General features: G+C 42.9%; 1 protein-coding gene across 1 annotated transcript; it reads right to left on the bottom strand.

Annotated features, from left to right (window-relative positions):
* Positions 1–41,122: 41,122 nt before the first annotated feature.
* Positions 41,123–123,999, bottom strand: TNFRSF21 (TNF receptor superfamily member 21). The gene is made up of 6 exons (XM_056126105.1): positions 123,535–123,999; positions 100,149–100,800; positions 97,470–97,964; positions 69,538–69,803; positions 44,271–44,499; positions 41,123–42,565 (listed from the first exon to the last, which is right to left on the bottom strand). The coding sequence occupies exons 1-6, from the start codon at positions 123,619–123,621 to the stop codon at positions 42,336–42,338; spliced, it is 1,959 nt and encodes a 652-aa protein (XP_055982080.1). The 5' UTR covers positions 123,622–123,999; the 3' UTR covers positions 41,123–42,335.
* Positions 124,000–144,179: the final 20,180 nt, after the last annotated feature.

Raw genomic sequence — 144,179 nt, 5'->3', positions numbered from 1 at the left:
AGGTTAGCAATTTCCCTCGGCTATGGTCTATTCCTGATTCCCACTCTTATCCTTCACTCGTTAGATTGCAGACAGGAAGGAGGAAAGTGATTTAAGATCTGCGGTTTGGACACTGGTCAGGCTGCAGTCTTAGTAATGGTCACAGGAAGATGCGGTAAGGGATTCTAAAAGTCTGCGTGCCATCAGTTTAAAATAAATAAATAAAATCTCCTTGTGACTGAAATAATAGCACCTGTCATCAAACAGGATATCTGCCTTGCATGCAGCAAGTGACCTAGGTTTGATCCCCAATTTCCCATATGGTTTCCCAAGAACTTTTAGGAGTAACCAGGACTGCAGAGCCAGAAGTAAATCCTCAGTATGCTGGGTGTGCCCCCAAACAACAAAACAACAAACAACATTGGAATAAAGGTGAGGCTACATGACAATAAAACCAATTATGAATGGGGGGAGGAATTGCCTCCCTTACAAACTGCTTTTAATTCCTGTGCCCTGGGCTCTGACAGGAGAGAGAGCACTATTGGTGAACATAACTCCAGTGATGGTACCAGGCAACGTTAGATTGTGGATGCTGATCCTTCCTTAAAGAGAGGTTTGAAGCATAGGAACCATCTGGTGCCTGCAGGCACACCCAGCAACAGATGTACTAGGCATCTCCCTTCAGTCTTGGCTCCTTGACTGTTGGCTGGTTGTCAAGTGTCTACTGGCTTCCCTATCTCTGCTTTCCAGCTTTTGGATGCTCTCAGGGGAGAAAAAACTTCTCCATGTTGCCCCTGGCTGGGCTGAGTCACAGCCATTGTGTCTCCTCACAAGTCCCAACATCTGGGAGGCATTCTGATGCTCTCATGATATTCCTGTCCCCTAAGGTCTCCTGTTGCCTCTCTCTGTAATGTTCTTGTTCCTCCAGCCAACTGGTCCTACCTCGGTATTGACACATCACCATGTCTTATCATCTTATTGAAAATGTGGGCAGAGAAACATCTGTGAGGCAGGGCCTGGGGGGCGTATCTGCTGGTCCATCATCTTCCTGGATCCCCCGTGTAGATTCTGAGAGGGGCTTTCCCCCAGGACTTCTGGAATACAGCAATGTCAGGCCTTCCTGTGTGAAATTCATGACCAGCCCAATTGAATGAGCATTTTCCATGAATAAGCTGCAATGAATTTACTTTTTAATTTTTTTTTTTGTTTTTAAGCCATACCCAGCAGTGCACAGCGCTTACTTCTAGCATGGATGTAAGGATCATTCAGGGAACCATATGGGGTGCCAGCTACCAAACTTGGGTTGAGCACATGAAAAGCAAACGTCCTACCTGCTATACGATTGCTTCAACCCAGGTTATGAATTTATATACTCAAAATCACTTAATCACTTATCACTTAACTTCCCGTTAGTCGTCGATTTGTTCGAGCGGGCACCAGTAACGTCTCCATTTATCCCTGTCGCGTGCTAGTGTAGCCCAATGGCATATACTCAAAAACATGAATGATTTTATGCATTGGGGTATATGCTGCTGGTGCCTGGCGGGTAAAAGCTAAAGTGTATGCTTTCCTGCGTGTTCAGGAAACTCACATTTTCTCTTGAAAATGAGCCAGAGTAAGAATGTACATGAGTGGAAAAGGCAAATGCCACCAACCAGGGTTTTCCTTCCCCCGTCCTGGTATTAAAAGCTGGTTATTAAACATTCACTAATGTGTGTGCACACACCCATGATGCTTATCTATCTATATTTCCTGTCTGATCTGGAGAAATCACTCGAATGCTGATAAACAGAGGCATTGTATTTGGATAGTGGGTTACAATACTTAAAGTGGCACCACACACACAATCTGATTTTCCTCGGGTAGCAATCCTATAAGGTGGACAAGACAGGGTTAATTTGTCCCCTGTAATAGTTTCCTACCTCTACTATAACATATTAGTAGCTTAAAACAGTACAAAGAAATGTACACTATCCCACAGTTCTAGGGATTATCATCCTAAAAAGTGTCTACATTCGAGTATACATCAAGTGTCAGAAGGGCTGTGATGTTCTGAAAGCTTGAGGGAAGTATCATTTCCTTGTCTTTTTCCATTTATAAAAGCCCCCTGCACCCCTCGGCAGGTATCCCTCCCCCAACATATCATCAAAGTTTGCAGTTACTTCAATATGACCTCTGCTCCAGGATCATATCTCGTCTTCAGAGTTCCAGTCTTTCTCACTAACTTCCAAGGACCCCTGAAATCCCAACAGGTCTGCCTGCATGATCCAGGATAATATCCCCACCTCAGATTTTTGAATCACACATGCGTTTCACCTTTTGTCATTACAGGTAGCCTATAAGGAGACTCCAGAGATTAAAATGTGAACATTTGCGGGTGGGGGGTATTCTCCTGTTTATCACCCCACATGTAAACAAGGAAGTCACTGTCGATCTAGAACTGTCCTGAATTGATACAGACAAAAGGAGACTTAAACTGAGGTCAACACTCTGTCTTCATCCTTGTCTCTCTTTGTAAACGTTCACCCAACAGCTGGTCCAGGAGAGGGCACCCACTTGGGCAATAGGGTCAGGGCTCCTGGAGATAGAATTTAGGACCTTGTGATCATTCTAGGCCCAATAGTCTGCAAACTAAACATTCTTAGTTTTCTTCCCAGTATCTCTGGGAGGCTTGGAAGTTCAAGGAACAACGACCTTAAATCTCTAAGAGCTGGATTTTCTGTGTCAGCTGAAATTTAATTGAGAATTTTCCAAGACCTCTTTAGGTCACATCTCCCTTTCTATCCATTCTACAGCTATTTATCTGTCCCATTAATTCATTTCCCTGGGCTTAGCCACCAGCCTTACATCTCTTCCTTCAGTCCTTTCTCATGCCCACTGCCTTTCAGGCTCAGATGAAGTAGTGGGTGAATAGGGAAAATATTACAATATCAGAACATTGCAAGAACATCTGTGTGACTCCCACTATTGAGAAGGTTCCAGAAAGCCTAATAGAAAAAAGGAACATAGCCCTTCCCCAGTCCTTCTCTTTGTCAAGGAAGCCATCCTGAAAAATACTGAATTAGGAAGTCAGGGTATCCATCCACAGTCTTCTTCCAACTCATCATTTGTCCTTGGGCAAGTTACTCCCCTTCATTTCCTCTTGTGAGTGAGGCGAATGGAAACTTACTGGATGACATCCTAGAACACAAGGTGAACATGCCATGTCTTGCTTCAGTCAGTCTAAATTCATGACCCTCGGCCACCAGATGTTAGGTGACATTGGGCAAATTGCTTAATTTCCATGTGTCTTGTGTTTCTTATTACTAATATGAGGCTGTGAATAATGTCACCATTCTTAGACTTCTTGTAAGGATCAAATAACACAAAGTAATGCACTTATCACAATACCTACTGTATCATAGCCCTTAGTATCAGTCATGGTCACTGCTGTTTAAGGTTTGCAAAATTTGGTTCCTGGACCAACAACAATAGCTTTACCTGGGAACTTAACACAAGTGCTGAATGGGTGATGTAACTCAGTCATAGAGTATTTGCCTTGCACGTGTGACATACTGGTTTTGATACCACAACACCACAAAAAAAGGAAAAAGATGCTCAGACCCATCTAGATCTTAGAAAGGAGAAACTCATAAGTGGGAGGCCCCGTTGGGATAGACCAATCTATGTATTTACAAATTTCCAGATAATTCTAATGCTACATATTATTAGTTGAAATCCAATGAGTATAGACTTGGAGATGTGGTTCAGTGGTAGAACACCTGCTTTGTAACAGCTGTTTGTGAAGCAACGAGTCTTATCGCTGATTTAACCTCACATGGCTGAGTGTGATCCCAGGTCCCATAATAAGTGGCAACAACATATGTAAGCATCACAGCTGTGTTTCTCCAGAGAATGCAAAAAGTGCCTTCAAGACACTACAAAAATGATAACAGCAATTGGGGAGGAGAAACAATGGTGTAAAACATTCTAAAACTCCTTCTGGTTTCATTATTTCCTGCAAATGTACATATTTATCTAAGGCCCAAGGAAAAAATTATTATTTACCCATGTTTTCCCACAAATAGTTATTAAATTGCTATACTGCAATCTGGGGTCTGTGATATAAAATAAAACAAGATGTAGCCCAAGGTCTTAAGCAGCTTACAGTTCATCTCTCTATTCTTAACTTAAACTTTAAAAATATGTTCTTTGTAGGTCTTTTCACATTTGTTCTTGGATATTCAATATTCACTATATGAAAACAATATCTTTTTAAAACATAACTTACAAATAATGACCTTTAGAGTAAGATGTTGGTGAAGTGACTTCAGTAAATCTTAGCTTTTTCACTTTACCTCACTAATTTGTTATAAAGTTTATGCTAAATGTGATGACCTGTATGAAATGACATAGTTTATGATAGATATTCAGTAAGTCTGAGTTTAAATCTCAGATTGAATTCAGTTTATAATTATTGTTGTTTAGCACTGGTTTGACTTCATGGTATAGACTATCAATAAGTAAACTGTCCTCCCATTGTTCATCGATTTGCTCAAGCGGGCCCAGTAACGTCTCCATCGTGAGAACTGTTGTTACTGTGTTTGGTATATTGAATACTTCATGGGTAGCTTGGGGTAGCTTGCCAGGCTTTGCCGTGTGGGCGAGATACTCTCGGTAGCTTGCCAGGCTCTCCGAGAGGGGCGGAGGAATCGAACCTGGCTCGGCCGGGCTGGCTGCACACAAGGCAAACACCCTACCACTGCACTATTGCACCAGCCTCCATCAATAAGTAAAATAAAAGAAAAATAGATTACTTCATTTTGAAATTCAGCTCGTTATTCCTAGAAAAATAAGAGCTTGCATTGATTTATTTATTCTAGAATTTAGGCAATGAAGAGTTTCACCAGGCTCCTAATAATTTAGAAGTAAGTCAAAGAAGAAGCTGCTGTTTATTCAAAAAGGCAAGACAGTCAGGAGTCAAAGAAAAGCTTAGATTCAGCTACAGGCTCTTCAGCTGTAGAAACTTAGAAATCCCCTTGGAAATTTCCTCTTTGATGCTATCTCAGCAAGTTTCCTGATTGACCAGGCAGTCCAAAGATTCCAGAAACATTTCATCCTTCTTTGTTTAAAACCCAGGTCCTGCCCTGAACTTGAACTGGAATGAGGCTGAGGGTAGTTCTCCACAATCAATTCAACAAGTATCAGATTGCTGACAGGCCATGATGGCTTGCTGTTGAAGTTTATGGCTTCTTCAACCAAGAGGTCTCCCTCAGAGTTTGGACACTTTATACATGGGAAGAAGAATGGCAGCAATCTAATTCTCTCATCAAAGCAAAGCATTGCAGCTACTTTTTTTTTTTAATCCACTAGAGCCAAAGAGACAATGTTCTCTTGATACTCTAAAAGCTAAGATTTCAAAAGTGAACCAAGATTTTACTTCTCTGGTAAATCCTAATCTGAGAGTTTATGGATGGTTGGAAAGGGTTTCCAGGAGTCTCATCTGACTTAGGGACCTTTTTGCAGAATTGTCACACAGCGGTAGGGCATTTGCCTTGCACACGGCTGGCCCAGCCAAGCAGGGTTTGATTCCTTCACCCCTCTCGGAGAGCCCGGCAAGCTACCGAGAGTATCTCGCCTGCACCGCAAAGTCTGGCAAGCTACCCGTGACATTTTCAATATGCCAAACACAGTAACAACAAGTCTCAAAATGGAGACGTTACTGGGCCCGCTCGAGCAAATCGATGAACAATGGGAGGACAGTGCTACAGTGCAGTGCGGTCGCTCTGCAAGGCCCTGGCCTTGTTCTAGGATCTCTCACCCTTTCGCATACTCATCTTGCACAAATTAAAGTTTCTCCCTTGTCAATGAATGCAGGTGAGCTCTGGAATTCTAGCAATACATGAATATCCCAGGTTCTATGAATTGAAATAGCAGATCAACGTAAGAGGGTTTTTAGGCTGATTGCTAACTCTTAATCGGTGGTGCCAGAGACAGTCTAAAAGACTTCTGTTTTTCCAGGGAGATGCCTCTAAGCATGTTTTTGGGAACCTGATTTTTAGCACAATCAAATATACTCAGTAGTTCACCAAATGCCTGCTTTGTGTGAGTCAGGCACTGTGTAACGCATATTTCTTATTTGATTTCTTTTCTATCTTTATGACTTTACAAGATCAAAGTTACAATCCCATTTTTAAGGCTCTCTAATTCATTCTATATAATACTCTTAAGTAATCTTTGTAAGATTCAAAGCTGATCATCCATTCTTAGGGTACTTCAATGACCTCTCAAAAACCAATAATCATTTTTTAGCCATTATCATATGCTAAAGGCATAATTTTTACCATTTTGAGTGCAGCTACTAAGTGGTAGAATTAATATTGGAATCAATTTGTCAGGTGCCAATTACCATGCTTTATCTGTATAAACTGCTTTCATTTTAACAATAAATTTACAGGGTATACAAATATGAGCATTAACTAGTCAGTTCATGAGTGCTATTATTTAGAATAAAAGTAGGAAAACTGAGTTCATTTAAAGAAAGTAATAAGAGACTCATTTTCTAAAATTACAAAAATCAGGAAGGGAGAATACTAATAACTAATTAAGGATTAATCTTTATAAAACACAAAATTCTGTTAAAAGGAAAGTTAACAAGGTCTGGAGCAATTGCACAGGGGGTAGGGCGTTTGCCTTGCATGCGGCCAACCCAGGTTCGATTCCCAGCATCCCATATGGTCCCCTGAACACTGTCAGGGGTGATTCCTGAGTGCAAAGCCAGGAGTAATATGTACATCGCCAGGTGTGACCCAAAAAGCAAAAAAAAAGGAAAGTTAACAAGCATATGATTTACATGCCTATCACAGATAGTTGTGGAATTACAATACCAGATTGACTTGACTCAATAAAAATTAACTGGTTTATCCTTTCCACTGTAATCTTGGACAAGTTTATTCCATTTTAGTCAAGCATAAATTTTATTACACTCTGGACCTTTAATTTAAATTTTTCCATCTTTTCACACCTTTCCATTTTTTTTTACTACTGTAAAACCTTTATCTTAATCTTAGCTTTCACCTTATCCTATAGATTTTGCTTCCTTTCTCATTTCTCATATCTCCAAGTCACAGACAAAGCAAATTCTCAATTCCCGTTACCCACAATAACTTTCAGATCAGCTTTGTATGTCTTTACATCTCCCTACTCACTTGTTCATTGAAATTCATGTCAAGCTAATTACCAATTAATCACTATCCTTCTATTATTATTGTTCAGGCAGATGAGCCTGTGTTCTTCACTTCAGGGGCCACACCAATTAATAGAGCAGAAACTTAATTAATGTAGAACAAGTCAGTAACTGGTTCAGAATTCTTGCAAGTTTCAACTTGTCTATTAAAAAAGTTTAAATGCTTTCATTTGAAAATCAAGATTATTTCTATAACCTCACCTTCTAGATATGACATATGGTAAAGAAGTCATATTCCTTAATACTTTCTGGATAAATCATTAATTCATTCAAGAATTATTTGTTAAGTATTAATAATAATTCAATACTATCATTTGTTTGGAATAAAATGGCTCTTGCATTTAAATCCAGATTATGCTGACAATAAAAATAAGGTGTAGTAAATACTAGTACAAGAGAATAGTTGGATAATCTGACTCTTCATCTAGAGTCTTTAACTAAATAAGACCATGATTTGGAGCAGTAATGAGCTAGGAAAGGCTTTTTTAGGGAAGTAATAAAAAAATTGAGACTTAAAGGTTGGGTAACTATTCAGATACAGTTTCACACAAGGATTGCTATAAAGACAAAAGTGTATGTCAAATTATTGAAATAAAGAGTAATGGTAAAAAATAAAGAAAGAAAACTGAAAAAAAAGAGATTAGAGGAAAAGGAGGAAAAATGGGACATTGCAGGAGCCAGAGATAAATGAGAATACAAGAGTGGACACCAGAGTTAATTTTCCCCAAAAGTCAAATAACCCCTATGGGCTGAAGAGATAGTACAAGGGTTAAGACACATGCCTTGAATGTGGCAGACCCCAGTTCTATCTCTGATATCACCTGGTCATCCAAATATCTCAGAGTGTGTCCTAAAGTTCCCCAAACACAACTGAATGTACCACCAGAGACCCCCAAGCATCACATGATATGTGGTGGTAATAAGACTGCTGGTAATCCTGGCATGCAAAAGAGGTCCCAAGAAGTATTGCAGCAGGTTGACCTAGAATTCCCAGGATGGGGGCCAGAATGATAGTACGGCAGTTAGGGTATTTGCCTTGCTCATGGCTGACCTTGGTTCAATCCCCAGCACCCCATATGGTCCCCCAAGCACCACCAGGAGTGATCCCAGAGTCTAGAGCCAGGAGTAACTCCTGAGCACCTCCAGATGTGGCCCCAGAACAAAAACAAATAAACAAAAGATTCCTCAGGATGAGACCCAGGGCCTCCTGAGCACCTTTGAAAGCTCTCCCCAGAAGAACACTTTTTAAAAGGGTTTCATCTAAAACTAAAATGGAATTTAAGATAGGAAATCACTGTTGACCTGGCCAGAAGCTCTTTGAACAAGTCGTATGAACAAAGGCTAAGTTACAACAAAAAAAGAAATGACTGGAAGATCAGATACTGAAGACTAGAATTATAGATAAGTTTTTATGGAAATTCAGAACCCAATACATCTGTAGGTCATTTCCTCATTCTAGACCAGTTTCCTTCTTTCCTGGTTCTTCCATTATTTTTCCTGTATCATCACCCCAGTTTTCTCTCCCTTTTGAATTCCAAGTGATTGTTCACTAAATCAAAGACCATTTTATCTTAAGCTCCTCTGCACTGTTGGCACTTAGAATGGATTACTGAATGCTTGCCACATAAATCTTTGCTAAATTAGCTAACTGTACCCAACTCACTGATCACACAGAATTTCCATAGTGCATGTGTTGCTTGTTCTCTTGTGATCTATTTAGTTGGAGGCATCTGTCTCTCTGATTATGAACCTGATAATGGACTAGCTGTGTATTAATAATCTTTCAAGGCTTCATAGTTCCCAACTAAATGCCTTAGGCTCTATTGTCATACAAATTGGACTCAATTGACCTTGACTATTCTTTATATTGCATTGATTTAAGCTCATGCTATGTGTGGTATGATCTGTCCTTAAAGACAGTGATTATCAATGATACCTATAAGAATGTAAAATTGGCGGGGTTAGTAGAGCCATTTTAACCTGCTGAACTAGTTTCACTATCATTCACATGTTTTACCCATTCTAAATTCTACATATCACTGCCATATTTTTTCTGTGTATTAATGAATGCTCGGATTCAAGTGAAAAATTTTCCTCAGCTTTTAAGTTCATCGTACTCAAGTAGCAACTCATTAATGCAGCTTAGTTAACCATTTACACATATCTCTCTTTCCAAAGAACAACTCAGAAAATTGTTAAACCAAGACAAACTAGAAAAGTGACATTGAACTTTTGAATTTCAAAGGATTCAAACCAAAGTAGTAAGTCAAACTGGTTTGTTGTTGGGGGGAGGGGAAGGGATCATGCTTCCTAGTGGGGTTCAGAGGTCCTGGAGGCTGCTCCTCTTAATTCTCTGCCAACCTAGCTGGATGACTGAATGCTAGGGTTCTGTGAGTTCTATGGTACCAGGGACCACCAGGGTCACTCTCAAAATTGTCAGGGCCACCTGAGAGATTCTGGGTTGGGGCAACAATCAGTGCTGAGAACTAAACTAGGGTTAGGTGCATGCGTTGCGTATCCCCTAACACTTATACTATCTTATTAGTTCTATAAATTATATTAATAAATCCAAAGTGCCTTAGATCATTTGGGTATGACTGATTTTAAGAGACTAAAATAACATCCAGAATAATGGATGAGCTTACTGTCATTGACAGGACATTTTTTAAAAAATTTTAATAGTTGGAGACATTAGGATTCACTCTATTTAATCAATATCATTGATAAAAATCCATTTGTAAAATACTTTAGAATTTCTATGAAGCAAACTTTATTTCATGTTTCTTCAGTCATTTTATGCCTCTTAGAGTCCCACCTTTCACTGCATTTGAAAGGTACAGGAGAGTGAAATCTCAAGAAAACATCATAGAATGGGATTAATATACAAACTTTAGAAAACAAAATTCTGAAGTAACTATGGCTCGATGTTAATGTCTGACAAAGCTGAAGAGTAGGTGCTAGGTGGTTGCATTGTCACTTTCTATTCTTTTCTCCAGTAATGAACTCTAGTTTACTTTTATTTCTTTGATAATCAAATGCTTTCTTAGGAAACAGAATGATAAAACAGTGGGTAGAGCACTTTCCATGCAAATGGTCCACCTTGATTCAATCGCTGGCATCTCATAAGGTCCCCATAGCACTGCCAGGAGTGATTCCTGAGTACGGAGCCAGAAGTAAGCTCTGAGCATTGCTGGATGTGCCCCCCTCCCCTGCCAAATAAAAGAATAAAATGCTTTATCTAAGCTAAACAGGAAAATAAAATGAAAAGTAAGATATAACTTTTCAATAAGTAAAGATGTGTATGTTATTCTTATCTACATTTGAGGTTCTGAAGTTTCAGAATTACAATTCCACCTCCATCGATAATGCAAAGGACTGAGAGGTGTGTGAGAATGTGTGAGTGTTCGTGTGTTTGGGTGTATTTATAGATTTCAATAAAAATGGAAAGAGTTCTTTTATTTCTGTTTGCTCTTAATAGCTTGTCATAAGGGAAGTGCAAATCAAAACAACCATGAGATATCACCTCACATCAATGAGATTGGCATACATCACAATCACAATCAATCACAACCATCCTGTTATTCGTCGATTGCCTCGAGCAGGCCCCAGTAACGTCTCCTTCATCCTAGCCCTGAGATTTTTTTAAAAAGTGCCATATTCAAGGCTCTTTCAGAGTTAGGAGAATGAAACCCTTCATTGTTACTGGTATTTGGCATATTGGGTAGGCCACGGGGAGTTTGCCAGACTTTGCCGTGTGGGCCAGTTACATTCGGTAGCCTGTCAGTTTGTCCAAAGTAGGAATGAGATGATAAGATGTCACGGGACCTGAGTGTGATAATCTCTGGATCCTGGCCGTTGTTGGGGTTACATGGCAGTTGGTGGGTGTAACTGTCTAGCTACTGGCAGGTCCAGTCCCAAACCGAGCAGGCTTGGAGATCTCAGCCCTGGGTCCCACACACCTGGGTTCCTCTGCCAGTTCTTTTATGCATGAGTTCTTTTATCTCACACCAATGAGATTGGCATACATCAAAAAACAAAAATACTCAGTGCTGGCATGGATATGGAGACAAGGAACCCTTCTCCATTGTTGGTGGGAATGTCAACTGGTTCACCTCTTTGGACACTTCTCAAAAAGACTAAAAATTGAGCCTTCACATGACCAAGCAATTTCACTTGTTGGCATCTATCGCAAGGACCCAAAACTACTACTCAAAATACACTTATATTATTGTGCTTATTCACAATCGCTAAATTCTGGCAATAATTCAAGTGTCTAAGAAAAGATGACAGAATAAAGAAATTTTAGTATGGGGCAGGTGCAGAAAGATAGAAAAGGAGGCAAGGCACTTGCCATGTATATGACTGATGTGGTTTCAATCCCTGGCATCCCATATAGTCCCCAGAAGAGAAGAGTGAAGAGTCAAGAGTAAGTTAAGAGCTAAAAGTAAACACTGAGCACAGCCATGTATAGTCCAAAAACAAAAATAAAAAATAAATGAAATTGTGGTATATAAACACAATAGAATGTTTGGTCTATAGTCTACTTTCAGCATGCTTCTCCCATCCTGGGAGGATCCTCCAAACACCCTTTATTTGGTGCTCCATTCTCTATCTGAGCTTCCTTTTTCCCATTTAATGCCTCTCTTGCAAGCCACAGGACCCAAAAGGAGAGAGAGAACAAAAGGGAATGCCCTGCCACAGAGGCAGAGTGGGATGGGGGGGACAGGGGGTGGGAGGGATGCTGGGACGCGTGGTGGTGGAGGATGGGCACTGGTGGAGGGATGGGTACTTGATCATTGTATAACTGAAACCCAAGCACAAAAATTTGTAAGTCTATAACTGTACCTCATAGTGTTTCACTAATAAAAAAAAAAGAAAGAAAAGAAAAAAAAATAAACACAATAGAATGTAATTTTGCTGCAAGAAAAAATGAAGGCATGCAATTTGTTATATATACGGAATTAGAGGTATCATGCTGAATGAAATCGAACAGGAGAAACAGATTCAGAAACCTTCCTCTCAATTGTGAGATATAAAAGAAAACATAATAAGGGAATTTTAGCAGGGAAATGGTCAAAGACAGTAGAACCAGACAAATGGTCTCCAGAACTGAGTTTACCATAGGTGGGCGGAAGACAGTGTCTGGGAGGGATCCCTGAGACAATGCTGGAGGGAAGAGGACACACTGGTTCAGGGCCACATATTGGAACATTTTAGGAATAAAACTCTCTGTCTTATTTATTATGGTGCCTTGAATAAAAAAAAAAAAATGCCTTAAAAGTCAAATGGATCTGGTGACCAAGAGCTTCCACAAGCAAGGCCTTAGGTATGCAGATTCCAGGATTAAATCTCCATGACACATGACAACAGAGGAACTGGACTGTCCCTCCCTGGCTCCATGCCCACTCATTGGACTGTCTGTTACCCCCACAATGTGCTTCTGGGCACCATCTTAGCGCACCAACAGCCCTGGTCCAGAGATGTCCAGTTGAATCCCAAAATGGATTAGTGCCCTACAGAAATGTCTCTGGAACCCAGCCATTTACAATCTAGTATGCCAGAAGCATGCAGCTGCGGCATCCAAGATATTCAAAATGAGCAATGGACAATAAATGATCTAGTATCTGCCCCTGGCAGTCAGGCTTAAATGATTGTAGGAAAATTTGAGCAAAACGTAGCACTGTAACACATCTCTATTGTGAGACTTGTTGTTACTGATTTTGGCATATCGAATACATCACGGGGAGCCTACTAGGCTTTTGCCATGCAGGCGTGATACTCTCAGTAGCTTGCTGGGCTCTCCGAGAGGGGCAGAGGAATCAAACCGGCATCAGCCTGGGTTGGCCGTGTGCAAGGCAAACACCCTACCTGCTGCGCTATCACCCTAGCCCCAAAATTAGAGAGAGGGTATTGGTGAAATTGTCTGCCATAGAGGCAGGGTGAGGACTGGGATGGGGCGCGGGGGGGTGGGGGATACTGGAGACATTGGTGGTAGAAAATGTGCACTGGTGGAGGGATGGGTGTTCGATCATTGTACAGCTGAATTTTGAACATGAAAGCTTTGTAACTGTATCTCACGGTGATTCAATAAAAAAAATGTAATGTGGAGTTCATGCCCAATTCAATCAGCCTAATCAATGGCTGAATAAAAAGCAGTACTCCTAAATTCAAAAAAAATATCAAATAGATAAAGAAACTATGGGAAACTGTGGTACATCTATACAATGGAATACTATGCAGCTGTTAGGAAAAATGAAATAATGAAATTTTCCTATAGATGGATGTACATGTAGAGTATCATTCTGAGTGAAATGAGTCAGAGGAAAGAGACAGATAAAGAATGACGGCATTCGTTTATGGGATATATATATATAAAAATATACATAGTAGAAGACTAATATTCACGGCCAGAGAAAACAGAGTCTAGGAGGACTGGTCAATGGCTGGAATCAAACACAAGTGTGTGTGGGGCAGAGGGCAGGTAAGATAGAGAAGAGACCTGTATGAAAATAGCAGGAAATGATCATGCTGGATAACCTGACAGGTTACCAAATGTTACCTGCCCACACAGCAGACTCTGGCAAACTCCCCGTGGTGTACCCAATATGCCAAATATCAGTAACAATGATGGGTCTCATTCTCCTAACCCTGAAAGAGCCCTGAATATGGCACTTTTTAAAATCTCAGTGCTAGGGCAAAGGAGATGTTACTGGTGCCTGCTTGAGGCAATCGACAAACAACAGGATGATCGTGATTGTGATCATGATCATGATCGTGCTGGACAAGAACTGATTGTTAAAAGTAGGTAAAGGGGAATAGCTGATAACCTTTCATTATCTGTACTATGAGCCACAATGCACAAAAGGAGAGAGAGAGAGAGAGAGAGAGAGAGAGAGAGAGAGAGAGAGAGAGAGGAGAAGAAAAGCACCTGTCATAGAGGCAAGATAGGGTCATGGGGGGGGGGCGGTAATGAGAAGGAAACTGTGGACACTGATGCTGGGAAACGTACACTGGTGGAGAGATGGGTATGAGAACATTGTATGACTGAAACCTAATCATGAACAGCTTTGTGAGGCTCAACTTCACAGTGAGTCAATTAAAAAATCTTTTTAAAAAAAGTCTTAAAGAATTCTTTCCTTCCAATCAGATTAAAAAGAAGGCGTCCAAGTGTAGATGCTGCAGTCCAGATGGCTGTCTGGCCCACAGGCTGTTACTTTGATCCCTGAGCAGATGGGCTGTACCTGAGAATCCGAGAAGACTCTGCTTCTTGGGTGGAAAGAGAGACTCAGTCTGGCATGCTCTGGCCAGAGATCTGAACGTGGCAGCAGCATCTTCACCATCCTTCCAGTTCGGTAGCCAGTCAGACTCAAAGATCCCTTCATCATAGCACTAGCCCTCTCATTGAATCCTTTTCTTCCAGGTCTGCAATGTCACCCAGCTAGAAACATCAGGCCTAGGTCACCAGTGGGGTGGGACTTGGTATGGGGCATTACTCTGCCTGCTCATCTCAACCTACCCCTCTTTCCTGATCAGCCATACCTGGTGAGGGCAAGAGGGACAGGTAGTTGCAGGAACACTGGAAATGTTTCATATCTTTAGAAGAAGAAGAGAGAGAGAGAGAGAGAACTCAGTCAGCTGAGGACTGAGTTTCGCATACAGGAGACCCAGATTCAATTTCTGCCACCATATGGCCCACAAGCACTGTTGAGTGTGGACCCAATTCCTCCATCCACACACACCCAAAAGGGAGGAAAAATATCTATGCTCTGCAGTCTAACAGTACTGGAGAACTCAATCACTTTTTAAAAAATTCCTGTACTCCTACATTATCCAAATTCTTAACTGCCCATTGAGCACTTAGAGCAGAAAAATGGTAAAGAAGAACCAAGAACTAAGCATAAATCAAGCTAAAGTAAGCGTTAGAGTTCCTAGAGTGTCAAAGAATGGGAGTCTGTGTTCAGGAGCTAATTGGCACAATAGACATTCAATTAGAACTTATTTGGTTCATTGTCATCTTAGCAGGAGGGAGTGCTCAGTTCCTCCAGGAAGCTAATGTCATCTTCCATTCATCACTAACCTTGGCAATGCTGGTTCAAAAACAGGAGACTAGTTTTTGTGTTAGTGATGGAGGCAAATTCTCAAAGGTACCTACGTTTGTAAGGTGGCCGACCCAGCCTTGGAGATCCTCTTAATATCTTCAGTGTGGAGCAAAGTCAATAAATCTAAGACTAAAAAGATCTACGGAACCTAAGGACAAGAAAGAGCTGCTCTTCATTTTACCAATATTTCTGGGGCTATAGAATTGATGAGATGTTCTGACTTAGTTGGTGGTTCAAAAAAAGGTGCTGGTCCCATAATAACTCCTACGTTCTGTTCTCTCCTTCAGTTCAATATGGCACCAGTTTATTAAACACTAACTTCTGTTGAGTGCCAAAAGGAAGAAAGACACCACACTTTGTCCCCTGCTCCTCAATGTGTTGTTTCACACACATGCATATACACACATCCTTGTGAATTAACACCACATGCATATGCGCGTTTGCATGTGCACACACATACAGACACACACACACGCACACAATCCCCCCCGCCTCATATGCACACCTGATACTGCTAACAGTTTTTCCTGCCCACATTTAGAGTCTATTAAGGCATCATTTTGAGCAGCCCCCCACCCCACCATTTAAGCCTGCCCGCCAGGGGCAGATGCTAGATAATTTCTTATTATGAATATCATTAGAGGTCGTGCAGCCACAAGAGCAGCCGCATGCTTCTGGATTCTAAAATTGTAAATGGCTGGGGTCCAGAGACATGTCTGTAGAGAGCTAATCCATTTTGAGATCATTTGGGAGTCTCTGGATCAAGGCCGTTGATGCACTCAGATGGCGCCTGGAAGCAGATTGTGGGCGTGACAGCCAGGACCCCAAGTGGGTAGGGAGATGGGAAGGGTCAGCCTGTCTCCACTGCCACCATGTGGCTTGGAGTCTTAGTCCTTGAACCCACATAGTTTATCTTCTGGAAGCTCGCTGCGACGGAGATTTCATCTGGAGTGGGAGGAGAGGGAACACCGGCTCCATCTGAGGTGCCCCAGTGGAACTGGCTCAGTATGGGGTCCAGAGAGATCTCTGACAAGCTGCTGTCTTCTGGGATTCACTGCTATGTCTCTCCAGCTTCAACTTTTTTTTTCTTTTTTGGGTAACACCTGGCAATGCTCAGTGGTTCCTCCTGGCTCTGCACTCAAGAATCACTCCTGGCGGTGCTCAGGGGACCATATGGGATGCTGGGAATCAAACCCCGGTTGGCCACGTGCAAGGCAAATGCCCTACCTGCTGTGCTATCGCTCCAGCCTCTCTCCAGCTTCAACTTTAAGCAAATCTATTGCCTGAAAAGAAAAATCGGGTTCAAGAGAGATAGTAAGGAGGTAAGGCCTCGTATGTGGCTGATACCACATATGTTTCCCCAAACAATGTAAAGGATCAGTTTTAAGCACACAACCAGAAATGCTCAGGTTCCTTTGAGAACTGCCAGAAGCCTAAAAGACAGATTTGTTTTTGATGTATGCTAATACCTATGTCCTCAATGCTTAGTATTTCTTGGCTAAATCACTCTCTCACTCACGTCATCCCATGTAAGATCATCTTTCCTGGTACTGGCTGTTCACCCACAGGCTTGACTGGCAACTCCTCTCTCCAGCACTTCCTGTGTCACTGACAATCTCTCCCTTCACTGGGTAACTATCATATAAAACTGTTTCCCTTAATCAGATGGACATCTTCCTTTGAAACCACATCCTTGCACTACTCTGGGTCAGCATGGTGGGCCAGAGGAGAATTGAAGTGCCCTGGATAATCTTTCTTGGTAACTTTGCTGTTTCAGAGCCAGAATGGCAAAAAAATAGGGTCTGGTCCATCAGGCAAACAAAACCCAGTCCAGGGATCCAGAGATGGTATGGTTTATCATGGATAGTATAGAGTCATGTAACCACATCATCTGTAGGATTTCCCTTCATTTTATTCTCGACCAAGGGACTTAACATAGAACAGAAAGGAATTAGTGACAAGGTCACAGGAAATATGTTCACAGAAGCTTCTTGGGGGAAACATTCAAATTCATCCTCTGAAGAGAGAGTGGAGCAACGTGTGTTGCAGGAAGCAAAGGCGTGAGCTCTTATTTGCAGATGTGGCTCCTTCATGACTGTTGTTTTCATGTGCCTCACAGCTCAGACTCTGTCCTCTCAGAGCTCAAATTGTATCCCGGCCAGCACACTGAGAGTGGCAAAGTCCTTGGGAAACCTAAAGGCTGGAGCTGCAAATGACTTGACAAACAGGAAGCTCAGGTTCCCCATGGTACCACTAAAGAGAGGAAGCAAGTGCAGGGATGCAGGGCTTGGATAAACACTGCACCTCAGGCTCCTCTATTCCTCTGCAGACCTGCCTGGGGTTAGAGTTCAAATGCTTACGGGGAACGTTCCTTGTCACCAACAACAGAGAGTCAGGCTAATGAAACTCACTCTCCTTACTGTTATCATCAGGCTTGGCAGCACATGGCATATTTCAGACCTTGCTAGCCTGGAAATTCTTCTCAGAGTCTTCAGGAGAAGGAGCCAGAGAGGGGTGGAGAAGCTTTAAAGAACAGCAATAAATGAACAGGTGGGAGAAAGGGCCATAGCAGAAAGGAGGGCACTCAAAGAGAAGCCTGGATCAGTTGTGTACTCTGACTGCAAGGCCTGTGACCAAGATGAGCAATGTATTTCCCTCCTGTCCACAGGGAACGATGGCCAAGGCAGTTCAGGTCTAGGAGTTGCTTCTGAAAACTCCAGCTTCCTAAGTCCTTTGGTTATCGATTTGTTCGAGCGGGCACCAGTAACATCTCTATTGTGAGATTTATTGTTACTGTTTTTGGCATATCTAATATGATACAGGGAGCTTGCCAGGCTCTGCCATGCAGGCGGGATACTCTCGGTAGCTTGCCGGGCTCTCTGAGAGGGACAGAGGAATTGAACCCAGGTCGGCCATGTGCAAGGCAAACGCCCTACCCGCTGTGCTATCGCTCCAGTTACCTAGAAATGAAAAATGAGGGGACAGTGTAGGATTCATCTCAGGGACAGCAAGCGCCCCTAGATAATTCCCAATTTTCTATCAAACTATCCTAACTACCACATGAATGCCAGAGCTGATTGAGGTCTTCAGAGCTTTGGTCAAGATAGGACCAGTCTGAATAGGACAGTTCCTTCAGGGTTTCTTGTCAACTTTTGGTCTGAACTTGCCTAAGACCAACACACCTTATGCCTCAGCCAGACTAATCTCCTAAAAAATGCTTTTTATCTCACCCCTCCCTAGAGCAGATCACTCCCCTGGCTCCACATTGCCTCCTGCTGCAAGTCTTAACGGCTCTGGCCCTTTCAAAGCCCTTCCTGCCCTGCTTGCCTCAACTCTCTCATTCACCCATCCCTCCCCTCACCTCGCCACTGTTCCTTGCACTTTATATACTCATTCCTCATTCTGTTGTCTCCCCCTCAACCATCTGACCCTTTGTCCCAAGAGGAAATTGCTTTGTCTAAAAATAATCTCCCAATCCATCAAGATATGGTTCAGGCTTAACGCCACAAATTTTTTATTTAGCAATCTCCATTGATTCTCTTTTCTAAATGTCACAGTCATAATCCAGTGTAGAGCAGAGAGTGTGGAGTATGTGCTCTGTAGAAAGCTCAGGCTTATTCCTGATGAATAAGCAGATGAAGGTTCTCTGTTTTCACTCCCAAGTCTGTTGGGTTGGTTTCATACAGGTTTCTACTAGCCAATATGGTGACTTTTTACCCATTATGAAAAAAAAAAAAAAGGTTCCCCAACACACTTACACAGCAGCCTTGAGGCAAATCTCTTTCCAGTGCCTGTAGCTGATTGATCTGAGGCAAATTCTTAATTTCTTTTAATCTCAGTGCCTCATCTATAAATGGGAGAAGAGTGTTAACCCCTGGGTCATTTAAGAGTTAAATGTTAAAAGGTGATGTAAAATGCTCACCTTTAGAATCTATTCTGTGCTCACTAAGTGTTGGCTGGTATCTCATTAACCTTTTCTCTTTGATCAGTTGTCAAAGAAAAATGAAGAGGTACTGGTAATTTCTTTTTGTTGTTGTTGTTGTTGGTATATTTCCCAGTTCTTTTTTTTTTTAATTTTTATTAGCGAAACACCATGAGGTACAGTTGCAGACTTACAAATTTTTGTGCTTGGATTTCAATTATACAATAATCAAATACCCATCCCTCCACCAGTGCCCATTCTCCACCACCACGGATCGGATCCCAGTTTCCCTCCCACCCCTCAGCCCCCCTATCCCACCCTGCCTCTGTGACAGGGCATTCCCTTTTGTTCTCTCTCTCCTTTGGGATGTTGTGTTTTGCAAAAGAGGCATTGAGTGGCAACTGGTAATTTCTTAAGAGAGCAAGTGACTTCCATTTTTTCCCCTTTGCCACTATATCACTACATTCCCTATATTTTAATTTCAAAGGCTCTAGAATTTAAAGAAGAGTATATTGGGGAAGGTAAAAGGTAAAAGGTAAAGGCCCTCCCGTTGATCGTCGATTTGCTCGAGCGGGCCCAGTAACGTCTCCACTGGAGACTTTGTTGTTACTGTGTTTGGCATATCGAATACTCTTGGTAGCTTGCCGGGCTCTCCGAGAGGGGCGCAGGAATCGAACTCGGGTTGGCCATGTTGGCCGCTTGTAAGGCGAACACCCTACCACTGTGCTATTGGGAAGGATGGTATATTTAGAGACTAAGAGTAGTTCTAATCTAAAGCAATCCAGGCATCTTGCATGCAAAGCATGTGCTCCAGCTCTTTGGGCTATCTTTCTAGCCTAAGGTAGAATTCTTAGTTGAAGAAATAATAGTCAAGAATTTCCTGAGGGCTGAGCAAGAACTCAGCAACTGATTCTGAGAGCTCAAAGAGTCCCAACCCAAACAATCCTAGACAGAGGCACACATACCACATATTTATAATTAAAATGTCAAAACTCAAAGATGAAAGAGGACCCTAAAATCAGCAATAGAATATTAAAAATTCACCTTCAAGGGAACCAGAGAGATATTACAGTAGATAAGGCCTGCAGTTGACTGGGGTTTGATCCCCGTACTGTAAAAGGTTCTCCAAGCACCACCAGGAGAGATCTCTGAGTTCTGAACCAGGAGTAACCCTTGAGCACAGCCAGGGATTAAATTAAACTAAAAACATTCAAAGGTAAACAAAAAGTAAGTCACTGATAAGAGAAGCCCATGGGACCACCAGCAGATTTTACTACAGAAACTACTGTCCAGAATTGAGTGGCATGAAGTATGTGTGCAAAATGCTGAATGAAAAAGACCTCTAATCCACAATACTCTCCCTGGCTAAGGTACCTCTCAGATTTCAAGGAGAAACTTTCAGAGAACTTCATCATCACTAAATACGCCCTCCAAGAAACATTTAAGAGAATTCTATAAAAGGAAAAGAAAACCCACTTGAATGTAATACAATTCCTAAAAAGTGCAGGAGAGAAGAGTATAATAGTGGGAAGCTAAGTTCAAGTTTACTAATTCTTGCCATCTCCAATCTCTTAAATTTAGAAAATTTTAAATTTAAACTCATATCTTTTAGTTATAAAATTTAATGTTTGTTTCTCTTCAATGAAGTTTATTTCTATGTCAAAAAGAACAGTTAGGGGTCTTCAGGTTATCTTATTTTAACTAAGTTCTGGTCCTCTGCAGTTCTCAAGGAATAAATTAATATCACCCATTTTAAAATTTATGCCCATTGCAGTTTTTGGGGTCTTCCTAATATTTCTTATATGAATTCCTTATTTGAGCTTTCATTTTATTTCTGATACTGATTGCTCAAAGGTTTGACATGACATGCTTTATATGTGGTGCACTCCATTCCAGTCTTTGCTATTACATGGTTTCCTTCTTCACACTGCTGACCCTCAAGCTAGGTGTAAGTAGTCCCTGAGTATTGCCAGGTATAACCTAAAAGGAACTTTTGGGGGGAAATATTATCTAATACTTCTTGGAAAATATTTTTCCTCTTTTACCCATGGAATACAAATGTAACACTTAATTTGTATTGAAAATTTTGTTGATTTGTTTATTTATGATTTAATTCTATTATGGTCAAAAAGTGTACTTGAGATGAAATTAAATTATTTAATTGTATCTTTTAAAGGTAAAGCCGAAAAAATAAAAAATTATTTTATAAAAGAAAATTGGAGGGGCTGGAGAGATAGCAGAGTGGGTAGGGCGTTTGCCTTGCACGCGGCCGACCCGGGTTCGATTCCCAGCATCCCATATGGTCCCCTGAGCACCGAAAGGAGTAACTCCTGAGTGCAGAGCCAGGAGTAACCCCTGTGCATCGCCAGGTGTGACCCAAAAAAGCAAAAAAATAAAAAATAAAAATAAAATAAAAAAAGAAAAGAAAATTGGAGAAGAATGAGGAAAGATTTACCCATAAGCAAGTGTTTGGGAGTAGGAAGATACGAGAACAAATGAAGTAGAGGTAGAAATCAAAGCTTTATAGGACTAACTTGGGAATTTCTTTCTGTTTAAGTGAATTGATGTTAGGGTCTGACTTTCAAAGGTTGAAACATTCAACCTGCCCCTTCCTTACTGTGTGACATTGGACAAGCTGCTTGCCCTCCTAGGGCCTTAATTTCCTTTTCTACGGAGAGTAGAAGAGTGAAAGTATACAACCAGGCAGGCAGCAATAAATGTCCCCATATTTCATGGTTATTTAAAACGTGAGAGGTTCTCAATATTAGACAATGAGAAGACAGTCCCATTTCTTAGCTATGCGACCACTGATGATCCTCACCATTTCTCCCCAGTTAAATCATCCTGGATGATGTCACAGTCCAGGACAAGCAGGATATAAGTTGAGGAAGCAAAAGACATAGGGACAGTTGATCTCCCATGGTAAAAATCTTAAGTTCTGTCAAGTATCTGACACATTTCATGTGTGCATTAAATTTTATTGAAGGCCTGTGTAAACAGTGAGTTACTGTTTAATTTAACCTGGTGAACTATTTAACCAGCCTAGCACTCAGGGTTCCTGATAAGGATTTATTTTGTATTTTTAAAAATATGAATAATTACACAAAACTAGAAAAAGTCCACCTACCACACTGACCCCACCATCCTGATTTAACAGTCATTCCACAGCCAGTCTTGTTTCATTTATGTCCCGCGCATTCCCTGACCAAAACAAAGTGATTTTAAAGCAAATCCAAAATGCCATCTCATAATGAGTATATTTCAAAGAGAAAAGGAGAAGGAGAAGCACCATTTTACTTAATGGTTACTCTTTCTGAAACAAAGGATGTAACACAGTAAAGAGGAAAGCAAGATAACTCAGATCGTAGCCTGGGCAGAAGGGAACTCATTCTACTCCACTGTCACTGTCACTGTCCTCCCGTTGTTCATCGATTTGCTCAAGCGGGTCCAGAAACGTCTCCATTGGAGACTTTGTTGTTACTGTGTCTGGCATATCGAATACGTCACGGGGAGCTTGCCAGGCTCTGCCGTGCGGGCGAGATACTCTCGGTAGCTTGCCGGGCTCTCCGAGAGGGGCGGAGGAATGGAACTCGGGTTGGCCATGTTGGCTGCGTGCAAGGCAAATGCCCTACCACTGTGCTATCACTCCAGCCCCATTCTACTCCATTTTATTTTATTATTTCTTTATTATTTATTTATTTGGCTTTTTTTTTGGGTCACACCCGGTGATGCTCAGGGCTTACTCCTGGCTCTGCACTAAGGAATTACTCTTGGCAGTGCTTAGCGGACCATATGGGTTGCTGGAAGTTGAACCAGGGTCAGCAAGGTAAATGCCCTACCCCCTGTACTATCTCTCCAGCCCCTTTACTCCATTTAAGTTGCTTCTCCTCTCTATATTTATGCAGTTTCTTCTTTATCATTGTTGTAGTATACATTTCCTGCAATTTGTAGCTTTAATGGTCTCTCTTAGCTTCCTTCATCAGCTCTAATTGAATTGGAAACACCTGGTTAGCAAGACCCAGGTCTTGTCTTACTGAATTGCTGTCTGTTCTGGTGTTCTACCTGGCATCTAACATAACTCTCAGCCTCCATTTCTTTACCCTGTCCTCCTTTTTTCCTCGCCAGTCTCTTAATTTTCATCCCTTCATTACACGGCACAGCTCTTAGAATTCTTAGTGAAAATTTAAATGAGGTGGGAACACCTTGTGGACCGCACAGCTGATTTAGCAGAACCATGGAAGGGAGCAGCAAGGTGGTGAAAGCGGCTGTCTTGAAGAAAAAGAATAAATCAGCTACTAACGAAGGCTGGAGGGATAGCACAGCGGTAGGGCATTTGCCTTGTATGCAACCGGCAAGGCCAGCCTGGCCGGCCCAAGTTCAATTCCTCCGCTCCTCTCAGAGAGCCCTGCAAGCTACCGAGAGTATCTCGCCCGCCTGGCAAAGCCTGGCAAGCTTCCCATGGCATACTCGATATGCCAAACACAGTAAGAAGTTTCACAATGTTACTGGGCCCGCTCGAGGAAATCGATGAACCACGGGAGGACAGTGACTAAAGAAGGTGGAAGGAAATGAAGTCTGATCTGGGAAGGGAATAGGGGACCTCTTTGGAACACTGTGATGTGTACCATGTGGCTGGGCCAGTGGATTCAATGGGTAAAGACGGAAGAATAATGAGGGTTGAAAATGTACAATTAAGCACAGTCTTGATCTTTGATACTAGCAGTGATCTGGTTGGAGAAGGTCCGTTTGGAGTAGGGCCGAGGGGACAGAAAGGAGACACAGGTAAGCTGCGGTCCCATCTACCTAGATTCACTTCTGTACTTTAACTTCACTAGCATCTGCTATGCGAACACATTCTAGCAAAGAGATTAGTGGATCATATGTGGCCCTCAAAGACTTTTCCATGACACGGAACCTATACACCTGACGTATACACATTTGTTTCACAAGATTTGTTTTTCCCTGAAGATGTTTTAAGAACAGAAACTAGCCCAGGAGGGGAGATGCATGTCGAAAGTAGACTATGGACTGAACATGTTTGCCACTCAATGCCTCTTTTGCAGACCACAACACCCAAAAGGAGAGAGAGAACACAGGGGATTGCCCTGCCACAGAGACGGGGGGATGGGGGGATGGGGGTGGGAGGGATATTATCCATGGTGGTGGAAAATGGGCACTGGTGGAGGGATGGTATCTGATCATTGTATAATTGAAACCAAAGCACAAAAAATTGTAAATCTACAACTTTGAAAAAAATAAAATAAAATAAAGGGGAAAAAAAAAAAAGAAAAAAAAAAAAAAAAAAAAAAAGAACAGAAACTAGACCAGACCTTTTTGTTTTTTATCTGTTCCACTTTGTGCAAGGAAATAAATGCTAATTGGGGGGAAAGGTGGGAAGGGGTGCTGAGAAATCATTTTGATTGTGTCACTAAATGTTCTGAGGTGACAAATATGCTTCATAGTGCAAGAACTATTCAATCCTGTAGTAGAGACTTTGAGCTAGATTTGTAGAACTCCAACTGCAATCCAGAGTTGCCAAATGGCTGTTGAATTGGAGTGTGCAGATAATCATTGCCACAGGATTATCTATTCTGGCTATCTTCATTGCCCCAATTTGCTTGGCAGTTGAAAACTCTACACTTTGCACTTGTGTTGTTGCACTTGAGTGGTTTCAGAGCTCAAGGGCTGGAGGGGTGGATGTTTTTAAGTTCCAGGTCACGGATTTGAATTGCAGTGAAGTATGCAATAGAGAGCTTTGGAGTGAGAAGTGTGATTAAGTAACCTCTAATGCTACTTCGATTTACATAATACACTGCTCTTTGGGCCACAGATCTATAGAGCTATCAAATTTATAATGATCTTTTTTTTTTTTATTTCTAAAACAAAGTTAACCAAACTTCAAGAAGATGATGCAATTACCAATTTGGATAGTGGAGGGAAGAGAAGGTTTTTTCTGTTGCTGTTGTTTTGGCTTATGGGCCATACCAGGTCATGCTCAGGGTTTACACCTGGCTCCGCACTCAAGCATCATTCCTGGCAGGGCTCAGGGGACCACATGCAGTACTGGGGATTGAACTGGAGTGGGCACTTGCTAAGAAAACTCTTTAGCTCTTGTACTATCTCTCCAGTCTGTCCAATCTCAATTTTAAACTATGAGACCTTGAAAATGGGCTGTGCAAATGTAAGTTCTACATTTCTTCTGTTTTTTTTTTTTTCTTTTTGGGTCACACCCGGCGTTGCACAGGGGTTACTCCTGGCTCATGGACTCGGGGAATTACTCCTGACGGTGCTTGGGGGACCATGTGGGATGCTAGGAATCGAACCTGGGTCAACCGCGAGCAAGGCATGCAAGGCCCTACCACGTGCAAGGCCCTACCTGCTAGTGTTATCGCTCCAGCCCCCGGAAGTTCTACATTTCTGGGACACATAAATACTGCCTCCACGATTAATACCCAAGAATAGCTGAGATCAGCACCAGGAGGTTTACTCCATAGCTTAGAGGCCAGCCGGGCATTCTAGGGGAAATGGCAGCTCAGATAGAGAAGGGAGCACCAGATAAAGGGTGTTTGGAGGATCCTCCCAGGAGGGGAGATGCATGTCGAAAGTAGACTATGGACTGAACATGTTTGCCACTCAATGCTTCTTTTGCAGACCACAACACCCAAAAAGAGAGAGAGAACACAAGGGATTGCCCTGCCACAGAGGCAGGGTGGGATGAGGGGAATGGGGGTGGGAGGGATATTATCCATGGTGGTGGAAAATGGGCACTGGTGGAGGGATGGGTATTTGATCATTGTATAATCAAAACCCAAGGACAAAAATTGTAAATCAACAACTGTACCTCATGGTGTTTCACTAATAATAAAAAAAATGTAAAAAACAACAACAACAACAAAATAAAATCATTCATTTCAAGTCACCAGAAAAAAAAAATACTGCCTCCACACATCCAAGCTCAGCCCCCCAGGTGAACATGCAGGCCCTGCCCTGCTCACTTTAACAGCTCAGCTTGGTTCCTGATCCCATGGTTTCCCAGTCTGTCTCCACAGCTGCCAGGTCTGAAGCTTCATTCATGATGCACACCTTGGTTTTTAAGCAGGAAGAAAGTGAAAGTGGAATCTGATTCTGCTAAAGCATGGTCTTGCTTATCAGCACATTACACGATTACCTTTCCCTGGTATCCATTTCCTTTCTTACATATCTGGAGGCAAGGCCTGACTCAGAGCTTGATACGACCATGGTGACTGTCACAGCCCCTGTGAAACTCCTAAGTCTCTTTCAGTCTCCAAGATGATTAGTTGACTTGAATATATTCAGAAATTTTTAGGCTTAGTCAACCACTCCTATGGGCCCAGAACTTCTGACTATAAATTCATCGTATTTTTCTGGGTGTCTCAATGTCATCATCTTTGACATTTCAGAGTTCTTGAAACACTGCTCTGTAAAAAATTACTATCTCATGTGATGATAGGAATCAATGTAGAATCAATTTATGTGTGTACTTTGTGATCATGTTATATTAGGAAATACTACATTAAGCCATGTTGAGGAAGTACTTTCATCATAGGACTTTATGGAATGTTCTAAATGCTACCAGTGAGCCTGTAATATTCAAGTAATGGAAGGAGGAAGACTAATTATATATCTTTTTTTCCCTTAAAGTTTATTGGCCTGAAGAGTTTTTTTTACTATATTTATACCAAATATACAACTGAAATTTCCCCCAACTACTGTGTTGTCATCTAGGATGCTAGGATACTGTCTGAGGGCCTCCTGAACAAGTTTTCCTGGGTGAAAACTTAAACAGAACAGGGAAGTCACTTCCTTAAATATTAGAATGAAAGCTAAGCCTTAACTTATACCGTTAACTTAACTTATACCGTACACAAAAATCAACTCAAAATGAATGAAGATCTAAGCATAAGACCTGACACTGTAAAACTCCTACATGAGTGGAAAGCTTCTTCATGCTAGTCTTGGCAATAATTTGATGGCTGTGACACAAAAAGAAAAATAAGTACCTGGGTTTACAGTAAACTAAAAATTTTCTGAATTCCAAAGAAAATAGACAGTGAAAAGGCAAGTCACACTGGGAGAAAATATTTGCAAACTATATGCTCATAAGAAATTTGTTTCTGCCCTTCTGGAAAACAGTATGGACGATTCTCAAAAAATTAGAAATTGAGCTCCCATTTGACCCAGCAATACCACTCCTGGGAATATATCCCAGAGAGGCAAAAATGTATAGTCGAAGTGACATCTGCACTTGTTTGTTCATTGCAGCCCTCTTTACAATAGCCAGAAACTGGAAGAAACCTGAATGCCCAAGAACAGATGACTGGTTAAAGAAACTTTGGTACATCTACACAATGGAGTACTATGTAGCTCTTAGAAAAGATGAAGTCATGAAATTTACATACAAGTGGTACAATATGGAAAGTATCATGCTAAGCGAAATGAGTCAGAAAGAGAGGGATAGACATAGAAAGATTGCATTCATCTGGGGGATATAAAGTAACAAAGTATGAGATTAATACCCAAGAATAGCTGAGATCAGCACCAGGAGGATTACTCCATAACTTAGAGGCCAGCCGGGTATCCTAGAGGAAAGGGCTATTCAGATAGAGAAGGGAGCACCAAATAAAGGATGTTTGGAGGATCCTCCCAGGAGGGGAGATGCATGTCGAAAGTAGACTATGGACTGAACATGTTTGCCACTCAATGCCTCTTTTGCAGACCACAACACCCAAAAGGAGAGAGAGAACACAGGGGATTGCCCTGCCACAGAGACGGGGAGATGGGGGGATGGGGGTGGGAGGGATATTATCCATGGTGGTGGAAAATGGGCACTGGTGGAGGGATGGGTATCTGATCATTGTATAATTGAAACCAAAGCACAAAAAATTGTAAATCTACAACTTTAAAAAAAATAAAATAAAATAAAGGTGAAAAAAAAAAAAGAAATTTGTTTCTAAAATATATGAATTCTAACAACTTCGTAATGAAAACTAGACACCCAAATTTTAAAATAGTTAAAGACTTGAATAGACAATTTTGCAAAGAAAACCTATAAATGGCCAGGAATAGAAAAACATGCTTTGCATCACTAGTCATTAGGGAAATGCAAATTATCATGAGCTAGCACCTCACACCTGTTAGGATGGGCATTATCAAAAAGTAAACAGTATAAGTAAAAGACATGGAGGTAAAGAAACCCTTGTGGAAATATTGTAGAAAATGTTAATCATAACTATTATACTAAAAAAATGTATGAAGAGGTGGCAAAGAAGGCTCAAGGGCTGAGCACTTGCTTTGCACAAGGCGGATTTGTGTTCAATCACTGGTATCCCATGTGGTCCCCTGCACACCACCAGGAGTAAGTCCTGATCATTGCTGGTTTTGGTCCAAAAAAAAAAATGAAAGGAAGAAAGAAAGAAAGAAAGAAAGAAAGAAAGAAAGAAAGGAAGACAGATGAGAGAGAAAGAAAGGGAGAGAGAGAAAGAAAGGGAGAAAGAAAGAGAGAAAGAAAGAGAGAAAGAGGAGGGAGGAGGAGGAGGGAGGAAGAGAGGGATGACAACCATTTCTGTACAGTAACCTGTTCACACATGGTGAAGCAGTTTTAACATCATATCCACAAATAGGAGACAATGCAAATGTTTTCCAATGAAGGATAGGTTAAAAATAAAAGTTAGGGGGCATGGTGCCATCAATAGATCAACCTGTACCTGCAGAGTGAGTGCATCAGCAGTCTGATGGTGCCTTCAAGCTTCCTGATACCCCAAAATTGCTGCTGTGCCTATAGCCAGACACCCAACAACTTGGAACCAAGTTTACTAAGAAAATAAATGTCCAAAAGTTAGGTATGTGGGATCCACACCCACAAACCACCTCCGGCTCAGCTATACAAGCTCATTTATTGGCCTTATTTCAGAGACCCATAGATAAATCTTGAAAGAGATCAAAAGCTGCAGTTAATCTCGGGCCCGCACAAGGCTGAAGAGACTGGGGTAAATCAGAGGGGGGCAGGTTGACCTGGTGGCCTGTCCACAAGAGCCCCCAGCAGCCACTTGCTTCCACAATCTAAAATTGATGCCATATCCTTGGACTGACTCCACCATCTCAGGATGGATCTCACCAAGTTATAATCTGCTGAAAATTCTGGTATGCAGGTTTTGTGACTGAAATCTCCAGGTTTTCTCAGGGTTGGGGCGGGCTACCTCCCTCCACTTCCCAATACACATGGAAGCACTGGCAGTCACTTCCAAAACCAACTCCAGCACCACCCTGTAAGCTCTACTGCAGGCCTTGCTTCAGAGAACCCTAAATAAATCTTGAAAGAGATCAGAAGCTGTATAAAAGCTCAGACCTGTGCATGGCTGAACAGATTGGGGTAAATTGGAGGGGGCTGGTTGGCCTGTGCCTGCCCAAGCAGAGTCCCAGCCAGCCACTTGCTTCCACAATCCAAAATCACCGCCACACCCCAAGCCTGACTCCACCATCTCAGGATGGACTTCACCAAGATATAATCTGCTGAAAACTTTGTAATGTGGATCTTAGTACACCAACACCCTGACCCAGAGACACATTAGCAAGTTCCGGAAGATACCACAGCGCGGGCCCCATACCGAGCCAATTTCACTGGGGTATCCCAGATGGAGCAGGTGTGTTCTCCCCACCTACTCCAGATTGAATCCTGGTGACCAAGAGTTTCCACAAGCAAGGCCCAGGTATGCGGGTTCCAGAACTGAATCTCCAGGTCACATGGTGGCAGAGGACCCAAGCTATCCCTCCTGGGTCCCTGCCCTCCCAGCAGACTGGCTGTCATGCCCACAATCCTTGTGCCATTTTAGCGCACCAACAGCCCTGGCCCAGAAGACACAGCAGCAAGTCTTGGAAGACACCACAGTGCCAGAGATCTCTTTGGGCCCCATACCGGGCCAATTTCACTGGGGCACCCCAGAGGGAGAAGGTGTGTTCTCCCCACTTACTCCAGATGGAATCCCAGTGACCAAGAGTTCCACCCCCCATATGTGGGTTCCAGGACTAAATCTCCAGGCCACATGGTGGCAGATGACCCAGGCTGGCCCTCACTGGGTCCCCGCCTGCCCAATAGACTGGCTGTCATGCCCACAATTTGCCTCTGGGTGCCATAGTAGTGCACCAACAGCCCTGGCCCAGAGACTCCCAATTGAATCCCAAAATGGATTTCTGCCATACAGAGATTTCTCTGGAACCCAACCATTTACAATCTAGATATTTATATTTATAATCACAGCCATACAAGCTCTTATGATATTCAAAATGAACAATGGAAAATAAATGATCTAGCATCTGCCCCTGGCAGGTAGGCTTGAATGGTGGTGGGAAATTTTCAGCAAAACATAATGCACCAAATTAGAAAGAGAGTACTGGGGAAATTGTCTGCCATAGAGGCAGGGTGAGGACTGAGATGTGGGTGGTGGAAAATGTGCACTGGTGGAGGGATGGGTGTTTCATCATTGTATGGCTGAATCTCAAACATGAAAGCTTTGTAACTCTATCTCAAGTGATGCAATTTAAAAAAAAATAATGGGTAGTTCATGCCCAATTCAATCAGCTTAATCAAAGGCTGAATAAATAGCAGTACTCCTACATTACTTAGAACAAACAAAACAAAACAAAACAAAACAAACCTTTGATATATCCTCAACCAGTATGCCTGAGAGTTGAAAAAGAATGAAAGTTGATATATGTAAGGAATGATTTGGTTAGATCTCAGAAATGTTGTTGCATGTGAAAGAAAAGACCAGTCCGATTGCACACTCATGACTCGATCTATGGAAGCATCTCTAAATGACAATAGTATAGCCTTGTAGAACAGTTGTCAGAGCTTAAGGCATAGATAAGGTAGCAATAAGGGAAAGTAGCTGGAAATTTCTTTGTAGGGATGAAGCAGTTCTTGATTCTGACTATGATGGCAGCTACATTAATCTACCCATGTGATCAAATTCTGTTCACTACATACACAAAAGTGCATGTGAAAACTGGTGTGAACTGGGGCTGGAGCAATAGCACAGCGGGTAAGGCGTTTGCCTTGCACGTGGCCAAACCAGGTTCGATTCCCAGCATCCCATATGGTCCCCTGAGCACCGCCAGGGGTGATTCCTGAGTGCAGAGCCAGGAGTAATCAATCCCTGTGCATCACCGGGTGTGACCCAAAAAAGCAAAAAAAAAAAAAAAGCAAAAAAAAAAAAAAGAAAACTGGTATGAACTGAACTATGTATTCAATGACATTATACTTGATGTTCATTTTCTGGTTTAGATAGTACCTGACTACACAAGATATCACTAGAGGAAGTTGGGCAAAAGATAGATCAAAATTCTCTTTAGTATCTTTACTTATGAGAATGTGTACATGTGTCCACACGTGTGTGTGTGGGGCGGGGGGTGGGGGTTGAGGGATAAGGAAGTGCAGGGTGCTGGGGATTGAAGCCAGTCTCATGCATGCAAGGCATATGCTTTCCTGTCGAACTCTGAACCCAGTGCTATATCTCTTAAAACTACTTGTGAATTTCTAACTATTTCAAAGAAAAAAATTATTAACAAGAAGAAATCCAAGCAAATTATTCCACTTTGGCTGAATATTGACAAGCCAGAGAATGCCCTGTTCTCTAAGATGAACTTCAGAGAAACCATGATTTGTGTGTGCCTCAGTTTCTCCAGAAGCAGAGCAAAAATTAAGAACCGTTCCTAATCAGGTTTAGCATATAGAATGGATAATATGAAGTGCCTTTTATAAACTAACCTTTCACCTCTCCTTCCTCCCCCCTCCCCACCCCACTGAGATTTTCTGTCTCACATTTTTGTTATGGAAGTAGCGGCAGCTTGGGCAAAAAGTAGACATAAGTAAAGAAGAGAAAACTTGTGAGGAGGACTTCCAAGAAAGGGCCAGTGTTCTGACAATGTGAGATCTGCAAGTAGCCTCAAGACTAACCTGGCTCAAGATGTGTTACAATACACCTGGGAAGTGGTAGGGCAGTCAGTGGGTTAGTGATAATAACCCCTTGTGTATAAAATGCTGCCTACAAATGGCCAATAGTTTTCTTCTGATTTTCTTCCCCCTTTCAATTTATCTCACCTCCTCAAAAAGCCTTGGAACTGTCAGCCCTTTGCTTTTAACACACTTTTCTCTGGCAGATCACACAAGGGAACTTCCCCACTCCAGCCCCCCCCCACTTCATATTTGGCTCTTGATTCTTCAACAAATGTTTTTTGAACATTTCTATCATGTTTCTTTCCGAGGTGGGGGTGGGGGAAGAGCACATCCAGCTGTGCTCAGGGTTTTACTTCTGGCTGTGCTCAGGGTTTATTCTTGGCGGGCTCCAGGGACCATATAGATGCTGGATCAGAACTCTGGTCAGACTCAAGAATAGCTGAGATAAGTACCAGGAGGTTTACTCCATGGTTTGGAGGCCAGCCACACATGCTAGGGGAAAAGGCAGCTCAGATAGAGAAGGGAGCACCAAATAAAGGGTATTGGGAGGATCCTCCCAGGATGGGAGAAGCATGCTGAAAGTAGACTATAGACCGAACATGATTGCCACTCAATGACTCTTTTACAAACCACAGCACCCAAAAGGAGAGAGAGAACAAAAGGGAATGCCCTGCCACAGAGGCAGGGGTGATGGGGAATGAGGGATGGGAGGGATACTGGGATCCGTGGTGGCGGAAAATGGGCACTGGTGGAGGGATGGGTACTTAATCATTGTATAATAGAAACCCAAGCACAAAAATTTGTAAGTCTACAACTGTACCTCTTGGTTTGTCACTAATAAAAATTAAAAAAAAAATAGAACTCTGGTCAGCTGCATATAACATAAGCACCCTACCCACTACACTATTTCTCTGGCCCTTCTATCACTTCACGTAGACAGATCGAAATGTATTATGTGTCAGTCTATAATATCTGAACTGTGAAGCTGAGGTCAGGAGCCTGGAGGAATTCATTTATTCAGTCTCAAGTGACTGAGTAGCTTACCATCTTCCAGAATCTGTTCAGGACACAAAGAGCAGAACAACACCCTGTTTTTGCTGGTAGATAAGTTTGTCTAGAATTCTTTGTGTGTCTGAATCCTAGCATAATACCCACCCTGTAGTGGGTGTCCACATATTTCATAATGAAATAAATATTTCATGAATGGGTGGAGCAATAAGATTGATATTTCTGTTAGGGTCAATATATTTAAACAAAATTGAATTTGCTATTCTTAATATTTATTAAGACTGAGAAATTTATTCTAGGATGATTGATTGAACATAAGATGACTTTTCTCTTTCCTCCCCGCCATGAGATTTTCTGCTGGCATTTTGTTATGGAAAAAATAGTAAATATATATTTCAAAAAGACAATGTCAGTGAGGAACAGAAGCAGCCTCTCCTTTGGTGAAATGAGTAATTTAAGAACTTAAAATGAGCTGAGCTGAATAGTATTTCATTGTACATAAATACCTTTTTTTTTTTTTGCTTTTTGGGTCACACCCAGTAATGCACTGGGATTAGTCCTGACTGTTCACTCAGGAATTACTCCTGGCGGTGCTTGGGGGACCATACGAGATACTGGGAATCGAACCCAGGTCGGCAGAGTTCAAGGAAAATGCCCTACCCATTGTGCTATTGCTCCAGCCCCAATACCACAACTTTTTTTTGTTGTTGTTTTATTGAATCATCGTGAGATAGTTACAAGTTTTCATGTTTACAATTACACAATGATCAAACACCCATCCCTCCACCAGTGCACATTCCCCACCACCAATATCCCCGGTGTACCCCCCCCCTTCCCATGCTCCCCCTGCCTTCATGGCAGATATGATTCCCCATAATCTCTCTCACTTTGGGGCAGTATGGTTTGCAATACAGACACTGAGAGGTTATCATGTTTGGTCCTTTATCCACTTTCTGCACACATCTCCCATCCCATCTCCCATCCCAACCGATTCCTCCAGCCATCTTTTTCTTAGCAATCCCTTCTCTATTCCAGCTGCCGTCTCCCCTTTGCTCACGAGGCAGGCTTCCAGCTATGGAGCAATCTATCTGTCCCGTGTATCTACTGTCCTTAGGAGTCAGCCGTGTCATGTTGTTTTATACTCCACAAATGAGTGCAGTCCTTCTATATCTGTCCCTCTTTCTGACTCATTTCACTTAGTATGATACTCTCCATGCCTATCCATTTATAAGCAAAGTTCATGACTTCATCTCTCCTGACAGCTGCATAGTATTCCATTGTGTAGATGTACCAAAGTTTCTTTAACAAGTCATCTGTTGTAGGGCTAACAAGTCATCTGTTGTAGGGCACTTGGGTTGTTTCCAGATTTTGGTATTGTGAACAGTGCTGCAATGAACATATAGGTACAGATGTCATTTTTACTGTGCTTTTTTGCATTCTCGGGATATATTCCCAGAAGTGGTATTTCAGAGTCATATGTAAGCTCAATTTCTAATTTTTGAAGGACTGTTCATATTGTTTTCCAGAAAGGCTGGACTAATGGGCATTCCCACCAACAGTGAAAGAGTGTCCCTTTATCCCCACATCCACGCCAGCACTAATTGCTTTTGTTCTTATGAATGTGTGCCAGCTTCTGTGGTGTGAGATGATATCTCATTGTTAATTTGATTTGCATATCCTTGATGGCTAGCGATGTAGAGCATGTGCATTTTGGCCATTTGTATTTCTTTTTTGAGGAAACTTATGTTCATTTCTTCTCCCCATTTTTTGATGGGATTGGAGGGTTTTTTCTTGTACAATTCTACTAGTGTCTTGTATATCCTGGATATTAATCCCTTATCCGATGGATATTGGGTAAATATTCTTTCCCATTCTGTGGGCTCTTTATTTTGGTCACTGTTTCTTTTGAAGTGCAGAAGCTTCTTAGTTTGATGTAGTCCCATTTGTTTATGTCTGCTTCCACTTTCATGGTCAGAGCTGTTTCATCTTTAAAGATGTTTTTAGCTTCAATGTCGTGCAGAGGTGCAGAGTTCTGCCTACATTTTCCTCTATGCACCTTATGGATTCATGTCTGATATTGAGGTCTTTAATCCACTTTGATCTGACTTTTTGTGCCTGGCATTAGACAGAGGTCAGTGTTCATTTTTTTGCAGGTAGCTCTCCAGTTTTCCCAGCACCACTTGTTGAAGAGGCTTTCCTTGTTCCACTTCACGTTTCTTGCTCCTTTGTCAAAGATTAAGTGGCCATATATTTGGGGGTCTGTGACAGAATGTTCAACTCTGTTTCATTGGTTTGTAGGTCTGTTTCTAGCCCAGTACCATGCTGTGTTAATTACTACTGCTTTGTAGTATAGTTTGAAGTTGGGGAGGGTGATGCCACCCATCTTCTTTTCCCCAAGGATTGTTTTAGCTATCCGCCACTACCACAACTTCTTAATCCATTCACTTGTAGTTGGTCATTTGGGTTGTTTGCTTATCTTGCTAAGTGCTGTAATGAACATAGGTTGTGCATATATCCTTTTGAATTACTTTTTTTTATTTTGGGGGAGTTAATTCCAAAATGTTTTATCACTGGGCTATAATAGAATATTAGTTCGATTCCTAAAATACTGCTTTCCATGGAGGTTGAGCCAAATGACATTCCCGCAAACAGTGGATAAGAGTTCCTTTCTCATCACAACCTTGCCAACACTGGCTGTTTCTAGACTTTTTGATAATAGAGTGATGTGAGTTATGCAATGTTGTTTTAATTTACATTTCCTTAACTATGAGTTACAACAAGCACTTTTTCATATCCATTAGTTTTCAGCATGTCTTCTTTGGGGAAGTGTCTGTTTACCCATTTTTGGATGGGGGAAGAATTTTGTTAAATTTTGTGAGTTACTTATAGATATTGGACATTAGTTCTTTATCTGATGTATTATGTGCAAATAAATATTTTCTCCGACTCAGTAGGGCTATCTATAACTTTATTTTTTCTTGCCATGCATAAGCCTTTTAATTTGATATAGTCTTATTTTTATAATACCCAGAATATGAAAACAACCCAAATCAACTATGGATAACTGGATCAAGAAGTTGTGGTATTTATACACAATGGAATACTATGCAACCCTTAGAAAGGACAAAATCATGCAATTTGCTGTGACATGGATGAAACTTGGGATATATGCTGAATGAAGTCAATGAGAAGAAAAGAGATAGATACAGAACAATATCTCTCATATTAAAGACTTAAAGATGCACAGCAACCTTACAAAGAACCAAAGGCAACACAACAGGAGGACTGATCTACAAATTTGAATTTGTGTGTCTTTGGGGAGGTGGGGCACTGAAAGGGAAAATCCTTGAGGGAGGCCTTGAGGTAGAGAAGTGGGTATACTAGTGATGGGAATGGTGCTGAAATTAAGTATATGTGGATCCATCATTGGCAATATTGTATATCAGTGCCTCAATCAATAGTTTTAAAAATTAAATTAAATATGATGGCTTTTAAAAACCTTTTAAAGGACTCTTAGGAAATCTTTGGCCTTTTTTCTTGTGTGACATTATGAGTGATTCCTATGGTGAAAAATGTGAAAAAGACAGCTGCGTTCAAGCACTCTAAATTCCTAAATTTGAATTCTCACTAAATTGTGCATGACTTGTGAAGCAAGTCCAAGATCACAAAACTGTTGCGGACCATGATGCCACCTCTGGAGACCAGGACAAGAAGCTAAATTCTTTTTCAGATTTTATTGAATTGCTTCTTGCAAAACTATTGCTAGCATCTTAAATCTGGTTTGGTGTGCCATTAAAAGTCTAAAATTAATGTTTATTTTTTATTTATTTATTTATTTTTGCTTTCTGGGTCGCACCCGGTGATGCACAGGGGTTACTCCTGGCTCTACATTCAGGAATCACTCCTGGTGGTGCTCAGGGAACCATATGGGATGCTGGGAATCCAACCTGGGTCGGCTGTGTGCAAGGCAAACGCCCTACCCGCTGTGCTATCTCTCCAGCCCCAGTGTTTATTATTTTTTAAAAAATTGCACAAGACCTAAGCATGGTGTCAAGTTCAAAAGGCTACATAAAACCAATCATGAAAAACATGTTCATCATCCATTCTTCTTTCTGGCTGATGGAGAGCATATTGTCTCCTTGCCAGCATTCATTGACAGGTGTCTTAGATCTACTCTTGCAAGACATTTTATGAGTATCTCTATCTTTACATAAGATTTCAGCATCCAAATGCATTATACATGCATGGCTATTCAAATTCAAATAGAGTATAAGCATATTAAGATATTCTATTTCAAATAATTCTTGCTCAAAATATTGATCATGCTTTTTTTTTTTTTTTTGACTTCCAGGAAGAGGCAAGAACTGTTTTGGGATAGTAAAAACATAGATGGGGGCTATAAGGCAATGAAAATCTGCCCAGAGCTAGCAGCTAAGGCCTAAACTTCTCACCTGAAAACCACATAATCTCTATGATGAGCAAAGTTCCTTCCAAAGGGAAGGACAAGCATTCTGTTAAACAAAAGATCATGTTTATTTTTTCTCAGGTATATGCTGAAATTAGGCCATTGTGGCACCTACAAACTGAACAATGAGATGGATGATCCAATAGTTTAGATACTAAAAATATTTGAGATTCTATAATATAGTCCATGCCATTTTGTTATTATATCTTTATTTCTTTAAAAACTGGCAAACCATCTATCAAATATATGAACATAAATCCGAATAGTATCATTTCCAAAATATCCATAATTCATCATAGCTTAGTATCATCATTTCCCAGATATTCTTGATTAATCATACCTTAGACATCATGCACCAAGCCATGGAGAATTGATTAATTGCAGGTGGGTTCATCGGTACAATTAGGATATAAGATGTTACCCCTTCCATGCTTGGTAGTGTATCAAGTCTTTTAATAATTACATGAAATTTTACAGCAGGATTATGGGTCAGAAAGCTTGTCTGAAGGATCGAGTGGAACTCAGCTATGACAAATACCCAGGTAAACTCCCCACGATTTATCTATCAGATCTGGGGTGAGGCCTGAGAAGCAGTCTCTTCACAAGCCTCTTCTATCAGTGCTTTTTCCAAGCTGAAACACAATGACACCTGGGTTGCTTTGAAAAAAGAAAAAAAAAAGCCTGTATCTGAGTTTCAGCCCTGAGATTCTAATCAAATAGGTCTGAGGTGTAACCAACATGTTGAATTTCTTGAATCCTACCCCCCGCAATGTGTGGTCAGCATTAAAAATCATTGCCATACCATTTGCTCAAATACCTGAGTATGAAACTCTCTTTGAATGATGAAGAACTGTTTCTTTCTCTCATGTGGCATAGGTGTAATCCTTTCCCCATATTAAGAGCTCTCCTGGGCATGGTATCTGCAGTGTCCCAGCACCCAGGGGCCTCTTCTATCTCAACAGCTGAAACAGAATCTGCATTTTTAACAAGATCCCTGGGTATTTGTTTCAGTTGCTCAATAAAGTGTAAGGAGCACAGCAAAGAGACCTCCAATCATGCATTTTTATTAGCTCTCAGGTGTTGTGGTTTGGCTGGTGTTCTGACCACAGAGGCAAAGAACTAAAGCACATTTTCCCCCCTCAAAGTGTGTGTGTGTGTGTGTGCACATGTGTGCGTGCGTGCGTGCGTGTGTGTGTGTGTGTGTGTGCGTGTGTGTGTTGTGGGGTGGGGGGGCTGAAGTTTCTAGAAAAACTGTCAAATTCTAGACTTCGGCACAAATCTCCTGAATTAAACTCCCTGGAAATCTCCCGTGATAACTGCCCATTCATAGTGATTCTTATTTACATAAAACAGCCTGAGAGTCACTGAAGCAAGTTCAATTTTTTCCCCAGAGTAGGCGTCATTGTCTCCTTGGAAAAGAAACCTCATCTAATTTAAAAGCTCCTCTGCATTTAGCCTCATTCGGCCTCGAGGAAATAGTACTAATCTCGAAAGGAAAAAAAGTCTCTTCCTCAGCTCTTCAAATAATTGACACAGTCTCTCCTTAGTTGGTTTGATCTTCATCTTCAGGTTTGGGTTTCTCAACAGTGACTCCTGGTTGGATTTCTTATCCTGTGGTTATCCCCAACACCTCCCACATAGACCTTCCAGTTGAGTCACACCCCTCAGAGTTAAGCAGCTCAAACCAGAAAAAAGTTTGTGAAGTGAGTAAATCATTTAAAAATGACTTTATCATCAGCTCTCACTCATATAGTTTAATGCAGCTGGAGTTTAATTTGTTTTTGAAGGAAAGTTATGAGTGATGTTAATTTAATATTAAACTTGTGTTCATCTACCACCTATATATCCCCCTTTTTTCTGGATCATCAAGAGATGTGCTTCCTCATCCTTTACTTTCAAAATTATTGAAGTCAAAGTAATGATATTTGTCCTAAGAGCCCTGACAAATATCATCCCTGTGACCTTGCCCCACTGTTTCAGTCCAATGAAGGAGTTCTAGTGGCTACTCTGGAACAGAAAGGTATTGGACCCAAGTTCAAGTCTGATAGCTAGAACTTGATTTTATGCTAGTCCTTTAGCTTTTGAAAATTTCTATTTTTCCTGGCAAGCTACCCGTGACAAACATGGTAACAAGTGTCACAATGGAGACGTTACTGGGCCCGCTCGAGCAAATCGATGAACAACGGAAGGACAGTGACAATAATCTATGAAATGGGCACATTAGTAAATAGTACCAATCTAGCTATGGTAGTTATGGTTATGATAATATAAAAAGCACTTGGTCAAGTATAAAGTTATGTAACTGGTTAACTAATAAAAGCACCCCCATGCTACACACTCCTAATAGGCATTCTCTTCATTCACTTTCTATCCCTACAATAAAAGAAATGGCAGGAAGAAAATCCTTTGAAATGCAAAACAGTTTCCTCCATTGCCATCTGGGACCCACTCTAGTTGGCTTTGTCTTTTCGGGAAGACATCCTGTCTCAACAAAGGAGAGGTGAAACATGGCATGAGAGCCAGGATAGTTCTTTAGAAATAAACCACACAGAAGTGGATGAAACCAGAAAACCTCATCCATGATGCTGATGTGGTGTAGCGTGTGCACACAGGGTCTTTGTTTCACACTGAAAGAGGAGCCCCATATTGCTAAGTTTCCAATCAGTGTTAATTCCCAAGCTAAGGGGAAACAGGGGATAAGATTAAAAACAAACAAACAAATAAAAAAGGTAGATTGTGCTGCAATATAAAAGTAAAGTAAAAGTAAAGGCCCTCCCGTTGATCGTCGATTTGCTCGAGCGGGCCCAGTAACGTCTCCATTGGAGACTTTGTTGTTACTGTGTTTGGCATATCAAATACTCTCGGTAGCTTGCCGGGCTCTCCGAGAAGGGCAGAGGAATCGAACTCGGGTCGGCCATGTTGGCCGCTTGTAAGGCGAACGCCCTACCGCTGTGCTATTGCTCCAGCCCATACAATGTTATCTATGCCACCAATATAAGACTTCCCCCTGCCTTACTGCCAAAAATTCTCCTCCTGGTTACTCAGGAGTAATGAGATGTTGGAGTATTGTACAGACCTTTCCATGCAAGGTTAAACTGCCTAGATAGAGAGGAGTAAGAATAAGATATTCTGAGACTTGGTCATCATTTGCATCTCTCCATCTCCAAATCTATTTCTTAAAAGAGAGAATCTTAAAACAGGAGACTCAAGTTTCATCCAATAGTCTAAGTAACGCCTTATCATTATCAAGCATCCTCAATACTTGATAGTCTTCTGTGAATCTCCAGGCAGTTTTCCAGATACAAACCTTTGTGAAAAATTTGCATGATTTACACATGAGAAGGTCTGAGTCTTTCAGAATAAAGTTTTTTTCCCCCAAGAGTCTAACCAAAGAGTCATTACATAGATCATATATACAAGGCAAAGATTAAATGCACCCAAACTACTCAAGTAACAAACACCTAATATTTATTAATAAATTAGTACACTTTGAAGGCATTTTCCCGATTTCAGTCCCTCACCACTACCCACAAGCCCCATCCACACGTAGGGAGTCTTGACCACTTTTGCTTTAGATTCTGTCAACTGAGCATTAGAGATTACACTTATAATTGAAAGCATAGTTGCAAATATATCAGACAAGAGTTCTTATAGCTGCAGCCATTTTTTTAATTAAAGTGATTGATGAAAGAAACCCACCAAGACCAAGGCCTTAAGGGCAGACTGGACCTATAGACTGTGTGTATATAAAAAAACAAGACATTTTTTAAAGCAAAGCTGGGCAAATTCCTTGTGGAAACGGTGTCGCTGGCACTTGGTTGTGAACTTTCCAAAGCGCAGCATTAATGTTCCGGAACAGCTCAATCCCTGAAAGATGAAGTCCAAATTCTTTGGTGGCCCAGGTGTCAAGCCACCGAAAGAACAAGTCCTGATGAAGATTCCATGTCTCTAGCCCAGAGTATATGAGTGTAAGAGGCGCAGGAGGCATCAAGAAATCTACACTGTGTCCAGGTGAAAAACCTTACAATCAGCAACAGTGTGTTCAAGTTCCAGCCATGAATATGAACTATACAACAAAGCATATTAAAAAGATTACGCAAAACCTAACTGCAGTACAGAAACTCAACAAGGTCTTACATTTCCTTAATCTTGAAGAAAATTCATAAGCTACAAATAATAAAAACATCAACAATTAAAAAAAAAAGTAATTGTGGAGATCGCAACATGAAAACTGCTTAAGAAGTCACAGGATGCCATTACACTTTGAAGAAGAGCCTCCTAGTACAGTGTGCAGAAAAAGCCACACTGCATTTGTGGTATGTTAAGTAAATTTAAAGTGCACAGAATGATTTCAAAAGTAAGTTAAGGAGGCAAAAGAGAAAGGGAAAAATAAAAGGAACCCCAGAAACCCTTCAGTGGTAGGGATTTTGTGACAGTTTCACCTTGAAAAGGCTCTTAAACTAATTTTCCAGACAGGTTTAAAAAGAAAAAAAAAAAAAAGGAAAAGAGCTCAAAACACTGGCCATATACTCAGTTAAACACACATACACTCACTCACACAAACACGCACACACAAAGGAGGGGGGAAAAAAAAAACTAAAAAGATAAAACAAACCACCCTGCCACTATAATGGAGTATTCCAGAGTGCGGGATCCCTTGTGTTTTACAATAGGTCAGGAAGATGGCTATAAACAGAGTCCAGGAGGGTCTGGCTGGCTTCCTGGCTCTTGACTCCAATAATCTCAAATAGCCGGTCCAGCTTGTCTTCAGCCTGAGGAATCTCTTCGATCACACGCAGCTCCTCGGGATTCAGAATGTGGAGCATGTCATCAAAAATAGGCTGCAAGTCGCAGGGATCCAGGCGTACCTGCCGCAACACTGTGTCTTTCTTCTCTGTGGGGATGGAGAAGAAGGGAACAGGCATAAACGGTCTGTACTGGAGGTAGGGCAGAGCTCACACCTACCCTCCGCCCTGCCTTTCAATCTCCAACTCCAACCCGAGGATGTGAACTTCAGGTTAACTTTGAGTCATACAGAAAAATTTTACTGGCAATGCACATGAAACAGCAAACAAGATTTACCTAATAGGGGTCAGATAAAGATTCACTTCAATGGGTTGTGGATATGCCATACATGACATTTGCGGGGCTGAAGAGATAGTGTGGTGGGTAGAATGCTTGCCTAGCATGTGGCCACGCGGGGTTTGATCTGGGGCACTCCAGAGCCCACCAGGAGTGATCCGTGAGTGCAGAGCCAGGAGTAAGCTCTGAGCAGAACTGGCTGTGGCCCGCAAATTAAAAAAAAAAAAAAAGCCTATGACATTTGCCTACAATTTAATGGCTTCCTTAATTTCTCTACCGCTTGGGAGAATGCTCAGTATCACCAGGAAAGAACCTTAAGCACCAATGACGTGTAGCCAAAGAACAGGATAAAAAGAAGAAATTTACATTAAGTTCACTGCTTTCCTTGTCTGTGATGTGTTTACCCAAAGAAGCTCTCAGCCACTGCTGTTCCTTCAGAATTTCACATCAACAAAGTCCCCTTCTCTGCCATTCAAATTCTACTGCATTTTTTGGTTTGGTTTTGTTTTGGGGCCACACCTAGCAGTGTTGAGGGCTTACTCCTGGCCCTGCACTCAGGGATCAGTTCTGGCAGAGGCTGGGGACCATATGGGATGCTGGGGATCAAAACCAGGTTGGCCCCAAGCAAGGGAAATTCCCTACCTACTGGACTACTGCTCTGGCTCTCCATTATAATGTTTTAAAACTAAATCAGAGAGCAAAAGCATATAAATAAGAGAACACTGCTTCTTAGGAAACTTGCAATTACAAAACCTTTTCCCTAAACTCTATTACCTAATGTTATATAACATAGCAAAATACACATAAATACAAAATAGATGACCAAAAGCATACATTTAATAAAACATAAATAGATATGAAAAACCACACTTTGAAAAATACATGAACTATCATGAAAAACACAAACTAAAATAAAACTGCAATCCCTATGGAAAAAAATCAGTCATTAATGCAGTGTGCATCTTCATCTTCCTACCCTTTTCTTAAAAAATGTAAATGGCAAATCATTTAGCTCAGGTGCCAATCCAGAGTGTTTCAAACACGGCTATTTGCAACCACAATTACCAGTGACTTTTGATTTGAGCCCCTGAAACCGGGACTTCTGACTCTCCAGATAGTTCGGCTTTAAATCCTTGGAATTTGCAAGCCTGATAAATAATTAAAACAAAAACCAAAAACCTGCCCGGCAACATTTTATCAGACTTTCCCTGAAATACTTGTTTTGATAGCATTAGAGGATAAAAGGGTGCCCCATGGACCTACATAAACCCTTGCCAGGTAGCTGAGCTAGCCAGACAATTCACGGCGGGTACCCAAGTGCCAGTGATGATGTGGTTTGTCCCTGACCAGTCGCATCCGTAGCCCAGGATAGGTCTCCCTGGGCATGCATTCAAATGACTGAAGAGAAAAAACTGGAGTCAGTCTTAGCCCATGAAGGTGCCTGACCAGTGGTGAGCCCTGCAGTCAGTCTTAGCCCATGAAGGTGCCTGACCAGGGGTGAGCCTTGCACGCGTTACCTTTGGTAATAAAGGAGCCCGTCCTGCTCAGCGCCGAGGAGCCGCTGGAAGTGGAGTCACAGCGAAGGAGGGGCTCGGACTCGTCCACGAAGAAGCCCTTGCTCTTCTCCAGCGGCGACGGCTCCACCGTCAGCAGAGTGGAATTCTCAAGTTTGGTGTTAGGGCTGGGAATGGGGCTCGGACTGAGCGGACCCGGGCTCATGGGCAGAGCCAGTTTGTCGGTTTCCAACTATGGGAAAGGCGGAAAAAATATTTTAATTAATCAAAAGAAGTAGAAAGAGCAAACGATGAAAGAGCCCTTACTCCGATGACTTATTATTTTTTTCTTTTGTTCCACTTAATATTTTATACACAACTCCCATTTTGGTAGCTTACAGCATTTTTTCCCCTCTATTTCATTCTGGATATTCCAGGAATTACTGCAAGCACGTCAACACTATATGCTGGGCCCACAGTCAAAACAGTGGGTAGAGTTTCTTTAAATTAACTTTTGTATTTTCTATTACGGGGTATTGGGCGCAGGAACTCGCACATGACACAGTGATGTATCACTGAACGACCACTACAGCTTGGGTTTAATAAATATACAGGGGTAGAGGGAGAAACAATACCAAAATAGGACTGTCCCTCAAACTGAGTATTTGTATTATTGTATCTCAAAAACACTTACATAAAAATATTATGCAGTATTAAACGGATTAATACAAGTGAAAACATGCAGATCCTTAGCTATCTTTCTGCATCAAAATTTGTACCCCATTTTTTTCTACATATAACTAAGTCTCCCAATAACTAGTCCACTTTGGTGCTCAGGGCTTATTCCTAGCCCTACATTCAGGAATCATTCCTGGTGACGCTCAGGGGACAATAAGGGGTTTTCTGGAGTTTAAATGCAGGCAGTCTATGTGCTAGGGAATTACCCTACCCACTGTACTATCCCTCAAGCCCCTGTATATACACCTTCTAAAAATCCTTCAAAACTATATGTGAACAAAAAAAACAAAAACAAACAAACAAAAAAAACCCCTATATGTGAACAACCAATGGTAATTCAATTAAAACTTTCAATAAATATGTTAGATGTCTTGCAAACTACTTGAAAGAAAACACTAATAACCATATTAAATTCATTAAAAACCAAGGAAGCATCAACGTGAAACTGTTACTTCACAGGAGTAGCGAACACTGCAAAGAGGAAGCTTTCCAACTTACAACATCATTTTGTTGAGCTGAGAAAGTTCCTAGATAAAAATCTAGGATATTCTCCTTTGTTGTAGGTTAAATTATGTTCCCATAAAAATTCCTATGTTGAAGTTAGAACTTGTCAATGTTCTAACTTCAGATGTGAGAAAATGAATTGCTGTCATTAAAACGAATGTTTCTCAACCTTTTTTCAACTGTGGACCCTCTATCCTACTGGTTTGGCCCCAAGTATCATGCCATGCCCCACCTCACACTCCGATATATAGGATTTTCATCAGTCGTACCCCTCAGACTACCAATTGATCAGCTTTCATGAAATAATGGAAACAGCAAACTTGTTTCCAGAATGGTGTTAGAAGGAGAATAAGAAGCAAGCAACCAACCATGTGGTTATAGATGGAGACGGGGAGCTGGCTTTGCTGACCACTCAGGTGTGTGGTGAGTTTTATTGAGGGAGGTAAGAATCAAAACAAGGAACTGAGTTAGGAAGCTGCCCTAGCCAAGTGAAGTGCAATCAGGGACTGAATGACTGTATGCAGTGTAGATAGCGGGCAGGGGATGCACTGAAAGGTGCCATCACCCCCTATCCATTTTATAGGTACAAGACCCAGAGAAGGCACAGACCTACTGGGAAAAGGTTGGTGCTTAAATTAGGTTGGCTTGGCAGACTGGCACTTCCTAGTCCCCTGACATCGGTGAGAATCTGCATGAAGGTGGCATGTCATTGAGGGTAGGGTTCAGGGGGTGACGTGCACCATCTCCAGTGCTGTTACTCATCCACCATGAACCCTCACTTGAACCCTCATGACTCAATGGTCAAGACATTAACCCTCATTTCAGAATATTACCCTTCAGTAATTGTGAAACACACAAAGCAAACACAATCACCTATCTCCAACCCGAAGGCTAGGAAACACCCACACTTGACTACAGATTCTGAAGATAACTGCTGGTGGAGAATGCCCAGCATCCTGGGCACCACTGCCCACACACTTCTTCCAGCACAGCCACTCAGATATCATGCATTCCCAGCAGCTTCCTTGAATCCAGACATGTCTCATGTATACGCTTGTAAAATTTTAATCTGATAAGCCTTTGCATGTGCCTCCTCCCTGAAAATGCACATAGCCATTCATGCATATCTATTTTATTTTACAGTCAAAGAGCACTTGTCAGGGACATTCCGCTGTATGACATGGTCAGTCAATATAATGCACTGTTCTTACTTAAAAAAAAAAAAGAACCTCCCACCCACAAATCACATGACATCAGATTAAGCTGTCCACCCACCATTTCCTGAATTGAGTTCAAACTTTGAATATTTCATTCCCACCCCCCTCTCCACCCCCCAGCTTTTACCAAGGATCTTATCTGTGTGAATATTTAGCATATGAATTCCAGCATAATTTAGAAAAATACAATGCTATCATGAAGCTCTCCTCTAACTAAGAAAACAAGTGCATATGAAAAGACCCCAACAAATAGTTTTATCATTGCCACAATGGAGTTAACAACTACAGCAGAGATGATTTGTCAATTATCTTTCTGGAAAACCTATCCAGTTATCGAGTGTACCTATTCTTTCCTTTGTGGTGAATATACATTAGAGGGTCGCATTCCAGACTTTTCTGAAGCCTTTTGCCTATTTTCCTGTGTGGAAAAAAAAAAATAGGCGACTGGTGTGCTGTATACTGTGCTAAGAGGACTGCTGATTTGCAATCCATGTGAAAAAAAATATTGCTCCTAAAAACTCACATCTTTCCTCCCTTTATCTAACCATCAATTGTATCTAAATACTCATGACATCTATCAAAGCTGGTTTGCAACACTACAGTGACATTAAACATTGTGACCTGTGAAATCTCTACCCAGAAAATTGAATCACTAAGATGTGTGAAATAAGTGATCAATTTTATTAATTCAGAACTTTCAAGATTCAGAATTGAGCTTTAGCAACAGAAAAACATTTATGATTAAGATTTTAAGATTGAGGGCTGGAGTGATAGCACAGCGGGTGGGGCATTTGCCTTGCACGCGGCCGACCTGGGTTTGATTCCCAGCATCCCATATGGTCCCCTGAGCACTGCCAGGGGTAATTCCTGAGCACTGAGCCAGGAGTAACCCCTGTGCATCCCCGGGTGTGACCCAAAAAGAAAAAAAAAAGATTTTAAGATTGAAGGGGAAGGTAAATACTCTATGCCAGAAAGCCAGGTTTTCATAGAGGAGGGTCTTAGCACCCTTTTTGCAAAAGTTCAGGACATAAACTTATGAAAATATTCTCCAAAATAGATTAGGGGGGATTTAATTTATTCCTTATGCTCCTTTAAGCTTTCTAAATTCTCTCCAGGGACATATTCACTTTTATAATTAGAAAAACAATAAATGTTATTGGTAGAAGGAATCGCCATTGATAAGCTCATGTTCCTTCTGCTAACTTGAAACATACTGTGACAGCAACCATTCTTATTTATATTGGCAGCCAAAAATCAGGCTAGTTAGAAGAGCATCCATCTTCTTGGCTGAGCTCTTATGTATATTACACTTCACTAACACATCTGGGCAATACAGACCCCAACGTACTGCTCTGAGGCAGATGTTAAGATTTCAAAGAAAGACATCTGGGAAAATTCAACCAATGAAGGTGATGGTTGAATCTTCAACTCCTCCAGACTGCAGTGCACTCTGGGGTAACTTGAGAGGGACAGTTCTTTTTTGGTTCAATGGCTAGGAGGTAATCATGCTGACTTGTCAGATCTACTTGCGAATGAAGCCAGACAGTAAGACAGAAAGAGGAAGATAGCAGCCAAGACCGGAATGCTTCTATTGTGTGAATCCCAAGAGCAGGCAATTTATTTTGGCTGAAAGGGCCCCCAACATCCTCGTGATTAGTTTCCAAACAAGTACACTTGGTCCTTCCAGATACTGCATTTATTAGCCCAGGGTGATAAGGGAAGAGAGATAAATGGTTCACCTTATTCAAAGGCTGAGTCACTCCTCAGTTTCCATTGCTGACTATTTTCCTTTCTGATTATCAGGACCAGGGAGTACTAGGAACCATCCAATGGATTAAGTACACAGGGGATTGATTAAAGTTCGCAGTCTCAAACGTCTCTGCTGTACCAAGGTTTGTGGCTGTTCTTGTGAGAACAACGACTCAGCTTGTGTTGGGTTGCACTGGAATAGCCAAGGTTTCTCTCCTTTCTGCATTTCCAACTCTGTGTGCCCATAACCTGCCCCACTTTCCCCTCCCACTTGCATCCTCCGAGTGGTCTCCAAATCACACCCTGAGACTAAAGATCAAACAGACTTCTTTTAATACCAAGCCCCAAACCTCACTTCCGGGTTCAATGGCCTTTCCAAAGACAAAGAAGGTTCCAATCCTATGAAAGGTTGAAGTGTTTCCCCAGCCCAGGGCGAGGGGTGGGGTTTGGGGGATGGTGAAGCAAATCCTTTCCAGGTCTCACTCAAGGCAAGGGTGCAAGGAACATAAGAGGAGGTTTTGAAACACCTTTTCAATGCAAGCTCTGAGCAAACAGAACGTTCCTCAGCCTCTATCTTTACAGCATGCCCTTCATGGGTTCCTAATCAGCTCCTGAAAATCAAAGTCATGAAAATCCTGGAACACCATGCAAAGCAGGAGAGGAGATACACCACTGGCTGTGGTCTCGGACAAGCCACTTCCCCCCTCGGTCCTGCTTCCTTATTTTTAAACTGAAAAGGTTAGGCGAGGTCATCTTTGTGAAAGTCAAGCCTTAGTTATTGTCTGTCTTACCAGGGCTCTTCCATTCCCCCCCCCCCCCCAACTGGTCTGCTCAACTAAGGTTTACCACGGAGTTATTTTCAATTAGTACCCAATTACAATTTCCCTGTGGTTGCACAATCTGTTTTCATAAAATTAATTAACAACTGTGATGCATCACTGACCCCCTGAAATGAAGCATTAATTACCCAGTCTAGCTGGATTCTGGATTCTTCTTTTTAATCTGCTAAAAGGGTTTAATTTAACCCTTTGACTCCTGACTGACAAGATATATATATATATATATATATATATATATATATATATGCCTACTGTGCCCAGTGGAATGGGAGATAAAGGTGGTGGGCTTGTGGAATACACACACACACACATACACACACACACACACACACACACATCACTGTCAATGTTCTCCCATTGTTAATCAATTTGCTCGAGCAGGCCCAGTAATATTGTGAGACTTGTTGTTACTGTGTTTGGCATATCGAATACGTCACGGGGAGCTTGCCAGGCTCTGCCAGGCTCTGCCATGCGGGCGAGATACTCTTGGTAGCCTGCCGGGCTCTCAGAGAGGGATGGAGGAATCAAACTCGGGTCGGCCGGGTAGGCCGCGTGCAAGGCAAACGCCCTACCCACTGTGCTATAGCTCCAGCAAACTCAAGAAAACTTTTTGCAATCCAGTCTCCTTTTCAATTTAGCTTTTCTTCCAGACCTCATGCTACACTAATTTTCTGTAACAATGTTGAAATCTCTATCACTTTAATAACTGTTTAAAAGCCTTTAATTCAATTGAAACTAATTGCTATTCCATCTGAATTGATCAGCTTGGTTACTCAGATCAAGCAAACGGAAGGGCTCTAAGGAAAGAGCCATAATCAATATCTACCATGTTAAGTGTTTCATCATAAAATGCACATTTAATCTATTTGCTATTAAGGCAGCTAATAGTCCCATTTTACAGATCTGGAAACCAAGGTTGAGAGGTTCAAATAACCTGCCTAATTTCTCAGAGCTGTGATTCAAGAATAGAATAGGCCTTTCTTCTTTTAAGATAATCGTCTTTGCTAAGTCACGCAATTACTTCTGGATCCACTGCGGTTAGGGATTGGCAAACCCCATAAACTGAAGAGAAACAATTGCATGACTGTAAGGAGCTACCTTCACAATCCAGAGGCAAGGGACCAGAGGCAGGGTACAGAGCTAAACATAAAAATAATGTATAAATCCCTTCACTTCAGTAAGGCTGGGAGATCTATTTCAGATCTATTTCCGATCCCCACAGACCAGTGACTGATTAAAAACAAATTCACTTTCCATGAAAGGTTTATCTCAAAGGAATTAGAAGTCACAAATGGCACTGCACTTTGTTCATCGATTTGCTCGAGTGGGCACAAGTAACGTGTCCATTGTGAGATTTGTTACTGTTTTTGACATATTGAATATGTCATGGGGAGCCTTCCAGGCTCTGCCGCGTGGACAAGATATTCTCGATAGCTTGCTGGGCTCTCTAGAGGGACAGAGAAATCGAACCTGGGTCGGCCGCATGCAAGGCAAATGCCCTACCCGGTGTGCTGTTGCTCCAGCCCTTAACTACAACTATTTAAGGATTATGATATTATCTAGAGTTTGTTTCCTTTGTTATTCCAACTATCTATACAATCAAGAGCAAATAAGATTTTATGATCTCCTATAGGTCAAAGTAGACATGTAAGATTGAGGTCTGATAGCAAAGGGCCTAGATTTAATGAGGATTGCTGGTTTGTGGGAGACCATAAGCTCTTCCGACTGAAGACTGAGCCTTTAGGCCTGTCCAGCTGGAGAAAACCTCAAGAGTAGCCTTCAGACATCCTAAGCAATGCTTAAGAGACCTCCTTTACCTGCCTCCTCTACGCTCAAAAGACTGACTGCTAATAAAAGCAGCCATCTTCTCCTTGTTCTATATGTTACTCTTTATAGCTGCATCTGTTTAGTTTCTACATTTAGAGGAATTCAGATTATAAGGACTACTTTGCTCCCCAAATTGTAGTTCCAGGATTTCAGATATGAATGAAGGTTCACCACTATTTAAAAAAAAAAATTATCTATCTCTAGCCCCAGATCGTTTCGGCCCCAAGACCTCTAATCATTCGCTTTACCGGATAAAACTGCGTGGGTCGGAGAGCTACCGAGAGTATTCGATATGCCAAACACAGTAACAACAAAGTCTCCAATGGAGACGTTACTGGGCCCGCTCGAGCAAATCGACGATCAACGGGAGGGCCTTTACCTTTACCTTTACCTAGCCCCAGGAGATAGTGCAGGAACTGAAACCCTGGCACAAGGTCCCGAGTTTGATCCGCAATGCAGCATGCCTCCACTCAAGCACCACAAAGGTGGTCCTGGTGACCAGAGCAGTGCCCTAGAGTCAGAGTTGAACACTGGACCGACCACCCAGCCTGGTAGACCAAGTATCACTGCTCAGGGCCCACCCCCACCCTAGCCATTCCAAATGAAATGTATCTTAATCCATTTAATTCCTAAACTGTTACTGAAAAATAATGTGTACAATGATCTGTCTCTCAAAAGAAAAAATGAACCTGATGTCCTCAAGAAAAAGGGTGAGAAATAGGTTTGTTTAAAGTCCCAGATAGAAGACAGTAATTCAGAGTGCTAGACTGAGGATGAATTCTCATTGTATTTAACCTAGAGGAAAAAGTTTTGGTAAGAATAATCAAGATTTACTCAGCAAGAAGTTCTCCAAACAAAAGAAAAAAATTAAGAAGAAAAAAAAAAGGCTGCTGATTCCTAAGACTTTTGAGGGAAAGAGTTATCGGTTATAAGGAAATCAAGGGGAAAAATATTGGAAATGGGACTATGGATGGGAAATAGACACAAGTAAGGGATAAGGCAGTGAGATTAAATGTGAAAAACAATTCGATGTGTTAGGTTTAGGAATGCTTGTTGTACTGTTTTCATCTTTGTTTTATATGTTTTAAATTTCTAAGTCAGGAAAATGCAAAAGAAAAGAAAGGTTAAAAGCCAAAGAAACTTGAGGAAAAATTCCCCAAACTTTTTCTTTAGCTTCTGATTGTGTAGTCTTTTGTTTTCTTCTTCTTCTTCTTCTTCTTCTTTTTTTTTTTTTTGCCACATTCCTGTGAAGTATTCGATATGCCAAACACAGTAACAAGTCTCACAATAGAGATGTTACTGGGCCCGCTCGAGCAAATCGATGAACAACGGGAGGACAGTGCTACAGTGCCTGGCTATACTCCACTGTGCTCAGGACTAACTCATGACTTTAAATTCAGGCAACACACCTGGCAGGGCTGGGGAACCACTTGGAGGGCAGAGGACTGAATAGGGGTGAGCTGTGTAGAAGGCCAAGTGCCTTGTCTGCTGTACTGTCTCTCTAGTCCCTTCTTCCTATTTTTTCTCCAGTTGAGACCTCAAGAAAGGGAGACAGAGAGGGGACTTGTACTGCTTAAGGAAGTTGTACACCCATAAATGTAAACCATCTAGAAATCCAAGACCTTAGGCTGTCTGGATCTCCCTGGAGCCACTGGAGATGATAGAATAGCACTGTAGTATCGTCCTCCCGTTGTTCATTGATTTTCTCGAGCAGGCAACAGTATGGTCTCCACTGTGAGACTTGTTACTGTTTTTGTCATATCGAATACACCACAGGGAGCTTGCCAGGCTCTGCTGTGGAGGCAGGATATTCTCAGTAGCTTGCTGGGCTCTCCAAGAGGAGGAATCGAACCTGGGTTGACGAAAGGAGCTTCGCTTCGCTGGGAGCCACAGAGGTAGAAGCGATGAGGTACACTGCACAGGTGAGCGGTGTATGTGTATATATATGTATACATATGTTGGGCTGGAGCGATAGCACAGCAGGTAGGGCATTTGCCTGGCATGTGCCGACCCGGCCGGCCTTAGTTCGATTCCTCCACCCCTCTCAGAGCTACCCATGACATATTCGGTATGCCAAACACAGTAACAACAAAGTCTCACAATGGAGATGTCACTGGACCCGCTCGAGTGAATTGAAGAACAATGGGAGGACAGTGCTACAGTGCTATACGTATGTATACATATATGTATACATATACATATACAAGTGCCACAGGAAAGTGACTGAGAAAATAAGTCCTTTCTCCTCTCTCCTTCCCTTTCCTCTTCTTTCTCTCCCCTCCAGAGTCTCTCCCTTTTTCCCACATTCCTTTCTCCCACTTTTTCTCTTTCCCTCATCAACATTTCCTGCCCCCTCCTCACCTCACAGTGTTAACAAAAAACTGTGGGGGAGATTATTTTTTAAATGCCTGTAAATTCATGCATAACATAAGGAAAGGATTCTGTTTCAACTGCAACCTTAGCTCTGACTATTCAAACATCAGCTCAGGTAAGCTAGTCATGAAATACCCCAAATTGGAATAAAAGTAATTACCATTGTCTTGTGTATGGAGATCACCCACAAATTCTTCAACAGCTCTATGAGTCCATTTCAAAATGGAATGTCAATGGCTACAAAATTCACCTACGCTTATATCCCAAGTGTGTGTGGTGAGTTCTTGCCCAAAGCCAGAGAACAACTTCCTCTCTAGGAGGTACAGCAGAAAAGCTACAGGAAGCCACAAGCAGTGTAGCAGAAAGCTGCCCAGGCTGGTAAGAACCAGCTGGTTCTGGCGGGAGGGTGTGCCCCACCCAGCTGCAGGGCGAGTGTCTGCAAGCTGTCCTGGCTGTTGACACCCAGGCGGCCTGAGCTGACTCACGGCCTAGCTCACTCCAAAGGGAAGTGAGGACAGTGGGTGAGCGGCCGTTCGTGGCTTCTGCATTAGAGCCCACTCACAGTCAAATATATTGCCTAGTGCTGGAAGCACTCAGCCCCGTAGACATGCTGGAAGCTGCCGTTGGAAAACACTTGGGTTTCCCTAAACTTCACTCACTGTGACCTATTAGGAAGTCTTTTCCCACCAAAATTGCCAAGTCCAACCATGATTTTCAAAAGTTGCGCAACTTTATAAGCTCACCTTAAGATGTTGTGGGGGATAAAAGATAATTGAATAGAAAACTCCTGACCTTGAGGTAAGGAGACTCATCTCACAATACGTGTGTTATGAACTTGACTTAATTGCTCAAGTTGGTGCTGTTTAATAGAGATCATGATTTGGATGGCTGCCATTAGGAGCATAATACTGGAGGGGCCTAATTCCAAACATACAGTAGGAGTAATGACTTTCCTTCATAATCTCTAACTTTTAACTTGTGATTTCCAGGTCCCCTTTGGGGTGGAAACCATTATACCAATTACTGTGCATACTTTCAGAGGCACACCAACAACAGACTCATATTCCTCACCCCAGCCTGGCCATTCTTTATTTTTTACACATATATTTTACATACATATATGTATATATATATGTACACTGTATGTTTATATAATGTATATTTATACATATAAATATATATATTTTATGTATGCATAAACAGTATAGGATTATGGCAATGTTATGCACTTTGCCTCAATTTTTTTTCCTATTTAAAAACCCTTCTCGAGGTGAGTTAGGAAAGTGCTAACTCACTCTCCTGCAATTGCACACTTTTTATGCACTTGTATGGCTGAAGTTACATAACCCATCGAAAAGCATTGTGTTGCTTCCATTCTTCTGTTCTCACAAAGGATGCTACCAAAAATACTCACAACTGTACCATTCTGCACCTATGAGGGTCCTATGTAAGCATTAGGTCAGACACCTACCAGAAGAGGAATGCCAATGGCCAGCTGACCTGTAATTTGGAAGTGAGTATATACCAAATGGCTCTAAGTCGAGCTAATGCTCCTCTTCCCCATTCCCTTACAACACTGCAATGCCTTTCTAACTTTTGCTGTTTGTCACTCTGAGAGGTTCAAGTTGTCTCTGCAGATATAAATTAGAAGTGCCCTTAATCTGAGCAAGGTTAAACAACATATATTGTATCGAGCATTTCATATTTTCTTATCTGTGAACCCTTCTGTCCAGAGTCTGTCTGTTTTTTTTTTTCTGTTGGACCACCAGTCTCTAAACTCATTTGTAAGTGTTTTTTAAAAAAATTATCTTTGTGTTGCAAATGACTTCTTCCAGTTACTATTTTGTCTTCTGATTTGCAGATCGTCTTTTCTGACTTGTATATTTGTTAAGTAGTTGGATCTTGTATGGGTCTGTGTTTTATATCATTTTTACAAGAGCCTTGTTGTTTGCTGTGACTATAAAAAACAAAAAATTCCCCCAGGTTTTTTCCTAATATTTTAGGTGATAAGTCATTTTCATGGATTGCATTCCAAACTGTCCCCTGCCCTGACCCAACTGTGGAGAAACCAAAATTCTTTCTGAGACTATTTTTTTAATAAGAAAATCAGTATTGACATTTGTCTCTCTCACAAGAAAATGTAAGGACATGTGGTTAAAACACTTATTAACTGGTGTGTTCTAGAAGCTATAGCTGACTATGATGCAGTCCTCATTAATGATGATACCTGCTGGGTTTTGACAGCCATAACAAGGGACAATCCGACAAACACAGCTCAGGAAGATTGGGACCAAACTGAAGCTATTACTTTTCCCAAAAATCAAGTTTTTGTTAAAAAAAAAAGAAAATATGAACTGTAGTACTCATAACTGATGGGAAGAGAAGCTTCTTTTCACAATATTGGTTCTGATTTCTTCACAATGTACTTTTGGAGAAAGCTAGTAAGGGTGTGGATTAAAGGAGAGGAAAATGCCATTAAACAACAGCTTCAGCCCTTTTGAATATCGAGACTAACAAAACAGAGGAAAAAAAAGTTCCTTTCAACTCTTTTATAAAGCAGTTTCTCAGAAGATACATTCTTAGCGTGGCTATATAATCATTTCTTCCATCAAATTGTCGGCATCTTGAGGGATAATTCCCTGTGTTTTGTTTTGTTTTAAGGTCCTCAGGGCCTATGCCTAGTTTAATCCCTGGGGCCACATGTGTTCTCCTGAAGACCACCAGGTGTGACCACAGAGTACAAAGCCAGGAGTAAGCCCTGAGTATTACCAGGTATGATCCAAACACACACACACACACACACACACACACACACACACACACACACACACATATATATAAAATGGCCTTTAATCAGGCAACCCTATTGCTGATCTGAGCACCTCCATCTACTGATGCTATCTCGTGTATACTTCTATTATAATATTTGTTTATCCCTTCAAATTTTGCACATCTCTATTTCAATGAATGAGCTATGAAGATGCAAGGAACACCTTTCTTTTTTTTTTTTCCTTGCTTTTTGGGTCACACCTGTCAATGCACAAGGGTTTCTCCTGGCTCTGCACTCAGGAGTTACTCCTGGCGGTGCTCAGGGGACTATATGGGATGCTGGGAATCAAATCCGGGTCGGTCGCGTGCAAGGCAAACGCCTACCCGCTGTGCTATCTCTCCAGCCCCACACCTTTCAATTTTATATAGTATCAGGCACACAGCTGGTATATCACAAGAGGACAAGTAGAAAGCAACCTTGGCAGGTGATGATATGTAGAAAGGCCCGATATGTGATGAAAAATCTAAAGGTTTATTCACAGACATAGCTACTCTGTGCACAATAAGTACCATGAATACAAGCATCACTAAAGGACCCTAGGCCTAGCAGGCATCAGTGACCCCTTTATAATGGTCCCTTCTCACCATTGCTGAAGTTCTCCAGGCTCCTTAGTGGCATCTTACACATAAGCCACTTGACCTTAAATGACTCTCTAGGCTAATGGAGCAGGGGTTAGACACATGAGTTTAGCTAACATCTTGAGACTTTAGGACAACGAGCCATTTTCTAAGAGAAGTCCAACTGGTCAGCTGAAGACAAAGACAAACTCCCAGTGCTAAAAGTCAACAGTGTAATGTACAGCTGGTATTCGCCTCAGCTCACCCTCATTATATTAACTTTCTGAAAATAGCTGGTCTCAGTCAGACTGTAGATAAGGACAGCTGCATCCTGCAGCTGGTGAGCAAAAAATCAGTAACCGTAGTTCCCTCTGCAGTAGAAGCAGTAGCGCTGTCTTTGCCAAAACAGAATGGCCCGTGCTCCTCTCACTGTTGATTCTCCCGGTTGATTATACAGAGCGAAGTCACCCCGATGCCAACACAGAGCCTACTATTAGTGGACAGTGGTAGGGGTTAGGGGCCAAAGAGAACAAACCCTGTCACTGAAACCTAGGTCTCCGACGTGGTTTCTGGAACAGATTAAGATAGTCCAACAAAGAATTATTCTACTATCTGGAAATTACCACCAACAGAAACATTAGCTTCACTTGCAATCTACAGCGTCATTTCAATCTACCTAATCTTAAAAAATGAGCAGTAAGACACGCAACTCCAAAGGTCAACATTTCTGTGTCCTTGCTCAGTTAAAACAATGCTTGATATTGTTTAGAGTTGTTACATTTGGTTTTTGACATCATTAAAAAAAATGTACTTAAGTCCCCCCCCATCTTCTTTATAAAAAATAAATAAATAAATAAATAAATAAATAAATAAAAATAAGAGAGGCTGGAATTCAGAGTACATTTACTTCCAAACCTGTCTAATAATACTAACCATCACTGCCCTTTCTCTGTTTTTTTTTTAAACCTGTTTCATTGACTGACACTGTTTATAATATTATGGAATTTCAGGAGTCTGTCTTTAAAATCTTTATATGTGTATAATTGTTTCCAGTTCCACCACCAAAGTCCCAATGTCATTCCATCACCAAAAGAGTACTCTATTTGCTCAACTTTCTTCAAGTCCTTGTTCCCTCTGGAAACCACCAAAGTTTACAGAGTCCAGGAGGTAACTTTGTTGTTCCTGCCAAAGCATTATTTTATTTATTTATTTATTTATTTGCTTTTTGGGTCACACCCGGTGATGCACAGGGGTCACTCCTGGCTCTGCACTCAGGAATTATCCCTGGCAGTGCTCAGGGGACCACACGGGATGCTGGGAATCGAATCTGGGTCGGCTGCATGCAAGGCAAACACTCTACCAGCTGTGCTAGCACTCCAGCCCCAAAGCATTATTTTAATATTGCATTTTTTGTTTGCTTGTTTTTTGGGTCACACCCAGCAATGCACAGGGGTTACTCCTGGCTCATGCACTCAGGAATTACCCCTGACGGTGCTCAGGGAACCATATGGGATGCTGGGAATCGAACCCAAGTTGGCCGCATGCAAGGCAAACGCCCTACCCTCTGTGCTATTGCTCCAGCCCCTAATATTGCATTTTTAAACAAGCCAGTGACCCCATTTATTGACAGCCACTTGAATCTCCATATTAAACAGAAAAACCTAAGTCCAAGTAATGTCAGCCCAAGGTTTCCTACAGAGAAAATATATCCAGTTCACCCCTTATGGGGGAAGCGTCTCAAGAGAGCACATCTGAATACACAAGTCCCTCTCAGAGAAAAGAAAGGGTACAAAATAGAGCTAGGAGGAAACCTAGACATTTCATTACTCAGTTATGTTTCCCTTTCTACAGTCATTGAATCTACCCATATATCATCACCTTTGTTTCTTGGCTAAGAAAACATCCCGGTCAGGCTAGGAACGTTTGCTGAGACAGTAAGAAATAAATATTTATAATGAGCCATGATTTCCGGTTTGTGAGCACTGAGCCCAGATAGCATCATTCCACTCGACCATCAGCTTTGCAATCCTGGAACTGGAAGTGCCCCCAGCTCCCAATATTAAGTAATCTTTGATTCAGGACTTAAAGGGTCCATAATGCTCATGAGTTGAAATGACTTAGGAACATTCTTCCCTTTCTTGTCTAGAACTCAGGAACATTTGCAATTACTAATGGTAAACATACACCATGTATGTTCTATGGGTCGAACACACTGTATCCTGAAAATTGTTCCTAAAATGGGCACTAAGGGTGTTCCCATTTTCTTAGGAAGACAGTGAAGCAGAGAAACCAACTCATTCATTTACCCTAGGGTTCCCAAATTGATAGGTTGCTAGCCTAGAAATTAATATGGCAGCATATCTATTTCCCAGTTGTTAACACACAAATTTATACCCAGATGTTCCCATTTGGAGTCTTAAATGGCTGATTGTTGATAGCCAACACTTTTCTTCTCCCCATGGATGCTGTCTTTTTTTTTCTGTTCATCTAGAAGCTTCTTTATAAAATGGCACTGATTTTATCTCACCCATCTTTACATTGCCTGAGGCGTCTGGTATAATATGGCACATAAAATTTATTATGTAATACAGATTTAAAAATAAAACCATGATGTGATCATTTCTTTCACTATTTAGCAATGGAAATTTAAACCCAGCCATTAAACTACTGAAGGAAAATAACTAAAGCTTAAATTTGATTTTCCAGCCATTCTTCAAAAACAAATAGCAAGTAATACAATTTATTTGTTTATTCACTCATTTGGTAGGCTCTTTCCAGTCAGGCAGGATTTATTGCTAGAATCTTACACTGAGAAATATTTTTTAAACTAAAGAAAAATGATCTCAGGTAGAAGTGAAAACTGCAGGAAAAATAAAAGGTAACAGAAAACAATAAATATGTACATAACTTTATGTGAAGTCTTATGGTGCAAACTATACTAATCATGCCTTTGGGGATTAAGAAATGTGTAAATGTGGGGCTGGAGTGTAGATTGTAGGATAACAGTGGGTAGGGCATTTGCCTTGCATGCGCCAACCCGGGTTCGATTCCCAGCATCCCATATCGTCCCCTGAGCACCGCCAAGGGTAATTCCTGAGTGCAGAGCCAGGAGTAATCTCTGTGCATCGCCGGGTGTGATCCAAAAAGCAAAAAAATAAATAAGTAAAAGAAAGAAATGTGTAAATGTTGAAAGTCACGTTAGCAAAAAAGATAATGCAAAAGGAAAGAGAATCAAAGTCTTTCAAGGCTGTATTTTGTATTTTGGAAATATTAAAAAGTAAACATTTATAAAAATTTCTTTGATAAACTAAGTAAACATGTTATAATATCTATGAAATTCTTAAAAAGTGAAGAAAAATTGAAATAAGCTAATAGATGAGGGAAAAGTGGATCACAAAAAACAAAAATTTAAGAAGCCAAGAAAGAGATATCAAAGCTATAGTACAGTGGGGATAAGGCGTTTGCCTTGCACTTGGCTGAACTGGGTTCAATCCCTGACACCCCACATGAAACCCCAGAGCCCACCAGGAGTGATCCCTAAGCACAAAGCTAGGAGTAAGCAAACTCTTAGCACAGCTGGGTATGGCCCAAAAGCCAAAACCCAGGAAAATAAAAAATCCAAGAAAGAAGACAAGGCAATAAAGAGAGTAAGACTGGGAGCTGGACTGATAGCACAGCGGGTAGGCATTTGCCTTGCATGCGGCCGACACGGGTTTGATTCCCAGCATCCCACATGGTCCCCTGAACACCACCAGGAGTAATTCCTGATACATGAGCCAGGAATAACCCCTGTGTATTGCCAGGTGTGACCCAAAAAGCAAAAATAAAGAGTAAGACAAATATAAAACAATATAAAACAAATAAAAAGCAGATTTAAACCCAAACATATAAGCAATTACATTAAAAAATATATATAACCACACTGAAATTCTCTAAAATACAGAAACTGTCATGTAAATTAAAAAAAAAGACCATTAAAAAATAAAGTCACTGGAAAAAAATGTAAAACAATATTAAAATATAGTATACAATTTGCAATGCAGTATTGTTGTAGTTTTCTTGGTTTTGTTTCCTAAATATCTTGGGCAAAATCCTCATCAGTCTAACTACTCTTCCACTGTTTTGCTGCTTCTTCCAAATGCTCGTACTCTGGAAGAAAACAATGGATAGATAGGATTTAGCTATCAGTTAGATATTGCATTCACTTAGATATTGAATCTGAAAGAAGAGACTGGGGGGGCGGGGGGAGGGAAGGCCTCAATTAAACAAAGGGCCAAAGAGGTAAACTGTGGAACACCCAGACAATGAAGCATTATTCAATGCTAAAAGCAAATGACTTATCAAGTCATGAAAGGCACAGAGGAACCTTAAGTATGATGTCAAATCTGAAAAGGCTATATACATTCCAGATAAATGACATTCTAAAAGCTATTTGAGGTAGATTGTAGGATAACATTACTTTGTCCTTTCTCCCTTGCCAGGATGAGCTTAGGTTTATCGGGTCACACCCATCAAAGTGCTCCCGAGTCACTCCTGTTCTTTTGTTTATCTGTAACCACTTCTCTATGCTCTCTTCCCCAGTTAATCAGCTTATTCCCCTAATCAGTTCCTATTAATTTGTAAGGTCAGATCTTTCTAGGACACTGAACTCAATAATGTAAGTTAATATTGCCTCTCTCCTCTCCTTATGTCTCTTGAATAGTTTACTTTAAAGCAATGTTCTTTTGTATAGACGCAAGAAAATAATTAATATTATGCTTTTGTAACTTGGGATTTAATTGGCTTCGAATATTATTCATTCCCGGGCATCTGCTTTCTCAATTTAAGCCTCAGTTGCCCTCACTTCCTAGCGCCCCCCAGAGCAGGGTCCTGACGAGGGACTGGATGGAACCAGGGCAAGCTGTAAGCTATGTGCTACCCTGGCATCGAGATGGGCCTGGCCAAAGTGCCACAATTCTTAACTATAAGAGCTTGATCATGACAAATGTTGTCATGATCCAAAAGTAACGACAAGACTAGGACCCTGCTAGAGATGGGAAAGACTAATCTGGCCTGAGTACTGTAGTCTGAGATTGAGATGGCCCCAGGAGAGCAATTCTATAAGCTTAATGCATCTCTTACTGTGTCCATACAAAATGATTAATATTATGAATGCTTATATGTTTGTTTGCTGGACAAGGAGAGGAGAAACACACCCATGGGATTCCTGCTAAAAGAGAAAATGTCCTAGAAGCTGCATCCCTAGGGAAAGAACTTTACCCCTATTGATTGTGACCACACCTATACGTAAGCCCAGCCCTTCATGGTTTGGGGATTTAACTAGACTGTAACAGTGGGCTGGGGCGTGAAGATCAGGATCAAAATCCAGAGGCAGAGCCAGGAAAGAGGGGTTCCAGATTGGGGCCCAGGAGAGAAGGAGAGAGACAGGAGTGAACGGAGATGAGAATGATCAATCAAACAGCTTGGCCCTCGCTTCCTCCGCCATCTGCCCCATGGCCCGGGCTGCCCCAGCTAGGGAAGCGGCCCGGGCCCCCCCAGAACCTGGGCGGTCAGGGGAAGGGCCATCGGGGCCACCTCCTGACCGCCCTCAGAGTTTTTACAGTAGATAAAGATAAAAAGTCTTCATAAGGGGCAGAGATTTACAGAAAATCATAGAGGATTTTTAAGGTAGCAAAAATATTCCAAATGAAACATTATGGGAGATACTGGTCATCTATATTTGTCTCAACCCAAAGAATGTATATCACCAAGAATTATTTCTAAAGTATGAACTCAGGGTGATAGTGATGTAGTGATTATGAACAACTGTGCATTAGTGATGTTGATAATGGAGATCTATGCATGTGTATGTGGGCAATCTCTGTATCTCACCCTCAATTTTTTTGAAAAGCTCAAACTGCTCTAAAAATGAGTCCTCGAAGAACCATACCCCAAAACATGAATTTTACTCTATTTTACTGCATCAATTTTTTTTTAAAAGCAACCCGATGTGTTTCATTTAACAATGGCTAATAGGTTACAGTGGTTAATTATGAACCAGCTATTCTCAACAAAGGTAACTAAAAGGCAAGCTGGGGCTAATCCTTTGAGTGGAATCTAACACAGGCGCTCACTCCTGGGTTCATGAATGAAAGAAAATGGTTCTATTTCTAAAAATGCACCACAGTCATTTTTCCACATTAGGAGTCCATTAAACTCACGGGGACAAAGTTTCAAGTCCACAGAAGTACCACAATAGACAAAGAACACAAATCCATCTCAAGATAGGATGCCTACGTCTCAATTATGCCACCTGCATTCCAACTCTTTTATGCAATGGGACAAATCTCAGAGGTGAACAGTATAAAATCTCAGAAGTTATATACTGGTGGTTAGTAACTGCAGTCAGAAATTCATGTGTGTTGGCTACTAAAATTAGAGACAGAACTAGGTTCAGAATTGTTGCTGGACACTTCTGGATATACCAAAACAAGAAACAAAGCTATAGAGATTACTGTTTCTTTAAAAATACATGACAAAAGCCATATACCTTAGTCTTTTTGCATTAGAGAGGAGATTTAAAAAGAAGAACTAAAGGCACAAAAGATTGGCACTTGGGGAATAGGTGTTTTATTTTCTTGGGAAATCTACTATTTTCTTAAAAATATCACTCTTCTTAAGTACCAATAATGAATCCACTGACAATAGTACATTCTAATTAAGAGAGGGAAACAAGTATCAAAAAATTGTCAAACTTCCCAAAATAATCTATTAAAATCCCACTCAATTTTATTTTATTGATTTCAAGTTTTGGGGTCATACCCAACCATGCCCAGGGGGCTGCATGGGATGTGAGGGCTGGGACCAGAGTTGGCCATGTGCAAGCCCTACTCAAGATTGTGCTGTCTATCTGACCCCCAAATCTCATTCAATTTTAAATATTCTTATTCAATCACTATCACTGTTCGCTCTAGGAACATGGAAGAGCCTCAAACCGATCGTTCATGATCTTGATGAAGAAGTCTGACCATCTGGTAGGTGGACGGCCACGCGACAGGGACAAATGGAGACATTACTGGTGCCCGCTCGAGCAAATCGACGATTAACGGGAAGTTAAGTGATTTAAGTGATTTTAATCACTATCACTATCACTATCAGTCTGTTGTTCATTGATTTGCTCGAGCGGGCCCAGTTACGCCTCCATTCATCCCTGTCATGTGCTAGTGTAGTCTGATGACATATTAAGGGCTCTTTCAGGGTCAGTGGAATGAGGACCACCATTGTTACTGTTTTGGGCACATCGAGTACGCCACGGGTAGATTGCCAGGCTCTGCCGTGCAGGCAGGATACTCTCAGTAGCTTGCCGGGCTCTCCTAGAGGGATGGAGGCTTTTGGGGCAGCCTCCAATCACCTTCACAGGTGTTCCCAATCAGGCATATATGCGGGCATGCTCTCAGTAGTCTGCCAGTTTCTCTTGAGAGCAAGAATTAGAGAATAATTAGAGAATTAGAGAATAAAGGAATAATTTATATTCAAACCTTTTATAATTTTGTAATTTTTATAATTTATTGCATAAAGTACTTCCAGTGTAATTTTGATTTTTTAAATCTAAGTGTCTTTCAAATTTTAGTATGTGTAAGTAGCACAGTGGTAGGGTGTTTGCCTTGCACGCAGCCAGGCCGGCAGATCCAGGTTCGATTCCCCCGCCTCTCTCGGAGAGCCCGCCGGCAAGCTACCGAGAGCATCTCACCCGCATGGCAAAGCCTGGAAAGCTCCCCGTGATGTATTCAATATGCCAAACACAGTAACAAGTCTCAAAATGGAGACATTACTGGGCCCGCTCGAGCAAATCGATGAACAACGGGAGGACAGTGGACAGAGAGTGTAAGTAATTAATTTTTAAAAATTGTGCATTTTTGGTTTGTGTATTGTGCTCAGGGCTTACACCTAGCTCTTCGGTCAGGGATCACTTCGGGTGGTGTTCAGAGGACAATTTGGGATGCCTAGGATCAAACCCAGGTTGGCCGCATGCAAGGTAAGCAGCCTAACCACTGTACCATCACTCTGGAGCCTGTAACTAGTAATTTAAAAAAAAAAACCTAATGTTATTATTTCAAAAATCAGATGGGCTGGTCACATAATGAGATTTAAAGATGACCGCTGGACTAGAGCTGTTACCAACTGGATTCCACGGGATGTCAAAAGACCGCGTGGCCGCCCACCTACCAGATGGTCAGACTTCATCATCAAGATCAAGAACGATCGGTTTGAAGCTCTTCATGTTCCCAGAGCGAACAGATGCCATTGGGCTACACTAGCACGCGACAGGGACAAATGGACACGTTACTGGCGCCCGCTCGAGCAAATCGACGACTAACGGGAAGTTAAGTGATTAAGTGATTAAGTAATGTTATTATTATATTATAGAGAAGGGACCAATACCAGTAAGACAATGATAGTTGGAAATGATCTCTCTGGACAAGAACTGAGTACTGAAAGTAGGTAAAGGGATGTACATGACAACTTCTCAGTACTTACATAGCAAACCATAATTTCCAGAAAAGGGGGGAGAAGGGGGAGAGGGGACAGAGAGAGAGAGAGAGGGAGAGAGAGAGAGAGAGAGGGAGAGAGAGAGAGAGAGAGAAAGAGAGAAGAAAAGTGCCTGACATAGAGACAGGCTGGGGGGCAGAGTGGGGGTGACAAAGGAATGGTAGGAGGGAAACTGAGGACACTGGCAGTGGGAAATGTTCATTGGTGAAGGGATGGGTATGGGAAAATGATCTGATTAAAACCCAATCATAAACAACTCTATGACTGTGTATCTCACAGTGATTCAATAATAATAATCATAGTAATAATAATATTACTCTTTGAAAAATAAAAGAAGAATCACTCTCATTATCCACCTCCCACATATAAATAAACTGAGTCTCTTGCCCCACATCTATGATGGGAGGTTTTCAATAAATATGTATGCAACAAAAGACCCAATATCGCTATTTGGAATTTTCCCCAACATTCAGACCTGCCACAAAGACATAATTAGAAAATTTGTTTTCTAGAGAGAGAGTAAAGTGAAAATCTTCCACACAGGCAGGGGATGGGTGGGAGGGGGGTATACTGGGGTTCTTGGTGGTGGAGAATGTGCACTGGTGAAGGGATGGGTGTTTGATCATTGTATGACCAACTGAGACTTGAACGGAAAGGCTTTGTGACTGTTCTCACGGTGATTCAATAGACCAAAAAAAAGGACTAAATAAATAAATATGTATACAAGTCAATAACCTACCATCATCACTACCATTCCCAAAAAAAGTAAACCAAACACTAGAAGAAAAAAAATCCTAATGACTGTTGACTCTATGCACAGAAATGAGATAGATTTACCAAAATAAAAACCAAATTTGAGGGGCTAGAGCGATAGCACAGCAGGTAGGGCATTTGCCTTGTATGCAGCCGACCCTGTTTCGATTCCCAGCATCCCATATGGTCCCCTGAGCAACGCCAGGAGTAATTTCTGAGCGCAGAGCCAGGATGCACCCTGTGCATCGCCGAGTGTGACCCAAAAAGAAAAAAATAAATTAAATTTAGTTTTGGGTAAATCTGACCCAATGTTATAAAATTTATTCATTATTCAGTCCTACACAGGAACAATAGGTTGTCACATAAACCATATGTGATGCAGAGGACGGAACAGCTCTCCATAAATTATACTGAGGATGGCTCCCTACTCAATTAGCAGAGGAAAACAAAGCCCTACCTCTCCTTTCTGCCACATCTCTTCAACTATGCCATTTTGAACTAAGTACATTTCAAATCATAAAGAGATGTTTCATTCTAGGAAATCATAAAAAGGGCAAATACTTCTAGTTCTGCCACTGAAATAAAATAATATTTATACCTTTTTACTTTTCAAGAGAGACTCAGTTTATATGTGGGAGCTGGATAATGAATGAGAGTGATTCTTTATTTTTCAAAGAGTAATATAAAGGTATATCCCCATCTTATTATCTCATTCCTACTTTGGACAAACTGGCAGGCTACCGAATGTAACCTGCCCACACAGCAGAGTCTGGCAAACTCCCCGTGGCGTACCCAATATGCCAAATACCAGTAACAATGATGGGTCTTATTCTCCTAACTCTGAAAGAGCCTTGAATCTCAGGGCTAGGACGAAGGAGACGTTACTGGGGCCTGCTCGAGGCAATCGACGAATAACAGGATGGTCGTGATCGTGATCGTCGTGATCCCCAGTGCACATTTAGCAATAACATTTATACCTTTTTACTTTTCTATATTTTCTCTCCTATGATTTTCTTTACTCTTTTCTAATCAGACACCATTTCCTGGCACAATAAGTGAAGATCATCTTTCTGAAATATCCCTTTAACCAAATTCTAATACTCTGTCAGTCACACATTGTCATTTTTAGGGGGTGGGGGCAGCACCCTTGGTGGTGTTTGGGGACTACACCTGACCCTAATGCTCAGGTATTGCTCCTGTTGATACTCAGGGAACTGTGAGATGGATCGAATCAAACTGAGGACTCCCACACGCAAAGCATGTGCTTCAGATTTGAGCATCTCCAGCCCAATATTTTGTCCTCCATGTAGGGCTGGAGCGATAGCAGGGCTGGAGCGATAGCACAGCGGGTAGGGTGTTTGCCTTGGAAGCGGCCAACGTGGCCGACCCGAGTTCGATTCCTCTGCCCCTCTCGGAGAGCCCGGCAAGCTACTGAGAGTATCTCGCCCGCACGGCAAAGCCTGGCAAGCTACCTGTGACGTTCTCGATATGCCAAACACAGTAACAATTGTCACAATGGAGATATTACTGGGCCCGCTCAAGCAAATTGATGAACAACGGGAGGACAGTGACAGTGACAGTAGGCATCAACCAGGAGACCTAGTGATTTAATCTCACAGATCTAAATCCTTCAAATCTGCTTCCCGTCCCATCACTTCTACCTTAAAGCCAGCTTCCAAGAAAACACAGTGTTTGTCTTGCAAGTCCCTTTCATTGAACTGCATGCATTTTACTTAATTGGAGGTTAAACCACTCCCTTTATTTGCCCCAGATCCAGCCTCTTAAAAGTCTAGTTTTAGTGGTGAACTGAACTTATGAGAGTGTTCCTCAGAAAAGTCCCCAGACAGTACTGTGTACTTTCAATGTTTACAACCACATTAGCAATAATTTTTTCCCTGAAATTCAACATTTCAAAGTTAAAAAAAAAAAAGCTAAGAGTTGTGAAGACCACCTTTAGAGTCAATTAGCACCTGTAAATTTTTCATGGGAGACTCGCTTTTTGAATCTTCAATTGTGAAAAAAAAAATTGAGCGCAAAAGATAAAAGTATTTAAACTACTTGAATATATAAAAAGGAAATCAACTGATATACAATTTTTTTAATGTGTGTGCTTTTTGGGTCACACCAGCAATGCAGAGGTCACTCCTGGCTCATGCACTCAGGAATCACTCCTGGTGGTGCTCAGGAGGACCATATGGGATGCTGGGAATCGAACCCGGGTTGGCCGCGTGCAAGGCATACGCCCTACCTGCTGTGCTATCGCTCCAGCCCCTGATATACAAAACTTGAGGCAGAATGATAATGAATCAAAAGTTGATGATTTTAACTTTCATCAACTTTTAATTGCATAAAATTACATAAAGAGGGAGGGGGAAATTTCTCCTTAGCTCTTTCAGATGATGAGGAAAATCACACAGAATGCCTTTTTCAATTCTAAGTGGGTTTTATCAAATCTCCGTAGCAGCATTTTCTTTATTTTGGGAATTGATTCCAAAACATTTCTCAAAGTCTGTGCAAAATGATTCAAGCCCAAATTTGTATTTAACTCATGCTCATGGCTTTTTAGCGAAGTGATTCAAGAAAGGCGAGATAAAATGAGTTACAGATAATCACCACCACCATCTACAGAACACCTTCAGCACATTAAGCCGTTTACATTATTTCTTGCTTCATTTTATCAAACTGGCTTACAAATAAGATAAAAGGTGAGAAAGTTGAAGTGATGTAAGTCTTGGTGACCCGGTTAGTAAACATTAAAGTCAGGAGACAGAGGCCAGGAGACACAGACCAAAAATTCACAATCCTGGGTCCCCTTTGCTCCCTCTGATGAAGAGGACAGACCCATCTATCAGCACCATCTGCACCACCAGGAGGTAAGAGAGGGGAATCCCTGAATTATAGCGCGCACACACACAGACACACACACACACACACACACACACACACACACACAAACATGCTGGCGGTGGGGAGGGCAGAGAAAAACGCTTCCTTCTTGGTTTTGTTCAAAGTGAGTCAAGCAAAATGAGACTACAAATTCAGCAACAAGATGGAGATCCATTCACATAATCTGTTGTTAGAATCTACCCACAAAGATTCTCAACTAGAACTACACATTAGAATTACAGTCTTCCCTGGGAGATTTTGATGTGACTGGTTTATAGTGGGGGTCCCAGAATTTTAAAACAGTTCTCCAGTGGATCTGAATGAAAAATCACTTCCTTAGATACTGCGTAACTGTGTGCATATATGGATGTAAATGAACTTAATATTTATTATCCGTTCTTTTTCCCTATCACAGTATTCCTGGTAAAAGCAGACACAGAAGCACAAAAGGTTGATGAGAAAAGGGTCTATGATGTGGGGTATTATTACCTGGGTTGTATCTTCCATCAGTCCACGAATCTTCTCCACGACATCATTGCGCCGGTGTTGGCGTAGGGCACTGATTAACTGGGCGAGGCTGGCCTCAGGGCCCCTGATGGTCCAGTGCTGCAGAGCTGCATAGGCCCGTTCGTGGTCCGCTGTGTACCCATTGGAGAAGGCAGCCACCTCCCTCTCACTGGCATTGCACAGAAACTGATAGATGTCCTTCCACTGGCTTCCTACTTGGGCTGCTACAAGCTTCAAGATGTCAATACCTGCATCAGAGACAAAACAAAATATGGTCATGAGAGAAGGCACATCTGTCTTAAGGACCTGAAAGGAGCATGTCTTCCCATTGCCATACATTGCATAGTCTTATTTAAACACTTGTTGCATGTAACCCATCCTGGTCTAGTCGTCAAGTAGCACTGTAGCACTGTAGCACTGTTCTCCTGTCACTGTCACTGTCATGGTCCTTCCATTGTTCATCGATTTGCTCGAGCGGGCCCAGTAACGTCTCCATTGTGACACTTGTTACTGTGTTTGGCATATTGAATACATCACAGGCAGCTTTACTGTGCGGGCGAAATACTCTTGTAGCTTGCCAGGCTCTCCGATAGTTCATCGATTTGCTTGAGCAGGCAACCAGTAACAATTCCATTGTGAGACTTGTTACTGTTTTTGGCATATGGAATATGCCACGGGGAGCTTGCCAGGCTCTGCCGTGTGGGCGGGATACTCTCAGCAGCTTGCGGGGCTCTGAGAGGGATGGAGGAATTGAACCCAAGTCAGCCATGTGCAAGGCAAACGCCCTACCTGCTGTGCTATCACTCCAGCCCCAATCCGGTCAGGTAGCTCCTACAAATTTCACTTCCTGAATATCGAACCTAAGAAGCAACCTCAAGAGTATAATCAGTCAGTCACCCCTAAGAGATTTTCTTTGCCAGAAATTGAACCCTTCAAGGATATATAGCAAGTGTTCCACATCTAAGCTATAAAAGATGTCCTCTAAAAGATGTTTTGAAAGCCACACCCAAACAAAACAGAGCATTAGCTAAAAACAATGGGAACCTATTAAATTAGAGCCTCCCAGACTAAAATGAGATTTAGAAAAAGAGTAAGCCACTAATTAAATTTGCAGTGGTGTTTGTCCATCAAAGCCTGGGGACGAATATTTAGATGCTGGCAAACATGGCCACTATTGTCAAGAGATGGGGCAGCCAGTTGTTGCAGTCCAACAAAAAAATTCCCCAAGAACTTCCAACTTCTTGTTCCCTAATTCTATACCAACAAGAATTTTCTGAACTAGTCTGGGTCTCCTAAATTGACTGCATTGATACCATCAAGTCAACAGTCAAAAGGATAATACAATAATAATTGTGATTACCTTTTAGGTGTTATGTTCAGGCATGAGCTCACCGAACATCTTAAAAAAGCATTAACAGGTTAAAAAGAAAAATTCAAAAAGTTTGGCAATTTGCCAAATGTCCTAAATAAGAGGGCTGGGAATTGAACCCAAGCTACAGGAAAATGTTCCTCTAGCTTATCAGTCACTATTTAACTTGGGCAGCATAGTCTGCGGTTGCCAGATCTGATGAAGGCAGGGTAAAATGCCAATCACATGTCAAACTCAAGACAGGCACCTGGCACCCACCTTCTGGGAGATGCAGTTTTCCCCAAGTACCACTGAGAAAATACTTTGATTATCTTTCCCTTTACATCACCTTCTCTTCAATTGTACTTAGGCCTTGCCATCTGTCAATGGGTACAACCCATTTACAGTAAGAGTTCTAGTCATTTACAACAGGTGATGAGTCCAGAGTCAATACTAGGTCTTTTTTTCTTTCTTTCTTTCTTTTTTTTGGCTTTTTGGGTCACACCTCATGATGTACAGGGATTACTCCTGGCTCTGCACTCAGGAATCACCCCTGGCAGTGCTCAGGGGACCATATGGGATTCTGGGAATCGAATGCAGCTTGGCCGCGTGCAAGGCAAATGCCCTACCCACTGTGCTATTGCTCCAGCCCCAATACTAGGTCTTTATGAGGCCCATCTCCCATGCCCAGTCATCAGTTATTATAGTTATTAAGTTCCTAAAAACATTCATAACTCATATCATAATAAGCAATAGAAAATAAATCTAGAATCTTCCTGTGGCAGGCAAGCTTGAACAGTGGTTGGAAAACTCAAAATAATGATGGTGGGAAGGTGTAATGGTGGTGGAATTGGTGCTGAAATACTGAATATAATCAATTAATATGAACAACCTTACAAAAAAAAACCCGTAAAAATAAAAAAAAATAAAAAAGCAAAAAAAAATTCATAACTCAATCAGGAGTAAAAAAATCAAGTTCCGAATTAACTAGAGGTTAACAAGAATAACACCTTTTTGGCTTGAGTCAGTTATTGAATAAAATATTTATAAAATGGGCTACCCACTTTCGGTTCAAGAGAATTTCTTTTGGGAAGGACAGACTATGTGGTTCCTTACTACAAATCCTTACTTGGCCATGCCTTCCCCTTCAGGCAGCTGATTTGGAAAACTGCATGTACCTCTTGAACCAACTGCTCAAAGCACTGTCTTTGAAAATATTCAAATTCCTTGTTGAAGATTGCTTGCTTGTCAATGGCAAAAGCGGGGTGCCACAAACGGAGGCAGGACTGTACTTCTTAAACTATTTTCCCTGGCAGCATGGAATACTTGATCCAGTGACTTTCTCAGTGCTCGTGTTTACCCAATAGAGAGCTTTTGACTTCAAGCAGATGCCCCACAAAACCCACGTCCTATTTAAAACTCAACAGGTAACTTGAAAGAGCAAGCCAGCACTTTGTGGTTGATGTGGTCGATTCTTCCAAACACCAAAAGGCTTGTTCGTCCTTGAATCTTAATTTAGGTCGAATTTGACAAAGGCCCACAGTGTCTAACATGAAAACATGACTGCATTTTCGTGTATGTGGGAGCAGTGCCGAGATCTTCATGAAGTTGGCGACCATGTGGCTTTGGGCAAACCACTAACTGTCATGTGCATTTCCTCATTTGCACAATGGAGAGCCTCTCTCGGTTCCCTGGGGTGGAGCTGATTAACATTTTCTATAGAGTTGATTTATTTTTGGAAGTACCCCCTCATTATAAATGCTGCACGCCCTGGGCACAAAAACTTAAGACTAAATGCATTTCTGATGTAAATACACAGTCTTTATAGAGTAATTACAGAGTTTAAAAGGCTTAAGCTGAACAACAGCTCCTTCATCCAAAACCCAGTGTTTATACTTTTTTTTTGAGCCACAAAAAGAAAAAAAAATAAGAAAAAGACATAAAAAATACAAAGAATGGATACAATGTGTTTTTTTTCCTTTAACAAAAATTGACTCCAAGTTAAATTTAAGAGCCATAAACCATGTTTCAAATTATTTTTTTTAATGTAGGAATACTGCTATTTATTCAGCCACTGATTAGCTGATTGAATTGGGCATGAACTCCACCTTACTTTTTTTTTTCATGATTTTATTTATTTATTTTCCTTCTTATTTATTGAATCACTGTGGGAAAAGTTACTAAGCTTTCAGGTTTAAGTCTCGGTCATACAATGATCAAACACCTCTCCCTTCACCAGTACTCATTTTTCACCACCAAGAACCCCAAAATACGCCCCTTCCCACCCCTCCCAAGGCCTGTGAGGCAGATGATTTCCACTTAACTCTTCTCTACATTGATTGCATTCGTTATTTCGACAAAAGATGCACCATTATTGTTTAGAATTTCCCCCCAACAATTGTTTTTCTACTATGAAAATATGGAGTCATAACTAATGACCTAGCCAGGGCCCCTCCTACATGGAATGTGATAACTCTAAAGATGGCAGAGACAACCCCATCCAGGCCCTCAGCTTAGCACTTGATCACAAAACCAAAGGAAGCAAGGACAGAATAGTCAGAACTATCTAGGGAATTTGCTGGATTATGTCCCCATCCCGCCACTGTCACCAAAGGGAAAAGGAAAAACTATGGAAGCGTTCGAGTGTTTTGAAGTTGAAGAGATTAATACAGTGGGTGAGGCACTGGCCTTGCATGTGATGAACCTGAACCTGGGTTCTACTCCTGGACTCCAGACCCCATACTGTTCCCATTCCCTACCACCACCACCCACCCCCCCAGCCCTGTCCTTGGCCACCAGGAGTAATCCTTGATGAGCCAGAAGTAAGCTGAGCACCACCTCAGTGTGTGGCTCACCTCCCACCCCCTCGGAAAAAAGAAGAGTATTTTTTGAGCAGCCACTATGTGTTCTTGTGGTAGATTGACTGGATATTATCAGGAAATTGTAAAACAAAAAGTCTATCACCAAGAGAAGGAAGTAAGATCAATGCAATACAAAAGTTGGACTTTGAAAGTGTTTTAGGTATCACTGTGTCTGTCATCCTGTTGTTCATCGATTTCCTCGAGCAGACACCAGTAACGTCTCCTTCGTCCTAGCCCTGAGATTTTAGAAAGTGCCACATTTGAGGATGATGTCATTAACTGGAGAGTTAGCTCTTGGGGGAAGAGAAGGGAATGACACAAGGAAGGTTGGTGGACAGAAGGGACCACAGGATTTGTTGTTGTTACTGTTTTTAATGATCTTTAAACTAAGTTCCATTGCCAAAACGGGATGGACAAAAGTGGACCCCTTTTTTTTTTTAAGTTTTTTAATTTGGCGGCCACCCTCGGTCTTGTTCTTACACTTAGCTCTGCACTCTAAGACCATTCCTGGTGGACTTGGGGATCGGACCTAGGTCAGCTGAATGCAAGGCAAGTGCCTATTCACTATACAATCTCTCTGGTGGAATGGGTCTTCTTTTTATCTGTGCATGATTTAATGCTTATTATTCCTTTTAAATATATAGTATAGTATATGCATGTTTAAATATAAATATACTGTATACATTTATATACAAATATAAATAAATAGTAGCACTATAGCACTGTCCTCCTGTTGTTCATCAATCTGCTCGAGCGGGCACCAGTAATGTCTCCATCGTGAGACTTGTTGTTACTCTTTTTGGCAAATCGAATATGCCACAGAGAGCTGGCCAGGCTCTGCATATGGGCGGAATACTCTCCTGGCTCTGAACTCAGGAATTACTTCTAGCAGGGCTCAGAGGCCAGTGCCAGGGATTGGACCTGCCTCATGCAAGGCAAAGTACCTTATCTGCTGTATGCTCTCTCTCGCCCTGAATCAAGTTATTAAAACCTTGCCACAAAATGCCAAGTATCACACTTCAGGACCTATGGTTCTCCTTTCTGATCGTTCCATTGCGTCAGAGAATGTATTATCTCATAGAATTCAAGCACAGATGGGTTGGGAGACCTGAATCTAGTGTTCTGTGTGTTTTTGGAAATTCACTAGACACGTTAGAAGGTGCTCCGTGGCACAGAAGGACACCGTAACAGAGAGACCAATGCAGAAGACAAGCGTTTCTCTGCCCTGACCACCCTCAGAGCACCCACCTAGCACACAGGGCCTCTTCCCAATGAGCTGACACTGTCTGCTATGCCATGAGGGAGCTAAAGAAAGGCAGGAGGCAATCAACGGGGTTATTGTGGAAGAAAGGACATTTTCCAGCACATTATGAAACTCCGAATGAAATATTAGCTGGGTGACAACTCTAATTTGAGGCTCATTCTGCAAAGCTCAGTGTCAGCTCCACTGTATGAAAAAGGTCCCTCCTCTTTTTATACAGACCTAAATTGACTTTTCTAATCAGAGAAGGTAGTACAGCTCTTTGGCTCGGGAGACAAGTATCTCCGATGAATGCCATCATTAAGACGCCACAATAAAGCCTTTCCTGGAAGAGATACGCAGGGCAGAGCTACAGGGCCGGGGGGGGGGGGGGGGGGGGGGGGGACAAAGGCCCTCGTAATCCACAGTCTTCTGGGTTTCTTCTAAGGGACCAGATTCCACTCAGAATGTGCGCGTCGAGGAGATGAATATGTGTGTAAGCTTTCCAAGGTTGACAACTTCTCATCATTTGGAAGAGCTCAGCATTTCCACTGCATTGCCCGTACTTGTTACATGGGAAAGTCAGTTCTCATTATTCTTCTAAGCAAATGAGGTACAGACACAAATAATGAGAAAATTCCCATGGAGGCAATTAATCCACAGCCTCCTCCCAATTCCCCAGCGCCAGCTTCTCCACACACACTCAGCAGACTCCCGAGGAGGGCATGTGGGAAGCAGGGCATGAGATTGAAAATTCTCTATCACCACCTTGAATCCCGCCCCCCACAGACACACAGACACAAGCACACACACATGAACACGCAACTTGCTCTTAAAAAGTTGAACACTGTGGGGCTTGCAGCAATAGACAGCACAGCGGGTAGGGCGTTTGCCTTGCACGCAGCCCACCCAGGTTTGATTCCCAGCATCCCATATGGTCCCCCGAGCACCGCCAGGAGTAATTCCTGAGTGCAAAGCCAGGAGTGACCTCTGTGCATCACCAGATGTGACCCAAAAAGAAAAAAAAAAATGTCGCACTCTGTGACCTCAAGCTTGCTGATGATATACAGATGAATACAATATATATGTTTACTCTCAGAAAAATGCATATCATGATCAAAAACTTGTCATGCCGTTGGAAATACCTTTTCTGATCACCTTTTGCCAAACCCCACAATCTGCTGATAACAGCAACCTAGCATCCCCAAGGCCTCATACATACTAGAAATGCAGCAAAAAACTTATGGGGAGTAGGAGGTGGAATGGTGTTAGGACCATTCTAACAGCAGCATCTAGAGGACCTTTATGTGGTGCTGGAGGTCAAACCAGGATTGACCCTGTGTAAGACAAGTGCCTTAACCCTGACCCTATATCTTTGGCCCCCACTGAAAATTTTTTAAGATTTTGTCTTGCGTTCCTTCCTGCCTGAATCTCCTATCTCCCTTTGCTATATATATATATATATATATATATATATATATATATATATCCTTCTCTGTCAACACTATGATTTATTTTATTTTATTTTGCTTTTTGGATCACACCTAGCAATACACAGGGGTTGTTCCTGACTCATGCACTCAGGAATTACTCCCGACAGTGCTTGGGAGAACATATGGGATGCTGAGAATCGAACCCGGGTCTGCCGCTTGCAAGGCAAATGTCCTACCCACTGAGCTATCACTCCAGCCCCTGTCGACACTATAATTTAAGCCACTGAGAAATCTGTGATCCATTACTTACAGTGGAGGGCCGGCCTGCCTGTCTGGTCTCCAATTTTCACTTACAGTAAGAAGGCAATGGCTTTCAGACATACGGATGCAGATCTTGTGCAAGGGTCTCTCCCTCTCTCTTCCCACTGAGGGAGATGATTTACGTGTCCACATCTACGGCAGAGCTCATCAGGAGGAAAGTTCTCCCAGAGCATCCTACTATAGCAGAATCTGCCCGCAGAGAAGCTGATCAGGCTGTGGTTTGTCCAGCCTGACAAAAGTGGCCACTAAAAGTAGCAAACCCACAAATTTTATAGTAACTGATATCCTATGATTTAAGAGGAAAACGGTTTATCTATAGGAATCACTCTGAAGGCATCACAAAGAAAATTGCTTTATCGGCCCTGGGACTTGGTCTGAGTTAAAAATAACTCCACTCTAAATGGAGATACACAAGTTGGAGGAACTGAACTGAAGAAGTTAAGGAGGTGAAAAGGGACCCTGGTATAAAGGTGTAGGTATCTTGGCACGCTAGTGTACACCATGGTGTAGTAGCAAGTAAGTTAGAACAATACTATTGTAAACTAGGCTATGGCAATCAAAACAATTAAATTCTTTAAATTTTAATTTAAAAATGGAGGAACTATTTGGGTTTCATTTTTAAAAATAGGATTTCTGAAGCAGAATTAATCACTTCTTTGATGAAGCTGCAGTGGACACTCACTGTAAGCTCACTATGAAAAAGTCTTACAAAGTTAACAGCCAGAAGATCACGATCACAATCACGACCATCCTGTTGTTCGTCGATTGCCTCGAGCAGGTCCCAGTAACGTCTCCTTCATCCTAGCCCTGAGATTTTTAAAAAGTGCCATATTCAAGGCTCTTTCAGGCTTAGAAGAATGAGACTCATCATTGTTACTGGTATTTGGCATATTGGGTACACCACGGGGAGTTTGCCAGACTCTGCCGTGTGGGCAGGTTACATTTGGTAAACAGCCAGAAGATTGATGAACAATGCTTTATCAAAATCGTCTTTTGGGTTTAGGGCCGGCATTCAGTTATTATTTCATAGATATTATTTCATTCCTCAGAGGGAAACAGTAAACCAAAAAAAAAAAAAAAAAGGTCTCTTTCCTCTTTGTCCTAGTCTGTGTTGAAGTTGCTCATTTATTCATTCACAAAAACGTATGCAGTGCTTATTTTAGCCTCAGACACCATCCTCGGCTTCAGGCTCACCACAGTGAACTAGCACAAAGCAAAATCAAAGTCCTTTCTTCCTGAGGCCTTCATTCTACTGAGGTAAGGCAGGAAGAATAAAGAAATCATCAAATATTTAGCATGTCAGAGAGCAGTGAGTGCTAAGAAGAAAGCTAATGCTACAATGGAAGGAAGAAAAGCCGGGATGCCATTTTGGGTACCAGCCTCTGCCCCATATCTAAGGGGATGAGGATGAATTATATCTATCGAGTCCTAGATGATGGCCGCAGATGTAGTTCAGTGGGCTGGGCACAGGCTCTCCAAGCAAGAGTTTGAGATTTGATCCTCAGCACGGCACGATCCCCAGAATATCACTGGGAGTGACTCTGAGCCAGAAGAAGATGCCTGGGCAACACCACGTGTGAATAAAGATTTATGAGGCTGGAGTCATCCTATAGCATAGGGTGCTTGCCTTGCATGTGACTGACCCAAGTTCAAGCCCTGGCACCCCATTTAGTCCTCCCAGTACAAAGCCAGGAGTAAACCCCGAGCACCAGGAGCCCCCAAACTAACAATCAATAAAAGGCCCAGAATAAGGGTGATGGCACATACAGAGGGTTGAGAAAACCTGGGGAAGATGGAGTGCAGGATTCTCCCATTAGCAAAAATCCCCAAGGATGGGATAGGCCCCTAGGTAAAAGAATTTAAGTCTCAGAATGCTTAAGAGTTTGCAAAAATGTACCCCAGAAATAAAAATGCCAGCGTAAGCAAAAATAGAATAGAAAATTGTCAGAACTTGATTTTTTTAATTTTTTCTTTTTTTGCTTTTTTGGGTCACACCCAGAGATGCAGAGGGGTTACTCCTAGCTGTGCACTCAGGAATTACTCCTGGTGGTGCTCGGGGGACCATACGGGATGCCGTGAATCGAACCCGGGTCGGCCGCATGCAAGGCAAACGCCCTACCCCCTGTGCTATCGCTCCAGCTCCAAAACTTGAGAGTTTTAAGGGTGCCTTCTGCCTCTACTATTGTGTTGGTCCATCTCCTTATTGTTTGCTTGTCTCTGCAGCTGTTCCCTGCTGGGAAGGGTCAAAGGGGCTAATTGGCTTTAGACACTGGAGGAGAGTGAGGAGAAGAGTGTCCAAGGTGGACACACATGGCTGGGAGCAGAGGACAGACTGCACTGGATCTTTAACCAACTCTGTCCAGCAAAGTCACTGGAGAGTCGATGGCTTTTCCATGGCTTGATGGCTGCCGCTCAGGATGACATGATCTCACTTAGATCTGAACGGTAGCGCTCTGCGGCGTGAAGAATCAACTGGAGAGCACACAGAGAGAAGGAGAACGAGCACATGGGACACGCCTCAGCGGTCAGCCAGGAGGCAGGAAAAAGTGAGAGGGGCCAGACTGTGCTGGTGGACAGGAGAGGAAACAGCTTGTGCACAGATGTTCTAGTGAATGAAACACTGGTGACTGTAAGAAGGAAAGGAGTCAGCCTGCACGGAATGAGAAGTCACTTCCTGCAATGCGTAACAGGTGTAGAGAGTCACTTTGAGACTCTGGGGCATATTAAGTGTGAGGTAGACACAGGAGACTTCTGGGTCTGTGAAGCATCTTGAGCACAGGTACAAGACCCAAGCTTGAATATTACCGAGTTTGGGTATTACATGCATTTGGGTAACACGAGCAGACAGGCGCTCCCTTAGGTAGGGAGAAAAGAGCTCTGAGCCCTGAGACTTGGCTCTGAAGAGACCGACTGAAGAGAAAGAATCAGAAAAGATGGGAAAGGCACAGAGAGATGGGAGAACTGGAGAGTGTAGAGACCTGGAAGCCAAGAGAAAAACAGGTTTTAAGGAGAAGGAAACCAAAACTGTCTCAAGGGGCCAAAAGGTCAAAGAAAAAAAACCTGAGAACTGAACAACACAATTGGAACTGTATGGGAAGACAAGGTTGTGGGACCAGAGCGAGAGCACAGCGGGGAGGCTGTTTGTCTTGAGTGTGGCCGACCCAGGTTCGATCCCTGGCATCCCATATGGTCCCCCGAGCACCGCCAGGAGTGCTTCCTGAGTGCAGAGTTAGTAGTATTGCGGGTGTAAACAAAGAGACAAAAAACAAAAAAACAAAAATAACAAAGACAAGCCTTGTGACTGAAAGAGAGCTATATTGGGACCAGTGTTAATAGGGTGCCTGCTTTGCAGGTAGCTGACCTGGGTTCAATCCCTGGGATCCCATATAGTTCCCTGAGCATTGCCAGGAGAAATTCCTAAGTGCAGAGCTCAGGAATAGACCCTGAGCATCACTGAGTATGTTCCCAAAACAAACAATAATATTAATAACAAAAATAAAAGTCATATTTAATTGATGCCAAACATGTGAATGCAGATTTGTTTATTTGGGGGGCTCTCTAGGGACCTGCAGGGCACTCCCATTAGCCAGGTGGGACTGGGAGTCCAATACTCCGGCCCTGCAGTGCTCAGGAGCTCTAAGTCTATAACCAGGGGAGTAAGGTCTGTGTCCCCAAGATTTCTCCCTGAATAGATATTTTAATCAATGTTGTTAGCTTGGTTGCAAGGGTCTTCTGTCTTCGGGGCTGGAGCGATAGCACAGTGGGTAGGGTGTTTGCCTTGCACACGGATGACCCAGGTTCGATTCCCTGCATCCCATATGGTCCCCCGAGCACCGCCAGGAGTGATTCCTGAGTGCATGAGCCAGGAGTAACCCCTGTGCATCGCCAGGTGTGACCCAAAAAGCAAAAAAAAAAAAAAAAAAAAAAAACAGAAAAAAGGAAAGAAAAAGGGTTTTCTACCTTGGTGGGATGTAAAAGTATGATACGTCTCCATCAAAGGTGTCCTAAGTTTGATAAACTATAGTATTTTTTTGGTCATTTATATACTTAAGCCTTGTATTTTTTAAAAATTTGACACTATCTACAAACTATCTATAAACAAAAACATTGGATTTTTTTTTAATGTGTCCTGCACTGCCAATAACCAATGACTACTGAAGAATGATCAACAGAATTCTAGAAACTGTTCCTCTTCGGCAAATATCTGCTTATGCAATACCTAACCAGACTTATTCAAGGACGCTTGTTTTTCAGGGTCCCCCCCCCCCGACAGCTTCTATTTTCTATTTGTATTTTAGTGCCTGGCGGGGCAAATATTGATGTTTTCAATGTCCTAATTTATATTTAAAAGCTGTTGGCTAGATATATGACAGAATAAACAGAATAAAATGTGACATTTTTTAAAAGGAAAATCTTTTTTAAAAGAGGTTTTAAACCTTTAAAGAGGAGATGACTCAGGGCTGGAGCGATAGCACAACGGGTAGGGTGTTTGCCTTGCACACGGCTAACCTGGGTTCGATTCCCAGCATCCCATATGGTCCCCCGAGCACTGCCAGAAGTAATTCCTGAGTGCCAGGCCTGTGCATCACCTGGTGTGACCCAAAAATCAAAAAAAGCCAACAAACAATAAAACAATAATAGTAATAAAATTAATAAAGATTATTAATAAAAATTAATAATAATTTAGCCACAGAGCATATCCAGGTATGGCCAGGAATTAAATAAATAAAAAAAAAATCACCCAGGAAAGAAAAACCTTCCCATAAAGTTTAGAGAAAGAATGAATTAGTGGGTGGGTCTCGGGAGGACAGCACTTTCCATTTCCAAGAGCAAAGGTCACAGCTCTGGCCACTCTGAAGACAAGATCCAGCGTTTTGGGTCCCCAGCTAAGAGGCTTTCTCTCCTCCAGCCTCGGTTCTGCACGCTCTGCAGCCCGCAAACAGCCGAGGAGGTTAAACAGAAAGGCGTTGTCGGCTGGGGATGGCATTCTGGAAGCCAAGGTGGAAAAGGCAGGGATGCAGGGGCTCTGGGCAGGATGGAAAAACAGCCCAAGCCTTGCTGCCACTGAGAAATGACCGCGGCCCTGGGTCAACCCGGGCACAGCGTGAGGACAGAGCAGCCTCTTAAATAATCCGCTCCCTTCAGCCAGCCTTGCTGGTGTTTACACTTCAAGTCTACTTCCCATAGGAAATTTGGGCTGACAGACAGGATGACTGTCTGGAATTTTCAGTCAAGGAGGCTCCTGGCAAAGGAAGGAGGAGGACTCCTTTGATTGCAGGAGCAGCTGCTGCTTGTTCAGGGCTGTGAAATCGAGTCCCACAGGCGTTCATCAGATTAGCTGGGCTCCAGCACCTCGGATTTCGCCGCCTCGGCCTTTACTTCTCGAAAGAGTATGCAGAGCCTGCAACCATGGGGTGCAAGGCCTCAGAATCTTTCCACTCCAAGAAATTGAGGAGAAAAATGAAAAAGGAGAAAATGAGGCTTCCACAAAGATACAAGAGCTGGTGCCTGTTGACAATTTTACCCTGATGCCAGGGTAAATTTGGTTTTGCTGAAGGAAAAACAAATTTTACTTGATTGAAAAGAGTTAAACAAACAAACAAACAAAAAAACACAACACCAACACACACAGAAACCTAGAAATTTCTAACCTAAGGTAACTGAGAAACTCAGGTTCTGTGAATTCAGTGGGGAATATCAGGAATAAACCAGTGTCTGAGTTTAAAACTTGGCTGCCACTTTCTAAGTGAGTGTCTTTGGCTAGGTTGCTCTTTTTATCTCCATTTCTCCATCTGTAAAATCATAATAATACCATAATTCATTATTTTGAAAATGAAGTTATATTTATAAAAAATACTTAGACTAGGGTATGTGGGGCTGGAGCGATAGGACAGCGCGTAGGGTGTTTGCCTTGCACGCGGCCGACCGGGGTTCGATTCCCAGCATCCCATATGGTCCCCCAAGCACTGCCAGGAGTAATTCCTGCGTGCAGAGCCAGGAGTAACCCCTGAGCATCGCTGGGTGTGACCCAAAAAGAAAAGGAAAAAAAAAAAACTTAGGGTATGGCCCTCAAATGCATGATAAAAGTCTTTGTTAAAGAAACATAGACACTAGACTAGCACCACATCCTCAAGCCCTGCACTGAACCAGCGACACAGTTTTCCAAGACTTACCTACCTGTGAGGCCACAGATCTCTCCCCGAAAAAAATTCAGATGAAATATCTAAAGCCTTTCCTGAAACCTGACTGGAGTATGTTGTGATTGTTCTAATGTACACTGAGCGCAGAACCTAGTTAATCAACATCTGTGACCTAACCAACTTCCTACCTCCAGGAAATGTTTGTACAGGAGAAACCACAATTTGGAGGGAGAAACATAAAGAAAGGGGGTTCAGCATAGAAAACATAAAAAAATATACATTGCCAGAAACTCAAGATCTAAATGTAACTCGTTTCAGTGCCTGAATTACTAGAAAAATGTATCATGCCAATTACATCCTGCTTCTCAAGCCACACTGCTTCTCTTCAGAATGGTTTTACACAGCGACCATGGCACCACAATTATGCAAATAAGATGTCCAACCACCAAGCTGGTTGGTTTTCCCTTGAACTTGGTTTTGGGGTTTCAAACCTGAGATGTGGGAGGGCTGAGAATTGTGGGCTGCTTTTAACTTCTGGTTTCGGATCATACATGGCCAAAGTATAGGCTGTGGGAACAAAAGCAGACTTCGAAGACACTTGGATCAAGACCATCATGGTCCAAGGGAGCAGAACCAGGCCCCTGAGGTCTTTCCTTCTTCAGTTTCCCTCTTAGGCTCAAGGTTGCCCTCACCCTACTCCTCTAAGTCCTCCTTTATTTTTTTATTTTTTTGGGGAGTGGGGGTCACACCTGGTGATGCACAGGGGTTACTCCTGGTTCATGCATTCAGGAATCACTCCTGGCGGGTGCTCAGGGGACCATATAGGATGCTGGGAATCGAACACAGGTCGGCAGCGTGCAAGGCAAATGCCCTACTCCCTGTGCTATCGCTCCAGCCCCCAAGTCCTCCTTTAAAGCAAGTTTCCACCTCCCTTGACTCCCCCACCATCCCCACCCCCATTATGGTGTTTTGTCCCTTCCCTCATTTGTCACATTGCTCAGGTGCTCTGCTCAGCAGGTGCTCCTCACACTACAGGAACAAGTCCATGCCTCCCTTTCTTGTCTGCAAAGACTAGATCTGATGACATCTGTCGCACTGTCACTTTTCTTTTCTGGCTCTTTGTGTTCCAGTCAACCAGACTTTAAGGCAAACATTCCTAATGCAGATTTTTTCCCCCTACAGCAATGTCTCCTGGTCCATATGCCTCACTTTTAAATTTGACTCTTAAATGGATTTCTGCTTGGGTTAAAAACTCCGACACAATGGCCCTTCTGCTCTGACCTTCTCTCTCCACAAATGCTTCATCAGGGCTCCTCCTGCTTATGGGGAGAGAAAGAGGGAAGCCAAGCTAGCAGTTTTATCAGTGTTACATGTGATCCTATGCAATCTGATGATCAAATCTAGGAGCTAGGAATTAGATCCACATTACAGATGACAAACACGAGAGGCTCACAGTTGGCATGGTTATGCAGTTAGGTGATGCAGGGTCAATCTGCTCACCAGCCCTCATACTCCACTGCACTGCGCCACTCAGGACTCATCTACCCTCTATTTTTATGGGTTGGGGATGAATCCCGGGGCCTCATACATGTGAGGCATAAGCTCTACCTCCTAGGGTCCTAGGCGCATTCCAATCAACTGTATCTTCCGTGAGTCTTGGTTGCTTCTTTGAATGTAAATCCTTTCCAGATGTCCCCCTCACCAATCCTGACTCCCAACCAAGGGACTATAGAAAAGGAGACAAGGAGAAATAAATGAAAACCATATTACAGTGATAAACCATATTACAATGATAGATGTGTGACAGTCTTGGTGGCTTCTTTGAATGCAAAGTTTTAGTTGTCTCCTGACACCATCATCTGCCACCCTTTGTTCTCCAGAGGATGGAGGGACAAACGAGTGACCAGTCCACAGTGTAAAGCTCAAGATCCAATCATGGTCCACCATGAACTTGAGGTATGACTTAGGTCATGTCATTTCATCTGTCTGAGTCTCTGTTCTTAACATGTAAAATGAACCCACCCAGCATTATAAGGTGGGTCTGGGAACTAAATAAGAAAACACAGTGTGCTTGGCACGTAATGAGCACTTGATAAAAATAAAGTATTATCTTTCTCCCTCCTTCCAGACCCGTGTGTCAAGACTATGGCATGATGAAGGCTGCCTTGAAGAAATTTTCTTACAGACTTATTCTGATAAAACAATTCAAATAAGGGGTTAGAGATAGTACAGTGGGTGAGGCACTTGGCCTTGCCCATATGTGACTGACTGGGTTCAACCCCTGGCACCCCATATAATTCCCCCAAGACCTGTTGGAAGTGATTCCAGAGTGCAGCGCCAGGCTGGAGGGAGACCTGAGCACTACAGGTGTGAACCCCCAACAAACAAACAGACAAACAAACAAAAAACAAATTTACTTTTTCAAATAAAGCCGAGTTCAAGCCAGCAATGTCAAGAGAACAACAGACTCCCAAAGGTGCAAGTCACTGGAGGACAGACTGAAGGTACCAGGAAAGGAGTGATGAAGAAGGATGGATGCCTTTGCGTAACAGTGGGGTGGTTCGGGATAGGCTGTAAGAACTTTGTGTCTTTCACCTTCACCAGCATCCAAGTCCCATTAGGGAGTTTCCCAGCACCAGCACTTTCACCTTGAATAACCTGAAATCACCCAATTAAGTCGCAGAGGCAAGTAGTCAAATCCCAACTCCCCGTTGGACTTAACGATCATCGAGGGACCGTCTCCATCACCACGAGGGCAACCCAGACTTTGCTCCTCCCCCGAGACACATCTTCATCTCTGCCTCCCTCAACTTCCTCCCAAGCACCTGGAAGAAGGCAAAGGGTAAAGCCTTTCTTTCCTGGGTTTCAGGTTCTTTAAAGGACAGTAGAAACACGGGTCAAGACGAATGGTCCATGGTTGGAAGTCAGCCTCAAGTACTAAGGGAGAGGGCAGATGGGACCGAGAAGGGACCATTATGACAATAATGACTGGAGGGGATCAGTCCGGATGGGAGATATGTGCTGAAAGTAGGCAAAATAGCAAAACAGGATGGCCTCTCAATAATGTATTGCAAACCATAATGCCCAAAAGGGGAGAGAAAGGGGGAAAGGGGGAAGGAGATAGGGACAGAGAGAGAGAGAGAGAGAGAGAGAGAGAGAGAAAGAGAGAAAGAAAGAGTGCCTGTCACATAGGCAGGCTGTGTGTGTGTGGTGGGGGGGGGGGTGGCAGTAGGGATTTTCACTCATAAAGGTAAAAGGTAAAGGTAAAGGCCCTCCCGTTGATCGTCGATTTGCTCGAGCGGGCCCAGTAACGTCTCCATTGGAGACTTTGTTGTTACTGTGTCTGGCATATCCAATACTCTCGGAAGCTTGCCGGGCTCTCCGAGAGGGGTGGAGGAATCGAACTCGGGTTGGCCATGTTGGCCGCTTCGCCGCTTGTAAGGCGAATGCCCTACCCGCTGTGCTATCACTTCCACTCATAAAGGAAGAAAAACTTTATGGGGGACATTGGTCATTGGTGGTGGGAAATGTACACTGGTGGAGGGATGGTCATTGAAACACTGAATGACAGAAACCCAATCATGAAAGTTTTGTAACTGTATCTCATGGTGACATGGTGATTTTCTTGAAAAACAAAATTTAAAAAAAATCAAAAGAAAGGGAACACGTTGTCTATTTCACTGTCACGCAATTCCCCATGACACCCTGTGGGCTGTCCACCTTGAAGTTTTCCCTCAATAAAATTACAATATGCTCACGGTCTGACAATATAGTCCCAGAATGCATCCTTGAAAATTAGAAGTTAAAAAACACTTATGTGAAAATAGTACAAGATTGGCAATTTAAAACTGTCGTTTTGGGGGCTGGAGTGATAGCACAGAGGGTAGGGCGTTTGCCTTGCACGCGGCCAACCTGGGTTCGATTCCCAGCATCCCATATGGTCCCCGAGCACCGCCAGGGGTAATTCCTGAGTGCATGAGCCAGGAGTAACCCCTGTGCATCACCGGTGTGACCCAAAAAGCCAAAATAATAATAATAATTATAATAATAAAACTGTCATTTTTGAGATTTCCTATTTTTTGTCCTTTGCTTTGAAATTCCTGAAACATGAATCTGGCTACCAACTTCTCCCTGCCCTGCCTACCCCTTCTCAGAGTAGCCCAGCACTGTAGACATAGGAAAGGGAAACCTTGCAGACGCTCTTTCCAGACTTCAAAGTACCGAGTCAGAATTAGACGGACTGAACACTTAGTTTCTCTCTTCTTCTTTCATGTTGCTTATTGAGTCACGCCTGCAGTGCTCAGGACTCTACCCACGCTCTATGCTCAGAGATTACTCCTGGTGGGGTTCAGTGGACCACTGGGATGCCAGGAATCAAACACGAGCTGGCCGTGCTCAAGGGCCAACCTTACTATCACTCTGAACCCCCTCCATTTAACTTCTCTGTAAAAAAATAATTCGACATCTGAACAACTCCTCTCAAACAGAAGTTTGCACAGCCAAAGGCAGAACCAAGAGGGAAAATTATGCAACTTGTGACACAGAATACTTCTCTTACCTAATATCATTCATAGCACATTTCCCTAAAGAAATTCATGGCAGTTATGACTACAGATTAAAAAAAAATGCTGTGCACAAGAGTTTGCCTGGGCCTCTGAGGTTCCTGGAAGGGTGTTTGATCTATTATCTATAGGTGAAATCAGATGTGGACATTGCTTTTTTGTAAGCAAAATTAATTATTTCTATCACCCGACCTTTCTACCTTTATGTGAGTGACACTCCCCGACCCAAAGATCTTGCCATTTAGATGATCTTGCCAAATTTGAAGCTCAAAGTCCCAATAAATTAAAAAAGTGCATACATCTGGTACGAACATGCAATTGAAGTACCCCAGGTACCAAGTGAAAATAGTACATGATTGGCAATTTAAAACTGTCATTTTTGGGGCTGGAGTGATAGCACAGCGGGTAGGGCATTTGCCTTGCATGCGGCCGACCTGGGTTCGATTCCCAGCATCCCATATGGTACTGTTTACATTAATGAGCTGTGCAGAGGATCGCAGTGTAACAAACCCCTAGCTCTGTTTCTATTGGATGTTAACTGGCTTACCACCGGTTTGCAATATATAAAATCTCAGAGAGCACAGCTTCACACATCTCTCTCTGTGGAGAGGTCTCCACTCACCCCACCCCCAAAATCAGGCACTATCATTGAGGGATCCTCTATATTTGTCAGAGTCTAACAGTTATTTCTGTCGAGCCTAACCGTTTTCTGGCCAGCACATGTGTATCTCGAATGCTACGCTCTTCAAGGAAAGGCGGAATGAGTTTCGGGCCTCCCAACAGCCCAGAGAAGAGAGTTCAACGACTTTTTCCAAAGCAGATAAAACATTCGCCAGCTAAGCTTCCTTTGTGACCATGCAAACTGGTTCTTGGAAGTTCTGTTTGTCACCAGGGTTACCTGGTCCCTACAAAGAGACCCAGGTTTTCCCTCAGCATAAAAATTCACAAATGGCTGAGTGCCCAGAAAGGACTTCTCAACTCCAGTGTAATTAAGGTGACACCCTGGAGGGTATGAAAAGACTGTGTTTTTTTTTTGTTTGTTTTTGCTTCTGGGCCACACCTGGAAGTGTTCAGCCATTACTCCTGGCTCTGCACTCAGGGATCACTCCTGGTTGGGCTCAGGGTTGCTGGGGATCGAACTCAGGACAGCCGCATGCAAGTTAAGTGCCTGACCCATTGTACTATCACTCGGGTTTGGTAAGACTGAAAGAGTTGGTCCCGTCATAACTGGGCAAACGTTTAATATTCTAGCAGCCAGTCTCATGGATTCTGAAAAAAAACATGCAAAGAGTGTGTTTTCTCTTGGTCTTTAACTGTGTGTCGAGACTGAAGTGGAAATTTTTGCTGTCCTGACCTCTCTTACGGGGAAAAGCCTTGTGGGGGAGCTCTTTTGTGCTGCTGTGAGCACACAGACCTTCTCTGGCACCAGCTGGGTGTTGGGTCTCTTATCTTAGTCATTGTTCTCCCTCTGACCATGCACTGCTGGGCCAATCAAGGCAGTGTCTCCCGTGACAGACAGCTGGACAGTAAATGACAGACAAACAGATGCATGGGTCAAAATTGGCTATGCTCTAGTGAATGACTCAAGTATTCTCATTTTATGAAAACAAAATGGCAACTGGAAGAGAGGAAAGGTTTTGATGCAGGCTTTGAGGGAGGGGAGGGGAGGAGAGAGGAAAGGGAAAAGGAAAGGAGAGGAAAGGGAAAAGGGGGAGGGAAGGAAGAGGAAAGGAAGGAAGGAGGGAAGGGAGGGAGGGAGGGAGGGAGGGAGGGAGGGAGGGAGGGAGGGAGGGAGGGAGGGAAGAAGGAAGGAAGGAGGGAGGGAAGGAAGGGAGGGAGGGAGGAAGGAAGGAAGGAAGGAAGGAAGGAAGGAAGGAAGGAGAAAGGAAGGAGGGAAGGAAGGAAGGAAGGAGGGAGGGAAAGAAAGAAAGAAAGAAAGAAAGAAAGAAAGAAAGAAAGAAAGAAAGAAAGAAAGAAAGAAAGAAAGAAGCCAGAGCTATAGGTGCAGTGAGTAGAGCAAGTGCCTTGCAAATGGTCAATCCATGTTCAATTCCCAGCACCCTATACAGTCCCCTGAGCACTGCCAGGAGTGATCCCCTGAACATGCAGCCAGGAGGAAGTCCTGAATACAGATGGATGTGGCCCAAAAAATGAGAAGAGGGGGAAAAAAAAGAGAAGAGGTGAGGGCAGAGAAATAGGTGTGGAAAAGAGGGGAGAGGAGAAGAGAGGAGAGATGAAGAGAGGAGGGGAGGGGAGGAGAGGGTAGGGGAGGGGAGAGGAGGGGAGCAGCGGAGAGAAGGGAAAGGGAGGGAGGGGAAGAGAGGAGCAAACTCACAATGGAACAAGCCACCTGTGGCTGCAAATAAAACTACTGGCATCCAATCACGCCCCTCATTTACATAAAAAGCTGCACATAAAAAGCTACTGGCACCCAAGCATGCCTCTAAAAGCAGAGTTGAGCAACTTCAAAGCCTAAAATACATCCCAGTTTTCTGCCTCAGAACCAGCTCTGGAGAGGACAGGTTGACCTCCTCGTATTGGGTTCTAAGGAGTCACGTTTGACTGTGGCACTTTCTGCCCGTTTGAGAAGGCGCCACCTGCAACAGGAGATTAAGGGAACTGGGAGATAGTCTATCGGTTCGGGTACGTGCCAGTGAAGTCTGTTCTGATGTTTGATCCCTGGCACCACTTGGTATCCCGAGCATAGCTGGGTGCAGTCTGGAGAGTACTGAGCACCACTAGCGGCCCCCCAAAACCACCAGTCAACAGCACTACATGCTCAGGGCTCGGCACTGCACCGCAGGTCTGGTTGGAGAATTTTTGAGTTCTGAAAAAGAGTAATCAACCCTAGTGTGGAGAGAAAAACATTTCTTATAAAGATTCTTTCTTTCTTTCTTTCTTTCTTTCTTTCTTTCTTTCTTCTTCCTTCCTTCCTTCCTTCTTTCTCTTTCTTTCCCTTCCTTCCTTCCTTCCTTCCTTCCTTTCTTTCTTTCTTTCTTTCTTTCTTTCTTTCTTTCTTTCTTTCTTTCTTTCTTTCATGTCAAGAAATCGAACCCAGAGACCAGCACAAGTAAGACAAGTACTCTGTTCATGGGGCCACAACTCCAGCCTCCAATAAACTCTCTCTGGTGATAGTTTTGACACTAAGTAAGCACAAAGTACTTAATGTGTCTTATTTGAAGAATTCTTTCTCATTTGTTGTCGGGGAAGAGGCACTCATATTATTATGGTCCATGAGCAAGTCCAAAGCAACGAAGATGAACAGAGAATAGAGATGGTGGTGATGCTAATGATGGGATCACACCTACCTCCTCATCGCCCTGCCAGCAGTAATGACCAATGGCTGTGTGTGGCCAGAAAGGTACTAAGTACCAGACACATAATCACTTACTTAACCTTCACAACAACCATAGACTACCACCATCCTCCATTTTGCTTTATACTCCAAAACGAGGCACAAAGAACTTAAACAAATTGCCCTCAATCACACAGTAAGTGGAATCAGATCCCAGAATCTTTGCTGTTCACTGCATACTAATGAAGAACCTTATTTTATGGCTCATGAACAGGAGCCCAAAGAAATAAAAGATCTTAACTAAAGTAACTAGATAACAATGGCTAGGGTAGCACTTTAGAACTCAGACTCTTTCATATAATTTCTACCACATGATACTGCTTTCCTCTCCCAATCCTTACCTCCGTCACTCGCCTTAGTCCTATTCTGACCGGACCCCATGATTCCCACAAGCTTTCTACCCATTTCAATTCTGATGAAACACAAACACCCAAATATAGCCCACTTGTCTCCAGCTCCTCAGTGTCCATGGACCAAAAGGCTCCAATTTGAAAGAAGCCAATTAGACTGTAGACTGGGGACATCTTTGTAGCTGGTCTGTGCGTGTTTTGAAGCACTACTGCAATGCACACCTCATTAGCTTTAAAAAATAAAGCTTCATCTCGCTCTCTATGCCAATTTAGTGTTTTTTTAAAACAAAAATCTACTTTAAGCCCTTTGTTTAAATCTCTAACTTTCCAAGGAAAAAAAAATTCAATATTAAGTAGCTTGAAAACAATCCAACCTCAAAAAATGATGAGTGGATTAGATCTCAGATGTTCTGGAGCAGTGCTAGCCAATAAAACTTTCTATAATGGAAAACTTTCTATAACTCTCCTCTTCAATATGGTAATGACAAGTCATGTATGATTCATGAGTTGAGCTATCATTGGTGGAAAGGAGAAACTGTCCTCCTTACTTAGACTCGTTATTATTAACTTTAGACTCGTTTATTTCTTTTTTTTGGTTTCCTGAACAGTGCTCAGAGGGTCAACAGGGTCACTCTGGTGATTTTCAAGTGACCGAATGCTGTTAGGCTTGAACTTGAACAATAGGCATGATGCTTTAAGCCATCTCCCAGGACCTAACTTACATGATGACACATGTAGCTGCAATAGAACCAGCTCACCTCTACATTTCCCCTCCTGGAGCCAGTGCCATTGGTCAGGCAGATGGAACACAGAAGAAGGCCCAGGGTCTGCTCCCTAAGTACTCAGAACCACGGTGGGTAGAGAAACACAGAGAACAATTGTCAAAATGATACAATGGCAAAGGGAATTAAGAAGTAGCACCCAGAAGACAGATCTCTACAGTCTTGCTCCTACAGGTCCCAGGCAGACTGCTGGAGGACCAGCTGTCTTCACCATCCCTTTGGCAGCTGACTTACAGCAGTGTTGCTCTTCTGTGTCCTTTACTTTAAGAATTACATCATAATGGGGCTGAAGCAATAGTATAGCGGGTAGGGCATCTGCCTTGCAAGTGGCCCAGTGGCCCACCCGTTGATTCCCAACATCCCATATGGTTCCCAGAGCACCACCAGGAGTAATTCCTGAATACATGAGCCAGGAATAAGCCCTGTGCATCGCAGGCAGTGACAATGAAAAAACAAAAAAAAAAAAAAAAAAAAAAGAAAGAAAGAAAGAAAGAAAGAAAGAAAGAAAGAAAGAAAAGAATTACATCAGAAGAGGGCTGGAGCAAGAGCACAGTGGGTAGGGCGTTTGCCTTGCTCGCGGCCAACCTGGGTTCGATTCCTCTGCCCCTCTCAGAGAGCCCGGCAAGCTTCCAAGAGTATCTCACCCACACAGCAAAGCCTGGCAAGCTACCTGTAACGTATTCGATATGCCAAAAACAGTAAGAACAAGTCTCACAATGGAGACATTACTGGTGCCCACTCAAGCAAACATGAACAATGGGAGGACAGTGAGGGAGGACAGTGACAGTGACATCAGAAGAGATGACTGCCCCTGTCAAATTCTCACTATCTTCCTACTGCACTGAACTAAGAACATACTAATCAGGAACTAAGCACCTTTTAAACAAGATAAAGCCAGTTCCTTTGTCTCCTGCCCTACCCCCCTTTTGCACTTGCAGTCTCAAGTCTGAAAGTATAAAGGAAATAAATATGAGGAGAGAGATCCCACCCATTTTTGCTCCCTTTATCACTGATGAGGCTCTTCCACATGGCAATTTCCACTTCTCTCCTGCATGTCACCCAGCCCCTCCAAATTCCTAGGGCAACTGTGAAAATAATTTCCTGCTTTTTTGTAAGTAGTTGAGAGAAGGGAGCATAAAAGAAAAAAGGCAGAGAGAAAGAGAGAGAGAGAGAGAGAGAAGGAGGAGAGAAGAGCGAGAAAGGTAATGCGGGTAATGCCCTCTAATTTTTAGGAAGAGTAACTTTTATTTTTTTTTTCTTTTTTTGGGTCACACCCTGCAATGCACAGGGGTTAGTCCTGGCTCTGCACTCAGGAGTTACTCCTGGCAGTGCTCAGGGGACCATATGGGATGCTGGGAATCGAACCCAGGTCGGCCGTGTGCAAGGCAAACACCCTACCCGCTGTACTATCGCTCCAGCCCCAAGGAAGAGTTAACTTTTAGTCCCATCCTCAGTGTCTGCAATTTTACCAGAGACTGGGACCAGGTGAGACTTTCTTTTGGTGCTAGGGATCACTCCTGGCAGTGCCTGGGGGACCAGATATGATAGTGGGGATTGAACCAGAGTCTGTCACATTCAAGACAAGAGCTTTACCAAACACTGTACATTTTCACTGTACGTTTTCTCTTTACCATAGTTATAAGTCAATGAAGGAAGAGACTTCTTGGGGAATCATGTCAGATATTCTCAATATAATGGCTAGGTGTGTGCAGACTGTTCTACTAGACTCAGTTTTGTGCTTGTTGTGACAAACCAGTGTAAGCAAAAGAAGTGTTTTTGATATAAGCTCCTAGTCAATGTGACCCTGCATTACTCTTCATCATAAACAAACAACATTGTGGAACTCCACTTCACTTCATAACTGTGTGTCATGAGTTTATGACACACAAAGGAAGTTTTTAGGACCAGAGCAATAATACTTGGATAGGGTGCTTGCCATGCACACAGCCAACCCAGACTGGGTCCCTGGAGCCTGCCAGGAGTGATCCTTGAGTACAGTACCAAGGCAAAGCCCTGAATACTGCCAGCTGTGGCCCAAAACTCAAAAAAAGAGAAAGGGAGAAAGGTTTTAGAAATGACGTAACCTAGAAATGACAGAAATGACCTAACAAATCGAGCATGGACAACAGACATATCTGGATGACACTCAGACCCAGTCAACAGACTCTTCCATTTCTTATGCATAAAAGCTCTGCAAAGACTTTCCATTCCTAGGCTGGAGTGATAGCACAGTGGATAGGACATTTGCCTTGCACGCAGTTAACCTGGGTTCTATTCCCAGCATCCCATATGGTCATGATGATTTGTTACAGACTTTCAATGTACCGACACCAATCTCACCACCATTGCATCTTCCTACCACTATTATCTCCAATTTTCCCAACCACCCCTTAAGTCCCCCCCCACCCCCCATAGCACCCTGAACACCATCAGGAGTAATTCCTGTAATTCCTGAGCTAGGAATATTCCCTGTGCATTGCCGGGTGTGACCCAAAAGGCAAAAAAAGAAAAAATAAGACTTTCCATTCCTAGTGACAAAATAGATATCCTGTAAGAAACCACAATGGGTGGAGTTCACGCACAACTCAATCAGCATAATCAGTGGCTGAATAAATAGCAGTATTCATATATATATATATATATATATATATATATATATATATAAAAGGAAACCACAATGGTCCCTACCTACCCAACAGAAAATGTTCTGACTTCAGAAAGGAAGGAAGCACACAAAATACCACAGCACCTCGGTCTTCTAGCTTCCTCCCATGGAGTATCATTTTATATTCCCTCAGCAGTAGGGTTCCATGGAAATGAGAATGCAATTTCTGCAAAGTTCAACTTAAAAACCTCCAATCCAAGGTAGGCAGAAAGGAATGAATGGACGCTGTTCTTGCTGAAGAGAAAGATGAGAATCTATGAGCACACTTCAGGGTGCTGAGGGTCTAGAAGGACATTCGGGAGTAGGGCATGGTGGGCTGAATTAAGTGAGGAATTGGGCTGAATTAAGTGAGGAGTTATTTAACCTTCTTCAGAGAACACCCAATAATTCAAGATGGGCTGAATTAAGTGAGGAGTTATTTAACCTTCTTCAGAGAACACCCAAGACTAAGTGATTCTGTTCCCACCTTCTTCCTGAAGAACAATTCAATGTGAATTAGACTAGGACCAGTAAGAGAAAGATCTTATTATACATGATTATCTGTTCCCCAGGATTCACTGGGCATTTCCATTCAGTTCAATGATGTATTGTTTCAAGAGGCCTCTCTGAGCACCTGGAATGACTCTTATTAAACAGACCCTTCCTTTGTGTTGGGATCTTACCTGGTTTTTCCTTTGAGACAAGCAATTTTGAAGGAAGAGGCCTTTCCCAAAAAAACACCTGAAGTATAAATGTCCTGATGCAAAAACCCAAGGAGAAAGGTTGAACTATTGGAAGAGAGAGCCATACCTGAATGAAACCATTGTGATTTAATTGGAAAAGCATATTGCTGAAGTACTGCTTTCACAGAAGATATGGCCAGACTTTGTTTGATTTGGCACTTCTATTCTTTTTCATGAAATAGGACATTGTTTTAAGGACACAAGCACAGTAGTTTACAAGGTTATTGTGGCTATAAGAATATCTAAGGTCATGGTATTAAACTGCTTTCTGCTGCTGTTTTACTTCGGCTACTGTACTGACAAATTTTGAAAATTACATTGGTAAAGAGTTTGGAAATACAGCTGACCACGAGCTAATCCATAAATTCAACAGCTATAGGAACAGAGGACTCTTTAACAAGACAAATAATGAGAGCACAGCTCCAAATATTTACATAATCTAACAATGTTTATGCATTTTTTTGACTAATTAGATATATCAGAACAATGTTCTGACTTTCTAAAAAGTGATTTAATGAAAGAAAGAGCTGATCCTATACAAGAAAAAAGATATCAAAGTCCTTGCTAGGTCAACTAACATGAAAACATGGATGTTAAATTAAAATACTATAGCCATATTCAATTCACACGATCACGATCACGACCATCCTGTTATTCGTTGATTGCCTCGAGCAGGCCCCAGTAACGTCTCCTTCATCCTAGCCCTGAGATTTTTTAAAAAGTGCCATATTCAAGGCTCTTTCGGACTTAGGAGAATGAGACCCATCATTGTTACTGATATTTGGCATATTGGGTACGCCACGGGGAGTTTGCCAGACTCTGCCATGTGGGCAGGTTACATTCGGTAGCCTGCCAGTATGTCCAAAGTAGGAATGAGATAATAAAATGTGAATTAAAATAAATTAAATTCACTAAGGTTGAAAATTGTTCTGCATCTGAGAGTATCCTCATTTTAGGAAGCGGGCACTGAAGTATCTAGAAGTGAAAGGTCATGAAAAAAGTCTGAAAGAAATTTTACTCATGTGCATATGTCACTGTGTATAAAAATATTATACAGCATAATATAATTAGTTATATACTTTATGCAATATACATTTTATAATGTGATCTATAGTATATGTAAATATTTATATAGATTATTGCTATGGGGATGCTCAGGGTCACCAGGGCCATAGAAGATGGTACTGGAGTCAAGGGGAGGGAATTCCCAGTACGTGCAGTGCTGGCAATCAAATCTAAGACTTCAACATGAGAAGTTAGTTTACACCTTTAAGAGAAAATAGAGGGCACTGAATGGTATTACCAAAACTTGAGGCTGAAATTTTGTTTAGGAGTCAGAGAAATGAAAGTTACTGCTACAGTCTGAAAACGGATCTACCTTGCCTGCTGAAACAAGTTCTATCAGCTATTTTTTAAGGAAAACAACAATAACAACAAAATACAATAAACCAGCCTGAATCAACACTCAGTGAGCACCAAACTCAACAAAATGCCGAGCCCCAGCCTTAGATGATGACCAACATTTAAAATTCGGAGCGATACTAATCCAGAGGCCTTCAATTCTTGACAGATCGGAGTCCCCCAAATATAAGGGAAGCATGGTGTTGGTGAAAAAAGTGATGGGAATTTAAAATAAGGTTTAGATTCAAAACGCAAATTTGAAACACGCTGTTTTCCTCCTTCTGTTTTTCAGCAGCTAAGCAGAGGCAAACAAGGGACCGGCCCCACAGTCAGAGGAGACACAGAGTCTACTCCCACCCATCAGAAAAAAAACAAGCAGTGTGGGTCGGCGCCACCAGAACTCTCTGAACTCAATTCCCTCACTGGTTCAAAGACAAGGTTGAACAAAGTCCGAAAGAGTCGCACTCGGCTCCTCAATTCTGCATTCTCCTTTGAAGGAGCCGAGTCCTCGATTCTGCATTCTCCTTTGAAGGAACCAAGGCAAATGGCAGGGAGGCGGTTCTCTCTGAATGGGTGCCATCTTTTGCAGACCACGCTAGACCACATTGCAGTCGAGACACCAGAAAGTTGGGAGAGTTTTGCTGGTCCCATCCCTTCTGATGACAGAGAAGGGACAGGGTGGGGAAGGCAGGATGGGAAAGGGGTGAGAGAAAAAAGGAGAAAATCACACTCACCGTGGCCGTTGCAGTAATACACCCACTTCTCTCGGTTCTGGGTTTGGGCCACTGATTTCTTCAGGCCTGCCTTTTCCACAATGGTGCTGGGGTCCTGCCGGGGCCCCTTTTTCAGAGTCCTGGAGCTTTTCCGGATACTGCACACCACTATCACCACCAGCACCAGCAGCAGAAAGAGCACAATCATCCAAGGCAGATGCTCATTGATGTCAAAATGCTTGTGGGCGCTCTGCCGGGGAGGGCCCCTCTTCAGGCCTTTGATGGGCGTGCTGGACTTCTCCCCCGCCGTGGCCTCCATGGACGGCAGCAGCTTCAGGATGTGTCTGTGGTGAGGACCTTGCTGGTGGTTGACTAGCGGGAGCTTTGGGAAGGTCTTGTTCGCGTTTTCCTCCCCCAGCACTGAGCTTGCATTGTCAGGGACTGTCCCTTCCTGGATGTCACTGGGTACCTTTGGTCTAACAGAGGCAGAAGAGTTGGATTCTGTTGAGTTCATGCCTAGAAAAAAAAAGGAGGGGGGAAGAGCTTTGCTATATTTGGGGTTCTATATACTCCCTCCCCTTCCTGGTCATCTCCAAACCCAGTCAAATAATCAAAAGCTGACTTATGAAGCTTCATGATATTAATTTGCACATTTGCAGAAAGATCCGAACAGCATCTTTCTGCAGAAGGTTAAAACTAAGCTTACAACTAAATTTCCTTCCTTGTTCCAAAACTAGGGGCATTCTCGGGGATGAGAACTTCAGAGCATTTTCTCCTGTGCTCTGTACACCATGCAGGCGCCTGCATGTTCTGACTTTTAGGCAACTCTTAGTTGCTTTGATTATTAAGAGAACTAGTTCCAGTGTAATTTTTCCTGCCACCTTTTGACTATTTTGATGAAATGGGTAAAATTAAGAATATGAGTACCACAAGGAACTCATACTCGAACCCAAGTTGGACCAGTGAAAAGTCTGGGGAGAGAAGTCAGTGTATAAAATAAGGCCTGACTTGCTGAGTATCAGCTGTTGACAGATAAATAAGATTTATTTATTTATAAATAAATAAGTGGGGTGGAAGTGATAGTTCAGAAGGGTGTTTGCCTTACACATGGCAGACCCAGGTTCATTCCATCTTCACCTGGTCCCTTGAGCCCACCAAGAGTAATCCTTGAGCACAGAGCCAATAGTAAACCCTGAGAACTGTAGGATGCAGCCCCCAAACCAATAAAAAAATAAAAAAAATCTTACTGGACCAAGGTGTTAGATCATTTGCCTTGCATGTAGTCAACCTGGTTCGATCCCCAGCACCCTACCTGGTCCCACGAGTACTGACTCCCGAACACAGAGCCAGGAATAACCCTGAACATTGCTGGATGTGCCCCAACCCCTGCCAAAAGCTGGGGTTACAGTTTGTAGTAACCTCTTTTAGACAATATTGATAAAATTTCACAAGTTGTCTTCATTAAGGAGCATGAAAGCCAGGATTTAGAGTCTTAAGAGACAGGACCTGACCTGTATTAGCTATCTAAGAAACCTGCATGGTTCATTGAGGTCTCTCAGGCTATTGCTTAATTTCAAAATTGCGACAGTTAAAAGACCCTCCTTGTGGGGTTATCATGTAATCACACATGAAAGTATGCTGGCGAGCACAGTTCAAGTTGGCTATTATCTCAAAAATCGTTTGTTTTAAGAGAATCTGAAACTTTTTTTATCTTGATTTTAGGGTCACACCCGGTAATGCAGGGGTTACTCCTGGCTCATCCACTCAGGAATCACACCTGGCAGTGCTCGGGGTACCCTATGGGATACTGGGAATCAAACCAAGGAATCAAACCAAGGTTGGCCGTGTGCAGTGCAAACACCTTAACAATTGGCTCCAGCCCCAGAATCTGAAAATTTAAAAAAAAAACAACAAATTTTGTCTTTTGTCCACAGTACAAAATAAATTCTGTGGGGGTGTGTGGGGGGGAATGAAATATTTGATGTAAGGCATAAATTAAAATCATTTCTAAAAAAAATTTTGTATTCCAGTTGTGAATGCTTGTTTTCCTCCAATGTGCTATAAATTTGTGTTCCCTGAAGCTTCTATCCCATCCTTTGTCCCACTCTGGACTCAATATTCTTTGCCCCGCTTCTAGATATCATGGAATTTTCTTCCAATCTCCCTCCTTTCTTTCAGGTTATCTCACCAGAATGGGTGCCATGTAGGAAAACTCAAATCTGGAAGGACACTTAAATATCTGAATCACTCATATAACTGACAAGATTGAAATGAAAGCCTGAAGGTTTTTTAATTCCTTCCTTTCTTCCTTCCTTTTCTCTAAGTGAAACAACTAGTTTTCTATTTGCTTCTCTAAGAAAGAAATTTACTTACAGAAGTGTGAGGAAAGATTAAAAAAAAAGATATTTGTTCGAGAGAGAATGTGGGCTTCTTGCAGAATAGAAAAGCCTCTTGATTCTTATTTTCTATTATGGTGTGATTTTCTATCTTACCTTTCCATCCTCAATATCTGACAACCCCCCCCCAACAGAAAATTCCAGAGATTAAGTGTTCCTAACAGTTCCAGATTTAATTAGCCAGAGTATGGAGGCCCCTTTGTCAAGATCTGACTATAAAACACACAAATTCAGAAAACAGCCTTGCACACCCCGTTCTTAATTCCCCGACTGGGCACAAAGTTTTCTCATGAGGTTAAGTTACCTTTGGGAACGGAAGTAGAGGAAGGGACGTCATGGGATTCCGTGTGCTCAGAGCGTGAAGAGATGGTTGTGCCAGGGGAGGGAGGGGTGGTGCTGGAGGAAGACTGGAGGGTGCCACAGACGTTGTCTGCCTCCTTGGTCCCCGGCTTGATCACCACCAGGTTCTGACTCACACAGTCTGTGTACGCTTTGCATTTCATTACACTAGAAGGCACATCAGAGAAGGTACCCCGAGCGCACTGCTTACACCGCACGTCCTCAAACTCTGTCCCTTTCTTCCGCACACCCCATCCTGGGGGACATACTGTGTGGGGGACACAGGTACCATTAGACTGGTACATGCCATGTGGGCAAGTGCATTCTCGGTCAGTCAAGGCAGCACAAGGTAATTTTTCAACCATTGGCCATGGGCATGGCTGACTACAGTCATGGCATCTCTCTATGCCATTCTCATGCCTGGTAAAGGTCCCCGCGGGGCAGCTGCTGCAGACACGCAGGCTTGTGTTGGTACAGTGCTCAGAGACATAGGTTCCTGCCGGACACTTGTCACAGGTTAGCACCTGGCCAGTGGCTCGGTCGACATGGTGGTATTTGCCAGTGAGTGGTGGGAACTTCTGCTCTGATTGAGCCATGGTGGTGCTAAGGAATCCAAGCTGAAAGAAAGAAAAGGGGAGGGGGTGAGAAAAACCAGTAGGTATTATATAGAAATAGAAGGGTAAAGGGGAGAAAAATCCCACCGCACCATTAATGTTCCTATTAAAATATCATGAGCTGGAGTGATAGCACAGCGGTAGGACGTTTGCCTTGCACGCAGCCAGCCCGCTGAGCCAGGTTCGCTTCCTCCGCCCCTCTTGGAGAGCCCGGCAAGCTACTGAGAGTATTCAATATGCCAAACACAGTAACAAGAAGTCTCACAATGGAGACGTTACTAGGCCCGCTCGAGCAAATCGATGAACAACAGGAGGACTGGTATTATTACTGGTATTATTAAAATATCATACCTGTACCAACCGTGTTGTCACAGGTATGATATCACATCACAGAAACATAAACATCACAGAAACAGAGGGATAGAGACTCACACTTCCATCATTGGATCTGCTCTACTGTGAGACTTTCATCATGTTCCTATCTCTTTGCCTCACCTTCTTATTTTTCCCTCTGTAACATGAAGCCAATGATGCCTCTCAAATGGATTGTAAAAATCAATTGAGAACATGAATGTGAGAACGTTTTGGAGCCTGCACTTAAAGCACTATGGTGGAAGTCAAAATCCTAATGCAAGTAATGAACTAGACCTCTTATCTTCTTTCCACAACCCAATTGTTGAGCTGTCATTTCTTGATACCACAGCAAAGCAAGGCAGAAGCAGAATGACATATATTTCAAGCTGCTACTTTCCACAGCACCCAATTAGTCAGGTAGAGCTAACCAATAGACATGGCAGTGTGTGTGTGTGTGTGTGTGTGTGTGTGTTTTAAAGATTTAGTCTGTATAGCTAAAGGCGTTTTTGGTTATGTTTGCAAGAGAGACAAGACTTTGACATCCCAAGTGAGCTTCGAAAAACAGAGTTGATGCATATCCTGTTTTATTCAGTCTTTGACGGTCCTAGTCACTAGAGCATGGATGTACTATAAAATAGCCATGGTGGCATCCAGGCACAAGGTAGAGCACTGTATTCATCTTTAATCTGAGATAGAAAAGGAATCAGCATTGGTTTTCTAACTCGATAGGAAGCAATTTCATCTTACACTTCAGAGGGAAAAAAAAAAGGTCTCCTGTGCAGTAAATTCTCTTTCCTCTTCCATTTTAAACTGTGACTTTTTTCTCCTTTCCTAGGTCCTTCTGCTTACAAAACCAGTTCCAGAACCCCGTTCTGAGCAGATGCATTAGATCAAGGGAACAAAGTCCATCACCATTTTATGCATTCCAGGTTCCATTTAGCAAATACATGGCAATAAATCATGTTCCAATCTCTCCGACACTGGGGACCTGGCCCGGGAGGATGCAAAATGGCTTTGCCCCCCTGGACGTCTCCAAGTTCCGACATAGCTAGTTTCTAAGTGCAAAGTTTTAGCTAGCTACAGTGTTCTGGAAATTTGAAAGGCATTATATAAATAGCCTAAATGATAGGTTATTACACCTTTGCATATGAACAAAGAACAGAATGGCTAGTCTGAGCAGAGAGCTTCAGTCTGGGGTTCACTGCAGGAGGACCAGCAGAGCACTGGGATGTCAACAGCCTTGGGGTACCCCGACGTGGGGGCAAAACTTGGCAACCTATAGTTTCCTGAATCTACCCGAGGTGCGCACGACCTCCCTAGAAAAGGGAGGCTTTTAGAATCCGTATCAATTCCAGAGGTACCCCCCTAGTAAGAGGCAAAGCCAAGGTACTCCTAGTCTTCCCCCATTTACTGTAGATTTCTCAATTCTTTGTTCACATTTAGAATAACTGGTGTTGGGGCTGGAGCGATAACAGAGGGTAGGGCGTTTGCCTTGCACGCTGCCGACCCAAGTTTGATCCCAAGCATCCCATATGGTCCCCCGAGCACTGCCAGGAGTGATTCCTGAGTGCCAGGAGCATCACTGAGTGTGACCCAAAAAGCAAAAAAAAAAAAAAAAAAAACTGATGTTTAAGTTAAAGCAAAGTTCAGACACATTCCCCACTCATGGGGTCAGATGTATTGCATCCTGAGGCGGAACTCCTTTCTTTCCGTTATGGGCACGCTTGGCTCTCTCCCCTCTGGAGAAACTCACCTTCCCTCTTAGGCATATAACTCTCTCTCTTTCTATATTCCCTAAATTAAGCGATTTTATATCGTGAAAATAACTAAAAGCAAAGTTCAGGGCTTTTCCAAGTGTATCATACTAGGTAACCCACTTTAGACAAAACGGCTCAAAAAATGAGTTTTCAGATGACCTCATGCTACAGGACATTAATCCAGCTCCTGGGAAAACAGCTAACAAACATGCCTAAGCAGTTCTGCCTCGGCTGTGCACTAGATAAGCAGAGAACGAGACATTGTGGTTTCAATAGGGAAATATTTATGACAGGCCCAACGTGCTAGTCACTGGGACTTTGAAACAGTTATTCCAGCCCTTATGGAGTTTACCTTCTCTATCTGAAGGGGCAAGACCAACTCACTGCGTCACTAATTACCTAATTGGAGTAGAGGTTACTGCTGAGGAGATAAAGTCTGTGAGAGGGGCTTTAACAGGTTCTTGCTAACTCAGGGATGTCAGAGAAATGCTACTGCGTTGGAACAGATTCTGAAGGAGAAGCAGAACTTATCTCCAGACAAGGGAAATGGAGCAACCTTAGGCCAAGGAAAGCTCAGAGCAAAGGTCAGAAGTAGAAGGAAGTTCAGCTTAGAGACTAGAAACCTATGTAGGGGATCAAGGATACAGCTCAAGCAGTAGAGCACACGCCAAGCACATACAAGGCACCCTACGTGCATGGCCACTTAGTACTATCATATGTGGACCATATAGCAATAATTTAAAAAGCAATACAGTGGCTAGAGTTAGACTCGGAGAGGTCATACGTGGCTAATCCAAACAGCACTTAGAAGTTATAAGGTATTTATTTCTATGAAGGAGTTGAAGGAAAACTCTCTCCCATCCCAACTCCATTTGAAGGGGACCATGAAGGTGGTGGAATTGGGGGTGACTTGGGCCAGCATGGTACCCTGGAAAGAAAGGGTACTAGAAGAGCTGGATCTGGAGGATGTCTGTCTACACAGGTTTTTTAATTAGACTCCCAAGAGCACAGGGCAGAGCAGAGTTTTGGAAACTGCTGCCATGAACAGGAGCATGACCCTGAGGATCCACCTACAAGGGAGAGAGGAAGAAGTCTCTAAGCTCCCACTCTGTTCAAACACCATAGGCTCAATATAGCCATTTTTTCAAAGGGCCATCCAAGGCAAGATTCAGCTGTAGGAAAGTTTCTTCTCTAGCCCAATTGGAAAATCACTGCACTTAAGGGGCTTCTAAGAAATCTTCTAGTTTCAAAGTTAACGTTTAAGGCTAGAGGAAATGCTGGTGGAGATGTGGGCCTTTAGTCTCACTAAGAGCATCCTGAGGGGCTAGAGCAATAGCACAGAGGGTAGGGCGTTGCCTTGCACACGGCCAACCCAGGTTCGATTCCCAGTATCCCATATGTTCCCCCAAGCACCGCCAGGGGTAATTCCTGAGGGCAGAGCCAGGAGTGACCCCTGTGCATTGCCAAGTGTGATCCAAAAAGAAAAAGAAAAAAAAAAGCATGCTGAGAGGAAGTCCCGCCAACAGACACAAAGATGGCAAATTTGTTCTAAGGCCTTTCCATGAACTGAACGCACCTGACATAAACCAAGGGCATTTAACTCACTAGCCTCACAGTTGCCCTCTGGTTTCTAAAAAAAATTAAAATGATATCAAAATCATTTCCATAGAAGATTCTAGGTGTGAAGCAGTGGAGAGATAGCGGGGATGAGGCAGAGCTTGTTTCAAACCAGTCATTAGGAATATGTTCTGTAAATGATATAAATAAGTTTAGGGCCTTGAGACATTGGTGGAGGGAAGTGGGCAGTCTGGGGTGGGGGTGGTGTTGGGATGATGTATGCATGAAAATATCATAAACAATATTAAAATGTGGTACTTGAGTTACCAGGACTGGAGCGATAGCACAGCAGGTAGGGTATTTGCCTTGCACACGGCCAACCCGGGTTCCATTCATCCGTCCCTCCAGGAGAGCCCAGCAAGCTACCGAGCGTATCCCGCCCACACGGCAGAGCCTGCCAAGCTCCCCCAAGTAATTGATATGCCAAAAACAGTGATAACAAGTCTCACAATGGAGACATTACTGGTGCTCGCTTGAGCAAATCGATGAACAACGGGACGACAGTGCTATAGTGCTACTTGAGTTATGGTATTTAAATAAAGATTAAGGAGGATGACTGAGATGGTTCCTAACCGCAAATGTTAGAGAAAAAGCCTGAACCATAGATGGAGTCTCAGTCAAGTGAAAGAACAGACAGAGTCCTCAAAAGCCTGATGCTTGGACCCACCCCGCCAGGATCTTGATCCCCCCATCTGCCATTTGCCGAGATCTGAAAGACCTGAAAGGGCATCAAAATTATCTGGTAATTATCAAGGCTTTTTGAAAACTTGAATCCCCCAATGCCATCATCTGAAATCACAGTGTATCTACAATGAGGGCAGAGACTGGCTTTGTTTTGTTTGTAAACTTCCCTAAAGGTTCAGCTGCCCAACCGAGTTTTAATCCCCTGAACTAACTTGCTGGCTTTTTATCATATATAATCTCATATACACTGAAGACAGCCCCCTTCCACAATCTGAGTCTCTCTTTTACCTTTTCCCCAACACATCTTATCACTTTAATATTCTCTTTTCTCATTATTTTAATGTTTCAAAAGCCTGGCAACCGTTCTCACCATCTACAAAATACAGAAAAATGCTAATGTTCTTGTTCAATCCACCCATTCCCAAAGTCTCGCTATTAATTTTTGTTCAGCTCTTTCTAAACACTTTCTGATCATTTTTTTCCCTAATATTTGCATAGATGTATCTTTAATCATTTTAGCCTGGTTCACACATCCACAACGGTCTTAACATTTTGTTGTATACAGTTACCACGCCTCACCAAAACCCTCCACCAACGCCTTTTCAGCCCACTTCTTCATTTCCCATTTTAGTGACAGAAAATTCAAGTTCTGCCTCAAGATCAGTAGTACCTTATTTTCCTTGCTTAGGAGATCAGCAGGTTGGATTAAGCTGTCTTCAATTCTGACCTTCAAGGTGTCTGTGATTATCGAGTTCTACCTTCTCCACAGAACCTTTTACGCAATTCCTAGGCACCCAGATTCCAAGCAGATGAATTAACTTCCATTAGATTTCCTGTTTCTGTTCATCATTTTGGTGCCTAATTACATATTATCTTGTAATGTGCGTTGATGGCCTCCTAAGTGCATATATTTATCTCCCCATAATGATTATAAGCAGCTCAGGGCCAAGGACAACCATGTAGATTACATTTCCTCCCTTGCTCAGCCACCTCAATAATGAAGAGCAGGAAAAGAATAAACAAAGCATCCTGTAGGCCCGGGTCAGCAAGCGAAACCCCCATGAGCATTTGTTCTTGCGAATTAGTGTCATGGCTTAGATAGCGCTGATGGCTGTGTCCATGTTATAGCCGTGGACGTGGATGGTTGTAGAAGGGACCACTGGGCCTCAAAGCTTTGCATATTGACTATCTGGCCCTTTTAGTGCAAAATATTGGCCAATAACCCGTGCTGAGTGTGCCAAAAAGTTGTCAAAAAAAATACACAAGCCAAATCACACACCAAACTCCTCAGATCTCCTCACAGAGGCAGCCTGGTGAGTAGAGAGGCCTTGGGATTCCTTTCTTGACACCCAGTCCAGTAACTGCACACAAAGCTGATCCCATTGGTTTCTGATTCACACTTCCAGTAACTGCCCACAGACTAGAGAAAATGAAAATATTTTCAATGAGACAGGACTTCCTCTGAAATGTCAGACCTCTAACAGAAAACAGGTTTCACAGTCACCCCTCATTCCCTTTTTACCCCCAGGATTACATAATTTTGTACTTACATATTTATCTGTTCAGTATCTTTTCCTCTGAACCACAACCTCAGTGTCGGGGTACACTGATGTTTTACACACTGATGGTATCACAGCCCTCAAAGGCAGTGCCTATTCCTGGGTATACTTGATCAACATTTATTGATCATGGAGGGATTTGCAGAACACACACAATTACAACTGAAAATTAAAGTGCCAGGGCCAGAGAGATAGTACAGGGTGTCTGCTTTGCACATGGCTGACCCGAGTTCAATTCCTGGCATTCCATATGGTCTCCCGAGCTCCACTAGGAGTGATCCCTGAGTACAGAGCCAAGAATAAGTATTGAACATCACCAGGTATAGCCGCCAAACAAAAATGAACAAACAAAAAAGTGCAGTAGTGAAGGAGATTGCTGGGGAAAAAACAAGGCCATAAAAGCGAACATAAGCCAAAAGACCTCACCAATTTAGTCACAAAATTTCAAGAGATAAAGCAACCAGTTATCTTTCAGTATATGATCAAAAAGTTGTTTCTCTTCCAAACACCCGAAGCACATGACTGTTTCAGCTGAACCATCACTGGTATACAAGAATTATGTTCAGGATGGTGTTAAAATGGAAAGCAAATATAATGAAAAAAAAATTCTTGATTTCATTTTATAAGAAAAAGTTTTACTGGCGCTCAGAATTATGAGCAGTGTAATTCACCAGACAGTATCTTAAGATCCATCCTTGTCTAAACTTCAGTTACTGGGAAATATACCCAAGGCATTTATTTCACAAACTGTATAAATAAGAAACTATACACGTGCCAAGCCACCCTGTACAGGACTTGGAGCACTATAAACACTTGTGGAGTGATTAAAAGATAAAACCTGGACACAAAGTAAATTTCAAAATATCGGGGAGAGAACTCTAAAAGTACCAACCAGGGCGGAGCCTGAGAGCAGCTGCCTTGCCCTGGCTCTAATTCCCAGCTCGGCAAAAGGAAAAATAAAGTAAGCAGTTCTAAAGGCGTCCAAGATCTTCAAACTCACCTTGGTGACTCAACCCCCCCCCTATTATCCTATGTCACTTCTACTCTAGGGCACACAAGTGGACCTGCCTAAGGATAAGAAGTATCCGGATGTGCTCTACAAGTTAGAAGGTTAATGCCTATTTATCCTTTAATAATTCTTTTCCCCTGACCTCATTCTTCAAATGTGAAGACATTTCAATGCAGATTTACAACTTCTTTGTGTCATTCTTATTTCCTATCAAATGCCAACAGTTTTTGTTTTACTTTATTGGTGATGGTGTGTGTGTGTGTGTGTGTGTGTTTGTGTGTGTGTGTGTGTGTGTGTGCGCGCGAGCGCGCGCGGAGCGGGGAGAGTATCACACCTTGTGATGCTCAAGGGCTGCTGCTGCCTCTGTGCTCAGGAGTGACCCCCTGGCAATGTTCGGGGGAGACTTTCTTCAGTGCCTGGGATCAAACTAGAATCAGTCAAGTACAAGGCAAGTGTCTTATCTCCTGTGCTGTCTTTTCTGACCATCAAATTTCAATATATATATATTTTTTGCCTTTTTGGGTCACACCAGCATTGCTCAAAGGTTGCTCCTAGTTCTGACTCAAGAATTACTCCTGGCGGTGCTTGGGGGACCATAGGGGATGCCAGGGAACAAACCCGGATTGGCAGTGTGCATGACAAAAGTGTACTATCACTCTGGCCCCAAAGTTCAATAATTTTTATAAGAAAATGAACCAAATTAAGGCAGTGATAAACCTCCATCTACTCCTAATGGACAAATAAAGGAAGACTACTTCTTGAGATTGTGCTAGACAATTTATAAAGCTGCATAACTACTATTTAAAGAGGAATCCCAGTTACTGGGGATATCATAACAAAGAAATAACAAGCAAGTCATTCCTGGGATGATTATGAAACGTTCTGATGATTAAAAGGTAAAAGCCAGGCTGAATTAAGACACCCCCCCGCCCCAAATTTCTGGCTATTTTCTTTTGGACATCACATTCATAGCACCAACACAATGACTACTGGGAATTCGCAAGATCTGAAGAGAGAGAAAAAAGAAGATAATGAGAAGTAAGGTTCCAAGGAGAAAACTTCCACAAATCACAGACCAACGTCTTCCCAGTGACATTACATAAATCCGTTGGCTCTCTCACTTCTTACTATCCTCTCTGATTAAAAAAAGTCTTCTGTTGCTAGGGCAAAAGGAGGCACTGTTGTAAGAGCTGGCAAATACAGACACTGCCAAGGCTGCAATGTGCTGACTATAGGGCTGGAAGGAGGCAAGCTCAGGGGACTCAGGAAAAAGGAAAAACACAGGCAAGACAGCGCAGAAGCTGCCCTCCCTGGCACCTGCAATGCAGAGAAGCCTGCACTCAGCATTCAGACCCTGAGTCGCAAAACTCCATTGCCTTCTCTCCATCACTGTAGACACCTCTGTAGATATGAACACCCCCACCCACCCACCCACCCACCCACCAACACACACACACACACACCCCAGTGATGTGGGAACATCATAGAGTAAACAAGACAGTGGGAAATATTTAAGAAGCATACCCACAGTGCCCACTGAAAATGGGCAGCATGCTTATGTAAACTAAGGCCAAACAAATGACACCAGGAAGAGCAGCCACTCTAGTATAGAGGAAAACTAAAGTGTGCTGAGCAGACCCCACTTCTACCAGGCTCAGGAAGTGGCTGGGGGGAGCTTGGCCAACTGTTCGAGCCATGAGCATGTCCTTAGAGGAATGGGGAGGTGACATCAATACTTAATCGCCTGAGGTTGTTTTCAGAATTAAAGTTCATTCAGATAAAACAGGTGCCTGACACAGGTAAATGCTTCATACTTGAATGATCAACCCTTAACTTGGCATTTTATTGTATTTTAGTTTCATTCCTTTAGAATTGAGCAACCTTCTGAAACATCTCAAAGAAAAGGCAAATATCCAACTACCAGGAGTGTATCTGAAACTCCAGATTTTAAGCAGCTATCACCTTAAAACATGTCTATTTGTCTTCAAGCCTCTACAATATAGAAAATACAAACAGCATGGCAATGAGTTAACAGACAGACAAGGGCCAATGAGCCGTTCCAAGTCATTGTAAAGTAGAGGCAGTACACAGCAAATGAGAAAGCACAGAAGAATAGCTTCTACTAATAAAAAGCACTGCAGGTAAACAAGGCATCATCTAACCATTTTTTTCAGAGTGAGAAGTTCTTCATACAGTCCCACAAGATGCTAATGATTCTAGGACCTACACCAGTGGGTGAGTAAAATCCTGCCAACTGCCTTCTTTATTAACAACCCACAAGCTAGTAAAGGTTTTTGATTTCAAATACTTGAGGGTGAAGGAAATCAGGGTGAAGAAAACTAATACTTTGTGGCACATAAAAAAATATAAGAAATGCAAATGCCAGTGTCCACAAATCCTGACCATTCTTTGGGTATTTCCTTGAGCTACTTTCAAAGTATCATAAGAGAGTTGAGTAGTTCCTACAGAGACCAAATAGCCCACAAAGTAAAGAAGAAGAATCAAAATCTAAAATTTAGGCAACACTGAATTACAGTCCTCTCTTAGAGAGACACAATGACTATTATCCTGTTGATGGATACAGAGGTGCTGAAGAAAATGGGACTTAGAGGACTAGAGCAATACTACAATGGGTAAGGCAATTGCCTTGCACATGGCTGACCCAAGACCCTGGCATCCCATGTGGTCTCCCAAGCACTGCCAGGTATGATCTCTGAACGTAGTCAGGAGTAAGCCTGTGTACCGCCAGGTGTGACAAAAAAAAAAAGAGAAAAAAAGAAAATGATTTAATTGGACCATGCTGTCCCAAACTTATTTGACTTACTCAAGTACAAAAACATCCTGCAGAAAAAAAAAAATCCTGCAGAGCACACTAAATATTGTTCTCCCTATAAGCAACCGTAATATCCAGAAAAGCCAATCAACATTAAAATGTCAAATATAAACTACAAAGTAACCAGATTATTTAGCTCATTTGTAAGATCAATTTCTGACCATTAAAAAAAAACAGTATTCTAAGAAACAAAATTAACAGGTTTGAGAATATTAACCTACATTTTTGTGTGACTAAATAAATATTCAAAGTGGAATGTAAAATTATGTCCTATATAGCTAATAGAATAGCCAAAGATAGAAAGAAATCATGCAATGGAGGTTAGCATAAATTCCACTCATTATCTGAGGCAAAGGACAAAGGGAATCATCACCAAGAGGAATTTATGGCAATGCTAGCAGCTACTGAAATGTAAATTTGCATAACCAATGACCCTTCACATACTTACCTTAAACCAACATAAATAAATTTAAATGATAAACTCCAAAGCTGTCAGTCTTGTGGGGTAGCAGGGAAATCTATAGGTTGCTGGTGGTGCTGGGAATTAATTCAATCTTTCCAAAGCCAATCTGGCAATATGCACCAAGAGCCATAAAATCGTTCATTCATTTCCTGTGACCCAGCAATTCCACCTTGGGGAATACACCTCAGGGAAACAAAGCAAAAAGACAAAGAGCTATTGGATTGTCTAGCGACAACTTCATCAGTGCAGCTTGTAGTCAAAGGACAATAACAACAACGCAAGCATCCAATGATAGGATATAAGGACAGCTCCACTCCCTGCCTGCCAGGAGGAGTGGGCTATGAAAACTTGGCACCCGTGAAAGCTGAAGTGACACAAACCACAAACACCTCAGACTCACGAAGATACATCCACACTCCAGATTCCCCAACTCTACTCCAAACCAGCAGCAGCAGTCGGCTCTTTCAAAGCAATCAAACTACCCCCAGCTGTTCAGGGACTGGGAGTCAACGCTGATGATTGCTTTCCTTCAACAACTTGCTCCATCTCACCAGCATCAAACTCTCCAACTTTCCCAAATACATCTTGTACCCCTCTATATGGCCAACACAGCACAAACACCACCTCCCCTGAACTACTGAAAGGATTCCCATTAGCTTGCTTCTCCTCCTCTGTTCTTTCACAGACCTGCTAGAAAAAAAAATTTAATGTGTTTTGGGGCCACACCCAGGGTTGCCCAGAGGCTACCCCCAACTTTGTGCTTGGGAGTCATTCCAGTGGCGACCATGTGAGGTCAAGGATCAAACCCAGGCTTCCTGCATGCAGCACATGAGTTCACACCCATAATGCTATTTCTCCAGCCCCTAAAAATCTGATTCAAATCCCAGAGAGGCAAAAAAGTATAGTCGAAGTGACATCTGCACTTGTTTGTTCACTGCAGCACTCTTTACAATAGCCAGAATCTGGAAAAAATCTGAGTGCCCGAGAACAGATGACTGGTTAAAGAAACTTTGGTAAATCTACACAATGGAGTACTATGTAGCTGTTAGAAAAGACAAAGTCATGAAATTTACATACAAGTGGTACAACATGGAAAGTATCATGTTAAGCGAAATGACTCAGAAAGAAAGGGATAGACATAGAAAGATTGCATTCATCTGGGGAACATAAAGTAACAAAATAGGAGACTAACATCCAAGAATGGTCGAGATTAGTACCAGGAATTTTACCCCATGGCTTGGAGGCCAGCCACATATGCTAGGGGAAAAGGCAGCTCAGATAGAGAAGGGAGCACCAAGTAAAGGGTGTTGAGAGGATCCTCCCAGGATGGGAGAAGCATGCTGGAAGTAGACTATAGACCAAACATGATTGTCCTCCATTGCCTCTTTTGCAAACCACAACACTCAATAAGAGAGAGAGAACAAATGGGAATGCCCTGCCACAGAGGCAGGGTGGGATGGAGGGGATGGGGGTGGGAGGGATACTGGGATCCGTGGTGGTGGGAAATGGGCACCGGTAGAGGGATGGGTACTTCATCATTGTATAATTGAAACCCAAGCACAAAAATTTGTAAGTCTACAACTGTACCTCATGGTGTCTCACTAATAAAAAAATTTTAAATAAATAAATAAAAATCTGATTCAAGAGCTACCCGGTCCTTCCTCATTTGCTCAGGTAGTCATTGTGTTACCCTCACTCACTCACTCACTCACATCTTAAAATGTCTTTATGACCTGGGCCCTGCCTCCCTCTACGCTGCCCACATTTTCACTGAGTTCCAACCTCCAGGACCTTCTTTCTTTTCTGGGATAAGGTTCTTTCCTTTGAGGTCATTCCATACACAGTTCACTCGAACAGTATGCTCTTGCTTCTGATCTTCCAACACCCAATTTTCTTACACCACGTCTCTTCTGTCTTCCATAACAAACAGAATTCCAAGAGGGACCATGAATAGCTCTTTACTATCATATACTCAGACTCGAGAAATGTCTGACATTAAATAGATGTCCATTTTTTTTTGAACCACCCCATCAGTGCTCAGGGCTTACTATTTGCTCAGGGATCACTCCTGGCAGGAGTCAGAGGACCATATGGTGCATGGCAAATACCCTACCCACCATACCACTGCTCTGATCCTAATGCATCATCTATTTTGAGTAAAAAAATAGCACAGTAGCTCTGTCCTCCCATTGTTCATCGATTTGCTCGAGCGGGCACCAGTAACGTCTCCATTGTGAGACTTGTTATTGGTTTTGGCATATCAAATACGTCACTGAAAAATAGCACAAGTAGTTACAAAAAGAAAATCAGACTATATGCCTATATATTCACATGTCAACATAAATAGAAACTGTCAAAAAATAAGAATGAATTAGGAAGACAGAGAATTTCACACCCACTTGTTTCTGCTACCTTGCTTAAGTTAAAAATGTTTTTGGTTAAAACTCAAACAATACCTTTGAGTTTTGACTAAGTACTAAAATGTAGCTGAATTTCCAGCATCCCTGAAACTTTTCTAGAATAAATGGTCAGCGGCTGGAGCTACAGTACAGCAGGCAGGGCATTTGCCTTGTAGGAGGCCAACCAGGATTCAATTCCCAGCATCCCATCTAGTCCCTTGAGCACTGCCAAGAGTGATTACTGAGTAGAGAGTCAGAAGTAAGCCCCTGAGCATTGCCAGGTGTGGCACAAAAAAACAAGAATAGAATAAATGGTCAGCTTTGAGCCAGATCCTTCTGGGATACACTGAACAATCATTTCATTACTATATTGAGCTAGAAATTTTTTAAGATTTTAAAAAAAAAACACATTTTCGTGGTGATTGAGAAGATAAAAGGAAATTATAACCTTGGACTTGAAAATTTCAAGGAGAATCACACCCAAACCTTATTCATTTTGGTATTTCTCTTGGACCAGATGCAGAAGATTGAAATCCAAGCCCTGAGAAAAGACAAGAACTTCTAGACATAAAGGACGAGTGAAGAATAATAACCAGTATAATTATCCTGGGAGCCTGACGAGATTTATGTCCGAGACATTCTCTTCCTTCAAACCCCTCCCACCTCTCCTAATCCTGCTTGAACTGAGGAAGCCATATCTACAGTGAAACCACATATCTGTCTGCTCTTAAATGCTCTTTGGGAAATCAAAATTCTGCTCTAGAATCAATGAGGAGCTACCTCTCTCACCTGTAACTGATCCTAAGCAGTGTGGCATCTATTCAAAGCTACGTTTAAAATCTTTCTTAAGAGAGCACTGCACTCAGGGATCACTCTGATAAAACGTTTTATCAGTGTGTGATAAAACGCACAAAACAGAACACAGCAGGGGGGTGGGGAGGTCTCCAGCGGTTTCTAGAGACCTGAAATGAAAAGTTAACAAAGGAGAAACTGGTAACAGATGTTGCAAAAAACGCATGCGCTCATCCTATATGATAATCTGGCTGGCAGCAAAGAAAACCTTTGAAAGCTGCTCAAGTTCTAAAGATAAATGAGTTGAAACTACATGGCTAAGCAAAACCCCTGTCACACTGTTACTCACTAAGCAAATATTTTTCAAAATGATCCAAGCAGCAGGAAAGCAAAGCATCCATTCCCTATTTATAACATTTTCAATTTGCGAGAGTATCTTTCCATCTTAACCGTGGCACCATTGCCCGGCAGAGTCTCACCATAGGAAAATGTGTGCCAATGATTCACCCCTGCCTCAATCCCTTCTCCCACTCCCCAGAAGGCAATCTTACATTAAAATCAGTCTTTTGGCCAAACTTCCAAGTATCATCATGGAACAGAAACAACTCACCTGATGGAAACAAAAAGCCCAACTCTTGGATAACATCATTCCTTAACGGGAAACAAAATTCTGATAAGCTGAAGGTCTCTCACGCCCTGCCCACACTCAGCAGATGACACAGTATTGATGAAGCCATACTGGCCCAAACTGAGTCTTCTCTAGTCATTTCCAGTTGTTTCAATAGAACTTCCTGTAAGCCTCACTCCCTCATCTGTAAAATGGGCTAATGCCACTTCTTTGTGGACTTAAAAGACTAAGCTCACCTGCAGAATGAACTCAACATAAATCCCCAGTAAATAGGTACAATAACAATACTGACAGTTAATACTTAAAGCTATTTGTATTGCCGTCCATTGAGGCTATTCTCAGCACTTTTGGAATTATTTTTAATAATTGTTTATTCAAGTTTTCATTCAAGTATCATCATGTATATGGAGATTAAAGTCGTTTTATAGTTCCAGAGCTAATGCACCAATCCTACCAATCTTTCCTCCAGAGTTAAGACCCCTCCATCATTATCCTAGAAAGCCTTCCCCTCCCACCTCCCAACTCCCTCAGTTCCCATTTCTATCGATCCAGGTCTCAGGTCTGTTTGCAATGTGGATTGTCTAATCCCTTTCCTTGCTTTTTTATGTGAGCTAGATCATCTGCCATTTATCATTTATTTTCCGACTCACTTCACTTAGCATAACACCGATTTTGCTAACTGCAAAATTTCATCATTTCTCATAGCTGAATAGTATTTCATAGTGCACATATTCCACTGCTTCTCTTCCCCCCGAACCCGCCTTTTTTTTGGAGCCACACCTAGCAGTGCTCAAGGCAAACACCTGGCTCTGTACTCAGGGGTCACTCCTGGCAGGTTTTTTAAAATTTATCTATTTATTTATTTATTTATTGTTTTTTGGGGTCACACCCGGCGGTGCACAGGGCTTACTCCTGGCTCATACACTCAGGAATTACTCCTGGTGGTGCTCAGGGGACCCTACGGGATGCTGGGATTTGAACCTGGGTCGGCTGCATGCAAGGCAAATGCCCTACCTGTGGTACTATCACTCCAGCCCCACTCCTGGCAATTCTTCGGAGACCATATGATACAGTGGCAGGAATTAACCCGGGGTCGACCACATGCAATGCAACCGCCTTAACCCCTGGATCTGTCTGCTCTTCAGCCCATACCACCTTTGCTTTTTCCACTCCTTCGTTGCCAACCAGATCCTTTTAAATCCTGCCTGCTTTCATTGGATTCCCGGTTTCATGAACTCACTTCCTCCACTCTCTCTAAAATCCCTTAAGCTTCTAACACACACTTGGAAAGAACTGGGTGTGACGGAACTGGTGGAAAGCAGGGAAAGCAATCGAGAGAGCCAGAATCCAGGGAGCAGGAACCATGGGGGGTGAGCTCTGGCAACCTGTCTGCATGAGGGAGGACAGCACTGCAGTGAACCCACAGTCTCACTCTCAGCACGCCACAGCGCTCCACAGCCACAAGCCCGGCACATGCCACTGACATCTGCCAGGTGTCTCCAGGTTGTAGCCTATGCTTGAGCACCTCGGTACCTCGACCGAGGCTGTCAACGGGAGGTGCTAGGCAAGCCAGGTGGCAGCAGACACACCAATGTTGGATTTCTGTTTGATGGTTAGTATTTGACAAAGACAAACACTGAGCCACGTCAGTATTTATTCAGGATCTTGCCCCTCTTCCTAAAGAATGAACATTGAGCAGCTGCCACTGCCCAGTGCCCTGCTAATTAATGAACACTAAATGGGGCACCAATTCTGAGCACCAAATGGACTCCTCTTTTGACTTTGGCTCCATTCTGTTCAACAGACACCTCTGCACTGGATGGGCCAATTTCAGTCTGCTCCAGATGGTCGCGTTGCATGATGGGCGAGGTTTCATGAACTCGGGGCCACCTTTCCGGCCGCGCCCCTTGTGTCGAGGGCTGACTGGAGGAGTGACAGCACAGTGGTAGGGAGTTTGCCTTGCGCACAGCCAGCCTGGCCGAGCTGGGTTCGATTCCTTCGCCCCTCTCGGAGAGCCCGGCAAGCTACCGAGAGTATCTTGCCCGCACAGCAGAACCTGGCAAGCTCCCCGTGACATATTTGATATGCCAAACACAGTAACAACAAGTCTCAAAATGGAGACGTTCCTGGGCCCGCTCAAGCAAATCAATGAACAACGGGAGGACAGATGGTCACGGGACACGTGTCCAGTGAACATGAGATACCCAGGGCTCTTCTTGTGATGGAAAAAATTTTTAAAAGCACCTAAGTGTGCTAGGAAGTTGCTGGCGAGCTGGCATCAGGGGCATTTGTAGGTTGGCCTGGGAAAGAGGGTCAGTAGAGTCTTACTGGAACAGAGCAATGCCATTTACGCAATGAGAAGTCACTGGATTGTGCTGGCTGGCTCCTGAGCAGTCCAACGGTGCATCTGACCATTTCCGGTCAATGACAAAAATATGTTTACTTAAGCTGATTAGACTTTCCAGGCTTTACAAAAAAAGCCATTTGAGTTCAGAACCGATCCGCATCTTGACTACTGTGCCTCCAGAGGCTTCGCCTCTCACATCTTCACAATTGGAACCAAGTGTTAAGTCAAAGCATGACGCCTCACCTTCTAATCTGCAAAGCCATAAGTACTAGACCACCTGCAAGAGTCAAGCTGGGCTCCTGCCCACCAGCCCCTACACTAAAGAGCAGACCTGGAGGAAAGGAGCCTTCTGCAAACTACACTTCCTGGCACCTATGGCATTAACTGAGCCTATTCTGCTCTGTGTTGTTGGACTGACTAGGTCCGAATTCAACCATGCTAAAATACATAATTTAGCCCATTGTTAATGTATCTATGACTATTTCATCTCGGGCTGGAGTGATAGTACAGTGGTAGGGCGTTTGCCTTGCATGCAGCCAGCCCGGCCCAGCTGGGTTCGATTCCTCCACCCCTCTCAGAAAGCCTGGCAAGCTACCTGTGACATATTCAATATGCCAAACACAGTAACAAGAAGTCTCACAATGGAGATGTTACTGGGCCCGCTCGAGCAAATCGATGAACAACGGGAGGACAGTGACAGTGTTATTTCATCTCAATTTCTTTTCTCAATTTACAGTAGTATGCATTTCCATTACAAGGAATTTTGTACTTGATAATTTGGTTTGTTGGCGCATTTTATTTGAACTGCGAAGCAAATTCCAACCTAGGATAGCTGAACTCCATGCTATACATTTTGACACTCAGGAATTCAGCATCCCAGTAGAACTGCACGATCTGATTCTTCTGATCATCTGTCAATTCCCCCATCAAGACTAATGTATTCTGCGACATAAGATTTCTTTCTTTAGTTTTCAGGCTAAGTTACTTCATGTATTTTGAAGATTTTTAATGTCATTCACATTTTGTTCATTACTTTGCATATCTTCATCAACTGATTGCATAGGAGAAAGTGAAACCCAATCAACCCTACAGATGGCCATGTACATTTTTTATTTGCCATGTATATTTCATATGCCATAAAAATTGTGCTTGCAAGCCGGGACCTAAATTCAAATTCATCCCCACTATCTATGACAGTGTCTCATAGTAGGTGCTCAATAAAGCACATGCACAAAAAAAAAAATCGTGGTTTTTGTTTTTTGTTTTTTTGGCCACAGCCAGGGATCCTTGGGGATCTTCATTCAGCTTGGGGGTTCACCCCCAGTGGTGCTTAGGGGATCAAGAGATACTGGAGATCAAGTCCAGGGTTCAAGCATGCAAAGCAAGTGCTCGAGTCCTGTAAGCTATTTCCCCTGCCCCTCAATCTAATTTTTTTGGGGGGTGGGGGGGTTACATTTGCTGGTGATCAGGTACAACTAATTTCTAGCATAGAACTTGAAGGTAACTCCAGGTGGCACTAAAGGAACCATGTGGTGCCAGGGATAGCACTTGGTTCCCCCATATGCAAAGTACATTCTCCAGCCCTTTAAGCTATCTCCTAAGCATTTAAGTTATTTAACATGGAACATAACCATCCCAAGTTGACTGGGGTTTTTTTTTTCTCTTTTGGGGTCACACCCGGTGATGCTCAGGGGTTACTCCTGGCTCATGCACTCAGGAATTGCTCCTGGCGGTGCTCAGGGGACCATATGGGGTGCTGGGAATTGAACCTGTGTCTGTCATGTTGGCTGCATGCAAGGCAAACGCCCTACCTGCTGTGCTATCACTCCAGCCCCAACTGTTTTTTTTAAACAGATGAGAACATGTAGAATTTTCATGGTTTGTAAGTTGGTTGTTTTCCCTCCAGTTTTCTGCTCCAGGATTCAAGCTCAAAAATGGTGGTGTCAAGTAGAGAAAGGAGAAAGTCTTTGGAAAATATAACCCGCTCTAATACAAATTTTACCTAAACTTGCCACCAATCCTCAGGACCTCAGCCTGTCTACACAAACATCCAGAATGCTCAGGGCCAAGGTGATTGGTCCTTCACTTTAAAAAGCAACAGGCAAATATGAGACTAATATCCAAGGACAGTTGAAACAAGGGCCAGGAGGATTGGTCCACAGTTTGGAAGCCTGCCTCAAGGGCTGGGGGAGAAGGCAATTGGGATAGAGAAGGAACCATTGTGTCAATGGTAGTTGAAACGATCACTCTGGATAAGATGTACCCCTCAGTATCAGTGGGGGAGGGGGGAAGAGAGAGAGAGAAAGAGAGAGAGAGAGAGAGAGAGAGAGAGAGAGAGAGAGAAGGGAATGCTGCCTCCTGCCACAGACAGGCTGGAGGGTGACAGAAGGGAACCTGGAGACAAAGGTGGGGGTGGTAAATGTACACTGGTGGCGGTTTGGGTGGTGGAATACTATATGACTAAAATACTGTTTGACTAAAACCCAACCATGAACAGTTTTGTAACTATGTACTCCCAGTGATTCCATTTTAAGAAATAATAATAATAATAAAGAGAGAAAGAAAAGCATAAGGCAGGAGCTGACACCAAGCTAGACATCCAGTGACAAGAACAGTGATGAATGTTAATACTCATCTTGGTAGCCTGGCCCACAGTTGAAAGGGGGTTTGGAGCACATGTCCCTCTCCCTATAATTCAGGATCATTGCACAAGAGCAGTTTCCCCAACTTCCGCCCATGCTTCCTTATCAACCACAGCTCTGACAACATGCCCAATCCGAGCAAGCCCCCTGAGGGCCAGGGGCATCCCTGCACATGCTGCACCCTCCTGGGCAAGCCCTTCTAAGGCATTCCTCAACACAACCTAAGCATCTTGGTTATCTTATCTCCAGACTTCTGGCCCAGAACACGTTTGTCTTTTGCTTTGCAGCTGACTTTCCAATATCAGGCAGATGCCTGAAGTCACCAGTCACGGAAGGGCAAGGAGAGTGAACCCTTCTTTTGCAAACCGCCAGCCTTCACTTTCCCCCGTGAGTCTTCTCTGTTGTTACGTTTCATGATCTTGTAATTTGGAGTTGTGTAACTGGCAAAATGGCAGTGGCACGGGAGAGGAAGGGCAGGAGAAGAGGGGTTAACAGCCCCAAGTGCTATGGGCCTAGCACAGACCAGTGAAGTCCTGCAGCCTGCATTTCCTCGTTTGTAAACGAAGATTACACTACTCGCTTCATAGGCTTAAATGAGATACTGGTACATAGTAATTTATATTTATAAAATATTTATAATCACACGATACTATATATATATATAGGGCTGGAGCGATAGCACAGTGGGTAGGGTATTTGCCTTGAATGCGGCCAACACTGCTGACCGGAATTCAATTCCTCCGCCCCTCTTGGAGAGCCCGGCAAGCTACTGAGAGTATCTCACCTGCACGGCAAAGCCTGGCAAGCTACCTGTGACATATTCAATATGCCAAACACAATAACAAGTCTCACAATAGACACGTTACTGGGCCCGCTAGAGCAAATCGATGAACAATGGGAGGACAGTGCTACAGTGATACAATATATGGAATCATGTTATATAACATATATTATACAGAGGCCAGAGATGGTACAGATAGATAGGTGCTCTCCTTGCATGCGACCAACTCAAGTTCAATCCACATGTGGCCCCCCCCAATACCTCCAGGAGTGATTCCTGAGCACAAAGCCAGGAGAAAGCCCTGAGCACCAGCAGGTTTTGGCCCCAAAGTGTCCCCACCCCCCAATATGTCAAATTATATCCCATAAAGTTCTCTTTCATACAGTTAGCTTGTCATAATAAGAGAAGCATACAGAAGGATGACAATAACAAATACTACTACATAAAAAGGTAGATACTCAAAGGTCATAATAAACAGGTCATTCCCTTGGGCTTATTATTTTTCCAATGAACTGCAATATTTGAGTGGTCACTGCCCAAGCAGTATTCTGAATACTGTAACTTATTTACCTAAACTCCAGTCTCTCTCAATTTCACACAACCAAAAATCTAAATAAGATCAAGTAATCCTTTGAAGACTATCATGAGATCATTATTCTATACATTGACAGCACCTATCCTGAAGTCTGGGGCTTACAGAGTAGGGATGGGGAAAATGAAAGACTGCCTCCCTACTCTGGGGGTTGGGGATGTGAGGGTTACAGTATGTCCCTGGGGACCCCTGCATTGCCCTGTCAGCCTTTCTTTCCAATGACAGGGTTACTCTTGGGCCAGTGACTGTGAGTGGAAGCTTTCCAACACAGTTACTAGGAAAAAAAGATTCCTGTGATGGAAAACACCTTAAAATGGCCTCTAAGCTCAACATATTTCATTTCTTATTAAAGTCAAACTTATATTCTCATTAGTTGCAAATCCAGAGTTCCATGGTTTCAGAAAAGAGGACTGGACTAGGAACAGATTAAAGCAACATTTAGAAGAAACCGACATTTAGAAGACATTGAGATCTTCTTACTGTAAGTGCAGTCTCTGTGAAAAGGGAGAAGACCACATAAATCAAAGACTGCACTGACGATTTCATCTAGGAGATGGTACACTTGCCTTGCACGCATCCAACCTGGGTTCATTTCCAGGCAATCCCCAGAACCCCATATGGTCCTCTGAGCCCACCGGAAGTGGTCCCTGAGCTCAGAGCCAGAAGTAAACCCTGAGCACAGCTGGGTGTGGCTCAAAAAAAAAATTCACCTGGAAGTGGATTCAATGATTCTGATGATCTAAATACACAGAGGGTCCCACTAGGCAGGTAACGGGTTAGATTATCTAAGTGAGCAGGAAGTCCAAGGCTATACACACCTTCATAAATAATAGAGAATAGGAACAACGCTCCCACAGACTCCGCAGGGCTCCTTTCCCAAAACCTGTCACTCCTGGTTCCCAGCTGAGAGAGACCCCTGCTGCTCCATTTGTTTCAGTGATACAAACCCTGACTTTGCAGTTAGTATAAATGGGCAGAAAAAGAGTCTGTGAAGGAGCACTAGGGCTTGCCTCATTATACATGCTAAGGGCACCAAACTTTTCTTTAGTTTCTCTCTTCCCCTTAAAATGCACACTCCCAGTGGGAACCAGAGAGTCTGTAGGATGAATTCCAGGTCCATAGCAACTGCAATGCCCTGGGATTTTAAAACAGATCTTTTGGCCCGCCAGGCAAGGGACCCTTCTGGGTAGGGGACAGCAAAGACTGCCTCTCTCCCGCACACTAACCGACCAGGCAAATGGGTTCTTGGGTTTTGTTTTTGTTTGGCTTTTAGCTCAGAATCGCCATCGCTCCAATAGAGACAAAACAAACAAACAAACAAACAAACAAACAAAAAGGCTTGGGAAGGTTCTGCTCCGCGTTGGCTCTCCAAGAAATTTTCTTCACCCGACTCCCACCTCCTGCCGGCCAGGCATTGGTTAGGAGATGAAAAGGGGGCTTTGAGGAAGTTGGGTGGAAGTTTGGGGTCAAGAGTGGTTTCAGGCTCGGAACAGGCAAGGGATGGAGGACTCGATAGAGGACCCTGCCCTAGAGCTTGAGTCCAGTCGGGGGGGGGGGGAGGGGGGGCGCTGAAAGCACCTGCCCCACCCTGCGAGATCAGCAGTCCCGAGGCAGGTAAACGCCTGTTGGGGCGCGAAGGGCGCGACACTCATCTCCCTGGATGCTGTTCCGACCCCTTCCCCCACACCCAGCTCCAGCGCGGGCGCGCAGCTTTGGTGATGCCTGCGAGTGGGTCCGGGGCTTTGCTGAAACCGGGATGCCGCGGGGAGGCTCTGAGTCGCCGGGAGAGGGGCGGGGGTGACTCGCTCGCACCCGGCGCCGAGATGCCAGGCTCAGGCGCGCACCGGCCGGCCGGCTCGGCCACTGCGGTAGCAGCAGCAGCATCCCGACGTGACGCTGCAGCTGCAACAAAGCGCAGAGCCGCGCGGGCGTCGGGAAGGGGACCAGGCACCAGGCGGGGCAGCGCCGGAGGAAAAACAGCCCAGAAGGGCGCAGGCAGGCCCGGATGGGGGGCTCCCTCGGGGGCCACCCCCGGCGCCAAGGCAGACGCCCAAGGCAACCATCCACCTTGCAGCCGGGGCCGGGCCGAGTCCGCCGCGCCCTCCGGGGACCCGCTCGGAGAACCTCAGTGCGGGGCGGCTCCTTCCCGGGCAACTTCCCATCCCGGCCCGATCCCCCCGCGCCCGCAAAAAAAAAACCAAGCAAGGCCAGGACGATCCGGTGGCTGGGACCGCTCCCGCGTGGCCGCCGCCCCCCACCCGCCCACCCCCGGGGGCTCACCAGGAGGAGGGAGCCCGCGATGCGCGCGGCTCGGGCGACGGGGCTGCAGGACGCGAGCGCGGCGCGGCTCCTCGCGGGGGTCCCCATGGCTGCAGCCGGGCGGCCCCGCGGCCGCGGCGATCGGCGGCTGCTGCTGGCCCGCGCCGCCGGGCGCCCATCTAGCTCCAGCGGCCCATGGGCGCGGCGGCGGCCGGCCGGCCTGCCGGGCGGACGAGCGAGGCTGGCGGACGGTTCCGCGGGCGCTCAGCACCTGCCCAGCCGCGCGGCCGCCCGGGCCGGGAAGGGCAGCCGCGGCGGCGCCCCGCGCCTCCCGGTGCTCGCCTCCGACGGTGGCTGCGGGGAAGCGGGCCGGCGGGCTGCGCGCGGGGGAGCGAGGGGACAACTGCCCATCGCGAAGCCACGGCCGGCCAGCCTGCCTCCGCTGCCCCGAGCGGCCGGCCAGGGACTGAGTCGGCTGCACGCCCGGCGCGGGGACACACGTGGTGGCGCCCGGGCGGGGGGCGGAGGATCGGCCCTTTGTGATGTCACCCGGAGGAGGCCGGGCTCTTTGTGCGAGGGGGAAGGCGCCCGGAGGACGACGGTGCCCCTGGGCGGCCGCCCGGGACATTGCAGCGGCCGCTCCCGCCGCGGGGGAGCGGTCACCGCGCGCGCGCGCGCGCGAGCGCGCACCCCCCAATTTTCCTGCTTTTTTGGGGTGGGGTTTGGTTTTGGGTCCTGACACGGTTCTAAAGGCCTTCGTGGTACGCCAGACGCCTTTCTGCTGTTTCGGACACCTGGTTGGAAGCGGTCAGAGACCCAGTAGGGCTCAGGTCCACTGCATGCCAAAAAGGAGGTCTTGGGCAGCGCCTTCTCCTACGTGGCTTGACTGCGCTCTCGAATCACCTGTAGAACTTAGAACATCTGTATTGATATTTGAATCACACACCCAGAGAGCGATTTAATTCCAAAGGAATGTGGGTCCGTCCGTCCTTCCTTCCTTCCTTCCTTCCTTCCTTCCTTCCTTCCTTCCTTCCTTCCTTTCTCTCTCTCTCTCTCTCTCTCTCTCTCTCTCTCTCTCTCTCTCTCTCTCTCTCTCTCCCCCCAGATGATTGCTTATAGAGCAAAGTTCAAGAATTTTTGAACTATTGTTTAGTAAGGGAAATCCAAACTACAATTTCAAACCTAGTGTCCATCCAGTTTGGTCCCCAGATGTTGATGTCCTTTGAGACTTGGAATATGTCAGCAGCTGCATCTTCCTAATAAAAGGCAGATTTTTCAATTAGATTCTCACAGAGATTAAAAAGTACCTTTTCGGGAAAAAAAGTGTAAAGTGTTTTTAAGTTCCACAGCCTTGTATACGGTGGGTGGGTGAAAGAGAGGTAGCCTGCTACTGCAGAAGACAATCAGAGAATCCTCTTAGATGACTGGCATCTCCCACAGAAGCCTGGTGAGACAGGACCAACACCCTCTCCCTCAGTCTGTCTCTGTATGTCCTGTCTGTCTCTGTCTCTCTCTTTCTCAGTCTCTGTCTCTCTGTCTTGTCTCTCTCGGTCTCTCTCTCTCTCTCTCTCTCTCTCTCTCTCTCTCTCTCTCTCTCTCTCTCTCTCCCTCTCCTTCTCCCGCCCCAGGGACAGGTAGGTAGACTCCTGACCAGAGTAATCATTTTCATGTCTATGAAATTGACATGAAATTTCTATATATATAGAAATTTACATGTGATCTGCAATATTGCAATAGGCTCACACCAGTCAGTTTGATTTAAATCCTATGATACTATTCTTTTTCTTGCTTTCCTGAGTCTACAAGATAAGCACATCTTTCCAACTGTCTGCTTTAAAATCCCTGTACTCCTGAAAGTCACCAACCAAAGCAGAGACGCGCAATTGTCCATTTTCTTATGGATTAAATAGAATGCTTTGACCTTTGCTCTGTGCATGTTTTTAAGAAAAGCTTAAAAAATGATACCAGATTTCATTCCCGTCTATTCTATGTCAATAAAGGAAAGGATTTCCATAAGTATTACCAAGGAAAGAGCCCTAAGATTTAGATTTCTAATGAAATGCAAAGAAGAAAATATTATCAATAGGACCGGAGTTTGGAAGAGAGAATAGTAATATTTGGGATTGAATCTCTCTCTAGCTATTTCCAGGAGTTCTACGAGATTATGCTGCTTCCATCCATAACAGTCTCAATTTTTCCTTGAAAAATGTAATAATGGACTCACGAATGAATCTCGGAATTGAGCAGCTCGCTGCAGAGATGCCTCCGGATCTTGCACCATGCCAATTTCACCGGGATGCCTCAGACAGGAGCAGGTGGTGTCCCTCCACCTGCCCAGTATGAGTCCTGGCAGCTGTGAATGAATCTCGGAATTGAGCAGCTCGCTGCAGAGATGCCTCCGGATCTTGCACCATGCCAATTTCACCGGGATGCCTCAGACAGGAGCAGGTGGTGTCCCTCCACCTGCCCAGTATGAGTCCTGGCAGCTGTGAACTTCCAGAACCCAATGAAAAGCCCAGGCAGGCAGGTCCAGTGACTGCAAACTCCAGGCCTCTGGGGATAGGGGATGGACTGGTCCTTCCCATCTCCCCGCCCCTACACTGGATGTCACAACCATGAACTGCCTCTGGGTACCATGTAAGCACATTAATGGCCATGATCCAGAGATTCACAAATAAATCTCGGAACTGAGCAGCTCACTGCAGAGAAAATTTTAGAATTCCACGAGCACGGCTGCACGGCTGTGAAAGCCTCAACATCTCGTGCTATTCATAAGAAGCAATACAAAATAAATTATCAAGTATCTGCCCGTAGGGCAGGCTTGCGTGGTAGTGGGAAATTCAAAATAATGGTGGTAGGAAGGTCTAATGTTGGTGGGACTGGTGTTGAAATCACTGTCACTGTATCACTGTTGTCCCATTGTTCATCAATTTGTTCGAGCGGACGCCAGTAATGTTTCTGTTGTACCAGTCCTGAGATTTTAGCAGCCTCTCCTTACTCATCCTTCCCAATGCTGCCATATTGGAGGCTCTTTCAGGGTCAGGGGAATGAGACCCGTTATTGTTAGTGTTTTTGGCATATCGAATATGCCACCAGTAGCTTGACAGGCTCTGCTATGTGGGCAGGATACTCTCAATAGCTTGCCCGGGTCTCTGAGAGGTGTTGAAATATTGAATGTAATCCATTATTGCGAACAACTTTATAAAAATAATTTTTTGAAAAACAAAAGAAAAAGGTAATAATCTAACCAACAGCCAGGACTATGACTTAGCGGGACACAGTGCATGCTTTGCATGTGGGAGCCTCAAGTTTCATTCCACACATCACATGGTTCCTTGAGCATCACCAGGTGTGATACCCTCCTCAAAATTTTTTTCAGAAGACTAGTCAATTTTTTAATTTTTTAAAATAGGTTGCGTTGGTGTTTCAAAAATAGGTGAGCAGGTTTTTGTTAGTCCATTTTAGCTTGATCTATCTATCCAAACTTGCAGTTTTTCAAGATAGTTTTTGTTTAGGTATGCTCTAAAAGTTAGGAAAAAATTAAAGTTTAAAGTTAGGATTTTGTGAAGGTAAAGGTGTCCTTTGTCAACAATCTTTTCTTCCCAAAACATAAAAGTGTTTTATAATTGCACTCCACCGCTTTCAAGTTTCATCATTTTCTGCTTTGGCATTGTTCCCATGAAGTTTATATTGAAAATGCATTTTGAGAGATGAAGAACTCTCAGTCTTATTTCACGATCACAACCATCCTGTTGTTCGTCGAATGCCTTGAGCAGACCCCAGTAACGTCTCCTTCATCCTAGCCCTGAGATTTTTTTAAAGGTGCTATATTAAAGGCTCTTTCAGGGTTAGGAGAATGAGACCCATCATTGTTACTGGTATTTGGCATATTGGGTACACCAAGGGGAGTTTGCCAGACTCTGCTGTGGGGGCAGGTTACATTCAGTAGCCTGCCATTTTGTCTAAAGTAAGAATGAGATAATAAGATGTCACGTGGCCACAAATGCGGCCGCATGCTTCCGGGAGCTGGGTTTTATAGTCTCTGGGTCTTGGCCGTTGATGAGATTACACAGCGTCAGGGGCCCAGTTGGTGGGTGTGACCCCTGCCTACTGGAATATGGAGGATCTGGGTGGAGGATGCTCAGCCCCGATCCAAGCAGGCTTGGAAATCTCAGCTCTGGGACCCGCATTTACTTATTTACTATATTCAAATATCCCTTTATGTAAGTGAAATGTTATGAATAATTCTATCTGGATGGGGTGAAACTTTATTATTTTGAATTAAAAATATGTGAAAGCTTTTCGTGTTGTAAAAAATTCTTCAACCACTAAATACCTTGTTGCCACATTTTCAGTGTACAGCATCATCACTAAGAAATATTACATCATAGGAAATGGAAGAAATTCAACAGTGCTTAAGGACTCGTTTTGCCATATCCTTCCATAACATCTCTTCAGTCTCCATCTCTTTGCACACATCTTAGCCTTGGGTTTTTCTATTTCTGCCAATGCTGTACAATTCTCCTCATTTCCTAGCTTGAAAATTACTGTTAATTACTTCATAACTTACTTCCAGTTATTCTGCTCTTTCTATCGTTCCATTTTTTCCCATTTACTCAGTTAAAAGCCTTGGTTACATACCTGGTCATTGGGGAAATCACCAAAATCACCATCTTTCACTGGACTTTGTTTTTTATGTTTTCTATTTATCCTGTATACTTCTAGTAGCTCTAAGCAAATCTCATTTTTTTCATTTTCAATGTCTTGACAGGGGTTACCCAATAGTGCCTGTGGTGGGGGGGGAGTGGCAGCGGGATGGTGCTTGCTATGTTAATGATCAAACACAGGACATCACACATCCCATGAATGTGGTCTGCCATCTCCTAAAGCTTCCAGTTTTAAAAACATAAGTATCAGCTTGCTCTTCAAGCTCTTCTATGTTCTACCTTGAACACATAGATCACTTGCTTGTCTTTTAAGTTTCTTTACATGATTATTTTCACTCTGGAGAAGCCTGTGTTTTCTTTTGAACACACATTTCTCCCACTCTCTTCCTTCAAAAGAAGTTTCAATAAAATCTACCTTGTGGGACCAGGGAGATAGTGCAGACGGTAGGGTGCTTGCCTTGCATGCAGCCAACCCAGGTTCAATCATGGCATCCCATATGGTCCCATGAGCACCACCAGGAGTGATCTCTGTGTGCAAAGCCAGGAGTTACCCCTAAGCACTGCTAGGTGTGGCCCAAAAACAAAACACAAAACAACAACAAAAACTATCTTGTTTCTCTAAAAAGATTTTTTTTTTTTTGCGTCACACCCGGCGATGCTCAGGGGTTACTCCTTGCTCTGCGCTCAGAAATTACTCCTGTCGGTGCTCAGAGGACCATATCGGATTCTGGGAATCGAACCCGGGTTGGCCACATTCAAGGCAAACGCCCTACCCGTTGTGCTATCGCTCCAACCCCTAAAAAGATTTTTTAAATGGACATAAATACCTATTTTTACAATCAAAAGAGTTACACATGGGTAGGGACTGGTTTATGTCCAATAGCTGATCCATAAAGGAATGGTAGGAATTTTCTAGAAAAAGGTGTGAGCATATGAAACACAGGAAGTTAAGGAATCAGCAGAAGTCAAGCTCAACCTGTGAACATTGACATATCTGGTTTCAACAGGTATCAAATATCTCTATTTTTGGCACTATGAAGGTACTACAGAATCAATAAGAACTGATCCTTTTTTAATGTATACTTTTTAAAAAATTTTTATTTATTAGTTAGTTACCATGAGATAACAGTTGCAAAGCTGATTATGGTTTGGTTTCAGTCATATAGTGTTCCAACACCCATTCCTCCACCAGTGTACTTTTTCTACCACCAATGTCCCCAGTTTCCCTCCTACCACAAGCCTGTTTTTATGGCAGGCATGGTTCTTCTATGTCTCTCTGTCTCTGTCTGTCTCTATCTGTCTGTCTCTCTGTCTCTGTCTCTCTCTGTCTCTGTCTCTGTCTCTCTCTGTCTCTCTCTTTCTCTGTCTGTCTCTCTGTCTCTCGCTCCCTCTCCCTCTCTCTCCCCTCTTCCCTTTGGAACATTATGGTTTGCAGTACAAGTACTGAGAGGTTAACTGATCCTATTTTTAAGGAAGTTAGTCTAGGGAGAATGAAGGTAAAGAGATAGGTATGGATGGTAGAGATTGACTGCATTTCCCAGCTTCCAGTGTGCCTAATTATGGTCTTGTGTCTATAAGTACTGCCCAAACCAAATTGCCACTTTCTGGACAGCATTCCTATTGATTAGAACTTGGCTTTTCGTTACCCCTCCCATTCAATATTTCACTGAAACCTGCTAATTCTGCCCAATAAATCTTACCTAAACTTCTCTGTCTTACACTAAAACCATTAAACTACATCTTCATACCTTTAGCAAAAATTATCTTTTTTGAATCAAATCTAATCATGTCCTCTCCTCTCCAAAAATCCAACAAAGATTTCATTTTATTGCCAATTTGAAGTTCACACTCCTAATAAAATTACCCATCACTGCTTATAATAAACGCTCCAAACTACTACAAAAGTGAGTAAACAAGTACAAAAAGAAAAAGATGCAAAGAGACTTTCCTAACCACGTTCAGTTTAGTTTTCTATGCCCATTGCCTATCCTTCCCATCAACCCCAGATACTAAATAGTAACCCCATTAGAACATTGTGTTTTCTAACTATCTCATTTCTGCCACACTTTCAAAACTTTGTTAGGTGTTGTTTTCTTTTCATGTCTCCTCTTCTGCTTATTAAACTCTACCATTTAAGACCCACCTACAGTGAGGCCTCAAATGCAAAGCCCTTTTCTAATGTTGCATATTCTCTCTCGCCCACAAGGCAGAGCCTGGCAAACTACCCGCGATGTATTCGATATGCCAAACACAGTAACAACAAAGTCTCCAATGGAGACGTTACTGGGCCAGCTCAAGCAAATCGATGAAAAACGGGAGGACAGAGACAGTGACATTTGGAAAGAGCTGCTTCCTCTAGCTCTATCTCGTATAGGTCTCTGTGACAGCATCACTTCTCTGTGTTTCTAGACAAGGTCTGAGCTTCTTGGGATCAATGTCTATTTCTTAATTATCTTCCTATCTTCATAACTGAGATTTAAGATATTTTCCTGGCTCGATAAATATTTGATGAATGAAACAAACATGAAAGACTTATCAAGCCATGGAATAGTTAACACACCTGGTGTACCTTTTTTTTTCCAGATCTTAATTCAAACACCCTCAATCATGTTATGCAAACAATGACAGGTTTAATCTTGTGTGTTATCAAAGTGTCACGTCCACGTCCTGGATTAGGGCTAAACATTTTGTCCAAAACTGTATTTGCTCCAAAGAACCCACTAAGGACTTGCTGTTCTGAGGCCTGAGAAAGGCTATCAGCCATTCAACAACAGATTGCAAGATTAAGTGTAGGAGCATGAGTTTGATCAAGTCATCATGGTGACGTGCTGCAAAGAAGGCATTTTTGGATAAGATCAAATGTGAATAGACTTGCAAGGCAAGCATAACTCCAGAAACTTCCTTCTCTTTGGGATGATAAAGGAGGGAGGATTTGAAAAATAAAATGGCCAGTCCTTTGATGATGCAAGACTTGTGGCTCACCTACACAGTGATGTGATTTAATTATTAAATTGTTTCCCTTCTCTGAAGAACCTTCAAAAGACAGAGTTCTGTGAGAAGTAGAACTCACCTAGAGCTATTTGCCATCTACATAGATCAGGAATCCCATCTGCTATTTACATTTTTTTTCCATAAGATTGCTTTACTCAAGGCTCTAAAACATCTTTTTTTTTGATAGGAGAAGTGATAAGAAAATAACCTTTCAGAACCCCAGCAATTGAAAACCTCCAGAACCCAACCACAGCCACGCTCAAGGTCACTCTCCACACACTCGGACGAGCCTCACCTATGAAGGAACTGGCAGACGAACCCAGATATGTGGGACCCGTCTCTGAGATCTCCAAGCCTGCTCAGATCAGGACTGGGCCTTCTCCACCCAGATCCTCAGTTTTCCAGTAGCTTGACAGTCACACCCACGAACTGCCCCAACACCATGTAATCTCATCAATGGCCAAGATCCAGAGACTATAAAACAAAGCTCCCGGAAGAGAGTGACACAGTATTTCCTGGAGACCTCTTATACTCTAGCCCACTGATGTACCTAAAGTAGCACACATGTGTTTGGTTTTAACATACTTGCTTGTATTCTCTTATATACGTGCTTAAATGGCCCCAGAATGAAATACAACAACCTTCACACACTTCCTTCTTATAGTGGTGGGAGGGTGCTCACTGATTTGGTGAGTGTTTGAATACTATCTGTAATGAACTATTGTGAACTTAATCACTTAATCACCTAATCCCCGTTATTCATCGATTTACTCAAGCGGGTGCCAGTAACGTCTCCATTCATCCCGGTTGCGTGCTAGCGTAACCCAATGGTATCTGTTCATTCTAGGAACATGCAGAGCCTCAAACCGATCATTCAGGGTCTTGACGAAGAAGTCTGACCATCTTGTAGGTGGGCGTCCACGTGATCTTTTGATGTCCCGTGGAATCCAATCAGTAATGGCTCTAGTACAGCGGTTGTCTGTAAACCTCATTACGTGTCCAGCCCATCTGATTTTTGATGTCTTGGCAAATGAGGCAGCGTCCCTGATTCTTGAGCGTTGACGAAGATCAGAACTCTGGATTCTATCCCTCATTTGAGTGAATCATGAAATTCCAAGCATAGCACTTTCGATTCCTCTTTGAGAGACCCGAATAGCGTTCTCATCCTGTTTTCGTAGGGTCCAGGTCTCTGAGGCATATGTTAATGCAGGAAGAACAGTGGAATCAAAGAGATGTGCTCGTAGCTGGAGGTTCTTTGTCCTTTTAGTTATTTCTTCAACGCTCTTGAAGGCATTCCAAGCCGCTCTCTTCCTCCTGCGCAACTCAGGTGCCAGGTCATTTATCATGTTGATTTCTCGACCTAGGTATATATAACTGTTGCATTCGGAGATGGTGGTTCCGTTGATAGCGAATGGAGCATCAGGAACAAGGCTGTTTCTCATAAACATTGTGAACTACTTTATGAAAATAAAATGTGTAAAAATCACTGTCACTGTCACTGTCCTCCCATTGTTCGTCGATTTGCTCAAGCAGGCCCAGTAACGTCTCCATTGGAGATTTTGTTGTTACTGTGTTTGGCATATCGAATACATCACGGGTAGCTTGCCAGGTGCCAGGCTCTGCCATGCGGGCGGAGGAATTGAACTAGGAAAATAAAAAAAAAATAGCCTTGATCTACAGTTTAGTAGGAAGACTAAAGATTTGGAGAACCAGCTGATAAAGGATCAAATCTTCACTCCATATAAATTCAGTACCACCTACTCAATAGGTAAGTTGAGCAAGTATATTAGTATTTTTAATTTTTTAATTTGTGGGATGGATAGAAACTATCTCATAGTGGTGGTATGAGAAAAAAAAAAGAGAAAACATGTAAAATGCACAGCACTTCTGTTAGTGTGCTCTTAATAAATTAACTTCTTTATCCAATCCCCTATTGAGAAGATAATCCTTTAAAAACTACTCTACACCTGCATAGAGGCAGGCAAGAGGTGGGGGTTGAGGGATGATGGGAGGGAACCTGGTGACACTGGTACTGGGAAATGTACACTGGTGGTGGAGGGATGGGTGTTGGAATACTGTATGACTGAAATTCAATCATGAGCAGCTTTGTAATGGTCTATATCACAATGATTCAATATATACAGTTATATATACCTAATTTTAAAAAGTTAAAATAAATAAGTAAAAATAAAACTGCTTACTCTGCCTCTATAGATAGATAGATAGATAGATAGATAGATAGATAGATATAGGATTGGTCAGAATGAAATTTCTTCAAGGACACTTTGGAATGGGTAAAGGAAAGTTAAATCAATAAAAAATTATTTTTTGCTAGGGTACAGTATAGCATTAAGAAAAGTGTGAGTTATTGTGCTGTAATGATAATACAGCAGGTAGGGCATTTGCCTTGCATGTGACTGACCCAAGTTGAATCCCCAGTATCACATATAGTCCCCCACATACCACCAGGAGTAATTTCTGAATATAGTGCCAGGAGTAACAACTGAGCATTGCTGGTATGGCCCCAAAAAACAAAAAGGAAGGAAGGAAAGAAAGAAAGAGAGAAAGAGAGAGAGAAAGAAAGGAAGGAAGGAAGGAAGGAAGGAAGGAAGGAAGGAAGGAAGAAAGAAAGAAAGAAAGAAAGAAAGGAAGGAAGGAAGGTGAGAGTTGGGAGATCTGATTCCCAGGCTTGGCTGTATGAATAGGTATATGTCACTGCATTTCTCTAGATCTGTTTGGGTTTTTCTTAACTGCCCTAGTAAGAACTAGGATAAATATAGACTAAGGGATCTCTTATTATCCTTTCTACCTCCGAAGCTTGAGAATTTTAATTGGCTCATTAAACTGGCATCCTGTTTCCTGGCTATAAGGATTCAAGCTGTTGAAAGAGAGAAGACAGGAAAAGTATTTTTTTTACATGTAAACTTAAAAATTATTGAAGTAAGTATTTTTTACAAAGGAGCCACTACTCCTCCTGGCCCTTGCCCTTGGGTATTAGTCTCACACTATGTTATTTTATATCCAACAAATGAGTGCAGTCATTCTGTGTCTGTCCTTCTCTTTCTGACTCATTTTGCACAGTATGATACTCTCCATGTGCATCCACTGATAAGCAAATTTCATACCTTCATTTTTTCTAACAGCTGCATAGCATTCCATTGTGTAGATGTACCTTAGTTTCTTTAAGTCTGCATTAAGTAAGGGCTGGGGGAGAAGGCAGTTGAGATAGAGAAGGGACCCCAAAGTCAGTGATGGTTGGAGGGATTGCTTGGGATGGGAGATCTGTGCTGAAAGTAGACAAAGAGCAAACCATGATGACCTCTCAGTATCTGTATTGCAAACCATAATGCCCAAAAGTAGAGAGAGAGAGTAGGAAGGAAAGAGCTTGCCATAGAGGCAGACTGTGGTTTGGGGTGAGGGTGGCAGGAGGGATACTGGGGATATTGGTGGTAGGAAATATACACTGTGTAAGAGAAGATGTTCAATCACTGTATGACTGAAACTCAATCATGAAAGCTTTGTAACTGTGTCTCACAGTGATTCAGTTTTTAAAAAGAAAAAAAGAAAAAAGGAGCCACTCCAAGCAAAGGCTGGGCAGTATGGAAGGACCCTAGAGCATAATTTTTTTCTGTTTAGGGGTTGAGCATCAAGCTTGGAATTGATTAAATTATGGATTCCTTTGTTTTTTTTTTCCTTATTCACTGATTGTAACCTGCTCACACGGCAGAGTCTGGCAAACTCCCCGTGGTGTACCCAATATGCCAAATACCAGTAACAATGATGGGTCTCATTCTCCTAACCCTGAAAGAGCCTTGAATATGGCACTTTTTAAAATCTCAGGGCTAGGGCGAAGGAGATGTTACTGGTGCCTGCTCGAGGCAATCGAGGAACAACAGGATGATCGTGATCGTGATTCACTGATTGATAAACTTTTATTTGTTCAGTTCACCAAGTAGTTGAGGGATTCGGGGGAGAATTTGGCTCAGCACTGTGCTAAGAAACAGTTGCTGACAGCGCGTCAAACAGGTTGCCTGGCTTCCAAAATCTGACCATAAAATCCGAGAGCGGAGACAGCATATATGGAAGCACATGGCAGAGCCTGGGCTGTAAAAGAGAATCAAATGCATACCCTAAGCATGGAGAAAAGTAAGACGGCTAAATTTGCAGAGGACAGGCTGGATTATTCCTTGAAAAGAGACTTTTGCATTGAAGAAACTGGCTGGTTTTCTGAGGCAAGAAGAAAACAACCCAAAGAGGCAAGAAAGACGTGAAAATGCCTTTTCGATCTGAGCTCATCCCTCTCGAACCAAACACCCTGTCATTTTCTCCTGCCTTCAGCCCCGCTGAGCCTCAGGGTTTTCTGTCCTCTCTCCCTGTGCCTGTTCTCCTAAACTGGCATCCCTCCTCTCATTGCCACTTCATTTGTCCCAAAATGTGGCCCTTGTGACCCACCACCCTCTCCATTGGGCAGAAACTTGGCCTTCGTTTGCTCTGAACTTGCCTGTGTCCATAGGAGCGATAGTACAGTGGGTAGAGTGTTTGCCTTGTTTGGTCCAGCCGAGTTCGATTCCCAGCATCCCATATGGTTCCCCAAACACCGCCAGGAGTAATTCCTGAGTGCATGAGCCAGGAGTAACCCCTGGCTGGGTGTAACCCCCCCCCAAAAAAAAAAGAATTTGTCCACAGAATCAGAACTCCGTGCTGTCTCTCCCTGGACTTTATCTTCACTCTTCAGTAGCAATCATGCATTTTTCACTGACTTCTTTCCTTGAATCTCCTGCTCCCCCCTTGGACCCTTCACACTTAGGAATACATTGAGAACAGTTTTGTAAAGGAAGCTTCCTCCACTATCCACCAGGCCACAAGTCCTAATCCTTCTCTTTCCTCTCCTCCCCTTTAGGTCTGGTTCAGAGGGAGACAAGATCAGGCGCGTTCAGGGTGGTATGGCCTTAGACCGTGGAATGCAGTTGCAGCACAACGTGTAGGGCGTTTGCCTTGCATGCAGCCAAGCCGGGTTCGAATCCTCCATCCTTCTCGGAGAGCCCGGCAAGCTACCGAGAGTATCCTACCCGCACGGCAGAACCTGGCAAGCTCCCCATGCTGTATTCGATGTGCCAAAAACAATAACAACAAATCTCACAATGGAGACAGTACTGGTGCCCGCTCGAGCAAATCGGTGAAGAGTGGGAGGACGGTGCTACAGTGCTCAGAGGGAGAAGCAAGAGCACCTCTTACAAAGGCTGGTGCTTCCTTCCATAATCTTGATCTCACTTCCCCTGCCCCCTCAAAAACCGCAAATCCTGTTCCCCTGGCACCTTAAAGAGCTCTTTTTTCTAATCTTCCTATTCACAAAATGTCCTAGTGTCTTCATCCTAAGTACATCAAGAAATAAGCACATCTGCAAACACAGGAGATCTCCACACTTTGCCATTATCCACTTTCCAAAAGATCTTCTTTCTGTTATTGTTGTCATCGAGAGTTTACTTGTTGCTGTTGTTTTAGGCTTTGATTTTCGTCACAGCTCAACTTTGTTTCTCTTCTCTTGTTTTTTGGGCCACACCTGGCAGTGCTCAGGGCTTCCTCCAGGCTTTGTGCTCAGGAATTACCCCTGGCGGTGCTTCCGGGACTTTATGGAATGCCAGGGATTGATGTCAGTGATCAAAACCGGCTCAATCTTGGGGCTGAAGCAATAGCACAGCAGGTAGTGCGTTTGCCTTGCACGTGGCCAACCCGGGTTCAATTCCCAGCATCCCATATGGTCCCCTGAGCACCTCCAGGAGTAATTCTTGAGTGCATGAGCCAGGAGTAACCCCTGTGCATCGCCAGATGTGACCCAAGAAGAAAAAAAAATACCCGTCCAGTCCTGTGCAAGGAAAGCCATAATATTGCATCAACACCAGTGACACTATAACTTTCCCCATTTATGTATCTGGTTCCCCAAACTTTCCTTAATTCCTCCTTTACCTTCTCAAACCTTTCTGAAATCCTAATATCTAGTCTGCTGCTAAGTCTTATGCTTTGGCAGTGTGTTCTGTTTTTATTGACCTCCTTTTCTTTCTACAATTTAATTGACATTTTAAACATCTTTGCTTAACAGAGTCAATTAGCCTCATAACTAGGTTACTTCTTTCTAGGCAATCTCTCCTAACACACCACAGCCAAATTATCCTTTTTAAATCAAACTTTGATAGTTCTCACACCTGGTTAAGACTCACTTCCCAATGATTCACCAGTGAGTAAAAAACAAGTATAAAATCTTGTATTTGTCATTCAAGGATCTCCATAATATGTCCTCGATATGTCTTTACTGCGTGGCAATCTACCTCTCTCTAACTACATAAGCGTTTCATGGTTAATAGAACATTCCATGCGCTTCTTTACTAAGTGATTCCTTTAATCCGCCTTCTCTGCCTGGAATCTCTGGCAGAGTGCAATCATCCCTCAAGAGTCATTGTTAATATTCTACCAGCTTAGTTCCATTCTGTTCAACAAATATATTTGGACAACAACAGTCAGCGCATTATGCTAGGCAGTACGATTTATATCATGTAAATTAAAAATAAGTAAAGGTGACTTCTGTCTTTTTTTTTTCTTTTTGGGTCACACCGAGCAATGCTCAGGAGTGACTCCTGGCTCTGCACTCAGGAATTATTCCTGGCGGTGCTCAGGACACCGTATGGGCTGCCGGGAATCAAACCCAGGTCAGTTGAGTGTAAGGCAAACACCCGACCCACTGTACTATCGCTCCAGCCCCTGACTTCTTTCTTTAAGGGGATGATAGTACAATGGAAAAAACGTGTTCAGATTTTGACAACTTATACTAAATACCTACCTAAACTCTGCACACAGATAATGTAATATAATGTCTGTTGAATAACTGAATGAATGTTATGTGAAATACAAAAATAGTGCTTCAGTCATGATAGGAAGTAAAAATTAATATTGACTGGTAATCCACCTTCTTTGACCTAGAGAAGCATTGAATTTTTTTTTTAATTTTTATTAGTGAGACACAATGAGGTACAGTTGCAGACTTACAAATTTTTGTGCTTGGGTTTCAGTTATACAATGATCAAATACCCATCCCTCCACCAGTGCCCATTTCCCACCACCACGGATCCCAGTATCCCTCCCACCCCCCATCCCTCCCATACCACCCTACCTCTGTGGCAGGGCATACCCTTTTGTTCTCTCTCTCCTTTTGGGTGTTGTGGTTTGCAAGAGGCATTGAGTAGCAATCATGTTTGGTCTCTAGTCTACTTTCAGCAAGAAGCATGGAATTTATTATTGTAGGGAGCACTGAAGTGAAGTGGTTAAGCTCATGGATATGACTCAGTTAAATTAGATGCTGTTGTTCTGAAAGTCCATCTGCCTGTTCAAGGGAGTCTGAGACAAACAGCCTCTTTCTCCTGACCGTTCCTGCATTGTTTGCTGTCCCAGTCCTCTATGCAACATTGATTCATGCATCCTTTCTTTAACCAGTATCCCTGTGCTTTCCCAAACCTTTATGGGATCTGCCTAAAGAAATTCTCAAATTGTTTTTATATAAAAACTTTCAAAGGAATAAAGATTTTACTTTGACATATAGAGTTCTTTACCTTCTTCTATTTGAAACTTCAGACCTGCCTTTCAAATAGACATTTTGCAAAGCAAAAAAAATAAATGAAAAGCTGTTTTCTTCTATCTTTAACTTTATTATTAACTCAAAATGAGAAATCTAACTCTACTGGTGTGTGTGTGTGTGTGTGTGTGTGTGTGTGTGTGTGTGTGTGTGTGTGTGTAAGCAAAGGATTTGAGACTCTGTAATCTCAAGTACTACTAAAGGCTAATAACATGAATTGGACATTTACTATGTGCCTGGCACCATATAAATCCACAAATTTAATCTCTTTTGAGCCACACCACAAATTTCTGGGCCTTATGTACCATTTGGGCTTTATTAGTATCATTATCCCCAGTTTACAGAGGTTAGGCTACTTGTCTAAGGCCATATACCTAAGCATCAGTACAACCAGGATCTGAACCCATTGTGGCTTCATAGCTCATCTGTTTAGTACAGGAGACTATTCCCCATGAAAGGTTGCGAGTCAGAGAGCCTTCTGTAGAAAATCTTTCTGGAGATGATCTTTTGGGAAAGGATACAATAATACCTTCCCTGAGAAATTCTCCCAGCTTTTATAATTGATGACAACAGCATAAAATGTCTCTGACCAAAGGACACAGTGAGCACTTGAACGTTGAGGGAACACTGGGTCCAGCGCATTTAGTCAATGGAAATGCAGCAATATAATTGTGTTCTCCCCAATTCACCATCCTGCCTACACCTCCTGCCTTTTCCCGAGGGCCTTGATGAGTTTTGGATAACTGGTCTGGGGGCCGGCCTGTAGCAACTAATGTGAGGAAAAGGTGGTTGCTGCTGTTGTTTATCCTGAGAAAGAATTTTCACTCCTAATTATTTTTTCACTTTTATTCTCATAGCACTTACTACTTACGTTTAGCCAAGTCTGTCTCATAGGTCTTTGTATACGGTTTTAGTCTACAATGGTTTCAGAAGTGTTAAAAGCTTACAACAACACTTGAAGGTTGAATTTCTTCGCGACTTCTTACAGTTACTACATTTTTGGTTTTGTGGTTTTGCAGAATAATACACATTTCATTTCTGACTCTCTGATTGTGAAAAATGGAAAACATGGATCAAAACCACAGTAAAAGAAAAATCAAGCATTACTTAAAAATCACCAAGATGCATAAAAGTAAATTAACTGAAATAATGCTTTCAGGACCAGGAACTAGTTAGAGAGCATGTCTTAACTGCACCTGACTTAGGTGCAATTCCTGGCTATTGGTCCCACAAGGCCTGAGAATCTGTGCTTCCTTTGGACCTTGCATTGAGCTACCAGCCTGACTGGCAGAGAATCACTGGTAACCCCCCTCCCCACACCCACGAGTTTCCTACATACTGCTTGGGAGACTGTCACTGTCACTGTCACTGTCCTCCCGTTGTTCATCGATTTGCTTGAGTGGGCCCAGTAACGTCTCCATTGAAGACTTTGTTGTTACTGTGTTTGGCATATCGAATACATCACGGGTAGCTTGCCAGGCTCTGCCGTGGGGCGAGATACTCTTGGTAGCTTGCCAGGCTAAATAAATAAATAAACAAATAAATAAATAAAACTAAAGACTGAAGTGATAGTACATCAGGAAGGGCACTTGCTTTGCACATAGCTGACCCTGGTTCAATCCCCGGCATCCCATATGGTTCCCCAAGCACCACCAGGAGTGATCCCTGAGTGCAGAGACAGGAGTAACCCCTTGAGCATCGCCAGGTGTGACCCCCAACACCATAAATAAATAAATAATTACATCAGGGGCCTAAAAGACAGCCCAGTGGGCCAGATACTTGTTTTGTATCCCGGAGTCCCTGGTTCTAACCCTGATACCACATGGCTCTCTCAGCACCCACTGAGAGCAACCCTGAGCACAGAGCCAGGAGTGGCTGGAGAGGTAGTCCCCAAACGAAATCAGAATAATATTTCCAAATGATTTTTCATGGCTACTACTGTGGTTTGTAATAGATTCAGGTTTGATGTAATTGAAGGTAAAGACTGCATTAAGATTTTGAGGAACATCCTGCTCAGTTGAAGTCCTTATTCTGAGTCACTTCTCAGGTAACACGTACACCAAATCTTTGCTTGGAAAATAATCGTTTCACAGAAATATCTAAAATATTCAGAAGTTTTAGCTCCCCCAACAATGTGATTATCACTTTGCAGGGTTTTCAGCCGTCTCTCTGCCCAGCACTAAAATTGATGCTAAATAAATGATGAGCACAATGAATATTTGTATCTTGAAGCAGTCTTTTCTAGAATTGATTTCTGCACAGTGTTCTTTGAACATCTACCCTACTTAAATGTCTATTTCACAAATCAATTAAGGGCCACCTTTAATATCAAATTTTGAGATGAAAATATTATTCTAAATGGTAAGAGTAATAGTGACTTTACTGGTTGCTAAACGATTATTTTAAGTAATCTTTATCTAAGAGTAGTTATAAAAATTAGTTTATTCTTTCTTTTTAATGCATTTGTTCTTAGCAAATAAGTAAACTTTCATAATTAACATACAAAGAGTACTACAAGATATATTTTAAAACACAGTGCAATGTTTTAGGGGGTGCATTGTTACCATACCATGCCCCTCACCAAAGGTTAAATACCACAACAAAGTCGCGTTACTCAACAGTTTCCCAACCAGCACCATAATACTAAGTTCTTTCCTTCCTGTGACTCCCTGTGCTACCAACTGGCTCCTTAGTCTTGTGCCTTTCATTTCAACTGAAATGAAAATTTCAGTTGTGGCCTCATTGAAATATCCTGGCTATATGATTGGATTACTCTTTCCCTAAGAAGACTTTTTTCTCTTCATATGTGATTTTTAAAACGGCCTCATTTCTGTTGCTTCTTTTTCTGAAGTCTTCCATCAGAAGGATTTGAAGGCAGAGAATAGAATTTTTAGGATGGAAAAACCAGGATAGGAGGTGGAGTGTTATCTCTGAAGAACTTAGGGATGGGCCCAATTTGAATTTTTCACAGGAAGGATGATCATTATATTCAGACATTTCCAAAAACATAATATCTTGTGATACCGTGAAGCAAGAGTCCATAAGGGTATTTTACAGACTGAGAAATAAATGTTTGGGGAGAAAGGTGACCAGTTTGAGCTCACAGAACTAAGCCATAAAACTGGAGTCCTGTCTAGCTGCTGGTGGTAACAGAAAATTAGTCAGCTTGAGAAATGCAATTATTTGTCTAAGATCAAAGAGAAATCTAAGAACCTAAGATCCATCTCTACATATCAGATATTCACTGAAGACGAAGACGGTGATCTGAATTCACTACCCTGACCATAATATATGCAAACTATTGAAAGATTATATTTACTTTATTTTCTATACTATCACTAACCATTCAAAAAATATTAAGCACCCAAGGGTCAGAGAGATAATATAACGGTTAAGGTCTTTGCCTTGCACATGGCTAACCCAGGTTTAATACCCTGCACCATATAGGTCCCCTGAGCACAGCCAGGAGTGATTCCTGAGCTCAGAGTCAGGAGTAAGCCTTGAGCTGAGCTACTTATGGCCCCCAAACTAAAAGGAACAAAGGAAATATTGGTACTCACTTTGTACCAACCGTTGTTCTGAATACAAGGCAATAAATAAACATTTGGCAACTCCTATCCTCATGAAATTAAGAGGAACTAAGAGGCTGATAATAAGTACTTAAATTGTTTTTTTATGAGCTGAATTGTGTTCCCTTCAAGTTCATGTTAAAATCCAAACCCTAGATGCCTCAAAATATGAGAGAATATTGCAATGGGGTCTTCGAAGGGATAATAAAGGGATAAAATAACGTCATTTGAGAAGATCTTATTCCACTATGGCACGAGTAAATGACGACTTGGGCATGAACAGAGAGAAGACCATGGGAAGTCTCAGGGAGGAGGGCATCCTTCTAAAGCCAAGGAGAGATGTCTCAGAAGGCCACCCAGGATATAGTGCCTTGTTGTAGTCTAGCAAATCAATGCAGGTGTACAGCACGACATTGACACATCAAAATAGAGAGAGGTTGCAATGGCAATAGGATGACCAAGAAAGATGTTTACATAAATTTGATAAAGGGGAGGGAGAGGTTTTCTGCAGGTGTCTGGGAGATAGAGTACCTGCAGATGCCTTGAGCAGGAGTGTCCCTGTTGTTGTAGAGAAATACTCACACAAAGTCCTTCCCTTCCCCTCATCCCCGCTACACACCAAATGTCCAAATGCTGGAAATGGCAGGAGATTACAGGGACCAGGTGTAGAGGCCCACCTGACCCATGTTAGTTCACGATCATGATCATGACCATCCTATTATTCATCGATTGCCTCGAGCAGGCCCCAGTAACATCTCCTTCGTCCTAGCCCTGAGATTTTTTAAAAAGTGCCATATTCAAGGCTCTTTCAGAGTTAGGAGAATGAGACCCATCATTGTTACTGGTATTTGGCATATTGGGTATGCCACGGGAAGTTTGCCAGACTCTGCCGTGTGGGCAGGTTACATTCGGTAGTTAAGACTCTAGTTTTCCCCTCAGTGAATCAGGAGACCCTCCCCCGGCTCCCAGACCCACTCTGAGTAGAATTTCCTGAGCTACTATGTGTTTATTTGGCTCAGTGTGGTTGCACTGAGTGTAGACATCATTCAGATTATGCCAATCTTGGAGCCAGAGAGCTAGTGTAGGGGCTTACACACTTGCCTTGCATCCCACCAGTCATAGTTCAATCTCCAGTACCACATTGGTCTCCCAAGTACTGTCAGAAGTTCCTTCTGAACACTAAGCCAAGAATTAGCCCCTGGCTAACTCTGGGTGTGGCCCCAAACAAACAAAAAATATAGTACTAAACTTGCCCCACACTTTCATAACCTCCTAGGCTCTGAAAACTCTCAGCACATGTGAAAAGGACAAAGAGGGTATTTGGGTCTAAAATGCTGTTTATGCATAAGCACCTGTTTGGACTATAGTTATTTTCATGAGATTGTATTGCTGGAATGCCAAACATTTGAAAGTAAAAATCTTTTTTTGTCAACGTTGGTTATCTCACAGTACGTGAACAATGCTTCTGTATACAGAGGACTGATATAGTCTCTCTTTAACTATTTAACATGAAAGAGTAGATCCCAAATTTCTTCTGAAATACTTAATATAAAACACATTTAGTGGGCTAGAGAGATAACTCATGAAACTGGAAGCCCAACTTCAGTTCTCAGTACCATGTGGTTCTCTGAGCACTACTAGGAGCAACCCCCAAACAAGAACTGGATAGCTCTCCAAACTGCTGTGTGTGGTCCAGAAACAAAATCCAACAGACATTAAAAAAAAAAAAAAGAGGGGCTGGAGCAATAGCACAGCAGGTAGGGTGTTTGGCTTGCATGTGGCCAACCTGGGTTCGATCCCCGGCATTCCATATGGTCC

Source organism: Sorex fumeus, unplaced genomic scaffold, assembly GCF_029834395.1.
Source record: "Sorex fumeus unplaced genomic scaffold, SorFum_2.1 ptg000061l, whole genome shotgun sequence".
Taxonomy (NCBI): Eukaryota; Metazoa; Chordata; class Mammalia; order Eulipotyphla; family Soricidae; genus Sorex; species Sorex fumeus.
The sequence above is the reverse complement of the archived record's forward strand: the minus strand, read 5'-3'. Positions and strand labels throughout refer to the sequence as shown.

Excerpts from the sequence above, each read along its gene's own strand:
- TNFRSF21 (XM_056126105.1), bottom strand. The coding sequence starts at position 123,621 with ATGGGGACCCCCGCGAGGAGCCGCGCCGCGCTCGCGTCCTGCAGCCCC. Across the intron at positions 97,965-100,148 it reads CTCTACTTCCGTTCCCAAAG|GCATGAACTCAACAGAATCC; the intron begins GTAACTTAACCT and ends TTTTTTTTCTAG. Across the intron at positions 42,566-44,270 it reads GGGCTCCTTTATTACCAAAG|AGAAGAAAGACACAGTGTTG; the intron begins GTAACGCGTGCA and ends CCATCCCCACAG.